Raw genomic sequence first — 104,307 nt, forward strand, 5'->3', positions numbered from 1 at the left:
AAGTTCTGGGTCCACTGTCGGTCTTCCCAGCACTCCAGGACGATCCGGTTCCACCAGTCGGTGCTGGTGTCCAGATGCCAGAAGTGGCGGGGCACGCCGGTGCCAGGGCACCGCCACGGCTCCTCCACGGCCCCCAGGGCGGCCAGGTGGAGAGGCAGGGGGCTGACGTGCACCAGGTGGTGCCAGGCAGCCTCGAGCCATTGGTGGCAGGCTTGCAGCAGCAAGTCCAGAAAGTGCACCAGAAGGTGCAGGGTGAGCTCTGGCTCCATGTTGCCTCCTGCGGCGGCGTCCCCGAAGGGAAGCACCGACACAGACGGGCACAGAGACCAACGCTTTGCTGTCCCTCGGCGAGGTTGGCAAGCAAGCAGGAAAAGCTGAGAACCGGCTGTCCGGGGGGGTCCCTTTAAGTACGAGCCTCAGATAGCCTCAGACAGCAGCCACACAAAGCAACTACTGTCCTGATGCCCTGCCAGAACTGGTTTCAGCCACCCTTAAATGCCCCCCTGCGTCCAATCAGTGTGGATGCACTAGTTCAAATTAGCAAAACGCTAATTCGAACTAGTTTTTAGTTCTAGATGCGTTACTTCTAATTAGCTTTGTTCTAATTAACTAATTCGAACTAAGTTAGTTCGAATTAGCGCTGTAGTGTAGACGTACCCTCAGTGTCCTGAAATCTACCTCACAGTCTGCTGACCATCGTACCTTGTTCGGCTGGGTACTTTTTGTGAAGTCAGATAAAGGGGCTGCGATGTCTTCAAAACCTGGAATAAACCGGCGATAGTACCCCGCGAGTCCCAAGAACTGGCGTACCTGCTTTTTGGTTGCCGGTGTCTTACACTCCTGTACTGCTTTCACTTTGTCCACCAGTGGTCGTACTGTCCCTTGCTCGACAGTGTACCCCAAGTAGGTTACTTCCCGGCGTCCCCGCTGGCATTTTCGCGGATTGGCTGTGAGGCCAGCCTCCTTCGGGGATTTCAATACGGCTTCTAAATGCTGTAGATGAGTCGTCCACGTTGGGCTATAGATCACTACGTCATCTATATATGCGGCTGTATAGGCGTGATGGGGCTGTAACAATCGGTCCATTAATTGCTGGAATGTGGCCGCCGCCCCATGCAGTCCAAATGGCATGGTCACGAATTGAAACAGGCCCCAGGGAAGGCCGTTTTCTCCTTAGAAGCTGGTGTCAGGGGGATCTGCCAATACCCTTTCGTCATGTCCAGGATGGAGAAGTATTCCGCTTGGCCGAGCCGTTCTAAGAGCTCCTCGGTCCGGGGTATTGGGTAAGCATCGAACCACGAGATGGCATTAACTTTTCGAGAATCAATGCAAAATCGCGTCGTGCCGTCTGGTTTTGGGACTAGAACTATGGGACTCCTCCACTCACTATGGGATTCCTCCACCACTCCAATCTCTAGCATTGTCTGGAGTTCCCGCTGGACTGTTTGCCACATTTTCCTAGGTAGGGGCCTGTGTTGGTCTCGCACTTTATGGCCTGGCCGGGTAGCGATGTGCGGTGCAGATGCGGCCGGGTTGAGTGGAGAAAAACTGTGCGAACCCCTGGGCCACCTGCTGTAATTCTCCCTGCTGTATCAGATTTAACTCCGGGCCCATCGTTACCTGAGCGTCCCCCTGGAGGTCTTCTACAGCTGGCCCGAGCTCTGGATCCGGGGGATATGGAGTGACCAGTAGTCCTTCGGCCGTCTTCCACTCCTTCAGGAGGTTGATGTGGTATACTCGTACCTCTCTCCTCCTCCCTGGCAGCCTCACTATTCGTTCCTATTCAGTCCACCGTTCCTATTCGCCGGACCACCTCGAAGGGGCCTTGCCATCGGGCCAGTAGCTTGGACTCCCGGGATGGCAGTAGGACGAGGACGAGGTCCCCTGGTTCAAAAGAGCGGAGTTTGGCCCCTTGGTTGTAATACCGGGCTTGGACTTCCTGCGCCTGTAGGAGGTTAGCCTTGGCAAATTCCCCTACCTTCCGCAGGCGTTCCCGCAGCTGTAAGATATAGGGTACTGTTCCTTGGATGCGTGATTCTTGTTCTTCCCAACTTTCTCGTAAAAGGTCGAGTATTCCCCTCGGCTGTCACCCATACAGGAGTTCAAATGGGGAGAAACCCGTCGACACCTGGGGGACCTCCCAAATGGCAAATAACAGGGCTGGTAGGAGCTTGTCCCAGTGTCGAAGGTCCTCAGTCACAAACTTACGCAACATCATCTTTAGCGTTTGGTTAAAACGCTCCACCAGGCCGTCTGTCTGGGGATGGTAAACCATCGTCCTCAGAGGGTGGATGTTCAGATAGTTCTGCCATCAGTCGGGATGACACATTGGTCTCCTGGTCGGTCAGGACCTCCTTCGGTATCCCTACTCGCGCAAATAGTTTAAAAAGTTCCTCTGCGAGAGTGCGGGCGGTGGTATTGCGTAGTGGAACCGCTTCTGGGTAATGCGTGGCGTAGTCCACCACCACCATAATGTACTGACAGCCCGAAATGACCTTTTCTAGGTGTCCCACCCAGTCCAGCCCGATCCTTTCAAAGGGGATCCCTATCACGGGCAGTGCCACCAGCGGGGCTTTCGACACCCCCTTTCTACTAGTGAGTTGGCACTCGGGACAGGATTCACAGAAGGTCCGCACGGCGTGGTGTATGCCCGGCCAAAAAAACCTCATCCCTATCCGTTGTAGGGTCTTTTCTCATCCGAGATGGCCAGCCCAAGGCAGCCGGTGCGCCAGCCGGAGCACAGCGTTCCTAAATTTGTGGGGGACCAGGAGCTGCCAGATGTCCTCCCCCGTCTGGGGTTCCCGGACCACCCTATATAGCCGATCCGCCTTCACGCAGAACCGTGGGCCTTGTGGCTTACGGGGGTCTTGGCTTGCCCCCTCCCCTGGGTCTTGTACCTGCTTCCAAACTCGACTCAAGGTCTGGTCTTCCCTCTGTTCTCTCATGAAGTCGCCCTCTACTACCAGGGTCTCGACTTCGTCCTCCCAGGCAGGGTGATCTCCCCTGGTCGGTGGCAGGTCCGTCGCTTGGCCCGGGGTCAGCCTCTCCTCCCTCCCTAGACTCTTGCCTTGGGCGGCCTCCTCCAGGTCGGGTGGAGGGGTGCCAGGCCCTGGCACTGACTGCTGACCCCACTCTCGCAACACCCAGCCTAGGTCTCTCCAGTCTCGGCCTAATATCACGGGGTAGGCTAACGTGGGGACCAACCCCACGCTGTAGACCCCCACATCCCAGCCATCATCTAGCCGTACCCATGCTGTCGGATACGCCTGTACGTCCCCATGTACACATAACAACTGGATGGGGGCCCCTGCTGGCTCTGGCTCGGATATTAGGTCAGCCCTAACTAGGGTCTGGCTGCACCCTGAGTCCACCAGCGTCACCGTGGGGTTCCCTTCCACCCTGAGTCTCACCATCATTTTAGCGGGATCCACTGGCCCCATTCCGGGCTCTTCAGTCAGTGCTTGCCCAAAGGGGCAGGACCCGCAGGGCCCCGGCCTTCCCTGGGCCCACAAATGGCCAGCGACCTCCCGCTCCCAGCGGTCCTGTCGCTCCCGTAACCCCGCTAACTGCCTCTGCAGTTCGGTCAGGTATCCTTCTTGCTGCTGTCGCCAGGTCAACAACCCCCCGCTCTGTCTCTGGGGCGCTATTTGCCCTGGATTAGCAACCCCCTTTTCCAGCCCCTCTGCTCAGGGGCAGGGATCAATACCCACATTCTCCACCATGTGTCGGGTCCCCCCCCCCCTTGCCGTGGGTTGCCACTCTCCTCTGGGGCATCACTCCCACAGCTTGGGCCTAGGCCCGAAGCGTGGTGCCCCTTTTTAGGGGGAATACGACCTCCCGGCCTAACCCCCAAAGTTCACTGCCCCTGGGATAGGGGAAATATGGCCTCCCGGCCTAGTCCAAAGTTCACTGCCCCTGCACTAGGAGAAATACGGCCTCCCGGCCTAGTCCACAGCTCGCAGGCCCAGCGGCCTAGTCCAAAGTGCTTTATCCCAGCCCCCACTCGCCGGGGGTCAGGGAAGCAGGGGTAGGGGGGCCCAGGCCCTCCCTCTCCACCGGGCCCCGACCCAGGGCCCTAGTAGTGGCGGGTGGTTCCCACCACTGGCTCGGCGGGGGCTCCTCCCCGCAACGCCCTGAGCCCTCAGGGGCTTCTACAGCTCCCTGCCCTGGGTCACTTCCTACCCCCTGCCCCGGCCCGTAGCGGTCCCACCTGTCGGCGTTGGTCGGGCGGCTGTACTGGTACTTCCCCTGTCAGCGTTGGAGTGGGCAGGGTCCAGTCCGGCACTCGGGTCACGGGGGGTCGGTTGGCGGCTGCGGTGTTGGGGCCGAGCCCGGCTCACGCTCGGCAGTGGCACGTTCAGCCCTCCTGGCGACTCCCTCTCTGGCAGTTGGACGCTAGCTCCAGCTCAGGCTGCAGTCTGCCCCTTCTGAGCAGGCCCGCAGCCTTTTGTACCTACGCTCCTGTTGGAGCATGCCCAGTAGGGCTGTGTGGGTGGGGCTCTCTCCGCCCCCGGCACCAGGTGGTTTCCCTGGGCTTGAGTGCGGGGCAGGGCCACCACGTCACGGGTACTCTCAGTTTGAATTTGGCCAAAAGTTAGCACAAGTAAATTTAAAAAAAAAAAAGTATATGATTTTCTCAACTAACAGAAACTGTTTTTCAATATTGACTCACAACATTATGCTTTGTGAGAGAATTTGAAAAAGAGAAATCGTGAGCACAGTATGCCTTCCTGTTGCTGCATGTAAACAAGATAATACTATTCTGCACCTCAAAAGGCTTTGTTGTAATTACCTAAATTAAAGGAGGCAGTAGCTGTTTTAATTCCAAATTCCCTTATTTGGGTGGATGGGTTTTAAAATATACTTTGGCTTTGTGTTAAATTTTCCTGCCATCTCGCTCCCTTTATCCTTCCTCCCATCCCCACACACCCAAACAGAAAAAAATATCAAAGGAAACACAGGTTGCATCATCATAAGAACAACATGATCTCTAAAAAAAACAATATCAGAGGAATTAATCTGAAGTGGGTTTTACCTGCTGAAGCTGATGCCCTAATACATCTGTTTGTCTAAGGACTCCTCATTGTTTTTGCAGATACAGACTAAACACAGCTATCCCTCTGAGACTATGACCTAGTTCTCTATAGAGTTGTGCTGAAGCAACATAATGGCCCCCTTGTAAAGTCCATACTACTGAAAGGAGCTAGACTCTTTTTTAGCCAAGATTGAAGCTAATTTCAATTTAAAACCAACTTTCAATCAACCTAAAACCAGATCTATCTACTTAAAACTTCAAATGACAGATCTTTTCTCAGGATTCAGTTTTTCTTCATATCTTTCAAACAAACTACACAACGTATTTTGAATATATTGGACTTCAAACACTTTAATCTGCTTTTCAAAAGTGCTCTCCTAGTGTGCGTCTAGACTACATTGCTTTTCTCGAAAAAGGGATGTAAAGTAGACACTTCGAAATTGCAAATGTTGCTGGGATTTAAATTTCCCATGCTTCATTTGCATAATGGCGGCCAGGGTTTTTTTTCAACACGGGCCTTTTTGATAGAAAAATGGCAGTTTAGATGGGATCCTGACCAAAGGAAGGAAAGAGAGTAGTAAAATACACACCTTGGACTTCAAAAAAGCAGATTTTGACTCCCTCAGAGATCTGATGGAAAGAATCCCCTGGGATGTTAACATGAAGGGGAAAGGAGTCCAGGACAGCTGGCAGTATTTTAAAGAAGCCTTATTGAAGGCACAGAAAGAAACCATCCCGACGTGTAGCAAGAGAGGCAAACCTGGTAGGAGACCGGATTGGCTTACAGGGGAAATCCTTGGTGTACTTAAGCACAAAAAGGAAGCTTACAGAAAGTGGAAACTTGGACAAATGACTAGGTAGGAGTTTAAATGTATAGTTCGAGAATGCCGGGGGGCTATCAGGAAGGCGAAAGCGCAAATGGAGTTGCGACTGGCTAAGGATGTGAAGGATAACAAGAAAGGTTTCTACAGGCATGTCAACAAGAAGAAGGTGATCAGAGAGGGTGTGCAGTCCCTAATGGATGAAGGAGGTAACCTAGTGACAGAGGATGTGGGGAAAGCTGAAGTACTCAATGCTTTCTTTGCCTCTGTATTCACGGACAAGGTCGGCTCCTGGACTTCTGTGCTAAGCGACGCAAGATGGGAAGAAGATGGACAGCCCTTGGTGGGTAAAGAACAGGTTAGGAACTATTTAGAAAAACTAAACATACACAAATCCATGGGTCCAGACTTAATGCACCCGAGGGTACTGAAGGAGTTGGCAAATGTCATTGAGGAGCCTTTGGCCATTATCTTTGAAAAGTCGTGGAGATCGGGAGAAATCCCGGATGATTGGAAAAAGGCAAATGTAGTGCCCATCTTCAAAAAAGGGAAGAAGGACGATCCAGGGAACTATAGGCCGGTCAGTCTTACCTCGGTTCCTGGAAAAATCATGGAAGGGATCCTAAAGGAATCCATTTTGAGACACTTGAATGAGAGGAAAGTGATCAGGAATAGTCAGCATGGATTCACATGGATGGACATGGGAAAGTCAGTGGATGTTATATACCTTGACTTTAGCAAGGCTTTTGATACGGTCTCCCACAATATTCTTTCCAGCAAGTTAAGGGAATGCAGATTGGATAAATGGACGGTAAGATGGATAGAAAGATGGCTAGAAGGCCGGGCCCAGCGGGTAGTGATCAACGGTTCGATGTCAGGATGGCGGTCGGTTTCTAGTGGAGTGCCCCAAGGTTCGGTTCTAGGACCGGTTTTGTTCAATATCTTTATTAATGACCTGGATGAGGGGATAGATTGCACCCTCAGCAAGTTTGCAGATGACACTAAGCTGGGGGGAGAGGTAGATACGCTTAAGGGCAGAGATAGGGTCCAGAGTGACTTAGACAAATTGGAGGATTGGGCCACTAGAAATCTCATGAGATTCAACAAAGACAAGTATAGAGTCCTGCACTTGGGACGGAAGAATCCCAAGCATAGTTACAGGCTGGGGACCAACCAGTTAAGTAGTAGTTCTGCAGAAAAGGACCTGGGGGTTACAGTGGATGAGAAGCTAGATATGAGTCAACAGTGTGCCCTTGTAGCCAAGAAGGCTAATGGCATATTAGGATGCATTCAGAGGAGCATTGCCAGCAGATCCAGAGATGTCATTATTCCCCTTTATTCAGCTTTGGTGAGGCCACATCTGGAGTACTGTGTCCAGTTCTGGGCCCCCCACTACAAAAAGGATGCGGACGTGAAACGAGGAGTAACGGTAGTTCGGAATAGGCACCCTAGTCCGAACTACCTAGTTCGAGCCCCGTGTAGCCGCGCTACACGGGGTTCGAAGCAGCGGGGATTTAAAAATGGCGGCTCCCCGCTTATGCTAATGAAGCCCGGGAAATTCAAATCCCGGGCTTCATTAGCAAGTGCGGTATGCATACATTACCCTCCTAGTTCGAACTAGGAGGGTAGTGTAGACATACCCTTGCCCACAGTTTTATTCCATCACCACAGGACAGTAAGATGCCAATGTGCCTATTATGTATGACTACACTTTCAAATGAAAGCATGCAGCCATGTAAGCTGTGGAAACATTTGGAGACAACGCACAAGGACAAGAAGGACAAATCAGTAGATCACTTTAAAAAACTGCTTGATGATTTCCTAGCAAGGACAACAGTGAATCAAATGTTTAGTAGACAAAGGTTTGCTTGCATCCTATGAGATTTCCAAGTTAATTGCAAAAGCTGGCAAGCCACATAATATTGGTGAATCTTTGATTTTGCATGCAGTGTCTGTTGTGATTTCAACTATCATGAATCAGATAGTTCAATTCAATTACTGAGGTCATCCCTTTGAGCAACTCATCAGTATCAAGGTGCATTGATGAAATGGCAGATGATGTGGAAAAACAACTAGTTGCACAATTGCAAGTGAAGAAGTTTTCTCTGCAAATCGATGAATCCACTCTACGTGATAATGAAGCCTTTCTGATGACATATGTTAGGTTTTTGGATGATAATCAACTCAGCGAGGAAATGTTTTTTGCCCAAAAGCTTATGACAGACACCAAAGGTGAAACAATTTTTGAACAAGTTGAGACTTATTTCAAGGAAAACAGTATTCCACTTGAAAATATAATGGCTTGTGCAACTGATGGTGCTACTTCTATGGTATGTAGATACAGAGGATTCATTGCTCATTTAAAAAATGCTGTGTCTGAAGTTTTTTGCGTAGACTGTGTGGTCCACCGTCAACATTTGGTTGCAAAAAATTTGGGAGGACGTCTGCATAATGCCCTTGCAATTGTAATAAAGACTGTCAACCTTATCAAATCAAATGCACTTCAAGATCGTCTTTTCCGACAACTTTGTGAGGAAAATGAAGAAGAGTTTAAGTGCCTACTGATGCATACACAGGTCCAATGGCTATCAAAAGGTAATTGTCTTTGTCGCTTTGTTGCACTTTGGAACAGTATTGTGTCATTTCTGAGTGGTAAGCAGCTTGGAGAACAGATCGTTGCTGCCAAGTGTGACAATTTTACCTATCCGATGTATTTGAAAAGCTGAATTTGTTGAACAAGAAATTACAAGGAAAAAACTGTAAACTTATATCTTGCAAAGAGGTCATTACTGCTTTTCTTGGAAAACGTAAGCTGTTCTGGGTTAATATTGGATGTCGCGAGTTGATGCAGTTTCCGTCACTGGCCACTGTGGACATCGAACTGCAAGATGATGATCTTTCTGTGCATATTGAGCATTTGAAGAATTTGTACAGTGATATGCAAGTTCGGTTCAGTGACCTGCTAGAGATGAACATTCCAGATTGAGTGGTGGATCCATTTGGGGTAAATGTGGTTAATGCTGACATTACATTACAAGAAAGCCTCATTGAGCTACAGAGTGATATAACAGTTCAAGCTAGATTCAAACATGGCAAACATAATTTACAGCTAAGCAGTGAAATGGCTAGGAAGTTTCCACTGCTCTGGGAGAAAGCAAAGTTGTATTTTATCATGTTTCCCACTTCTTATCTTGTTGAATCTGGCTTTAGTTGAGTGGTTTACCTACTATCAAAAGCTCATAACCTCCATGATATTGTGAATAGAGGTGATCTTCATTTGTCACTAACAACGCTGCAGCCAGATACTGAAAATCTTGCAAATTTGCATCAGCCACAAGGATCACACTGAATAAAGTGCCAATTATCCAATTTTTTTTGTTAGCAGGCCTTATGCGGCTACTATATATTTTATGTCTTTAAGAATTTTCTTTGCTACTTAGAAATAATGTATGGATTATTAGAATATGTATAATATAAATAAAAAGTGCATATGGTAAATGATGTACCTTTTTTTCCAATTAACAGCAGCTATGAGGGAGGCCACAGAGGTAAATGAGGCTCAGAAGGGGGCCATAAGCAAAAAAAACTTAAGAAACACTGCGCTAGATGACGCAATAGGGGAAGGAGGTGGTCAGCCCTTGGTGGGGAAAGAACAAGTTAGGAACTATTGAGAAAAGCTAAACATACACAAATCCATGGGTCTGGATTTAATGCATCCGAGGGAGTTGGCAAATGTCATTGCAGAGACTTTGGCCATTATCTTTGAAAACTCGGGGAGATCCGGAGAGATCCCGGATGATTGGAAACAGGCAAATGCACTGCCCATCTTTAAAAAAGGGAAGAAGGACAATCCAGGGAACTACAGACCAGTCAGCCTTACCTCAATCACCAGAAAAATCATGGAGGGGATCCTCAAGGACTCCATTTTGAGTCACTTGAAAGAGGGGAAAGTGATCAGGAATAGTCAACATGGATTCACGAAGGGCACATCATGTCTGACCAATCAGATTAGGTTCTATGATGGGGTAACTAGCTCTGTGGATATGGGAAAGTCAGTGGATGTGATAAACCTTGACTTCAGCAAAGCTTTTGATACGGTCTCCCACAATATTCTTGCCAGCAAATTAAGGGAGTATGAATTGGATAACTGGACTGTAAGATGGATAGAAAGCTGGCTAGAAGGTCAGGTCCAGCGGGTAGTGATCAACAGCTTGATGTCAAGTTGGGGTCAGTTTCTAGCAGAGTATCCCAACGATCGGTTCTAAGGCCGGTTTTGTTCAACATTTTTATTAATGACCTAGATGAGAGGATGGGTTGCACCCTCAGCAAGTTTGCAGATGACACTAAGCTAGGGGGAGAGGTAGCTAAACTGGAGGACAGGGATAGAGTCCAGAGTGACCTAGACAGATTAGAGGATTGGGCCAAAAGAAATCTGATGAGATTCAATAAGGACAAGTGTAGAGTCCTGCACTTGGGACGGAAGACTCCCAAGCATTGTTATAGGGTGGGGACTGACTGGCTAAGTAGCAGTTCTGCAGAAAGGACCTGGGGATTAGAGTGGATGAGAAGCTGGATATGAGTCAACAGTGTGCCCTTGTAGCCAAGAGGGCTAATGGCATATTAGGTTGCATTAGGAAGAGTGTTGCCAGCCGGTCTAGAGAAGTGATTTTTCCAGTTTATTTGGCTCTGGTGAGGCCATACCTGAAGTATTGTGTCCAGTTCTGGACCCTCCCACTATAGAAAGTATGTGGATGTATTGGAGAGGGTCCAGCAGAGGCCAACCAAAATGATTAGGGGATGGAGCACATGACCTATGAGGAGAGACTGAGGTATTTTGGTTTGTTTAGTCTGCAGAAGAGAAGAGTGAGGGGGATTTGATAGCAGCCTTCAATTCCCTGAATGGAGGTTCCAAAGAGGATGGAGAGAGGCTGTTCACAGTAGTGACGGATGGCAGAACAAGGAGCAATGGTCTCAAGTTACAGAAAGGGAGGTCTAGTTTGGACTTTAGGAAAAACTATTTCCCTAGGAGGGTGGTGAAGCACTGAAATGGGTTATCTAGGGAGGTGGTGGAATCTCTATCCCTGGAGGTTTTTAAGTCTCAGCTTGACAGGGCTCTGGGTGGGTTGATTTAGTTGGGATTGTTCCTGTCCTGGGCAGGGAGCTGGACTTGATGACCTCCTGAGGTCTCTTCCAGCTCTATGATTCTATGATTCTAATTTCAAAGTGTCTAATTTATATCCCTTTTTCGAGAAAAGGGATGTAGTCTAGACATACCCCTAATGCTTCACCCACAAAACTCTGAAACTGATTTATCTGGCTGTGTTTCACTAGTTGAGTAGAATTGCCTTTCTGGAGAGGGGAGAGGACAGCAAGCAGCTAAATAACAACAGAATTTTGTGAACAAATACCAAAACATGCACCAATTTAAAGAAAAACATTAAGAAGATGATATATTGTCTCTATCACTCCTTGGCATACCTATAACAAACACAAATTTTATGAAGTATGCCTGGAGTAGGCGAGGATGGCCATGGTGAAACATGACAGATAAGGAAGCACTTTGGAAACAAGGATCTTCTGTCTGGAAGAACTAGGAAAACTACCATGCATGTGATGAAGTGGGTCTTTGCCCACGAAAGCTTATGCTCCAATAAATCTGTTAATCTATAGGGTGCCACAGGACTTCTCATTGGCCAGCTTCACTGCCCTCGGGTTCCCCAACTGCGGAGGAGCCCTGGATGCAACCCACATCCCCTTCCTGTGTTGTATGTTTGCATACAGGAGTGCCCCTGGAGTAGGATCCTCCTCCATGTATTGGAACCACCGGTCTGTGTCCTGGCCCTGTGGAGGGTGGGAGGGCGCTTGTGTTGTGTTAACCTGTGGAACTCCCTGCCAGTGGAGGCTGTGAGGTTTTGGGCTAATCATTGATGTTTGACAGGGAGCGAGATGAATCCCCACACAGTGCTTGGGAGCACGTCTGGCAGACGTGATCTGGGCTCTCAGATCCCCATAGCGTGGGATGTCTCCTGGACGGAACCAGGAGAGTGATTGGGAAGTGTCCCATCCTTGCAGTAAAACTGAGGTGGCTCTAGGGCCGGCCCGAGCGCTTTCCCCCTCCCCCTCCCATTAGCCCTCACACACATAGCCCAGGGACATGTGTGGCCAAAGTGGGGACTTCCCTCAGGGGGCCAGCCAAGGCACCGGGAGCAGGCGAGGGGCTCAGTGGGGGCCACGCTCACAGGGCTGTGATGCTGCGGTTTTCCCAGGAGCAGCTGGCTGTGCCTCACAGGCAGGCATGGGACAGTGTGCCGTTCTGCGTGCTGCACCCTTGCGGAGGTGCGGGCTCTGGCCTGAGCCCCTGAGACCCTGGCTGGTTCTAGCCGGCATCCACTCTTCCCCCCGGTCCCGCGAGATGTGTGTGAGCAGCACGGTCCCAGGTGTGCCCTGGAGCTGCCTGCCGTGGCCACATCCCGCTCGGTCACCAGGCTGCACGTGGTTGCACATGCTGCTTACTGCCTAATGCTACACAGCGTGCAACTCACGCGGCCTGAGTGACGTGCTCTCCCACTCCTGCCTCTGGGCGTCTGGCTCCCCCGCCCTTGTGAGTGCAAAGTACAACACTCACCGGTGGATCCTTCCCCGGCCTCCGAGGATGCGCGGGAGACGACGGGGCTGCCAGAGGGGGCCTGCAGGGTGGCAGTGCTAGCCTCGTCCTCCGACCCACTGCTGGTGTCTCCTTCCCCCGCTTTGGTGGTCCTGGTGACGGGGGGGTGCATGCTGCTGTCCACGGGGACATCCGGTGCTTGCGTGCTGGCTGACCCAAGATGGCCTGGAGCCGTCGGTAATGGGGGCAGGTGTTGGCTCCTGCTCCTTGGCCCTCGCTGGCCCAGACGTAGCCCAGGTGCAGTTCCTTAACTTTAGCCCGGACTTACTCCGGGGTCCGGGCTGGATGGCCCTGCTGGGAGAGCACCTGGACCATGCGGGCAAAAATGTCTGCGTTCCGAATCCAGAAGCAAGTGTTGTGTAGGGCTTCCTCCTCCTGCCACAGGTCCATGAGGCCTTCCAGCTCCCCCAACGACCAGGATGAGGCCCATCTTTTTCTGGCCCTGGGGGCCTCTTGTGCTGTGGGTGCGGGTGCCTGATCCCTCCCTGGAGCTGCCATGGTGCTCTGGGGTGGCTGTTGAGGATGACAGGGGCCACATGGCAGATCTCTGGCCAGAGGTCCGAGAAGGGCTCCTGCCTCGTGACCTTAGCAGCCTGTTTTCGTACCTTGGTATCTTCGGTGGTCTGGACTGTCAGTGTCAGCGTCATCTGGTCAGGGTTGTCCTGGCGCGCTCCTGACAGGTCCTCTACTCCATTGGTGATTATAAACTTTCGGCTGCGTGCGTAACAATTGGTACTCCCTTTATCTAGAGTGTTAGACCCCGTGCACTTGGGTCAACACAGGAGATCTCTGTGAGACCCCCAGAAACAACAGATGCAGGCAAGGTTTGAAATCAATCGAGCAGGTTTATTGTCAAATGCAAAGCTCTACCAGTTGGTAACAGAGATCAGTACAATGTTACACCACTGGGCACTATGGCCCGCGTTGACAAGGTACCAACACTGAGCAGGCCTATTGCCATATATCAGATATTAACAGCAGTTAGTCAAAGTTAAGCTACTGTGCGTTCTGTAAGTTCAGGCAATGACACCTGCCGTTCAGGCGCCTAGTGCACTCCCCCCCCCCCCCCAGGTGGGCTGGAGAGCACCCTCTGCGGTGTCCTTTTATAGACAGGTACAAACAACTTACATCATTTCTTTACGTACCAGGTTACCACCCTCTGTTGCCTAGTTACCACCCCTCACCTTACGGAAGGGGGGCTTACTTACTAGCCTTCATGCTGTCAATTCCGACCTGGTCCTGAACCTAGGTGCATTACTTTTTAGGGAGTCTTTGTACCAAGACATTTCTTATTAAGATGTTCCATTACTCCCCTTTGGCTTACAGTCTGTACCCGGTGCCTCCCTGTGTCCTTCCATGCTCCACCTAACTTACACAATCACACAATTATCAATAAGGCTTCTTTCTTGGCTCCTGTTACTGAACCAAAGTCTTGGTCACTAGATTGCAAGGCCTGTTGCTGTCTTCATGTTACAGGCCTCTATTTAGGTCTGCTGACTCCATGTTACTGACCCTCAACTTATTACACCTGCATCTGCTTTAAGGGGGCTCAGGTTACCAGGAAGTCCGGGAGCTGACTGCAGCTACAGAGCCTCCAAGCGGCCACTAGGGCTTTTTTCCATTTAGCCTGCTTTTCTGCAAAATGTCTTAGTTGCCTGTCTATACTGGCTCTCTTGCACAAAATCATTTCTGCAAGAGGGCTTTTTCCTAAACGGGAGCATCAAAGCATTTGCGCAAGAAGCACTGATTTCGGACAGTAGAACATCAGTGCTCTTAAGCAAAATCAAGAGGCCAGTGTCGACAGCTGGCAAGTTTTTGCGCAAAAACAGCTGCTTTTGCACAAAATCTTTCCAGTCTAGACGCATCCAAGAAGTTTCTCCTGTCACGTGAAATTGTTTTGATTTAATGGATTTTTCTCAACATCACCTTACTTTACCTCCCACTGATTTTGTGTGTATTTATTTCCCCATTATATGCTTATGTCAAATATCAAATTGTGCACAGTCCAGAGAATCAGATATTTACTCTCAAGGGCACTGGGTGTGATGTTCAGCTAATTATGAGTGAGTAATGTTAAATAAAAGGACAAAATAGATATCTAAAGTAAGCAGTTTGCTTAAGAAAACAGAAGAGAAACAGGGTCTCAGTGAATCATTGTTCCTGGTAGGCAAACAAAACCAGTTTCAAATTTTGCAGGAATCATTACAGATTAAAAATGACTAGCTAATTTCACCAGTATCAGACAACATGGAATCTGCATCACTGGAGATATTTAAGAGCAGGTTAGATAGACATCTGTCAGGGATGGTCTAGATCAGTGTTTTCCAACCTTTTTTTTATAAAGTACCCCTTTTTCAAAAAAAAATAAGTACCCCCAGTACCTACACACATCTTTTTCTACCATTGCAACACATTTATTTAAACAACATAATCGTAGCTGGGTGGGCAATGAAATTTTTGGGTGTAAAAAGAATAAAAATAATAAAATGCTGTAAAACTTAAAACAAAAATTCACTTTTCTCCAAATTTCAGTTGTGTTGAAGTTCCCCCCAGACTTCTCTCAAGTACCCATGAGGGTACTTGTACCACTGGTTGAGAAACACTGGTCTAGATGGTACTGGGTCCTGCCGTGAGGCCAGGGGACTGGATTCAATGACCCCTAGAGGTCCCTTCCAGTTCTGGTGTTCTATGATTCTATGATTCCACTTTTAATGCAGTAGGGGAAAGGGTAAAAGACCTGATCTGTATATATATGCACCTTGAACACACCATTGCATGTCAGACAAGAGAAAATTAGAGCCATCTACTGATTAACTATTTTTTTCAGATACTTTGGAAGGGAAAAGAAAGACAGTCAGTCTTGCATGATATTGTGCAGGAAAAGGTGTGTCAGAAGTGCACTTTAAATATGTGCTTTCGATTAATTTTATCCGAATGTTTTTGATTAAGAACTTTACCACACTTGTTCCTTAAGAGGATAATTTGTTTCTCTAATTGCTTTATTACTCATATTTCCTTTTTACTTTGGTGTGTGTTTTCAGGCTTTTAAGCACTGCTCCAATGCCATAAGAATATTTCCATAGTGGCCAAGTGCAACATTGTGCAGTTAACTAAATATTATATAAATTATGTTTGGACCAAGCATTATTTATGTTTGGACTAAAGAAAAAATAGTTCATCCAGCTTTAGTCCTCCAGGTATGAAGATTGAGATTTTTCATTGTTGCATTCATATGAAGGTCTTAAATTGACCTTGAACAGCACTAACTGTTATAAAATGTATTGAATAGAAATGCCTAGCTAGCTACAGTAGTAGTGCTTGACTTGCCCCTGCCCTCCAATGATGGGACACCCACCTGCAGCCTGCCATACGCCTGGAAAATCATAGAGCTGGAAAAGACCTCAGAAGGTCATCAAGTCCAGCCCCCTCCCCAAGGCAGGACCAATCCCAACTAAATCAATCCACCCAGACCCCTATCAAGATGAGACTTAAAAACCTCTAGGGATGGAGATTCCACCACCTCCCTAGGTAACCCATTCCAGTGCTTCACTACCCTCCTAGGCTGTGTCCAGACTCAGGGGTTTTTTCGGGAAAAGTAGCCTTTTTCCGAAAAAACTTCACCTGCGTCTAGACTGCAGCCGCGTTCTTTCGAAATTAAATTGAAAGAACGCGGCTTTTCTTTCGACGGCGGTAAACCTCATTTCACGAGGAAGAACGCCTTCTTTCGAAATTGCTTCTTTCAAAAGAAGGCGTTCTTGAATGTAAATAGGGCTTGTTCGAAAGAGAGCATCCAGACTCACTGGGTGCTTTCTTTCGAAAAAGCGGCTTGCTCTTTCGAAAGTTCCGCGTGCAGTCTAGACGCTCTCTTTCGAAAGAGGCTCTTTCGAAAGAGGCTTGCAGTCTAGACATAGCCCTAGGGAAATAGTTTTTCCTAATATCCAAGCTGGATCTCTCCCACTGTAACTTGAGACCATTGCTCCTTGTTATGCCATCCCTCACTACTGTGAACAGAATTTCTCTGTCCTCTTTAGAACCTCCCTTCAGGAAGTTGAAGGCTGCTATCAAATCCCCCCTCACTCTTCTCTTCTGCAGACTAAGCAAACCCAAATCCCTCAGCCTCTCTTCATAAGTCATATGCTCCAGCCCCCTAATCATTTTGGTTGCCCTCCGCTGGACTCTCTCCAATGCGTCCACATCCTTCCTGTATTTGGGGGCCCAGAAATGGACAGACTATTCCAGGGGAACGTGTAGACTATGCCTCTCTGTCAACAGAGAGATGTAGATTAGGCACGCTGAAATTGCTAATGAAGCAGGGATTTAATATCCTGTGCTTCATTAGCATAAACATGACCGCTGCTTTTTTCAAAACAGAGCTTTTTTTAAAAAAAGCAGTCTAGATGTGGATCTGCCAAAAATAAACCCTTTTTCGAAAGATCCTGTATTCCTCAAAAAATTAGGTTTACAGGATCTTTCAAAAAAGGGTTTATTTTTTCAAAAGCCTAGACTGCCTTTTTTTCCGAAAAAGCTCCATTTAAAAAAATAGCAGTGGCCATGTTTATGCTAATGAAGAATGGGATATTTAAATCCCTGCTTCATTAGCAATTTCAACATGCCTAATCTATATTTCTCCGTCGACAGAGAAGTATAGTCTAGGCACAGCCCAGATGTGGCCTCACCAGAGCCGAATAAAGGGGAATAATCACTTCTCTGGATCTGCTGGCAATGCTCCTCCTAATGCACCCTAATATGCCATTAGCCTTCTTGGTCACAAGGGTACACTGTTGACTTATATCCAGCTTCTCATCCACTGTGATCCCCAGGTCCTTTTCTGCAGAACTGCTACTTAGCCATTCAGTCCCCAGCCTGTAGCAGTGCTTGGGATTCTTCTGTCCCAAGTGCAGGATTCTGCACTTGTCCTTGTTGAACCTCATCAGATTTCTTTTGGCCCAATCCTTCAATTTGTCTAAGTCACTCTGTACCCTATCCCTGCCCTCCTTCTATCTACCTCTTCCCCTAGCTTAGTGTCATCTGCAAACTTGCTGAGGGTGCAACCCAGCCCCTCATCCAGGTCATTAATAAAGATGTTGAACAAAACTGGTCCTAGAACCGATCCTTGGGGCTCTCCGCTAGAAACCGACCGCCGACCTGACATCGAGCCATTGATCACTAACTGCTGGGCCTGATCTTCCAGCCAGCTTTCTATCCATCTTACCGTCCATTTATCTAATCCACATTCCCTTAACTTGCTGGCAAGAAGCGGGTTGCTATCGCCATATGGAAGCTTGCCACCCCAGACAGCTACTGCTCCGTGGGCAACCAGTTCGGCGTGGGGAAGTCCTCCGTAGGGGCCCTCCTCGTGGAGGTAAGACACTCTCAGGCTGCAGTCCCTGGAAGGGGGAAGTCCTGGAAAGGAGAACCCTAGGGAAAGGTGGGTGAGGGCGCTGGGGTGGACTGAGGATGGGAATGAAGCCCCGTCCCCAGGGGCTTGTGCCGTCCCACCCTCACACAGCCCTGCTGAGGAGCGGCCTCATAGGATGTGGCTCCTGGGGTGTTTGGGGAGGGGGTGGGCACCTCCCAAGGGCTCAGGCACTCCCTCTCATTCTCTGTTTTGCATGTTTATTTTTCTCCTTCTGCAGGTTGTGAGGGCCATCAACTCCATCCTGCTGTGCAGGATCATTCTCCTGGGAGACCTGGACTCAATCATTGCAGGATTTGTCACCCTGGGATTCCCTAACAGCAGGGGAGTGATTGATGGAATCCACATCCCAATCTGTGCACCAACTCATCAAGCTGCCCAGTACATCGACAGGAAGGCCTATTTCTTGATGGTGCTGCAGGCTCTGGTTGACCACCGTGGACAGTTTACTGACAGTTTTGTCAGATGCTCAGACAGAGTACACGATGCCTGCATTTTCAGAAACTGAAGCCTCTACGGAAAGCTGGAGTCTGGCACATTTTTCCCCCAGAGTGAATTTCATGTTGGAGACGTGCACATGCCACCGTGCATCATGAGGGATGCAGCCTACTGCCTAATGCCGTGGCTTATGAAGCCATACACCAGCCACCTGCACCCCAGCAGGGACCAATTCGATGCCCACCTCAGCCAGGCCCGAATCCAGGTCGAGTGTGCCTTCGAGCGCCTCCAGGACTGGTTCAGGTGCCTCCTGACCCGCCTCGATGGAGGGGAGCACAACATCCCTGAGGTCACCTCGACATGTTGTGTCCTCCACAACACTGAGGAGAGGAATGAGAAGGTCTTCCTACCAGAGTGGGGGTCAGAGATTGGCCACGAAGGGAGGGGCTTTGATCAGCTGTGCACAGCTGCCATCTACCAGGCACATCAGGCAGGGGTGCACATCCAGGAGGCCTTGAGGGAGAGTTTCTTTCAAGAATCCCAGTAACTCTTCCCAGGGCCTCCCCACTAGGAGCCTGTGCCTTGCTCCACTATCCCTTTCCCCTTCCACTCTTCCCTTGACTCTCAATAAACACACCTCTTCCGATTTGAACAAAATGAACTTTGTTTTTTTTTAAATAAAATACACTGGGGAGCAGAGGGGTTGAGAACCTGGAGCAGGGAGGGAGGAGGGGGAATCAGGGATGGGAGAGGTATGTGGGGTGGCTGGAAGTGCCACCTTGGGTCTGGGGACCTCAGTGAACCTGGTATTTGTTGGGGCCTGGGACAACAGGGAAAGGCAGGAGGGTGGGCTGGAGTGGGATCAGGGATGGCACAGGGGGCAGAGAGAGGAGGCATAGGCATAGCAGAGGGAGGGGGCAGAGGCATTGCTTGGGGGTCGGGGGGGAATGGGCATAGCAGAGGAGAGGGGGAGGGGGAATGGGCATAGCAGGGGGGCAGGAAGGTGGGAGGCAGGAACAGGGACAGCAGCCAGGTGTGCCATCATTTCCCGCGTGGTAGCACACATGTTGCCCTGTTGCACAAGCCGGTCCCACATGCGGCTCTGCCACTCAGAGTCCTCCTGGATCTTCTGTGCCAGGGTTTGCTGCATGTCATGCAGGAGTCACAGGACACCCACATGCTGCCTCAGGAGGTCCTCGTGAATCCTCATGCACTTGCGGCTCCCCCCAGGGTCGGGCAGCTGCCTCACCTGGCGTGGATTGCCCCACAGTGACAGTGGTCCAGCTGTGGAGAATAAAGAGGGAGAGGGGTCAGCCATCCATACAGACACTGCTCTGAGGCCATGCCCTCCTCTGTGAGCAGCGACCAACAGTCCTCGGGCCAGAGGACGGGGATGTCCTGGGAGCAAGGCCATATGTGTCCTGCACAACAGGCCCTGCCTCACAGAGACCCCGCAGTGCCCAGAGGACCATGCTTCCTGCTCCCTTCCCTCCTCCCCACAGACAAGCAGGCAAGGGAATTATCCAGGCACTGTGGGACCCCATGGGTAAGAGAGGGGCCTGAGTCAGTCTGGCCCTCCATGGATCTCATACACACACCTGTGCCTGGAAGCGCAGTCCGCGGGAGTGGGGGGTGTGTCTTGCATGGGTAGGCATGCCCAGGTGCTATGTGCAGCACTCTGTCTGTATGGGGTCATGCATGCACGCGCCCTTGTGTCCAGCCTGCTTCCAGTACTCTTGCCAGCAAGTTAAGAAAGTGTGGATTGGATAAATGGTCTATACGGTAGATAGAAAGCTGGCTAGATTGTTGGGCCCAATGGGTAGTGATCAATGACTCGATGTTTGGTCGGTGGTCAGTGTCAAGTCGAATGCCTCAAGGGTTGGTCCAGAGGCCAGTTTGTATAACACTTTAAAATTAATGACCTGGATGAGGGGATGGATTGCACCCTCAGCAAGTTGCAGATGACACTAAGCTAGGTGGAGAGGTACATACATTGGAGGGTAGGCATAGGATCCAGAGGTCCAGGTTAGATATTAAGAGGGGAGATCCAGGTTGACTATTAGGAAAAACTATTTTAGTAGCACTGGAATAAGTTCCCTAGGGAGGTGATGGAATCTCAATCCCTGGAGGTTTTTAAGTCCCACCTTGACAAAGCCCTGGCTGGGATGGTTTAGTTGGGGTTGGTCCTGCTTTGGGCAGGGGGCTGGACTCGATGATATCCTGAGGGCTCCTCCAGCCCTAGGATTCTATGACTCATGGAGATGTGCAAGCAAGACTCCCGTGCTATCTGCAGACACATTTACAAGCTGTTCTGGGCCCTTCATGCTGCACATCACACAATTGCTTTCACCTGTTTGTATTAAGAAAAAAAACTGTGGATGCCAGGGTCCAGAAGTTCACTCCCCAGGGTCAGTGCTTGACTAGGAAACATCCAGGAAGGAGTGGACTGGTTCCAGAATCATGAACAGATTTTGGCTCTCATTGATCACCAGCTGGCCATTCTCCTCCTTGTCTTCCTCCCCCTCCTAAACCACCACGTTCTGCTCCATGCTGACACCAAGAGTGTCTTGGCTGGACTCCATGTTCACACTTAGGAAGCTGGTCCCCAGCCCCCGAATAGCATCCAGCTGCTCATAGGAGCAGCAGCTGTGAATTGCTACACCAGACAGTGCATTAGCCTCCTTCACCTTGACTGCCTCAGTTCCTTGATTTTGACTCGGCACTGCTGGGTGTCCCTGGAATAGCCCTTAGCCCCCAGGCAGTTTACAATCTTTGGGTAAATGTCCACTTTCTGCTTGCTGGTTTAGAGCTCAGAGAGAAGGGCTCATCTCTCCATGCCTCAGTGAGGTCCAAAATCTCCTGGATGGTCTTCTGCACCCCTGGGAACTGGAGCCCATGGGAGCAGAAATATTAGAGTTCTTTGCAGTCTTGGAACTGGTCAAAGTCATGTCCACGTGTGCTGCTCACTCTGAATATGCTTGTAAGTCTGGCCACGTGGGAAATGAAATTCAGATTTTCCCAGAGCTTTTTCTGTTAACCTGGAGAGCAGTAGAAGAGCAAGTTCTGGCCAGATCGGTCAGAGTAGGGAACTGTGGGATGCTGCCAGGAGGCCAATGGCCTCTACTTTCATCAGCTGTAAACTCGACCATGCAAGGCTGGGAATAGCATTACTCCTCATGAAATCAGGAGTAACTGACATCAACTTCAGCAGTCGCTTGATAGCGTAGAAAAATGGACCCTATGTGGCTAAATTCAGTGTAAACCCCTAGGCTGTGTCCAGACTGGCGAGTTTTTCCGCAAAAGCGCCTGCTTTTGCGGAAAAACTTACCAGCTGTCTACACTGGCCGCTTGAATTTCTGCAAGAACACTGACGATCTCATGTATGAAATCAGTGCTTCTTATGGAAATGCTATGCTGCTCCCATTCGGGCAAAAGTCCTTTTGCACAAAAGGGCCAGTGTAGACATCTCAGATTTGTTTTGCGCAAAAGCGCGTCTAGATTGGCATGGATGCTTTTCCACAAAAAGTGCTTTTGCAGAAAAGCATCCGTGCCAATCTAGACACTCTTTTCCACAAGTGCTTTTAACAGAAAACTTTTCTGTTAAAAGCATTTGCGGAAAATCATCCCAATCGAGACGTAACCCTAGTGTAGACCAGGCCTTAGTAGCAGGTCCTGAGTCAAAGCAACTGTAGAAACCATTTCATATTTAGCTAGAAGCCATTCTGTATAACAATAGCCATTTCAGTTTCTTGTGTCTGCACGTATACTAGAGGGAGTGAACTGACCTTCACCGAGGTGGGGAGAGGCCAGAAGGATGCGCTGTTGGAATGTGTTAATGAACTATTTTGAGCTGAAGCTCGAACTCCCTCTAAACCTGTTTCTTTCTCCACTTATAATAATTCCTCTTTGAAGTTCACTTTGATTTCTTGCCCTGACGTCAGACTTGCTTGGTTAAGGGTATAAAATACTAGGATTAATTGTATTAGCCAGCCTCACTGGGCCTGGCTCTGCTGGAACCACGTTTGGCTCACTTTGCTTTTATTGGCCAATAAAACTGTCTGTTTAGCTGCGTAAACTGAGTGAACACAACAGTGCCAGATGGAATCAATGTTAGTTTTGAATAAACATGAAAAAGGCAAGGTGCACTATTTACATTTATCCTCTATCAAGATGTTCAAGGTATAAAATGCATTGCAAGGTCTAAGCCTGAATTTCCTCCAGTTCCTTTTTTGGGAGCTGATCTGAAGCACATGAGTATCTTTTCATTGTCCTCATGAATGACATTACATTTTTTTTCTCCTATCTTTGTAACAACTAAATAGGTAGAAATATTAGGAACTAATTATATTCAAGTAGCCCAATAACAGTTCTGTATAGGACAAGGCATAGTTTGAATGTTCTTAGTCGTGCACACAACAGCCACAATTCTAATGAAAGTGACTTACAAATCTTGGGTAGATTCTGAACTTCCCTTGTACTAGTATAAATTCAGAATAAGTCCATGGAGCTGGTATAAATTGCCATGGTTCCAATGGCATGTGGATTTTCAACTGTATACTCAACATCATTGTATGACTCCATGTAGAATTATAAAACTGGACTGATTAATAAGAGCTACCAAGTAATTGCAAAATTATGAGCCGCCATTTTTGCAGAAGAGGCTCTTGCACCAGAAGGAGCTGTCTACACTGCCCCTTCTTGCACAATAAAAACCCTCTTGTGCAGTGCCACTACGCCAATTATTTTCAGGAATAACAGCATTGCGCAAGAGAGTTTTTCTTGCGCCAGAAGGGGCAGTGTAGACTGCTCCTTCTGGCGCAAGAGCTTCTTCTGCAAAAATGGTGGCTCATTAGATATGCAAATGGGGCTCGGCGATATTCCACACTTAACGTCATTTGCATATTTCTCGCGCAAGAAGCCACGAGTATAGACATAGCCTAGGAATCCACAAGCCTCAACACCCTGTTACATAACAATTGAAATATCCACATTATATCCAGAAGAGCACATTTAATCCTGCAGAACTCTTGCCTTAAGCACAAAAAATCTCTAAGGGTATGTCTACACTGCAAAGTTAATTCAAAATAACAGCTGTTATTTCGATTTAACTTTAATAGCGTCTATACATGCAAACCACTATTTTGAAATCAATTCAAAATAGCGGAGCACTTAATTCGAATTTGGTAAACCTCATTCTACAAGGAGTAACGCCAAATTCGAAATAGCTATTTCAAATTAAGTGCTGTGTAGACACTTAATTCAAAATAGGGGGCCTCCAGCCCTTCCCAGGGAGCCCTGGTGGCCACTCTGGGCACAACCAGAAAAACTCCTCTCCTCTCCCCCAGCCCCGGAGCCCTTAAAGGGGTAGACTCTGGCCAGACTGCACGTGCCAGATCCAAGCCTGCCAGCAGTCTCTGCCCCTGACCCAGTGGCCCCACAATGAGCTAGGCAGTCAGTGCCAGCCAGGGGTCGTAGATGCTGCGCTCCCTCCTGGACTAGTGAGGAGATCGTGGACCTCACCCCTGAGCACTGAGCTTCCCCTCCCCCTTCCTCCTCTTGCTTCCCCCTTCCAGGTCCCTCCTCCCAGTTTTCCCCTCCCCTCTCCCACCCTCTCTTCTCCCATCTCCCGCTTCCTTTCCCCAGTCTCCCCAAAGGTTCATTCCCCCACCCCACCCCGTCATTTTGTTAAATAAGCAGAGTTTCTATTTTTTGAAAAAAGTGTATTTTATTTGACATCAGGAAGGGGGGGCTAGGGAGGAGTAAGTGGAAAGACGTGACGGAGGAATGAGGCACAAGGCCCCAGTGGGGCAGACCACGGAGACTGTTAGTGCTCCTCAGGATGGAAGCTCTCCCACAGGGCCCCCTGGATACCGACTGCCCCCTAATGGACCTCCCGGATGGCAGCCTGCAGCAAGTGCAGCCAGACTGATGGCAACACGTCCACAAGACGCACCAGAGTGCCCAGGGGCAGCTCTGGCTCCTTGTGGCATAGTGTTGTCATGTCCTGAGTGAGGGCAAGCAGAGACACAGAGACACAAATGCTTTGCTGTCCCTCATCGAAGTAGACAAGCAAGCAGGGAAACCTGAGAACTGTCTTTCCAGGGTAGGAGTAGGGTCCCTTTAAGTACAGGCCTCAGGCAGAAACCCTACCCATTAAGTCCTGACCTGGTGCCCTGCTGGAACTGGTTCCAGCCAGCCTTAACTCCATTTCAGAGTCCACTCAGTGTGGATGCACTATTTCAAAATAGCAAAACTGCATTTTGTGTGTAGATGCGTTAATTCAAATTAGCTTAATTAGAATTAACTATTTCGAACTAAGATAACTCAGATTAACGCTGTAGTGTAAACATAGCCTAATATATTTTCTAAAAGTAAATGCATAGAGGCACTCATAAAACTATTGCTCCTTAATTAATCTATTTCTTTGAAATCCGTAACATGGTACACATTAAGTTTGATTCTATTCTCAATTTATAACAATACTCAGCTGTTTCTATAGCAACTTTTATTCAGGTTTAAGAGTGACAAATCCTAAGATTCTGATTCTTGCTGACTTTGAGCCAACACACTTTTTAAAGGAAATCTGATGTATCAATAGATTTCTTACTGAAAATTTGTAAGTAATGTAAAAGAAATACAAGAGCTTTTCTATAGTCCATTTAAGATTATAGTTCTTCTTTCCCCTAGTATTTTAACTGTAATAAAACAGAAATTAAGCATTCTTTGGAATGATCTTTGGGATTTCTCTGTATCCAGGCTTCATGTAAAATTTCAGTACCTCTTTTTCTTTAAGCTGCTGACAATGTTCTTGTTACTGTTGGCTTTTTCCAAGCATACCAGCTGTTGCCAAAAAACATTTGGATTTCTTTTTTGTGGAGTAATTCCCAAGCCCTCCCTATGTAGTTCTCACAGTGCCTCATTAGCTGAAGAACTGAAAATACATTTTGTTTGTCTAAGGACAAATATGAATAAAGTCCATGTTCATTTCCATATCCTTCATGAGTATGTGTATAATGCCTAGTTAATGCACGATTCAAAACTTTCAATTAATGGCCATTGGAAATAAGTATGAGAAAATATTTAAAATGAGACAATAAGAACCCAACCCACCCCTTTACCTTCAGAGGGTCCCTTATGCTGTGTTGGCTATCTGACTGCAGGTCTCAAGCCCCCAAATCTGCTGTTCTGAAGCAAACACCTTATCACCTAGTCCACTCCAGAACACAGGCCTATGGCCCCCAAAAACCATATTAATGTTGACTGTTCTGTAGATCATCTTTCCAACTCCCAAAAAAGAGAGTCCATGGTTGAACATAAATTTCTTTAAAGTAATATCAGAGTAGGTCCAACAAAGAGGAGTTATTGGATTTGCTCTGGGCAGACTGATAGAAAAAAATATCACTTTCTTTCTGCCCCTTTATGGTAGACGACATTGTCTACATACAGGTGATCCAGTTAGTTCTCCTTGCAATGGAGAACAAGGAACACCCAAAGAGAAGACCTGGTTGGTGAGCAGAGAGAAGGAAAACAATGCCAGATGAATTCTGCCACTAAAAAAATAGAGTTCTGTTGGGTAAAATGCCAAGTTCTGAAGCCTAGAGAGTTGCCTTGTACTCTCCTCTCTGCCTCTCATTTGTCTGAATGTATCTGTTGTCTCAGGTCTTCAATTTAAATTGTAATCCCTTTGGAGCAGATTTCATTGTTTTGTCCTATGTGTGTATAGTACCATGGGATCCCAGTCAATGACTAGGACTCTTATTGATTTAAGAACATCAGAACGGCCATACTGGGTCAGACCAAAGGTCCATCTAGCCCAGTATTCTGTCTGCTGACAGTGGCCAGTGACAGGTGAACCAGAGGAGGTGGACTGAAGACAATGATCAAGCAATTTGTCTCCTGCCATCCTTCTCCAGCTTTTGACAAACAGAGGCCAGGAGCACCATTCCTTACCCCCTGGCTAATAGCTGTTTATGGACCTAACCTCCATGAATTTATCTAGCTCTTTTTTAAACTCTGTTAGGGTATGTCTACACTAGCTCATTAATTCGAGCTAGGTAGGCAAATGAGGCGACTGGAGTTGCAAATGAAGCCCGGGATTTTAATATGCTGGGCTTTATTTGCATGTTCCCGTCCGATTGCCATTTTGAAATTTCACTAGCCTGAACTCACTGCCACGTGGCTACACGTGACAGTGAAACGTTAATTCGAACTAAGTCCTTAGTTCGAATTAACTGTTACTCCTCATTTCACAAACTAAGGACGAGGAGTAACAGTTAATTGGAACTAAGGACTTAGTTTGAATTAATGTTTCACTGCCGTGTGTAGCCGGACGGCAGTGAGTTTAGGCTAGTGAAATTTCAAAATGGCGACCGGACGGGACCATGCAAATAAAGCCTGGGATATTTAAATCCTGGGCTTCATTTGCAACTCCAGTCACCTCATTTTCCTACCTAGCTCAAATTAATGAGCTAGTGTAGACATACCCTTAAAGTCCTAGCCTTCACAGCCTCCTCTGGCAAGGAGTTCCACAGATTGACTGTGTGCTGTGTGAAGAAGAACTTTCTTTTATTAGTTTTAAACCTACTACCCATTACTTTCATTTGGTGTCTTCTAGTTCTTATTTTATGGGAACAAGTAAATAACTTCTTTATTCACCCTCTCCACACCACTCGTGATTTTATATACCCAGATCATATTCCCCCCTCAGTCTCCTCTTTTCTAAACTGAAAAGTACCATTCTCTTTATCCTTTCCTCATATGGGACCTGTTGCAAACTCCGAATCATTTTAGTTGCTCTTTTCTGAACATTTTCTAATGCCAAAATATCTTTTTTGAGGTGAGGAGACCACATCTGTACGCATATTCAAGATGTGGGCATAATATAGTTTTATGTAGGGGCAGTAAGATATTCTTCGTCTTATTTTCTATCCCTTTTTTAATAATTCCTAGCATCCTAATTGCTTGTTTGACTGCCATTGCACACTGCGTGGACGTTTTCAGAGAACTATCCATGATAACTCCAACATCTCTTTCCTGATTAGTTGTTCTTCAGTCCACTACTCTGGTCATTTGAAGAAGTTGTCTGTGCCCACGAAAGCTAATGATACCATCTACATGTTTTGTTAGTCTATAAAGTGCTACCAGACCATTTGTTGTTTTTTTCTAATAGATTAGTAAGACATGATTTCCCTTTACAGAAACCATGTTAACTTTTGCCCAACAAATTATGTTCTTCTACGTGTCTGACAATTTTATTCTTTACTATTGTTTCAACTAATTTGCCCGATACTGATATTAGACTTACCAGTCTGTAATTGCCAGGGTTGCCTCTAGAGGTGAATTCTTTGGAAGGGACCTCACAAGGAAGAAACCAGAAGCGAACACCATCTACTGGAAGGCATGGGATGCGTAGTCTTAGGGATGGGGGTTCCATGGCCACCACCCCCAAAAGAAAACAATGGGTGGTGGTGGTCAGGGACTCCCTCCTAAGAGGGACTGAACCATCCCTCTGCCGTCCTGACCTGGAATCTCGAGAGGTGTGCTGCTTACTGGGAGCTCGCATTCAGGATGTCACTGAGAGGCTTACAAAACTAATCAAACCTTCGGATCGCTACCCCTTCCTGCTTCTCCATGTAGGAACTAATGATATGGCCAAGAATGACCTTGAGTGGGTTACTGCAGATTATATAGCACTGGGAAGAAGGATCCAAGAATTCGGAGCGCAAGTGGTGTTCTCGTCCATCCTCCCTGTTGAAGGGAAAGGACTGGGCAGGGATCGTTGAATTGAGGACGTAAATGTGTGGTTGTGCAGATGGTGTCGCAGAGAGGGCTTTGGTTTTTTCGACCATGGGACTCTGTTCCGGGCACAAGGATTGTTAGGAAGAGATGGGATCCACCTAACGAAGAGGAAAGAGCATATTCACGGGAAGGCTTGCAAACCTAGTGAGGAGGGCTTTAAACTAGGTTCGTCAGGGGACAGTGACCAAAACCCTGAGGGGAGTGGGAAAGTCGGATACCGGGAAGAAATGCAGAGAGGAAGGAGCAAGAAAGGAGGACCCCTGTCTCACATGGAGAAGATAGGGCAATCAACTGGTTACCTGAAGTGTTTGTACACTAATGCGAGAAGCCTGGGCAACAAACAAGAAGAACTGGAGGCTCTGGCCCAGTCCAAGAAATATAACTTAATTGGGATAACAGAGACTTGGTGGGATGACTCACATGACTGGAGCGCTGTCATGGAAGGGTATAGATTATTCAGGAAGAACAGTCAGGGGAGAAAAGGAGGAGGAGTTGCGCTATATGTAAGAGAGCACTACGATTGCTCTGAACTCCAGTATAAAGAGGTAGAAAAACCTCTTGAGAGTCTAAGGGTTAAGTTTAAAGGAGCAAACAACAGCAGTGATATTGTGGTTGGTGTCTGCTACAGGCCACCGAATCAGGTGGATGAGGTAGATGAAGTTTTCTTTGGACAATTGAGCGAAGCTGCCAGACCGCAGGTCCTGGTTCTCTTGGGCGACTTCAATCACCCTGACATCTGTTGGGAAACCAATACGGCAGTACACAGGCAATCCAGGAAGTTTTTGGAGAATGTTGGGGATAACTTCTTGACACAAGTGCTGAAGGATCCGACCAGGGGTCATGTGCAGCTTGACCTGCTCACAAACAGGGAGGAACTAATAGGGGAAGTAGAGGTGGGTGACAACCTGGGAAGCAGTGATCATGAGATGGTAGATTTCAGGATCCTGACCAAAGGAAGGAAAGAGAGTAATAAAATAAACACCTTGGACTTCAGAAAAGCAGATTTTGACTCCCTCAGAGATCTGATGGGCAGAATCCCATGGGATGCTAACATGAAGGGGAAAGGAGTCCAGGACAGCTGGCAGTATTTTAAAGAAGCCTTATTGAAGGCACAGAAAGAAACCATCCCAACGCATAGCAAGGGAGACAAACATGGTAGGAGACTAGATTAGCTTTCAGGGGAAATCCTTGGTGAATTAAAGCACAAAAAAGAAGCTTACAAAAAGTGGAAACTTGGACAAATAACCAGGGAGGAGTTTAAATGTAAAGCTCGAGAATGCCGGGGGGTTATCAGGAAGGCGAAAGCGCAAATGGAATTGCGACTGGCTAAGGATGTGAAGGATAACAAGAGAGGTTTCTACAGGCATGTTAACAAGAAGAAGGTGATTAGAGAGGGTGTGCAGCCCCTAATAGATGAAGGAGGTAACCCTGTGACAGATGATGTGGGGAAAGCTGAAGTACTCAATGCATTCTTTGCCTCTGTATTCACGGACAAGTTTGCCTCTGTATTCCTGGACTTCTGCACTAAGTGATGCAAGATGGGATGAAGATGGACAGCCCTTGGTGGGTAAAGAACAGGTTAGGAACTACTTAGAAAAGCTAAACGTACACAAATCCATGGGTCCGGACTTAATGCATCCGAGGGTACTGAGGGAGTTGGCAACTGTCATTGAGGAGCCTTTGGCCATTATCATTGAAAAGTCGTGGAGTTCGGGAGAAATCCTGGATGATTGGAAAAAGGCAAATGTAGTGCCCATCTTCAAAAAAGGGAAGAAGGACGATCCAGGGAACTATAGGCCGGTCAGTCTTACCTCGGTTTCTGGAAAAATCATGGAAGGGATCCTTAAGGAATCCATTTTGAGACACTTGGATGAGAGGAAAGTGATTAGGAATAGTCAGCATGGATTCACAAAGGGCAAGTCATGACTGACCAATCTGATTAGCTTCTATGATGAGGTAACTGTCTCGGTGGACATGGGAAAGTCAGTGGATGTGATATACCTTGACTTTAGCAAGGCTTTTGATACAGTCTCCCACAATACTCTTGCCAGCAAGTTAAGGGAATGTGGATTGGATAAATGGATGGTAAGATGGATAGAAAGATGGCTAGAAGGCCGGGTCCAGTGGGTAGTGATCAACGGCTCGATGTCAGGATGGCGGTCGGTTTCTAGCAGAGTTCCCCAAGGTTCGGTTCTAGGACCGGTTTTGTTCAATATCTTTATTAATGACCTGGATGAGGGGATGAATTGCACCCTCAGCAATTTTGCAGATGACACTAAGCTAGGGGGAGAGGTAGATACGCTTGAGGGCAGAGATAGGGTCCAGAGTGACTTAGACCAATTGGAGGATTGGGCCACAAGAAATCTGATGAGGTTCAACAAGGACAAGTGTAGAGTCCTGCACTTGGAACGGAATAATCCCAAGCATAGTTACAAGCCGGGGACCAACCAGTTAAGTAGAAGTTCTGCAGAAAATGACCTGGGGGTTACAGTGGATGAGAAGCTGGATATGAGTCAAATTGTGCATTTGTAGCCAAGAAGGTTAATGGCATATTAGGTTGCATTAAGAGGAGCATTGCCAGCAGATCCAGAGATGTCATTATTCCCCTTTATTTGGCATTGGTGAGGCCACATCTGAAGTATTGTGTCCAGTTCTGGGCCCTCCACTACAAAAAGGATGTGGACGCATTGGAGAGGGTCCAGCGGAGGGCAACCAAAATGATTAGGGGTCTGGAGCATATGACCTATGAGGAGAGGCTGAGGGAGTTGGGTCTGTTTAGTCTGGAGAAGCAGAGAGTGAGTGGGGATATGATAGCAGCCTTCAACTTCCTGAAGGGAGGTTCCAAAGAGGATGGAGAGAGGCTGTTCTCAGTAGTGACAGATGGCAGAACAAGGAGCAGTGGTCTCAAGTTATGGTGGGAGAGGTCTAGTTTGGATATTAGGAAAAACTATTTCACTAGGAGGGTAGTGAAGCACTGGAATGGGTTACCTAGGGAAGTAGTGGAGTCTCCATCCCTAGAGGTGTTTAAGTCCCGGCTTGACAAAGCCCTGGCCGGGTTGATTTAGATTGTATTGGTCCTGCCTAGAGCAGGGGGCTGGACTTGATGACCTTCTGGGGTCTCTTCCAGTTCTATGATTCTATGATAAGGGAATGGTTTGAGAACATGATCTTGGTAACTAATTGACCATTAATTATCAGTGGGAACTCGGTCAATGGAGGGATGATAGGAGTTACTAAAGAGAACTTTCTGGGTGTCTGGCTGGTGAGTCTTGCCCACATGTTCAGGGTTTAGCTGATCGCCATATTTGGGGTCGGGAAGGAATTTTTCTCCAGGGTAGATTGGCAGAGACCCTGGAGGTTTTTCGCCTTCCTCTGTAGCATGGGGCACAGATCACTGCTGGAGGATTCTCTGCATCTTGGGGCCTTCAAAGTATTTGAAGGCTTCAATATCTGAGACATAGGTGAGAGGATTATTCTAAGAGGGGTGGGTGAGATTCAGTGGCCTGCACTGTGCAGGGGGTCAGACTAGATGATCATAATGGTCCGTTCTGACCTTAAAGTCTATGAGTCTATGAGTATGAGTCTAGAGCCCTTTCTAAATATTGGCATTATGTTATCTGTCTTCCAGTCCTTAGGTGCAGAAGCTGATTGAAAGGGTAGGTTACAAACCACAGTTAATAGTTCCGCAATTTCACATTTGAGTTCTTTCAGAACCCTTGTGTGAATGCCACCTGGTCCTGGTGATTTGTTACTGTTAATTTTTTCAATTTGTTCCAAACCTCCTCTAATGACACTTCAGTCCAGGACAGTTCCTCATATTCATCACGCACCAAAGGATGGTGCAGGTTTCAGAATCTCCCTAACATCGTCAGCTGTGAAGACTGAAGCAAAGAAATCATTTCGTTTCTCCACAATGGCTTAATCATCCTCGATTGCTCCTTTTATATCTCGATCATCCAAGGGCCCCACTGTTTTTTTGGCAGGCTTCCTACTTCTAATGTACTTAAAAAAAAATTTTTGCTATTACTTTTTGAGTTTTTGGCTAGCTGTTCCTCAAAATCTTCTTTGGCTTTTCTTATTACATTTTTACACTTAATTTGGCTTTGTTTATGTTCCTTTCCATAGACCCCACTAGGACTGGACTTCCACTTTTTAAAAGATGCCTTTTTATCCCTCCCTGCTTCTTTTACATGGTCATTAAGCCATGGTTGCTCTTTTTTAGGTCTCTTACTATGTTTTTTTTATTTGGGGTATACATTTATGTTGGGCTTCTATTATGGGGTCTTTGAAAAGTCTCCATGCAGCTTGCAGGGATTTTACTCTAGTCACTGTACCTTTAAATTTCTGTTTAACTAACCTCCTCATTTTTGCGTAATTCCCCTTTTTGAAATTAAATGCCAGAGTGTTGGACTGCCGAGGTGTTCTTCCCACCACAGGAATGTTAAATGTTATTATATTATGGTCACTATTCCCAAGCGGTCCTGTAACAGTTACGTCCTGGACCAGATCCCGCACTCCACTCAGTACTAAATCGAGAATTGCCTCTCCCCTTGTGGACTCCGGTACCAGCTGCTCCAAGAAGCAGTCATTTAAGGCATTGAGAAATTTTATCTCTGCATCTCGTCCTGAAGTGACATGTACCCAGTCAACATGGGGATAATTGAAATCCCCCATTATTATTGAGTTTTTTTATTTTGGTAGCCTCTCTAATTTCCCTTAGCATTTCAATATCACTATCACTGTTCTAGTCAGGTAGTCGATATTATATCCCTAGTGCTATATTCTTATTAGAACATGGAATTACTATCCATAGTGATTCTATGGAACATGTTGATTCATTTAAGATTTTTATTTCCTTTGAGTCTACATTATCTTTCACATATAGTGCCACTCCGCCACCCGCATAACCTATTCTGTCCTTCCGATATATTTTATATCCCCGTCTGATTGTGTCCCACTGATTGTCCCCATTCCACCAGGTTTCTGTTATGCCTATTATGTCAATCTCCTCCTTTAATACAAGGTACTCTAGTTCATCCATTTTATAATTTAGACTTCTAGCATTTTTGTAGAAGCACTTTAAAAACTTGTCACAGTTTATTTGTCTGCCCTTCCTTGATGTATTAGATTCTCATATGTGTGATTGTTTGTCTGATCTGGCTCATACTTTATCATCTCCCCTCCTCTCTTTCTGACTAAAACCTAGAGAATTTCCATCAATGGACTCTCTGCTAAGAGAAGTCTTCGTCCAATCCACGTGCTCCTCCGCACCAATAGGCTTTCCCCAATCTCTTAGTTTAAAAACTGCTCTATAACCTTTTTAATGTTTAGTGCCAGCAGTCTGGATCCACCTCGGTTTAGAGGGAGCCCATCCTTCCTATATAGGATCCCCCTCTCCCAAAAGTGTCCCCAGTTCCTAATAAATCTAAACCCGTCCTACCTACACCATCGTCTCATCCATGCATTGAGACTCTGAAGTTCTGCCTGTCTACCAGGACCTGCGTGTGACTCATCTAAGGGTATGTCTACACTGCCACCCTAGTTCGAACTAGGGTGGCTAATGTAGGTATTCTAACTTGCAAATGAAGCCCAGGATTTAAATATCCTGAGCTTCATTTGCATGTTCCCGGGCACTGCCATTTTTAAATGCCCCGGAGTTTGAACAACCTGCCTGCAGCTACACGCGGCACGGACTAGGTAGTTCGAATTAAAGCTCCTAATTCGAACTACTGTTATGCCTCCTGCAAGAAGTTCAAACTAGGGTGGCAGTGTAGACATACCCTAGGAACCACCCACACCCTCTACCAATCAGAGCATACCACTTCCCTGGAAGTCCCATCACTACACAAAAGAGACCATCTTGTTCCAAGAAAGTGTGTTTTAGAAATCGTGGAAATGCTGAGAGGAAACATGGATACCTCCAGCACCCCGTCAGAACTTTGGACTTTGTTTTAGTGCTGAGGGCCATGGACCTCACAAGGAGAAAACTTTACATCAGTGACAGTTCCAAGGAGGAGGGAGAAGCCATGGGGAGCCTTCTGGCCCAGCCACTGATGGATACAACAGAATCTGAACCCCAAACCCAACTGCTCACGAGGCAGCCTGATGAGATAGACCAGTGTTTCTCAACCTTTTTTTTATAAAGTACCCCTTTTAAAAAAAACCAAAACAGAAATACTGGACATGTGAAATGCCGGACATGTGGGGACAATTTTCCTTTGCTGCATCTGGCGGGGGCAGGGGAGTGAGGAGTGCGGTAGAGTCGTAATGAAGGGGACAGGAGGGGGCACTTGCCAGGCACCACACTTGGGCTATGTCTACACTGGTGGCCTCTTGCACAAGAACATCTTGCACAAGAGTTCTGGTGCAAGAAGTCTTGGGCAAGAAAACATCCACACTGCCATGTGCGAGCTGTGCTTTTGCACAAGAGCTTCCATGGCAGTGTGGACGCTCTCTTGCACAAGAAAGCTCTTATGGCCATTTTAGCCATAAGGCTTTCTTGCTCAAGTAATACCTGCCGAGTGTCCACACTGCCCTCTTGCACAAGAGCACCTGCTCAAGAAAGCTTACACCTGATAAAAAAGAGCGTAACTCTTGTGCAAGGAGCCCTCTCTTATCACGCCATACTGTAAATTTCCTTGCGCAAGAGTGGGCAGGCAGTCTCTATGCTCTGCAGATTCTTGCGCAAGAACGGCTGTACTTGCACAAGAAGCCGTGAGTGTAGACGTAGCCTAGGAGAGCACCCGGTCTGGGGTGGGAGCGGAGCACATGCTTCTCTGGCCCACGTTACCAGCAGAGAGCCAGGAGCTGGCCATGTGATGCCTCCCTTAACACCAGCTGTGGCCAACCCGTGGCTCTTGCCCCCCAAAAGTGCAGCTTGCAAAGCCGTTCCTGCCCCCCCAAAACCACCCTCGCCGGCTCCCCCCTTGACCCCTAGCTTCCCTGTGCTTACTGGGTGGAGATGTGGGGTTTTAAAAATGGTGCCCAAGATCTCGGCCATCTTAAAGGGGCAGCCTTCTTTAAAAAAAATATTTTTTCTGCTTAACAACTTTGGTCTCCTCCTTTTTTCCCCCACTCTACAGAATTTTTTCCTGGTGTGTTTTTTTTTGGGGGGGGGGGGGGGGTGTTCAGTATTTTTTTGATAAACCATCTGGCAACCCTATGCCTGAAGTTCTAGCAAAGCCATCTTGCTTTTTCTTCTACTTATGAAAGCTTCTAGTCAGGGAACAGGAACACTACCACCACACAGCATAAATAATGAAAGCAAAGATGTTATGCACCATTCACAGGCTGAATCATGTTAGCACAACAGGCCAGATTTTCAAAAGCATTTAAGTGGCCAAGGTTGCAGATAGGCACTCTTGAATGTCCCATGGGCCCCTAAATACCTTTGAAAATCTGGCCCAGAGATTTTGACAATTTGGAATGAAAAATTTGTGAAACTCAATCTTGTGTGTCAATTATCCATTGATAAGTTAGCTAATATCATTGCATCAGTTTTCCCTGCAGGAATGGGACCTTGTTTTCTCATTAAGCCTAGAACACTGGGGGGTTTTCAGGTTGCCAGCCCTCACAGTAGCGTTACATTATTTGGTGGTTTTCATAAAGCCCCAGCTCCTCAATTCATATGATTACGTTAGAATCTTGGCTTTCATATTTAAAAAGAAATAAAAGAAAATATCCAGCCCTTGTGGTTTTTGAGACTAGAAAATATGACTTGAGTGCACTCTAAAGGCTCAAACTAGAAGACAAACAAAAATGAGTCAAAAAATATTTTAACTCATTTTTTTAGGTCTAACCATAGTTTTGAATGCTTAGATTTGGCAATACTGCAAACTATAGACCTTGTCCTCCTTGAGGAACTACAGCCCATCTCCTACAGGCTGTGGGGGAGGGGGGAAGGAGGGAGAGGAGTACTATTAGATCTAAAATTATCTCTCTAGCAGGGCCTGATCCTGTGTCCTTTGAAGTCAGGGGCAAACTCGCATTGGACTTCGAATGATGCAGGAACAAACCCTTAGTTCATTAGTTTAAATTGGAGGACAATGAAATGAGAATCATCTTCACTTAAACATACTGGCTACGTCTAGACTGGCCCCTTCTCCGGAAGAGGCATGCAAAGCAGGCAAGTCAGAATAGGGAAATCCGCGGGGCATTTAAATATCCCCCGCGGGATTTAAATAAACATGGCTGCCGCTTTTTTCCCGGCTTGGGGAAAAGCTGGAAAAAAGTGTCTAGACTGGCGCGATCCTCCGGAATAAGAGTAGGAATAAGAGATACTCCAGAAAAGGGCTTTATTCTGGAGGATCGTGCCAGTCTAGACGCCAGTCTAGACGCTCTTTTCCGGCTTTTCCCCAAGCCAGAAAAAAAGCAGCGGCCTTGTTTATTTAAATCCCACGGGGGATATTTAAATGCCCCGCAGATTTCCCTATTCTGACTTGCCTGCTTTGCATGCCTCTTCCGGAGAAGGGGCCAGTCTAGACGTAGCCAGTATGTTTCTCTTCACCAAGGGTGTGTCTAGACTATCTAGTTTTGTCGACAAAAGTGGACTTTTGTCGACAAAACTATACCAGCATCTACACTACCGCTGAGTTCTGTCGACATAACATCGACAGAACTCAGCAGTTTTGTCGACGCTGGTATACCTCGTAAAAACCCTGATTTTACGAGGCATAACGCCTTCTGTCGACAGAACTCTGTCGACAGAAGGTGTTATTGCCTGTAACACTGCGTCCAGACTACGGAGTTCTGTGGACAAAGCAGCTTGCTTTGTCAACAGAACTCAATGTGTCTGGACGCTCTTTGTCGACGGAAGTTTTGTCGACAGTATCTGTCGACAAAACTTCCGTCAACAAAACGCGGTAGTCTAGACGTACCCTAAGAGAACCCGCATGACATAATGGACAGAGAAGGAGCTGATGCTCATTACAGCATAAGCTTACTGTAGTTACCAGGGTAGTCAGTAGTAATGCATGTCATTTAATGAAGCAATGTCAATTTACTCCACATGAGGAGCTGCTCTGATCAGCACCCCTTTAAGTAAACAAAAACAAACAAACACACAATCTAGTTATGCTATTCTGATTACATAAAAGATTTTTACATTTGACATTTTCCGAACAGAGCAATGCATCACCAGTGTTGCAATTTGTACAGATGATCTTAAATTGACCAAAAAGGGAGATTTAGCAGATATAAAATATAGTATGGGGTGAATGTATACATCCTGTCAGACTATTAATTTAGTCATATCTGCCAAGCTATGGTTAACAGACAATTTATGAAACTCAGAATGCAATTAAAGTCTCAGGGGCACAGCTGGAGGCTGTGGCAGTTTCCATAGCAACCCAAAGGCTCAGAACTAGTAACAGGAGAATAACTTAAAGGCAAGATAAGTACATAAATACAGCTTTCATCTACCATTTTCTCTACTTCCAAACATGCAACATACTGTAGAATTAAAAACAAAGGACTTAATATAGAAATGCAATCAGAATATCTTTCTGATGTTTTATTTGTCATTTTCTAGAGTGACAATAACCATTCGCAACATGCTATTTTTAAAATAAAATTGTGACTTAATTCTACAATGAGCACCCTTACCTAAAATTCATTCATTCGTTAATCTAAAATGGAGAAAGCAGAACTTCAAATTCTGCAGGAAAAGATTAGAAGAAAGCTCTAAAATATGACATGCATACTGAAAAGGGTTTGCTCATGTCAACATGTCATGTGCTTATGCAAAAACTCTCGACACATTGTTCTAGATTATAATTTCAGACACCTTAAATGTCTCAAGAAGGGCAAGGGCAGAAGAAAGGACAATTTCTTTAATAACTAGATATTTTTATGCTTTTTAAATGCCTTGTTTGAAACCTCATCCAATCTTGCTTGTGTCACTCAAAAAACTTTTTTTTAAAACAACTGGTGATATGACAGCCATTCTTAAACACTCTCTCTTTATACAGAAACATAATCTCTCTGTTTTTATCAGACAAGTTTGTTTTTAACCTTCTGGAGATAAACAATATCCAGGTGAAATGTTGTTAATGCACCAGGATCACAGGGCAGGACTCACTGCTGCGACACCTCCTGCTGCAAGCTCCAGGGAATTAGCTCTTTTGTCAGAACAGCGCCTCCTTCTGGCTGGTGTCTCCCCCATCCTCGCTCCTGCTCCAGATCCTCAACACTCTCCAATCACAGCGTCTTCTTCAGGACACTGCCCTCTGGCAGTGCCCACAACAGTGGTCTCTTGCCCCCTTCCGGGGGTTTAAGCAATTTTCATTCTCACCCAAAGACTAGCCCCTCTGCCTCAGGGGCAAGCACTATCTGTATTGGCTACTATTCTTGGTAGCAAGGTGAGGTAAAAAGGGAAAGGTGGGGACCTAGCCTGGCCCTCCCCCCACTATTCTGGGTCCCAGTCTAGGACACTTCTGACAGCAGCCTTATCCTGCCTCCCTCTACTCCTCTTTGCCATCTCTTGTTCCCTGGGCCATTTCCCCTGTGACTCCCGCACCTTCTTGGCCCTTGGTCAAGGCCTGCAGCAGGAATCATGCTGAAGCCCATGTCTCTAGCTCCCCTGAGCTTGCCCAGCTCTGCTTTCCCTCTCCAAAGTGCTTCTTGGGGAACCAGTCCTGCACCTTCCCTGGTCAGGACCCAACGGCTTCCCCTCTGCTGGGCAGCTCCTTATATACAGGGCTGCCACAGCAAGCTGCACCCTGGGTTGGCACCTTAAAAGCCCCTACCTCATTACCCAGGGCTCTGCACAGGCTCCCTCCTGCCAACTTTAACCCCTTCCAGCTGTGCAGGGCAGACGTCCTACCACAACATCCTCCACCTTGTCAATCTACGCTAGTTTGCATATCACTAGATCTGCATCCAAGGACAAAAATAAAAATACCACAGCCTTTCAGACAATCAATGTCTTTGATAAGTAACTGAGGAGGATATTATCATGCAGTCCTAATAAAATCTTTCTGGAGCTGTTCCAAAAACCACGTAAGACAATTGGAATCTTTCCACCAACTACAATATTCTCTGTATCATGCCATTTACAGGTAACTATCACTTTCTGACTTGATTCTGTCTGCAAATCTTTTAAACTTATACCTAGTAGAATTATTTTTGCTTGTAGTTTAAAATAATATATGGAAGAATAATAATTACTTTCATACTCTTTATTAGAGTGGTAACAGATGTCTGCATGTATCAGAAATCAGTTTGTAGTTTGGAGCTCTTGATTGTGATTCTATAGCTCTTCTCACAATTAGCTACAATGAAGTGCAACATTTCTGGCAGCTGTTTTTGAGAAAATATTCCTCATTTTCTTGGTCCAAACTAGATTAAACAATCTAAAATAAGCAATTAATTGATATAAGCCATTTACTGTTTTATCAAGAATGTTCTTTCACATACTTACTTTCTGAAAGGGCAACTGCCTCTAAATTTTAGACTATTTTTCTCCTACATGGTCATGGTTTTTGTAGCAGTAAAAGCCTTGATCCTTTATCAGGTGAATTTGTGCACTTGTCAGCCAAGGTCAGACATTCAAAGATGGAGGATCTGAAGTAGGGCTTTACAGTTTGATCTGATTTTCATTCATTTATTTAGGAATCTTCCTGCTTCACTCCAGACAGCATCACCAGACTCCAAGTTATTTACACATTTCCTGCAGTTTCTTTAGCAATTCATTAAGTCTTATGCTTTTCAGCCTCCTTCTGATGTATAGTTTTCTCTTCACATGTACAGCCAAAGAAACCATGTTTGAAGGTGCCACCAGCCAGCATCTACTACCTGCACTACAAACCAACTGCAACTTCAATACACTGCCTCCACAAACCACATGCACAAACATGGATCATCACCTTGTAGTGATGAAGAGGCTTGTGTGTCCCAATGACCCCGTGAGTGACGCTGCCTGGAATCATATACTCTCTTAGGGTAATGGATGGCAGAACAGTCGAGGGTGAGGTTCCAGACAAAGTATGATCTAAGAAGCAGAGCAGATGGAGGATAATTGCACAATGGAGGTGAATCTGTTGTATAATGTTACAGTGGCCATGAAGGTGGATAAAGCCTGCAGCAGATAGAGGACCTCCAGTTGTTGTGGGTGTCCATGCCATTGGTTTCAAGCCCTCTGTCTGTCAAGGACAGTGGTAACTGTTGTGCACCAGTCTTCCCACTTTAAAAGAAGTCCTGCACAGGCATCTTCCAGCTTTTGGGAAAACACCTGCACAAGTCAAAAGTCGGGGGCGATTGGCGAGTGGTGACAGGAACAGGACAGTGAGCACCAGAAGTTTCTAGTCACAAACTGACACACAGACAGTGGTTGTGTGATTCAGTCATCTTGCTTGAGGACTGAGGCACGTCGAGCTGTCCTGAGCAGTCCACTTTAGGATCTACTCTGCTCACCCTACATGGGAAGAGAGCTAAACATAATCTTGCCTCTCTTCCTCATGAGAGCAGGATCAACCACCAGCCGTTAAAAATGTACGAGAAAATTTTCAGCTTTGGAACCTGGAATGTACGTAGCCTGATGGACAACTTGGACAGTGACCAACAAAAGTGACATACAACTATCATTGCTCATGAATTGAATAGGCTTAACATTGATGTTGCTGCTTTATCCGAAACTAGAAGAGCTGATGAAGGACAGGTGAGGGAATATTTAAGTGAAATTAGACAGAGCAGAGACAAATCAACAAAATCAGAAAGAAAAAAATAAACCTATATGGAAATCAAATTAAGTTATAGTTTTCTGTCATTCTGTCAAACATATAAAGGATCTGTTTGCTGCCAAACAGGTCTCACTTTTTTTGGAAATACAAAACAGACTAACGCAGCTCCAAGCTTCAATCAATATAGAAGATGAGAGAGAAAATATTCACTGCTGCTTTGTTGGATTGAGATGGCATCAAGAGCTCCTATTTTGCAACAGAGGATTAAGGATTAATTTCAATTGTCATTGTGTCCTGCAGGGGAAAATGAGGTCCCAATTTTGAACTCTATACTTAGAGACAGAAGTTTCAGGTATGGCAGCCTAGAGTGAATGCAGGTATCTTTGCATCAGCAGGAGCACTTTACATGCTCCTACAAAGTTCTGATACTTGTGGCTTCTGGTAGCAACACAAATTTACTTGATCTAAAAGTGTGACATGATTTCTCAGTCTTTCCCCCATTCTGTTTTCTTCCCATGTTGTAAAACGGTTAGAGAAAGAGAAATTAGGTAATTAATTAGTAAAAATCAAAGATTTTGCACATAACAAACAAACTACTTGCTGTACAACCCATTCATTGATTTACAGACACAAAGTCATTCAAGAGCATTGCAAATACATAGGATATTTCTGGATGCTATCTCTTCCATTCAGATTTATAGAGTTACATGCAAATAGACTGAACCTAATTGACTGAGGAATACAATGAAGCAAATTAAGAGGTTTATTCCATCTGAAAATCTGAAATAAGTTACATTCAAAGACATTTCTTGGCATGCTTATTCCTACTATGGAAGAATCTTTCCACAACATACAGTTTAAGGTTTAAAAATAAAATAGGTCCCCTAAAGTATGGTCCTAGGATCCTTAGAAGGATGAAAGAAAAAGAATCAAGAGTCACTTTGTTTACTTTGTATGTGCATTTAACTCTAGTAGAGATAATTATTGAGTACACCTGGGAGGGCAGGAGATTGAATAAAATTAGGAGAAAACCTGCTTATTTTAACCATTCCATTAAATTGGTGTTTGATTGTAGTGAATTATGTCCATTTATCTGAGAAGTTTAATCCAAGACCATGGGAGTATATGAGAGAACTCAGTAACAAGCTATCAGAACCACTTGCCAAAATTTAAAAGTTATTTTTAAGTTCAGGCAAGGTACCAGAATATAACACCATTTCCTCCAAAGCAAGAGGGGCGACATAGGGTGTAAATCTGGTAATATTACCATGTAATCATGATACTTATGCTTAAGTCAATCATTTGGGGTCAAAAAACAAGATATACACATTTATTAGAGTAAGATGACAGACAAATCATAGAATCCTAAGGCTGGAAGAGACCTTAGGAGGTCATTGAGTCCAACCCCCTGCCCAAAGCAGGACCAACCCCAACTAAATCAACCCAGCCAGGGCTTTGTCAAGCCAAGACTTAAAAACCTCTGGGGATGGAGATTCCACCACCTCCCTACGTAACCCATTCTAGTGCTTCATAACCCTTCTAGTCAAATAGTTTTTCCTAATATCCAAACTAGACCTCTCCCACTGTAACTTGAGACCATTGTTCCTTGTTCTGACATCCGTCACCACTGTGAACACCCTTGCTCCATCCTCTTTGGAACCTACCTTCAGGAAGTTGAAGGCTGCTATCAAATCCCCCCTCACTCTTCTCTTCTGCAGACTAAACAAAACCAAATCCCTCAGCCTCTCCTCATAGGTTATGTGCTCCAGCCCCCTAATCATTTTGGTTGCCCTCCGCTGGACCCTCTCCAATGCATCCACATCCTTTCTATAGTGGGGGGCCCAGAACTGGACACAATACTCAAGATGTGGCCTCACCAGAGCCGAATAAAGGGGAAAAAACACTTCTCTGGATCTTCTGGAAATGCTCCTCCTAATGCACCCTAATATGCCATTCACCTTCTTGACTACAAGGACACACTGTTGACTCATATCCAGCTTCTCATCCACTCTAATCCCCAGGTCCTTTTCTGCAGAACTGCTACTTAGCCAATCGGTCCCCAGCCTGTAAAAATGCTTGGGATTTTTCCGTCCCAAGTGCAGGACTCTACACTTGTCCTTGTTGAACCACATCAGATTTCTTTTGGCTCAATCCTCTAATCTGTCCAGGTCACTCTGGACCCTATCTCTGCCTTCCAACATATTTACCTCTCACACACACACACAGTTTAGTGTCATCTGCAAACTTGCTGAGGGTGCAATCCAGCCCCTCATCTGGTCATTAATAAAGATGTTGAACAAAACTTGCCCTAGAACCAGTCCTTGGGGCACTCCAGTAGAAACTGATCACCAACCTGACATCAAGCCATTGATTGTCAGGGAAATCTCGCTCTCCTGGGGTACAGAGTCCCCAGAAGGGTCTGAGGCTGGAGGTCAAAACAGTAAGGCAGGAGAGAGGTCTAAAAGGAAAACTTTATTATGCATGCATGCAGGCTGCAAGCTATAAGAGTGGAGCAGCCCTGAGAGACAGTTTCAGGGGTCCTTTATACAATATGTTCAGACAGCTTAGTTGTTGATTGTTTTCTTTAACATATCAGTCTCAGCAGAAGTACTCTGAGTTGTTTTTGTTCACACCAGGGCTACGTCTACACTGGCCCCTTTTCCGGAAGGGGCATGTAAATTTCACCAGTCGTAGTAGGGAAATGCGCGGGGGATTTAAATATCCCCCGCGGCATTTAAATAAAAATGTCCGCCGCTTTTTTCCGGCTTTTAAAAAGCCGGAAAAGAGCATCTACACTGGCCCCGATCCTCCGGAAAAAGCGCCCTTTTCCGGAGGCTCTTATTCCTACTTTGAAGGAGTAAGAAAGGGCGCTTTTTCCGGAGGATCGGGGCCAGTGTAGACGCTCTTTTCCGGCTTTTTTAAAAGCCGGAAAAAAGCGGCGGACATTTTTATTTAAATGCCGCGGGGGATATTTAAATCCCCCGCGCATTTCCCTACTACGACTGGTGAAATTTACATGCCCCTTCCGGAAAAGGGGCCAGTGTAGACGTAGCCCTGGTGTGAACAAAAACAACTCAGAGTACTTCTGCTGAGACTGATATGTTAAAGAAAACAATCAACAACTAAGCTGTCTGAACATATTGTATAAAGGACCCCTGAAACTGTCTCTCAGGGCTGCTCCACTCTTATAGCTTGCAGCCTGCATGCATGCATAATAAAGTTTTCCTTTTAGACTTCAAAGTAGGAATAAGAGCCTCCGGAAAAGGGCGCTTTTTCCAGAGGATCGGGGCCAGTGTAGACGCTCTTTTCCGGCTTTTTTAAAAGCTGGAAAAAAGCGGCGGACATTTTTATTTAAATGCCGCAGGGGATATTTAAATCCCCCGCGCATTTCCCTACTACGACTGGTGAAATTTACATGCCCCTTCCGGAAAAGGGGCCAGTGTAGACGTAGCCCAGGTGTGCTAGAAGTCAGTTTTACAGTACAAAGGCACATGATAACCTGAGTGAGGAGTCTACAAGACAAACTGTGACAAGATAAGAGTTTCCATGAAAAATTGTGACAGACTAGGGGTCTCCATTAAGTTGAGATAGGAGGCATTGTAAGGGTCTTGATTAGAGTTAAGATGATTTCTCTCTGTTACAGGGAGAGAGGCCTGGAAAACTTTTAACCCTTATAGCAGTTTTCTTTTAGAGAGTTTTGATTTCCTGCACAGTCCCCTCTGAGACACAATTGGAGTTATTTGATTTTTCTCCCACAATTCACCTACCTGACATCGAGTCATTGATCACTACCCGTTGGGCCCAACAGACTATCCAGCTTTCTATCCACCTTGCAGTCCATTTATCCAATCCATACTCCCTTAACTTGCTGGCAAGAATATTGTGGGACACCGTATCAAAAGCTTTGCTAAAGTCAAGGTATATCACATCCACTGACTTCCCCATGTCCACAGAGCTAGTACCTCATCATAGAAGCTAATCAGATTGGTCAGGCATGACCCCTCTTCCAACTGCTTCAAACTCTGTAGTTCCTGTCTCCTGTCAGCTCTTAAAGCTGCAGGAACCTGGGACAAGCCTTGTGGCAGAAAGTCAAGCCTGGGAGCTGCACCTCACCATCTGGTTCTGATTGCCACACAACTTGGGAGCAATGGCCCAGCCTCAAGCAACACCATGGTTCCCAGGACCCAGCCAGGGGCACCAAATGGTGTGCACATTCCTGGTCCAGGGCAGAGATCCTGTCCCTCCTCAAGCTGTGGGGGAGGAGGAGCCTCTGTGGGATTTCCACTCCCAGCAAAGAAACACTGACATCTATGGCCAGGTGGCTGAGGCTCTGGTGGAGAGGAAACACCTCTCCCCCCAGAACTGTTGAGCAAGTCAGGAGGAAGGTAAAGGAGCTACCCGAGGGCCAAAGAGTGCAGCTCTCACTTTCCCCTATTTCCAGGAACTGCACCAGATCCTGGGCGGTGGGAAAGCCCTTTCCCTACCCGTGGTGGTGGACTTGGAGCTAGAGACACCCATCGTCACTTGCCCAGGGCTCCCTGCCAAGGAGGAGGCAGGGGAGGAGAAGAGAGAGGCTCTGCACCCCCTGCAGGGTTTTGAGGGAAATGCCAAGCAGGTTACTGCATTTCAACAGGGGAAGGTCTCAGGTTGCAGATCTTCCAGAGCTGCACTGCCAGGGGTTCTGGTGGCCAGGGAAGAATGGTTGTTCCAAGGAGTGGCTGGGAATTTTCCAGGCAGGGCTCTAAGTGCCCCTGCTTCCTCCCAGGCAGCTGGCTGGTCCCACGTCACGTGGGATGGGGTAGTGGCACATTCCAGTTACACTCTCACTGATGCGAATCAATGTCCCACCCTTGGCATCCATGGAGTGGGGCTGGGGCTGGATTCCACACCCCACTGGGGCTCAGCCAAGGAGGGGCTGCCAGGGCTCCAGGCAGGGTCTTGCAGGTGGTCTGCTTGGGGGTAGCAGGATAGTCTGGGATGCCCAACTGCAGGAAGAGAGGATTTTGCCCGTAGCTGAGGTGAGGAAGCCATGCAGGCAAGAGCAGAAGGGGGATACAAATGTATCTGTTGTAAGTTCCAGCCCAGATAAAATACCACAGCCGCGCCGTTCCCGTGCTCTGGAGACTTGCGAACCATGTGGCCTCCTCCATGCTCGGGAAGGGGTCCGCATGGCTTCCTCCTCCCCACTGATTGGGGGGGAGCTATGGGGCCTTCCCAATCCCCAGTGTTCAGAGTGTGTACCTCTCCCATCAGCCTGCTGCAGAATGGGTGGGCTTGGCGCTAGCGGTGCCTCCTGGGTGTCCCAGCGTGACCCCATGCTGCAGCTTTTGGGATGGGGGAGAGGAGAGCAAGGGTCCAGTCCCCAGCAGTGGCTGCAGCACTGTCTCTCCAGCTCGTCCTGTGGTGGTGCTGCTGCCTGGTTCCCTCCCACCCAAGATGGCGGAAAGCCTGCCTGTGCATGAGCAGGTCCTGCAGGAGACCTACGTGGGGCCCACCCTGTGGTGAAGGGCTGGGGCTGGGGCTCTGTGGATGACATGGGGCCTCTCCGAGTGACACCTAGAGGCTGGGCAGGGCCCCTGCACTGACATCTACTCTCCGAAGACACCCAGGCTCTGATGAATGCCGTGGAGGTGCAGCCCTTTGGGGGTTTGCCCTCACTGAGCTTTGCGGACCCTTAGACTCCCTCCGGAATGCCTTGTCCTCTGAGGGCTCCTTGTCTTCCCTTGTGTTCACAAAGCCCACTTCCTGCTGGGGAGCCAGCTCCCTGCTTCTCCTCTCTGGCTCTCAGAGGGGCCCTGTTTGCAGTGCTGCACCCCAGCCTTGTAGGGAAGGAGTTCATCAACTGAAGCATCAGGGCCAAGCCTGTGATTCAGGTGGGCTCTCCTGGGCATGTCTTGCCCACACCTCACACCTGGCCTTTTAGGGACAATGCAGTTACACTGCACCCTGGCCACTTCCCCAGCTTTCCAGAGCAGCTGCTCTGTGCTCTGGGCTCCCCCAGGCTCAGCATGGAGCAAAGCCATGGGGATGGGTGGTGCAGTAAGGGGGGATAGTGGGAGTGAGGGGATATAGGAATAGAGGCAGGGAGATGGACAGTGTGGGGGTGCAGATGAGGAGGCATTACAGAAGGATGGGGGTGTAGGAATGGAGGAAGGAAGTGGGAATATGGATGGGTAGTGGCAGGGGTTAGGAAGGACGGGTGGGTGTAGGAATGAAGATGGGGGCTAGGGATGTAGGAATGGAGGTGGGGGCAGGAATGGAATGAGGGAGGTAGGCTGTGGGCCATGGAGCTCGGGATAAGTACTAGCAACCCAGATTACACCATCGGGCTCTCTTCCCGCATGACCAAAATCTGGTTCTCAGTAGTGCATGTAAAACTCGGTAGTCCCCCCGTGGTTCCATTGTGCCCTCTCTGCTCAGAGCGTTTCCCAGCCCTGCAGCAGGAGCTTGCTTGCCAGCTGGAAGGGCACATCAGGAGTGCTGCTGCCCTACAAAGATGGGCAGTAGCCAGGAGCATAAAGTGGGGAATTCTCTCCCTTTCTCACTGCTCACATGTAACCCAGCTCCTGCCCCTTGCTAGTGAGCCAGGAGCACCAGGAATGAAGGGGATTCGTTTGGAGTCGGGCCCCATTTGACTAATAGTGTTTGTTTTTGGTTACACATGAGGCTCACAAACCCGCAGAGCACAGCCCTTCCCCGTGCTCGCTGCCAGGAACGGCTCCAAACTCTGTACAAGAGCGAACTATTTTATTGGTAGGTGGGGCAGGAGCAGAAAGAGTGCGGAAGGTGGGCTGGCTGGCAAATAAAGTGAGCGAGCGGGCGGGATTAGCCAAGTGGTTTTAGATACAGAGGCCCATCCAGAGGTGTGATGGGGAGGGAGGGGAGAAGAGTACGAGTGACTTGGGGCTGTGGAGAGCACGGGTGGGCTCAGTGCAAGATTAACAGACTCTCTGCCCGTGAAGGAGCCAGCGAGAGTGGGGTTGGCGAGTGGGGGCACAGCCCCCTTGTATACCTTTAAAAAGTTTCTAGTTATAGCTTTTGTGCTGTGATTATGCAGTCTTGTTAGGCCTGCACTTGTGATACTAGCTCCCTCTCCTTTCTGGGCTCCCAGAGATTATTGTTGTTCTCACATCAGGGTTCTGTACAACTTTGGTCTCTGCTCCTGTATCTTCTCTCATCCTTTGCTTCGTGCCAGAGGCCAACCTTGCCTCTCCAGTTAGTTTATTTTTCCCACTCTACTTTTCCTTCCTCCCCACATTAAAATCTCCTTAACAGTCTCTTTATTCAAACCCATGTCTTCCAGGAAGGCTACAAAGCTAACATCAATGTCTTTTTAAATTCAAATTCGATTTAATACTGTCTTGTGCATCTTCTAGAGTGTTCAATCTTCACCCACCTTTCAGATAGTTAACTCATCGTCTCACGAACCATGAGTCCAATTCTCTGTTCACTTTAATATAATTCCATGGTCTAGGAGAAATTACGCTGATATAAAGCTGTAGCAAGAGGGACTATGAAGCAGCCTATGAAGTGCTTACGACTCTAGCCATCAACTCAGACTTGGAAAGGAAAGAGGTCAGATGAGTCAATGGTGGGAGGAGGGGAAAGAAATGCTCCCAGAAAAAATATGCAGAAAGATACTTTGATGTTCCAAATCTATTTTCCCTCTCACAACAAGTGCAATTCATGCAAGTTAAATGCAAAGAACATTTGTTTTCTCTTGCTGTGGATATTAGAGAAGGGTAAATGAAAGATTTAGAGGGTCATTAATTTTTTAATTGTATGAGTAGTTAATGTGGAAAAGGAAGAAAAATATAAACATCCAAATAAAATTTCCATATCAAATGTAAAAGGATCAAGCAGCAGGGCTAGGAACAGATTGTGCAGGCCAAGCAAAAATAGGAACTTGAGTAGATGTAAGAAAAGTATTAAGTATTTCCTTACCTTTCTTATCCATTTAGGCCCAATCTCATTAACTCAATGGTCTATCATCTCAGTATTTTAAGTATCCTTCCGCCGGTACTGCACCAAGGATATTAATGGCATTGCCAGTTTCGAACAAGATTTACCTTTCATAAAACAATTCAAGTTTTGGGAAAGAGGTCACTACAGTGACAGTCTCGGACTGGATCCATTTGCTTTTTTGAATCTAAAAATTAATCTACGTATGTGTGTCCATCTGAGTCCTTTTGTTGAAGAACTCCTCCTGAACAATAAAAATGAGGGCCACCAAATTAGGTATGTAATCTCCTCTTATTATAACTTAAAGCAAAGTCAGGGTTTGGTTGTGCCAGGGCAATGGGATGTACAGGCAGTCCCCGACTTACGTGGATCCGACTTACGTCAGATCCCTAGATACGAACCGGGGTGAGGCAACTCCCGCACATGCGCAGCAGCATTCCCGGGGCTCGCTCACCTGGGTCCTAGGATCCTCCTCCTCCTCGGGCCGGCTCTGACTGGGGTCCCGCAGAGCTGCCGGGCAGAGGAAAAGTGCCTCCCCACGCCCGCTGCCCCCCCCTGCCAGCAACAGGCTGCCCCCTCCCCTGAGCAACAGGCTGCCGAACAGCAGACAAAAGCAGCCTCTCCGCCCCTCCTCCCCTCTATACATGCCGGGCTCCCGGAGCGCAGCAGCGTCCCCGGGGCTCGCTCACCTGGGTCCTAGAATCCACCTCCTCCTCCTCTTCAGCCGGCTCCAACTGGCCTCTGCCTGCAGCAGCTGGCCACAGGGACAGGGATCCCGCAGAGCTGCCGGGCAGAGGAAAAGTGCCTCCCCACGCCCGCTGCCCCCCCCCCGCGGCCTCGCATCCTGCACGCCTCCCCCCTCCCCCCCTGCCAGCAACAGGCTGCCCCCTCCCCTGAGCAACAGGCTGCCGAACAGCAGACAAAAGCAGCCTCTCCGCCCCTCCTCCCCCTATACATGCTGGGCTCCCTGGGCAAACAAAGACTCCACCAAAACAAACAAAGTGCTGGCCTCATTGTGTTAGCAAAAAAAGGACCCTCCTCCTAGAACCCTGGGTGGTGTGTGGAAATAAAGCTATTAGCTCAAAGCATGGTGCAGAGCTGTTTGGTATTTGATGAGTTACTCCTTTAGTCCTGAGTTTGTCACAGGGACAGAAATAGATGTGAAATCTTCTGAACAGGGGAACAGACAGCAAAACAAACATTAGAGGGGAGTTAACCTTTCCCTATGCTATCCAAAACTAAAAAAAATGTTTGGCTAGAGTTTCCCCTACAATATGTACCAGTTCCGACTTACATACAAATTCAACTTAAGAACAAACCTACAGTCCCTATCTTGTACGTAACCCGGGGACTGCCTGTACATAGAACAGGGGAGTTTGAGTGGGAGTTCTGTTGGAGGAGAAGTTGGTATTTGGTTTTGTATTTGTATTGTTTGTATGTGTAGAGGCTTGTAGGGGCAGTGTGCTGGGAGAGAAGCTGAGCCCTGATTGGGGGCGGGGCTTAATTGATTAGGGGTCCTATAAAGGTATCCTTCTAGTCAGGCAGCGGCACAGATAGCTGCAGCAGCACAGGAGCCATAAAAACAGAGCTGTAAACAGGGGAGTTTGAGTGGGAGTTTGTAAAGGGAGTTTGGATTGTGGAACTTGTTTGGGGTTTGTTTTTGCTGTGGAGAGGGTGTTTTGGTCTGTTTGTGTGTTCACCGGACTAATAGGATTTTGGTGAGAAAGTAGATAAAACACAGAGGCAGTAGTGGCCATGGCCCAAGTAGTAGAGAACACAAGGAGGATGATTGGATGTGGTAGCTGCGGTATGTACATGATTCTGGAGGGGGTACCTGAAAGGTGTTTTGTTTGCATGAAGTGTCGCCTGATAGCGCTGATGGAAGAAAAGATCCGAGGACTGGATATGCAGGTGGAAACTCTGGTCGAGTTTAGAAGGGGGTTTGAGCAGATGATGGAGCAAAGGCATGACGTGGCTGAAGGGGAAAGCTTAAATATGCAGATAGAAGCAGGACCAAGGGCCTCAGGGGGGGACTGCTGGGCGAAGAAAATGGACAGTGGAAGCATGTGACTCAGAGAACCAGGCAGAGGAAAAGATGGGTCAGTGAAGGAAAAATAGAGCTCAAGAACAGGTATGTGGAGCTGGAGAATGAAGAAGGGGTACAGCAGGTAGATAATGAAGATGGAAGGGTAAGGAAGAAGAGAAGAGTGTCTAGTCCAGGGGTGTCCAAACTTTTTTCAAAGAGGGCCAGATTTGATGAAGTGAACATGCATGAGGGCCGATCATTTTGCCTGACATTCTTTGAACCATTAAAATTAAATGCAAATTAACTATTTTATGCAAAGTTTATTGCAAATGGCATACTTTTCATTTCGTCACATGGATGACAAATCTAAACAGGTGTTAAATCACTCTGCCTTTCATATCTGAAGGCCAGATGAAAAAAAAATCCAGGAAGCTGAAATATATGTCAGGAACATTGTAAAGTACATTACATATTATTGGTAATAAAGGTTGTCTGTCAACTTTTAAGTTCAAAAAATATGAACAGGAACATAACACCAAGTATACATGTTGTGTCCAAATATATTTATAACTGATTTAGACCAACTGACATTAACTGAGATTTTACATTGTATTCATCTCAATACATATGGATTCGTTGGGGGCCATAAAAGATAGATATTGCCAAATTACCTGGGGGGCCGTATTAAACCGCAACACGGGCCGCAATTGGCCCCCGGGCTGGACTTTGGACATGCCTGGTCTAGTCCAATAGATAAAGGGGAAGAGTTAATGGAGACAACACCAATAATGAGCATTAGGAGGATACAGGATGGGTTAAAGAGGATTACAAGGGAAAATAGGAATAGCAAGGACTTGCAGCCAGAGTGACTGACCAAGATAATTTCCTTGCTACTTCAGGAACTATTGCAGATTTGTGAATCTGAGTCACTCTGCAGATGCTTTTTGTATATTTCCCCATGTTTCCATTATAAGTTTGTAAGGGTATGTCTACACTAGCCCCCTAGTTCGAACTAGGGAGGTTAATGTAGGCATTTTGAAGTTGCAAATGAAGCCCGGGATTTAACAGTTAACTCGAACTGAGGACTAGTTCAAGTTAACATTTGACTGCTGCGTGTAGCCGCGGGCAATTAGTTCAGACTAGGGGAATTTAAAAATGGCGCCCAGACGGGACGGTGCAAATAAAGCCTGGGATATTTAAATCCCAGGCTTCATCTACAACTTTGAATGCCTACATTAGCCTTCCTAGTTCGAACTAGGGGGCTAGTGTAGACATACCCTAAGGTAAAACTCAAAAGTGGCAAAACTTGTACCATATCTGATCAGTAGATAAGGGGCCTGAGTTTTCTGGAGCGCTAAATTGAAAAGGAGTGAGCCAGATCTTCACTTAGTGCAAATCCATGTGGATCCATTGATTTCAATGGTGCACCTATGACCCATTGTTTTCTATTAGTTTTTCTCTCCATTTAAATTTATTTTTAAAAAAGATGGAAAACCCAACTGGAGGCTTAAAAACATACCCGAATGATCCTTCAGTGCACTGATAGCATGCCAGCCTCAGAAAGCATTTTTTACCCAGAAGTCAGATTACACTTAAATTTAGCTTCAATTTTTTTCTCTCTAAATAGCTTGTAATTAGTTTTCAGAACAGATCCTGCTGCTTATATTAGAATTCACTAGTTGGAAGAAATAAACATGTGGTCTAGACTGGCATGATTTTGCGGAAATACTTTTAATGGAAAAGTTTTTCCATTAAAACTATTTCTGCAAAAGAGCATCTAGATTGGCACGGATGCCCAGTATAGACGCGCTTTTGCACAAGAAAGCTCCGATGGCCATTTTAGCCTTCGGGCTTTCTTACGCAAAAAATTAAGGTGCCTGTCTACACTGGCCCTCTTGCGTAAGTATTCTTGTGCAAGAAGGCTTATCCCTGAGTGGGAGCATCAAAGTATTTGCGCATGAAGCACTGAATTCTTACATTACAACGTCAGTACTCTTGCGCAAATTCAAGTGGCCAGTGTAGACAGCTGGCAAGTTTTTGTGCAGCAAAATCCTTCCAGTCTAGACGCACCCGTGGAGTTCTTTCCTCCCTTTCCACAGTCTGATCACCTGAGGTTCCTTATCCTACTTTGTCTGAAAAGTTGCCTTTTCTAGTAACATTGGCAGCAGCAAGCCTCTAAAGAGAAGTTTAATACAAAAATTCCCTTTCCTACTGATACACAAAAGAGGATGCAATACATATAGAAGAGATTTGTTTGATCCTTGACTGAGACCATGTCTAGACTGCAGGCTTCTTTCAGAAGAAGCTTTTCCGGAAGAGATCTTCTGGAAAACTTCTTCCAGAAGAGAGCGTCCACACTGCAAAAGTGCATTGAAAAAGCAATCTGCCTTTTTGAAAGATAGCATCCACACTGAATTGATTCTAACTCACATTTCAGCTGTGATTACTATGGATGGAGTGGCCACTCAGGCTGTGTCTAGACTACATGCCTCTGTCGGCAGAGGCATGTAGATTAGACACATAGGCAAAGGCAAATGAAGCCACGTTTTAAATGATCGTGGCTTCATTTACATTTACATGGCTGCCGCGCTGAGCCGACAAACAGCCGATCAGCTGTTTGTCCGCTCAGCGCGCTAGTCTGGACGCTCCCCTGCCGACATCAAAGCCCTTTGTCGGCAGCCCCGGTAAACCTCATCCCACGAGGAATAACGGGGCTGCTGACAAAGGGCTTTGATGTCGGCAGGGGAGCGTCCAGACTAGCGCGCTGAGCGGACAAACAGCTGATCGGTTGTTTGTCGGCTCAGCGCGGCAGCCATGTAAATGTAAATGAAGCCGCGATCATTTAAATCGCGGCTTCATTTGACTTTGCCAAACAAACAAATCTACATGGCTCCATCGATGGAGCCATGTAGTATAAACGTACCCTCAGGGACCTGTGCTTTTTCCTCTTTCCTCTTCTTTTGAAAGAACTCCCTCTTCCCCTTCCCTGTCTAACCCTCGTAGAATGAGCATTACCAATGTCAGAAAAATCCCTCTGTTCTTTCAATTTTCTTTCAGAAGAACACAATTGCAATGTGGATGTTCCTCAAGTTTTGTTGGAAAAACAGCCGTTTTCCGACAAAACTCTGTAGTGTAGACATACCCTCAGTGTGGATATAAATATTAGAGTAACTGCTGTAAGGCCAGAGTTTGCATTTGAAATCCTTCCTGCAAAAGAAGGTATTAAAGTTGCCTTCCATTCCAAAAATTGGCCTGGTTTGCTGCTTAGTGTTTTGATGAAATCTATGTATTGAATATTATCAGGTCTTGCATTCTGTCTAGAGAACTTCAAGCAGGTACTGTTAGTTAGACAGATACCTGAAGGAGTGACTAACCAAAATTCTAGATGCTCCTGACATAAGTTATGACAATAAAATTAGATCCCTGACAGAGCAAACTCTTTGTCTACATGCCCTGTCCCCATAGAACTGCTTTACCTTTGTATCTGGCAAGTTATTAACATGCCCGACATTATTCCCAGTGAGACCATTCCAGAGGAGTGCTGAGATGGACTGTGTGTTACAGTTAGATGTAGATTTTGGCTTTAGAGTAAAAGCCCTCTAAGATCCCCCCCTCCAGTGCTCCCTCTGCCCCCCATCTCTAAATACCAGAAGAGGCTGAAGCTGGAGCTCAGGAAAGTGAGGAATCACTAGCAGTGGCCTGGCTCAATGCAGACATCCTGGACAATACATCTTACACTGGTAGCTTCAGTGTAAAAATCCTGACCTGCAAAATCCTGGTAAACCCGTCCAGGGTCAGAGTTGTATCATACTGTATGTAATTTCATTATGTAACATTAGGAGGAAACCTACTTAAGACATGAATCTAGATCTGTGTTAACCTATTATGCAACCTTGCATTCCTAGAGTGGATTTTTAAAAAGATCTAAACTGAATAGCAACAATACATAATGGATGAAATCTGGGGTGAGTGGGAGGAAAGCCATGTAGTAATAGTACTATTCTAGAAGGAAAGTCATCCATACTAAGTGCAAAATCATAAGGGTTTTGAGAAACACAATGTAACAGACACATTGAAGAACTAACACTATTCTATAGCAGTGCATACCTGAGGACAGAAAGTGAGTCTTTAACTCAATAGACTTTGAAAAGGCATTTCTACCCTTCTGCCTTTGCTAGTCACCACTATATAGCAGTCTGGAAGATGACTGAAGAAGTGCCTTTGGAAATTGAAGGATTAGATCAGGGCTACTCAACTTTGGAAGCCCCAAGGCCCATAATGATACTCACAGAACATGCCAAGGGCCACAACTAAAGTGTTGTTGCATATACATGCAAATATATATGCAAATATTTGCAAATAGCTTCTTTCACACCGATGGGCATGAATACAAAGATTAAGCCTCAAGCTGCGGTGCCAGACCCAAACATAGCAAGTGTGAGCCAGTTTGCACCTCTCTGACTCTGCCCACAAGCTAAGCAGCCAGCACTTCCCACAATGCCCCGGCACTTCTGGCATCTCCTCTCTGGGGGCTAGAAATGCTGCCACCCTGGACCTGTCTGTTCCAGCCAGCTCGTCCACTTACGTTTTTCAATGCTCATCCCGCCTGAGAGACTCCTCACTATTGTGGAGCGTGTTCCCAGTGGCAGCCATGTTCAAAGGATCCCACTCGTGGGCCATGTGTCAAGCCCCATGTAAACCCAAACTGTACCACGGGCCACAAACAAATGGGCCGCGGGCCACATGTTGAGTAGCCCTGGCTTAGAGCAAGGAGATGGTGCTATTGGATATTTCAAGTAGAAAAATGGGGTGATTTTATTCTTGACCAGTTACTCTGGTTTACATTCTTTAGAAAATTTTTAAAAACATATAAAAGTCTCCCATGTGTATGAGACATGCAATGGATGATCACTTTTGTCAGCCTATATAGCTGAACTGATGTATTACAACTTGAATATGCAAACCTAAAGATAGAAATTCATTACAACCTAATGAAGCACCTTTGATGATCTGTTGGAATCAAATTTCTTACCTGTAAGTTGTCTGCTTGTGTCAGTGAGGAATGGCTGTCAGAGTCTGCAAATAGCATCTCATGGTTCTGGAGCAGATACAGCAGGAGTGCATTACAGCGCACTTGTTTTTCATGAGCCAATGAACTGAAAGGAATCCTAAACAGGAGAAAAAATAAATAGATTATGTTTAGTGGTTGTCCAGTCCCCTCAAAAATAGGAAGGAAAAAGCCTGTGATCATTCTACTTCCTTTCTGAAGAGGCCTTATCCTCTGGCTCACAGTCCCCACATGCCACAGGAATGACAATCCCTCGAATGCTCTATTCTGGCCAAAGTTGGGCTTTGAACTCCTGCTAAAGGCCTGCTTGGACTGTGATGAGGTTCACACCTGCAAGTTTAGGAGATTGGTGGATTTTGAAACCAGGATTCTAGTTTGGAAATGCTACAAAGATTCATTGTAAAACGTAGCTCTTGTTTCAAACACTGGTTTGGAATTCAAACCCTACAATTCATGGAACATATGGTTTCAGCTCTAAATCAGTAAATTGCAAAAGAACAAAATACTCTTTTCAGAAATTGCTGCTCAGTAGTATAGCCATTGCATGTCTGCATATTTGCATGTATTATAAAAGGAATCTAGTTAAATTAGATCTAGGAAAATATTCCTAGTTGCATATAGCGATTGTAATGTTGTTCTGTCAAGTGAACAGGATTCACATACATGCCCCCATACTACATAAAGAATCTCCCTTGGCCTTAGACATGTTTTTTAACTATTAATTTCTAGTCAAGACAAATTAGGTTAGTAGGAGATCAGCACTACAACTGGCACCCAATGTATAGTTTGGATCCAGTTTAAAAAAGGGGTCCTGGGTATCCTTAAAGGTTATTTAAATTAAAAATGTCGTATTGAACTGCAAACCATTAAATGTTACCAAGACCTGGGCCTTATCGGCCTAGCAACTAAAAGTCGTGCTGAGTTAGTGACCACTTGGAGACCTGTGCCTGGACATCAAGAAGTGCTAGAAAGGTTCATCTTAAAACTAGACATGGCAGGGGAAGGCATGGTGCTGCCTTAGCACCACTCACACCATCAATTCTATACATATGACAGGTCTCCAAAAGCTATAACACACAATAAAATAGGACTGGCAATAATGATGGCTAGAATGGGCACCTGGAATGTAAATGGAGCAAAAAATTAAGCAGGAAGAGAGTTTGTAAACAGTTGAGTTTATCTGATGGTGAAGCAGGCAGAAGCAAGAGCATAAAAATGAAGTCTAAAATGCAGACACACACATTGGGGCACTGCAAGGTTGTAAGAATTAAAAAAAGATAAAAATGGTCCATAAGACATTTTCAGCAATAATATCAGGTGTTCGTTTTTGCACATCTGATTCTGGGATTTTTAGAAGAAACTCAAACTTGCATTGGCAAGTGTAACAAGCATCTTCCCAGCCTGGCGTGGAACTCTCACTATCTCAGTTTATCTTCATTGATGGTTCTCTCAGCTTTCAGCACAGGCTGGCTGCTGAACTGGCTTAGCCAGAGATCTGCCCTTTATGCAGCATCAGTAGAAATCCAAACATCTTCTGCCCCAGTTTCATTAGGACCATCCCTTCATTTCTGAGGGTCTTCTCTTCTACAGCACACTTTTCTCAAAAACTCCTTCTCCCGCTTAGCTGCAAAATCTCCTGGAGGTCACTCTGTCCTTTCACTGCAACCAATAGCACAGATTGCTGTAACTCCTCAGAGGGTGGCTGCATTCAGGAAACCCAAATCCATCCTCTACAGTGAGTTATAGTCTTAGGGATCAGAAACGACTTGTTTCCTCCACCTCATAATTCAAGTTAAGATTGAATGAGTGACCACACTAGGTCAGACAAATGGTCCATCTAGCCCAGTATCCCTGCTCATCATAAATCAGTGTTAGGTGCTTTGGAGAAGATGAACAGAATGGCAATTCTTGAGTGATCCATCTCCTGTTGTCCACTCCCAGCTTCTTCCAATCCAAGGGACAGCCAGAGCATGAGATTGCATCCTTGACCATTTTAGCTAATAGCCATTGAGGGACCAATCCTACATGGACTTATCAAAATCCTTTTTGAACCTCTTTATAGTTGGCCTTCAAAACATTCCCTTGCAATTAGTCCCAGGTTGACTGTGTGTTATGTGCCTATTAATTTCATTAGGTGGCCCCCTTTTCTTGTTTTATGTGAAGGGACAAACATACTTCCTTATTCATTTTCTCCACACAGTTCATGATTTTCTAGACCTTTGTCAATGTCCTATCTTCCCCTTGGTAGACTCTTTTCCAAGCTGAAAAGTTCCAGTTTTTTTAATCTCTTCTCATACTGAAACTGTTCCATACACTTTTTGTTAGTCTTCTCTGCATTTTTCCTATTTTAATATGTCTTTTTTGAGATGGGGTGACCAAAACTGTACATAGTATTCAAGGTGTGGGCATACTATGGATTTATCTACTGGCATTATAACTTTCTGTCTCTCCAAAATGAATTAATGATCTCTTCCTTGACTAGCAAGATCTAATTTAGACCCCATCATTTTGTATGTGTAACCCCGATTAGGTTTTTGTAGCCAGACATGAACCTCATCTTGTTTCCCCACCCCCCAGAGAGCAAGAGAAAGGCAGTCAGACTTTGATGCCCTGGGAACGCAGGTGTGCTGCCTGTCCCTGACTCTACCATAAACAGAAACCAGACAGTAAATGGGCTAGCTGACGACCCGGGGCCTCCCGCCGTCCTGATGGCTAGTACCAGTAATTGACACGTCTGCACTGTCCCAGGAGAGGAATCTTCACCCATCACATACCAGAGGTGCCCATTGTCTGCATTTTCCCAGGTGTGAATTATGCTTTGCACCCTTCGTGGGAAACTTGGCATTCAAAGCCATTTTTCCTAATTGGCCACGTGAGACCAGGAAGAAGCCTACGTGACCCAAGGGGTATAAAGAGGGGTTTAGTAGCCCACCCCATTTGAGCTCCAATCATCTACACCTGCTGGCAGGTATTGATTGTCTCCCAAGGTCTGTGGGACGCCCAACCTCGCCCTACTTCTTCCAGAGGGATTGAGAGAAAGACGCTGACCACTCCAAGTCTGGAACGCAGGGGTGATAATATATACCTGCTAGGTGTCTATTTTGCATGCATTTAATAAGAGCTCTGAAAACCAAAAGGGTTCCATGGTACCTGTAAGTGACTTCTTAGTGTAATTTCTGTCCTGTCCTTTGTAGTGGCTGTGTTATCTGTAACACAGTAGTAGCATTTAACAGCTAAGTTTACCCTGTAACCATAAAATAGTAACTGTTTAAGCTTTAACCTGACTCCTTCAGTTGCTGTAACAGAACCAAGCTCAATTTAAAAGAACTTCAGCCGGTCATAAGGGATGGGTATAGGAAGAGCTTGGGCATTTTGGATCGTGTCACTCCCAGGTGACAGATCCATTGGGGCATCTCTCAGTCTTCCCTAGACTGCCCGCTGCGAAGGGATCCTGTATCTTAGCAGCTGAAATCTGAGATGTAATAAGCTCTCCCTGTAAACTTCTTGGGGTGCCCGTCAACCTTCTCCAGGTTGCCCACTGCGATGGGACCCTGGTCTCAGCAGTTGAAGTCTCTGGTGTATAGCACAGACACACACCACTCACTGCCCTGACCATCAGCTGACAGTTTTCCAGCATAAATTACTTTGCATATTAACATTGACTTTCCTCTACCATTTTGTTGCCTAGTCACTCCATTTTGTAAGAGTGCTTCACAACTCTTTGCAGTCTGCTTTGGACTTAATCATCTTGAGTAATTTTCTAGCATCTGCAAGATATGCCACCTCATAATTTGCCCTTTTTCAGATAATTTATGAATGTTGAACTGCACTGGCCCCATTACTGATCTCTGGGAAATAACTATTTACCTTGTACTGTTCTGAAAACCCTCCTCTCGTGTTTCCTGTCTTTTACCCAGTTATTGATCCATGAGATAACCTTATCCCGTGATTCCTTAAGAGCCTTTGGTGAGGAACTTTGTGAAGGGTTTTTTCAAATTTCCCTGCTTCTTCCCAAGGCTCCTTCTTGTACTCCCCACTATCCTGTTCTTCATAGAAGACTGATATCCTGCTCTCCTCTCCTGGACTCTGTTCATAATCACATCTTCCCTCACTCCATGTGACCTCCCTCCACTGGAGAAGCAATCAAATAATGGCTTAACTACAGCTGAGCCCCAATTCGCTTGAAGGGCCAGCTCATATAGTGACATTAAGGCCAGATTTTTAAAGGTATTTTTGGACCCAGAAGCACCTAGAAATCAATGAGAATTAAGCACATAGGCTACGTCTAGATTGCAATCCTTTTTCGAAAAAGAACATCTAGACTACAACCAGTACTTTCAAAAAAGTGAGCTGCTTTTTTGAAAGAGAGTCTAGATACTCTCTTTCGAAAAAGCACAGTTTGCATTCAATAGTGCTTTTTTTCGAACAAGTGCTTTCGAAAAAAGGCATTATTCCTCGTAAAATTAGGTTTACCATGATCAAAAAAACTGCTGCATTCTTTTGATTTACTTTTGAAAGAATACAGCTGCAGTCTAGACACAAGTGAAGTTTTTTCGAAAAAGGCTACTTTTTTGGAAAAACCCCTATATTCTAGATACACCAACTATTGCATAAATCCTCTTGTGGATCTGGCCCTACCCCCAACATTTAAAAACTGTAGAGTCCCTCAAGACCCCTGCTCAGCTGTCATCTAATGCTAGAGATGCCCGAGTTTCTGTCTGAGACCATATGCACTGCCATGTCAGTCTCAGTGCCAAGATACCAAAGATCCTGAAGGATCCTTGTATTAGATGTTCACAGTTCCTCACCCACCTCGTGTGAAAATACTGATCTCTTAGGCATTAAGTGCATGCCTAAACACCCACAAAATAGTTGTAAGGGAGTCTGTTGCCTCCACCTTCACCTCAAGTCCATGGTTAGCACTTTCACACAGGCTGTGGAAAAGTCAGCTTCAAACTCTCCCCTCTGTCTCACACAGAGCAGCAATTTTAAATTAGCTTGTGCACTGCTCAGGTGAGTGCTTTAGCCTCCAGCCTGTGGCACCTCTTTCACTGTGTATAAATACAGTGGGCCAGAAAACACACGAGAATGAGTCTGTAGCTCAGTGGTCAAAGCACTTAGAGGGGAGGCAGGAAATCCAGGTTCACATCCTTAAGCCACATCAGGAAATGAGTTGAACACGTCTTGGGCAAGTACCCTCACTCCAAGGCAGGGGATAGTAAGGTCTGCCACCATCTTCTGCATGGCTGTCCCTTGGGCAAGGCTTAAGACTAGGTCTCAGAGTGGTGGGACTTATACATTTTCAAGAGATGAAACTAGATGGCTCCTCAGAAGTCAGCATGCTGACAGGGGAACTAGCTGTTAGATGCCTTCGCTCCTGCCCCATACTTTTTATAAGGAATCTGGCCAACCAGCTTGAGGCTGTGTGTTCCAGTGGGTATCAAGGTCCCTAGCAGTGAGGGCCCAGGTGTTTCTGAACACTGCCTACCTGTTTTTGAAAATGATGCTAGGCGCCCATCTGCAGTTACAGGTGACTGAACTACTTTTAAAATTAATGAGGAAAGAGATAGCAAGAGAAGAGTCATCCCTGTGGCTGTCTTGTACTGAACGCTCTTTGTGCAGAGCAAATAATGCAGCAGCAAGCAGAGGAGTAAAACTTGAAGAGTAACACCACTTCATTTTATTTTCATTGTGAGAAGGTAGTTTCCACTCTCTTGAGGGAAGGATTAAGATTTATAGGAATCTGAAAGCATCCCTAAGTACCCCATGGAGATTATCACTCAGTTTGCCAACTAAGGGTTTCTTAACTACATGGGATGTCCACACCACCTGCTTTTAAAATTAGCACGAGTCTGTTTTTCCTCCACCTCTGCTGCCCTCAGAGGGGAAGAGGGGTCTGACTGCTTTCTGCTACCTCTGAAAAGACAGCTGGTATCACCTGGAGAAAGAAAGGAACTTCCAGCACCCAGGAAAGCACTGGAGAAATAGGGTAGGCCACTTACCCATTCCTAGCGTTAGGACAACCCAGAGACTGAGAGCCAGGAGGATAATGAAGAAAGTGATCATGTTGGGCAGGGTAAAGCCAGGTCAGCTGAGCCTCTCACCTCTACTGATGTTCAAGGCACATGCACTCAGATTTTGTGGGGTGAGGTGGTGCTTCCCTAGCACTATTGTTTATGGTTCTGCTTCTCTTTCATTGATTCCTCAGTATGCAGCAGGCTCTCTCAGCAATGTTCTGACTCATCTCTTCTTATGGCTTTTCTTGTTTTAAAGAGAGGGACGAGCAAAAACAACAGTAGAATAAATCTAAAATACTTACTGGAAAAGGGTAGGCCCAAAAACAATGGCAAGGTTTTCCAGGGTCATGTGGTTCATGTCACTGTGTGATGCCACTTTCAACAGAAAGGTAGAGAGGAAGTGGAATAGAATGTAATGGGCCTGAGGCAGGTTGCTTAATAACCTTTTCAGACATCGTGTACACTCAGCCATGTGGTTCTTATTATCTGTGAAGAATGAAGGTTTAATTCAGTTACTAATAGCTGGATATTCTAAGCATCCCGCATGACCACAGCTATACAAGCTTTACTACACAATTCACTCTACTATAAAGATCTCTCTCAAAGAAGACACTAAGGGGAAAAACGAGTATATGTGCCAAAGAGCCAGGGTTTTTAGTCTAATCTTCTAATTATTTCACATATTAGCTTTAACCTATGAATGCTTTCCTAGTTACTGGAATTTCCTGTAGGTCTTTGGACTCTATCTTGTGTCTATGGCATTCCTCCTCTTTTGGAAAGAAAAATAGAGAGTTTCCTGTTATTTCTTGTGGAGAGTTACCAACTGTCTACATAGTAGCCAAAGACAAGGACAATGGGGGTGGAGGGGCAAAGAGGAAAGTTGCACCAGGGTCTGGCAATTTAAAAAGACCCAGGGCTCCCAGTGGCTACCATTGCAGCAGCTAGATCCACAGGTGGTGCTGAGGATTGGGTCGGGGAGATTAGCTCTCATCCCCTTTTGGGAGGGGAAGGGGCAGAGGTCCTGGTAAAATCTATTACTAGCCCTGGCATTATGGGAAAAAACATGGGAGGATTGTCAGCTGTGACTCACTCACTGGAGATTTGCCACATTCTGTATGACTCATGATAGAGAAGGCTGTGGAAATTTTACCTTTTCACTGCCACATCTGTTTTCATTTCCCTGCTAATTGGTCACATTTATAGTTTCAGTGCATTTTTGCACTATAAATATTGTATTGTAGCTACAGAGGAGAGGTTTAAAACTCCAAGCCCAGTGATCCTAGCCTTTTCACTTTTCCCCACTCCAAAAAGGAATGTTTTAAATGGCAAACGTATTTTAACACAGTAGTATACAAGGTAAGGAAACTTTCCATGCTGATTTTGTTTAAATTAAGAAGGCTAAAAGCAGCATTTAACTTCTGCCTGGGAAAGGTTTCAAAGCTGTATTAAGTCAATGTTCAGTTGTAAACTGTTGAAAGAGCTACCATAATGTTTTGTTCAGAGTTATGAACAACTTCTGTTCCAGAGATTTTCATTCCCATGTAAGTCAGCTGGACACACTGACTTGGGAAGCCACACCTTTGTATTGGGAAGTTATGCAAACACTAACATATTTGTTGATGACACTGTTTAAATTCTGCTATGGGTACATAAGCCAGCCATTTGTGGACAAAAGACATCCAGCTAAAGTGCCACTGAAGTTCTGAATGAATGTAGCCTTTATTTTACCTTCAAAGGTTTTAAGAAGGTTAGCATGTGTGCTATCTGGGAACACAGCAACTGGGAGCTCCTTGAGGAAGAGTTTAAGGAGGCTTGCAACAGAATCAATGTCTCCATCAGTAATGAGGTCCACTTTTTCACCTTGATCATACTTATGCTTCAACGCTCTGATTTTGTTCACTGAGCCACTGATTCGAAATAGACCTGTATGATCCAGGCCTATTGAAAAAGAATAAATTATTTTGTAGACACTATCTATAAATGTTATATAAAGGAGTTGACCAAGACATTTGGGAACAGAGAAGTTACTAGTTGTTCAATCTCATACACATCAAAAGAGTTGTTTAATTTCTCTACAATTTCTCTTCACAAGGAGTTTAACAACAACTGGTTTGATGCCCAGGGAGTTCACTGTCGGCAGACAAGCTACTGGGCTAAATGGACCTTTGGTCTGACCCAGTATAGCCATTCTTATGTTCTTATATGTTCTTATGTCCTTCTTGCCATTAGTCACAGCTCTTCATTTTATTAAAAGTACAAAGGTTCTAGAAAGCAGAATAAGTTATCAACTTACCAATCATTTCTAGGAATTCCACCATGTGTGTCACTACAAAAGGAACTTGGTATTGTGTCGCCTCTTGTGTAAGCGTCTCAAGAGGAACACCAAAGTTGTTTCTCCTCTTGGGGAGCTGGAAATCTGGTCCCACTTTATTTGTGCCTTGCTTAATTTTAATCGAAGACCGTGATTGCTGCAAAACACAAGCAAACCCTCTGTGGTAGTTACAAGCTGCTTTTCACTGCACACCTCCTCATGGCTGGACATGACAATGTGGCAGGTCTACCTCAGTTTTCATGCAACTTCTGAACCTATTCCTTAAGCCTAGTCCTTCCAGAGAGGTGACTTGGTCTTCTAATCAAGCCATTCTAAAGCATTCAACCCCCTCTGAGTTAATAGTGTCTTAAGGTATGTCTACACTACAGCGCTATTTCAAATTAACTTATTTCAAATTAGTTAATTCAAAATAAGCTAATTCGAAATAACACATCTAGACACAAAAACTAATTCAAAATAGCATTTTGCTATTTCAAAATAGTGCATCCACATTGATTGGACGCTGGATCACATTTAAGGGCAGCTGAAACTGGTTCCAGCGGGGGGATGGGCGGCAGAGGGAGGGCTAGGGGGCTGGGCTGCAGCAGAAGGTGCCAGACAGCCTCCAGCAATTGGTGCCAGGCATGCAGCAAGATGTTCAACATGAGCACCAGAGTGCTCAGAGGCGGCTCTGGCTCCATGGTGCTGAGTGCTGTGATGTCCCAAACGAGAGCGACCAAAGCAGACAGAGAGAAAAATGCTTTGCTGTCCCTCGGCGTGGTAGGCAAGCAAGCGGGAAAGTTGAGAACAGGGGGGTCCCTTTAAGCACAAGCCTCAGATAGCCTCAGGCAGGAGCCACACAAAGCAACTACTGACCTGATGCCCTGCTGGAACCAGTTTCAGCTGCCCTTAAAGGCGATCCAGCGTCCAATCAGTGTGGACGCGCTATTTCAAAATAGCAGTAGGCTGGCTAGGTTGTGAAACAGATGATTAGCACAACTGTTATGGTAAGAATGTGCATGCAACAAGTTTCATACTGTATTAGAATTAATTAAAAGAGTCCTGTTGAGCGAGTTTAAGTTGCAACAAAGAGGGAGGTGTAATGAATAAAGCCCTAGAAATTTTGATATATTTATATATCAATATATATATATATCAAAATAATATAATGAAGTGGCTGCAATTTCATTATAATAGTTAAACTTTGATAAGGTAACATCCAATGCCAACATAAAAACAGCCATATTGGGTCAGACCAAAAGTCCATCTAGCTCACTATCCTGTCTTCCAACAGTGGCCAGTGCCAGGTGCCCCAGAGGAAGTGGACAGAAACAGGTAAATATCAAGTGATCCCTTTCCTGTCATCCATTCCAGCCCCTGACAAACAGAGGCTAGGGACACCATTCCTACCCATTTTGGCTAATAAGTATTGATGGACCTAACCTCCATGAATTTATTTAGTTCTTTCTTGAACCGTGTTAAAGTCCCAATCTTCACACTATCCTCTGGCAAGGAGTTCCACAGGTTGACTGTACACTGCATGAAGAAAAACTTCCTTTTGTTTGTTGTAAATCTGCTACCTATTAATTTAATTTGGTGATCCCTAGTTCTTATGTTATGGGAATAAGTAAATACCTTTTCCTTATTCACTTTGGCTATGTCTACACTGCCAGCTTTTGCCAGCTGAGAGTGTGCAAATGAAGCTCTGATTAGCATATTGTTACACTTCATTTGCATAATTATTCAAGCTGTTTTTCTGCACAGGTTTTTGTTCAAAAACAAGCAGTGTGGTTGTCAACTTTTTGCTCAAAATCCCCTTTTTGCGTAAGATCCTCGGAGGCATAAGGATCTTGCACAAAAAAGGGGAGGTTGTGAAAAAGGAAATGGCCACACTGCTTGTTTTTGCACAAATACTCCTTGCACAAAAACGGCTCAAATAAGCTCTTCATTTGCATACTCTCTGATGACAAAAGCTGGCAGTGTAGACAAAGCCTTTCTCCACACCTCTCATGATTTTATAGACCTCTATCATATCCCCCCTTAGACTATACTTACACTGCAGGCTTTTGTGCAAGATTGATATACCTACTTTTTTGAGGCATAAGGATCTTGTGAAAAATGGACCCTTCTACACTGCATGTTTTTGCTCAAAAATCTCTTGTGCAAAAAGCCTCAGACAAAGAATATGCAAATGACAGTGCAACAAATGCTAATGAGTGCTTCATTAGCATACTCTCTGCTGGCCAAAATCTGTAGTATAGACTTAGCCTGATTAGTATCCCTTTTCTAACCTGAAAAGTCCCAGTGTTTTTAACCTCTTTTCATATGGAACCCATTCCAAACCCCTAACCATTTTTGTTGCCCTTTTCTGAACTTTTCCCATTGCCAATATATCTTTTTTAGAGGCAACCACAGCTGTATGCAGTATTCAAGATGTGGGCGTACCATGGCTTTATATACAAGCAATAAGATGGTCTCTGTCTCATTCACTATCCTTTTTTTAATGATCCCTAACATTTGGTTTGTTTGTTTGTTTTTTTACTGCTGCTGCACACTGAGTGAATATTTTCAGAGAATTGTCTACAATGACTGCAAGAGCTCTCTCCTGAGAGGTTATAGCTAAATTAGTCCCCATCATTTTGTATGTAGTGTTGAGATTATTATTTCCAATGTGCATTACTTTGCATTTAGCAACATTAAAATTAATTTGCCATTTTGTTGTCCAATCACCTAGTTTTGTGAGATCCTTTTGAAGCTCTTCACAGTCTGCTTCGGTCTTAACGATCTTGAGCAAATAACTGCAAATTTTGCCACCTCGCTGTTTACCCCATTCACCAGATCATTTATAAATAGGATTGGCCCCAGTACAGACCTTTGGGGGACACCACTAGTTACTTCTCTCCTCTCTGAAAACTGACCATTTATTCCTATCTTTAGTTTCCTGTCTTTTAAGCAGTTATCAGTCCATGAAAGGACCTTCCCTCTTATCCCATAACACCTTTACTTAAAATCCTTTGGTGAGGGACCTTGTCAATAGCTTTCTGGAAATCTAGTACATTATATCCACTGGATCCCCCTTGTCCACATGGGGGACCCCATCTCAGAGAATTCTAGTAGATTAGGTAAATCATGATTTCCCTTTTCAGAGCCTATCATGGTACTGTATAGAGGGGAGAAGCAACAGCCAGCGTGAGCTGTCATAAGCCTCCCCACATTCAGGGCTCAGACCAAGTCATGCAAAATCCTGTGGTTGGACAACCCAAATGAATTCAAGGTTTCTGCCTCATTCTGAGGGCTAATGAAAAATCTGTAGCTCCATTCAAGTTATCACACATGAGGAAATTCCTAAGTATTGCCATAAGAGTTTAGGATGCCAACCTTTTCCTGAATTTGTTTAAGGTGAGAAAACCCAAATGCTGCCCCCACCTAATAATTGTATCCCTACTATGTCAAATGTAACTTCAGCTTTTGAGAACTTCCACACAAAAATGTTGTGAAAACAGCCATATGTTATGTGAACTAAGAAAAACATGTGTCTTTGGAAAGTATATTGTATCTTGTTCATCATTAACTTATTCCATGGCTGCAAATAAGAAATGTCTGCACTAACAGATGGCTGTGGCTGTAACTCCACATTAATAGGGTACATCTACACTACAGCGTTATTTCAAACTATCTAATTTCAAAACACTTATTTCAAAATAATGCATCTACATACAAAATGCATTTTGAAATAGCATTTGGCTATTTCGAAATAGCGCATCCACACTGAGTGGATGCTGAATCGCATTTAAGGCTGGCCGGAACCAGGTCATGCAGGGCATCAGGTCAGGAGTTACTTTGTGTGGCTGCTGCCTGAGGCTATCTGAGGCCTGTACTTAAAGGAACCCCCCGGACAGCCGGTTCTCAGGTTTCCCTGCTTGCTTGCCTATCTCGATGAGGAACAGCAAAGCATTTTGTCTCTGCATGCTCTGGTTGCCCTCACTCAGGACACCACAGCCCTCTGCTATATGGCGCCAGAGCTGCCCCTGGGCTTTCTGGTGCTTCTTGTGGACACGTTGCTGTGAGCCTGGCTGCACTTTCTGCAGGCTGCCATCCAGGAGGTCCATCGGGGGCTGTCAGTATCCAGGAGGCCCTGCAGGAGAGCGTCCACCCTGAGGAGCACTAAGAGCCTCCCTGGTCTGCCCCACTAGGGGCTTGTGACTCATTCCTCCCTCACGTCCTTCCACTTACCCCTCCCCCCAACCCTTCTTCCTGATGTCAAATAAAATATACATATTTTCATAAACACAAACTCTCTTTATTTAACAGAACTGGGGGGGATGAAACTCTGGTGAGACTGGGGAAAGGAGGCGGGAGAGGGGAGAAGAGAGGGTGGGAGAGGGGAGAGGAAAACCTGGGAGGAAGGAGCTGGAAGGGGGAAGCAAGGGGAAGAAGGGGGAGGGGAAGCTCAGGGCTCAGGGTTGGGGGTCTCACTGGACCAATTTAATTTTCCTGCGAACCTGCTCCTGGATTCACATATGGCCTTTGGTGGCCAGGCTGGCAGCTAGTGAGGAGATCATGGACACTGGGGGCATCCCCCCAAACCTGAATAAGGTCCATGATCTCCGCCTTGCACCAGGAAGGCGTCCACCTTCTCCGGGCCCTGGAAGGGTCCTGGGGAGCGGTGGAGGGCTGGCTGCCAGTGGCTTTCTACCTCATGTTTTAGGGCCACTGGGTCAGGAGCAGTGACTGCTGGCTCTGGGCTGGCTGCATGGAGCTGGCACAGGCACTGTGGCCAGAGTCTACGCCTTTAAGGGCTCCGGGGATGGGGGGTAAGTGAGGAGTGTTCTTGGCTGAGGCTGGAGTGGCCAACAGGGCACCCTGGGAAGGGCTGGAGGCCCATTATTTCGAAATAAGTGTCTACACAGCACTTATTTCGAAATAGCAATTTGGAAATTGGCATAGAATCATAGAATCATAGGACTGGAAGGGACCTCGAGAGGTCATCGAGTCCAGCCCCCCGCCCTCAAGGCAGGACCAAGCTCCATCTACACCATCCCTGACAGATGTCTATCTAACCTGTTCTTAAATATCTCCAGAGAGGGAGATTCCACCCCCTCCCTTGGCAATTTATTCCAATATTTGACCACCCAGACAGTTAGAAAATTTTTCCTAATGTCCAATCTAAACCTCCCCTGCTGCACTTTAAGCCCATTACTCCTTGTCCTTTCCTCAGTAACCAAGAGGAACAAATTTTCTCCTTCCTCCTTGTGACACCCTTTTAGATATTTGAAAACCGCTATCATGTCCCCCCTTAATCTTCTTTTTTCCAAACTAAACAAGCCCAGTTCATGAAGCCTGGCTTCATAGGTCATGTTCTCTAAACCTTTAATCATTCTTGTCGCTCTTCTCTGTACCCTTTCCAATTTCTCCACATCTTTCTTGAAATGTGGCGCCCAGAACTGGACACAGTACTCCAGCTGAGGCCTAACTAGTGCAGAGTAGAGCGGCAGAATGACTTCACGAGTTTTGCTTACAACACACCTGTTGATACAACCTAGAATCATATTTGCTTTTTTTGCAACAGCATCACACTGTTGACTCATATTCAACTTGTGGTCCACTATGACCCCTAGATCCCTTTCCGCCATGCTCCTTCCTAGACAGTCGCTTCCCATCTTGTATGTATGGAACTGATTGTTCCTTCCTAAGTAGAGCACTTTGCATTTCTCTTTATTAAACCTCATCCTGTTTACCTCTGACCATTTCTCTAACTTGCTAAGGTCATTTTGAATTATGTCCCTATCCTCCAAAGAAGTTGCAACCCCACCCAGTTTGGTATCATCTGCAAACTTAATAAGCGTACTCTCTATCCCAATATCTACATCATTGATGAAGATATTGAACAGTACGGGTCCCAGAACAGACCCTTGAGGAACTCCACTTGTTATCCCTTTCCAGCAGGATTTAGCACCGTTAACAACAACTCTCTGACTACGGTTATCCAGCCAATTATGCACCCACTTTATCGTGGCCCTATCTAAGTTGTATTTGCCTAGTTTATCAATAAGTATATCATGCGAGACCGTATCAAATGCCTTACTAAAGTCTAGGTATATGACATCCACCGCTTTTCCCTTATCCACAAGGCTCGTTATCCTATCAAAGAAAGCTATCAGATTAGTTTGGCATGACTTGTTCTTCACAAACCCATGCTGGCTATTCCCTATCACTTTATTACCTTCCAAGTGTTTGCATATGATTTCCTTAATTACCTGCTCCATTATCTTCCCTGGGACAGATGTTAAACTGACCGGTCTATAGTTTCCTGGGTTGTTCTTATTCCCCTTTTTATAGATGGGCACAATATTTGCCCTTTTCCAGTCTTCTGGAATCTCCCCTGTCTGCCATGATTTTTCAAAGATCATAGCTAAAGGCTCAGATACCTCCTCTATCAGCTCCTTGAGTATCCTGGGATGCATTTCATCAGGACCTGGTGACTTGCTGACATCTAACTTTCCTAAGTGATTTTTAACTTGTTCTTTGTGTATCCTATCTTCTAAACTTACCCTCTCTCTGCTTGTATTCACTACATTAGGCACACCTCCAGACTTCTCCGTGAAGACCGAAACAAAGAAGTCATTGAGCATCTCTGCCATTTCCAAGTTTCCTGTTACTGCTTCTCCCTCCTCACTAAGCAGTGGGCCTACACTGTCCTTGGTCTTCCTCTTGCTTTTAATGTATTTATAAAAGGTCTTCTTGTTTCCCTTTATGCCTGTAGCTAGTTTGATCTCATTTTGTGCCTTTGCCTTTCTAATCTTGCCCCTGCATTCCTGTGTTGCTTGCCTATATTCATCCTTTGTTATTTGTCCTAGTTTCCATTTTTTATATGACTCCTTTTTTATTTTGAGATCATGCAAGATCTCCTTGTTAAGCCAAGCTGGTCTTTTGCCATATTTTCTATCTTTCCTACACAGCGGAATTGTTTGCTTTTGGGCCCTTAACAACGTCCCTTTGAAATACTTCCAACTCTCCTCAGTTGTTTTTCCCTTCAGTCTTGCTTCCCATGGGACCTTACCTACAAGTTCTCTGAGCTTATCAAAATCTGCCTTCCTGAAATCCATTACCTCAATTGTGCTGGTCTCCCTTTTACCTTTCCTTAAGATCATGAACTCTATTATTTCATGATCACTGTCCCCTATACTGTCTTCCACTTTCAAGTTCTCAACTAGTTCCTCACTATTTGTTAAAACCAAATCCAGAACAACTTCTCTTCTGGTAGCTTTTTTAACCTTCTGAAACAGAAAGTTGTCTCCAATGCAGTCCAGAAACTTATTGGATAGCCTGTGCCCCGCTGTGTTAGTTTCCCAACATATGTCTGGATAGTTGAAGTCCCCCATCACCACCAAATCTTGGGCTTTGGATAGTTTTGTTAATTGTTTAAAAAAGGCCTCATCCACCTCTTCCACCTGGCTAAGTGGCCTGTAGTAGACTCCTAGCATGATATCACCCTCGTTTTTTACCCCTTTTAGCTTAACCCAGAGACTCTCTACACAGCTATCTCCTACGTTCATCTCCACTTCAGTCCAAGTGTGTACATTTTTAATATACAAGGCAACCCCTCCTCCCTTTTTTCCCTGTCTGTCCTTCCTGAGCAAGCCGTACCCTTCCATACCAACATTCCAATCATGCGTCCCATCCCACCAGGTTTCTGTAATACCAATGATATCGTAGTTGTATTTATTGGTTAGCAATTCCAGTTCTTCCTGCTTATTACCCATACTTCTTGCATTTGTATATAGGCATCTAAGATACTGATTTGATCTTGCCTCCCTGTTGTGCCCTGACCCATTATTCCTCATGGAATAGGGTTTATCAATTTCAAAATCAGCCCTCCGTTATTTTGATATAATTTTGAAATAGAGGTTTGACTGTGTAGACGCTAGGAAAGTTATTTTGAAATAACAGCTGTTATTTAGAAATAACCCTGGTGTATAGACATACCCTAACAGAGCAATAAGGATGAACAAAATGTAGGAAAAAGTATAGCATGTTTATCATAATGGGGTACAAAACCACTATTTGTTTCAACTGGCATGACCTTTTTTTTTTTTTTTTTTTTTTTTTTTTTGAGATGCATCATCTCTAATCAATCAACAACCTATTTAACAAGGGGGAACCTTAGATACTGATCCTGTATGAGGTGGTAAAAACTAGCCATTTTTCCATACCTCAGAATGATCACGAGTAGATGAAGAAGGAGACATTTCAAAATATAATTAGAATAAAAATAAAGGCTATAAATCCTAATGCTTCAACCTGCCTACAAGACATGAGTCCAAAGATGTAAATAGTATGTATATTTGAAAAGTAATTCTCAAGTTTTCATAGTATCATCCAAAAAGGCTTCAAAAACTATTGCCTTTTCAATTATTTATTGTCATGATTTTGAAAATATTTTGTAAAGATTTACAGTAGAAATGCCATTCATTCACAAATTCTCATTCTAATGCCAGAAATTAGCCCTGGCTTTGTTTGATTCTGTTGCCATGTCACATATGGACAAAGAGTATTTGTCCATATTTGCAAGTTGTTTGAGTCTCCCAGCTCAGTGCTGCAGCATGATTAATCTACTTGAAAGAGCATATATTAAAATGTAAAAAGAACCGTAATTTTATGTGTCATTTCACACTAAAGACATGTTTACAACTAAAGATGTCATTAACTGCAAAGCCACTCAGGAAATACTTGCCTAACAATCTCTTCCTCCCAGACTAAATATTACAGGGGAAAAAATGAATTGAATTTTTCTCAGTAGCTTTTGTGATTGCAGCTAGGACTCAGAACAGAATCAATAAACCAATGAAAATCTACTTACACAAACCAAAAGGGAGGCACTTGTTCCCATGTTAGACCTGCATTGGTCATGCAGTCCAATCAGCAAAGTTAACCACAGCCATTCAGAAGGTTTGCTGGGAGAGCGGTGAGTTAATTTACTCTGCTTCCAGAGTTAATTTACTATTTCTAACTTTAGTCTACAGTTTCACAGAGACTTTTACTCAAGGTGGAAACTGAATGCTGGTAGACGTGCATCCCTCATGAATCTGCAGCAACAAGTGTTTATCATATAGCAAAAACTTACTCAAGTGCACTATGAAGAGATGTTTCCATGGTACCTAATACACACACAGTGTCACAGCTTCCAGAAAATGCAGACTGATCATTTGATATTCAGTTTCCTCTTTACCATGCAGAGATGCAAACAAAGCAACCTTATTGACCAATCAGCCTTGCCATTTGCAAACACTTGCCAAGAGTATGTTCTGAATGTATGGAGTAAGCAAGAACAACACACATGCAGAGTTTATAAATGTGCTTCATTCCTTGTTTAATTTATAACATTTTTGTTGATTTTTAGGTATGACAGTTAACAAATACAAAACCCCTTTGATAGGGTTTGATAGAGAAGTGATTATTCCCCTTTATTCGGCACTGGAGAGGCCACATCTGGAGTACTATGTCCAGTTCTGGTCCCCCTGCTATAGAAAGGATGTAGATGCATTAGAGAGGGCAATCAAAATGATGAGGGGGTTGTAGCACATGACCTACAAGGAGAGACTGAGGGTATGTCTACACTAGAAAGTTAGTTCGAACTAACGGACGTTAGTTCGAACTAACTTTCCTAGGCGCTACACTAGCGCTCCGTTAGTTCGAACTTAATTCGAACTAACGGAGCGCTTAGTTCGAACTAGGTAAACCTCATTTTAGGAGGACTAACGCCTAGTTCGAACTAGCTAGTTCGAACTAAGGGCTGTGTAGCCCTTTAGTTCGAACTAGTGGGAGGCTAAGGCTTCCCAGGTTTCCCTGGTGGCCACTCTGGCCAACACCAGGGAAACTCTATTGCCCCCCTCCCGGCCCCGGAGCCCTTAAAGGGCCACGGGCTGGCTACTAACTTTGTGCCAGTTGCAAGGCTGCAAGCACCCGTGCCTGCACAGCCTGCACCTGCCACACCATGAGCCAGCCATCCGAGGGTTCCCAGCCCTCCACTGCTCCCCACGACCAGCCTGGCGGCTCCCGGGAGCCTGCCCGGGGACACAAGAGGCGGGCACCCGCCTGGTCAAGTGCGGAGATCGTGGACCTCATCGAGGTTTGGGGGGAAGCCTCCAATGTCCACGATCTCCGCACTAGCCACCGGAACGCGGCCGTCTATGGACGCATGGCTGCCAGTCTGGCCGCCAGGGGCCACCAGCGCAGCCGGGAGCAGGTGCGCTGCAAAATTAAGGACTTGCGGCAGTCCTACTCCCGGGCCTGCCTGCCAGGGGCTGACCCGGAGGCCTGCCCCCACTTCCATGCCCTGGACCGCATCCTGGGGCCTCATGCCGTCCCTGCCCCCCGGGACGTGATTGACCCCGGGGCAGAGGGACCGCTCCTGGAGACGGAGGAGGAGGAGGAGGGCTCTGAGAGCCAGGAGCCTGCCGCCAGCCTTCCCAGGACCCGGGACCCCCGAGGCACCCCACAGAGCCGCTCGCCTGCATCATCAGAGGCCGGGGAGGCGTCCACCTGTGAGTACCCTCGTGTTCCCCTTATGTGTACGGGGGGCTGGGGCGAGAGGGAGCCCCGGGACCGTGCGCCTAGGCCTTGCCCACCACGGAGCAGCAGCTGGGGATCCTGCAGGGGCCCTGGCCTTGCAGAGGGGAGCTGGGTTTCACACACCTGGGCCCCTGGGGTCATTGACCGCTGGTCTTCTTGCACCACAGCTGCAGCACCGGGGCCTGCAGGGCGCACCACACCGCCTGCAGCAGCCGCCCGCGCCCGGGCAAGCAGGACAGCCAGGAACCAGGAGGACTACCAGAGGCGGCATCTCCGGTTCCTGGACCGACAGCTCCGTCTCCAGGACCACTGGGTCCAGGAGGACCTCAGGCTGCGCCAGAGGAGTCTGGAGGCCCTGGAGGAGCAGGGCCGTGCCCTGCGAGGCCACCTCCAGAGTCTGCTGGACCGCTTTCCATTTCCTCCTCCCCCTGCTCCCCCTCTTTCTCCCCCTCTTGCTCCCCCTGCTCCCCCTCTTTCTCCCCCTCTTGCTCCCCCTGCTCCCCCTGCTCCTCCTGCTTCCGCTCCTGCTTCCGCTCCTGCTTCCTCCACACCCCCTGTCCTCTCTGCCCCCCCCTCCACAACCATTCCCCACTGACGCCCCCGGACCCGCAGTGTGGCGAGACGGGAGAGGCAGCCGGACTCCCACCCCTGAGCTTTCCTTTCCCTTCCTCCCTTCCCTCCCCTCCCCTTCCAGCTCCCTCGTCCCAGGTTTCCCCCTCCCTTCTCCCACCTTCATTCCTCCCTCCCCCCACCCCAGTTCTGTGAAATAAACAGACGTTTTTGTTTGAAAAACAGGTGTCTTTATTTGACAGTAGGTAGGGAGGGGAAAGGGGAAGGGGAGGGTAGGGTGGAAGAAGGCCCCGGTGGGGCATGCAGGGAGAGGTCAGTCCTCCTCCTCCTCCACCTGGAAGCTCTCCCGCAGGGCTTCCCGGATCCGGATGGCCCCCCGCTGGGCTTCCCGGACAGCGGCGGTGCGGGGCTGACTGTAGTGTCCAGCCATGCGGTCAGCCTCAGCCATCCAGGCTGGCAAGAAAGCCTCCCCCTTCCGCTCACACAAATTGTGGAGCACACAACATGCCGCCACCACGGGAGGGATGTTGTGCTCGGCCAGGTCCAGACGGGTGAGGAGGCATCGAAAGCTGGCTTTCAGTCGCCCGAAGGCCCCCTCCACCACGATGCGGGCCCTGCTCAGCCTGTTATTGAAGGCCTGGCGGGAGGGATTGAGGTGCCCCGTGTAGGGCTTCATGAGCCACGGCTGCAGTGGGTAGGCGGCATCCCCCACCAGGCACACGGGCATGTCCACGTCCCCGACCCTGATGTGGCGGTCGGGGAAGAAGGTCCCATCCTGCAGCCGCTGGCACACGGAGGAGTTGCGGTACACCCGTGCGTCGTGTGCTTTGCCGGACCAGCCCACATTTATGTCCGTGAACTGTCCCCGGTGGTCACACACGGCCTGCAGGATGACGGAGAAGTACCCCTTGCGGTTCACGTACCGGGACGCCTGGTGTTCCGGGGCACGGATGGGGATGTGCGTCCCGTCGATGGCCCCCCCGCAGTTGGGGAAGCCGAGGGCGCCGAATCCCCGGATGACGGCGTCCGGGTCGGCGAGGCGGACCACCCTGCGGAGCAGCACCCGGTTGATGGCCTTGACCACCTGCGGAGAGAGACACAGCAAAGCGTCAATCAGTGGGGCGCCCGGGTGGCTGGGAGCGTGCGTGCCCTGGCAGTGCCCCGCGCCCCACTCCCAGAAGCAACCCCCCTGGCGGCGTGTAGTACGGCCGGGACAGCCCGACCCCTCCGGTGCGGGGCGCCTTCGCCTCCTCCCGCCCCCCCCTTTGTCCCTGGGGCGGCCCATCCCCTCCTCGCAGCCTCCCTCCCCCCCGGCTCGGTGGCCGACGAGCGCCGTACCTGCATGAGCACTGCTCTGACAGTGGATCTCCCCACGCCGAACTGGTTCCCGACGGATCGGTAGCTGTCCGGCGTGGAGAGCTTCCAGAGGGCGATGGCCACCCGCTTCTGGAGGGGGATGGCGGGCCTCATGCGAGTGTCCCTTCTGCGCAGGGCAGGGGCGAGCCACTCGCAGAGCTCCAGGAAGGTGTCCCTCCTCATCCTAAAGTTCTGGGTCCACTGTCGGTCGTCCCAGTGCTCCAGGACGATGCGGTCCCACCAGTCGCTGCTGGTGTCCAGACGCCAGATGCGGCGGGGCACGCCGGTGCCGGGGCGCTGCCGTGGCTCCTCCACGGCCCCCAGGGCGGCCAGGCGGAGAGGCAGGGGGCTGACGTTCCCCAGGTGGTGCCAGGCAGCCTCGAGCCATTGGTGGCAGGCTTGCAGCAGCAAGTCCAGAACGTGCACCAGAAGGTGCAGGGCGAGCTGTGGCTCCATGTTGCCACCTGCGGCGGTCCCCCCGAAGGGAAGCACCGAAACAGACGGGCACAGAGACCGATGCTTTGCTGTCCCTCGGCGAGGTTGGCAAGCAAGCAGGAAAAGCTGAGAACCGGCTGTCCAGGGGGGTCCCTTTAAGCACGAGCCTCAGATAGCCTCAGACAGCAGCCACACAAAGCAACTGCTGACCTGATGCCCTGCCAGAACCGGTTTCAGCTGCCCTTAAATGCCCCCCTGCGTCCAATCAGTGTGGACGCGCTAGTTCGAACTAGCAAAACGCTAGTTCGAACTAGTTTTTAGTTCTAGATGCGCTAGTTCGAACTAGCTTAGTTCGAATTAACTAATTCGAACTAAGTTAGTTCGAACTAGCGCTGTAGTGTAGACGTACCCTGAGGGATTTGGGTTTCTTTAGTCTGTAAAAGAGAAGAGTGAGGGGGGATTTGATAGCAGCTTTCAACTTCCTGAAGGGAGGTTCCAAAGAGGATGGAGAAAGACTGTTCTCAGTAGTGACAGATGGTAGAACAAGGAGCAATGGTCTCAACTTACAGTGGGAGAGGTCTAGGTTGGATATTAGGAAAAACTATTTTACTAGGCGGGTGGTGAAGCACTGGAATGGATTCCCTAGGGAGGTGGTGGAATCTCCATCCCTAGAGGTTTTTAAGTCTCGGCTTGATGAAGCCCTGGCAGGGTTGATTTAGTGGGGTTGGTCCTGCTTTGGGCAGGGGGCTGGACTCAATGACCTCCTGAGGTCTCTTCCAGCCCTAGGATTCTATGATTCTATGATAGACAGGAAGAGAAAAGGTCAGTGAGATATAATACAGTGGCCACTACACAAGTTCTCCTAGCCAGAGGCTGCACTACAGTATTCTACCTCTGTTTTCCTCCTTTTCCACAGAGCACTAAAGAGCCACCTCAATCTTGCCTCATATCAGGTCCCACTCACATTCAAACACTCAATCAGATGGGACACAGCAGGGCTTCTCACCACCTTAACAAGCACTCACTGCTCTGTCTGGTCTCCTTTAAGTAGTCGTCTTTATCCAAACCTAAGCACATAGCAGACAAGTCCTTTGCTTACCTTTTACTATCAGATTTCATTGCCTCCCCCCCCCCCCCAGAGATCTCTGCTTCCACTAGCGTCTGTTACTCCAACAGATCTTTCCACTGCAGTAGGGTGAGGATGAGCCTCCTACAGAAATGGAAGGCTCTAGGTGGTAACATACCACCACACAATTTTCTGTCCAAAGTCTTGAGATAAGATGCCCTTGTACATTACCCTCTCTTGCCCATCTTGTCCTAACGCAGAGAATAAATGGCTTGCTTTTGGGGGGGGCAAGCAGGAAATTTTGGTAAGAAGCACCTGTTTTTTTGGGTTCAGATCAAAAATCCAAAAGCCCTTAACACACACAAAACACATCCCTTAGTTTGTAGGCAATCAAAATTTGAAACTTTTTTCAAAAACTGGAAGCCAAAAAAAAAAACATTTGCTTTTATGGGAGTTAGTTTGATATCAAAATAAATTTTTTGAGAAGTGGGAAAAGAAAACATTTCCCACCCAGCACACGAGGAAACTACCATTAGTTACACTCACCTAATGTTTGCATGGTTTTCGTCACTACCAAGACTCCAGAAATTTATTTTAAAATGAAAACGTAGATCCTGTGGAAAGTAATAGCACCTGCCCTACATGAGTCAATTTTTCAAGCTCTGATTATTACATTGGCTCACCTGTAACTATAGATGTGTGCAATAGCAATAACCATAACTGTATGAACAAAACCCATGTAAATAAAAAGCAACCCAAACAAAATTAAACCAAGAAGCCCTTCATGCTTTGAACATTGGTTGATCATTACTTGATCATCTCCTGCTTCTTATCACATTAGAATAATAAAATCATAGAATCCTAGGACTGGAAGAGACCTCTGGAGGGCATCAAGTCCAGTCACCTGCGCAAAGCAGGACCAACCACAACTAAATCATCCCAGCCAGGGCTTTGTCAAGCAGGGACTTAAACACCACTAGGGATGGAGATTCCACCACCTCCTTAAGGAACCCATTCCAGTACTTCACCACCCTCCTAGGGAAATAGATTTTCCTAATATCCAACCTGGACCTCTCCCACTGTAACTTGAGACCATTGCCCCTTGTTCTGTCATTTGTCACCACTGAGAACAGCCTCTCTCCATCCTATTTGAAACCTCCCTTCAGGAAGTTGAACACTGCTATACTCATATCCCCCCTCACTCTTCTCTTCTACAGACTAAATAAGCCCAAATCCCTCAGCCTCCCCTCGTAGGTAATGTGCTCCAGCCCCCTAATGATTTTGGTTGCCCTCCGCTGGACCCTCTGAAATGCATCCACATCCTTTCTATAGTGGGGAGCCCCAGAACTGGACACAATACTCCAGATGTGGCCTCACCACTGCCGAATAAAGGGGAATAATCACTTCTCTAGATCTGCTGGCAATGCTCCTCCTAATGCACCCTAATATGCCATTCACCTTTTTGACTACAAAGACACACTGTTGACTCATATCCAGCTTCACATCCACTGTAATCTGCAAGTTCTTTACGGCTGAACTGCTATTTAGCCAGTCAGTTCCCTGCCTGTAACACTACTTGGGATTCTACCGTCCCAAGTGCAGGAATCTGCATTTATCCTTGTTGAACCTCATAAAATTTCTTTTGGTCCAATCCTCCAATTTGTCTAGGTCAGTCTGGACTCTATCCCTACCCTCCAACATACCTCTTCCCCTAGCTTAGTGTCATCTGCAAACTTACTGAGGGTGCAATCCATCCCCTCATCCAGGTCATTAATAAAAAAGTTGAACAAAACTGGCTCTAGAGCCGATATTTGGGGCATTCCACTTGAAACCAACCACCAGCCAGACATCGAGACATTGATCACTACCTGTTGGACCCAACAATCTAGCCAGCTTTCTATCTACCTTACAGTCCATTTATCCAATCCATACTTACTTAACTTGCTGGCCAGACTATTATGGGAGACTGTATCAAAGCCTTTGCTAAAGTCAAGGTATATCATGTCCACTGCCTTCGCATGTCCACAGAGCCAATGACCTCATCATGGAAGGTAATCAGATTGGTCAGGCATGACTTGCTTTTGGCGAATCCGTGTTGACTATTCCTGATCACTTTCCCCTCTTCCAAGTGCTTCAAAATGGATTCCTTGAGGATCAAGATTTTTCTGGGGACTGAGGGTATGTCTACACTACAGCGCTAATTCGAACTAACTTAGTTAATTCGAACTAAGCTAATTCGAATTAGTGCATCTAGACTTAAAAACTAGTTCGAATTAGCATTTTGCTAATTCAAACTAGCATGTCCACACTGAGTGGACCCTGAACTGAGGTTAAGGATGGCCAGAAGCAGTGCCGGCAGGGCATCAGATTAGGACTTAGAGTGTGGAGCTGCTGCCTCAGGCTAGCCGAGGGCTGTGCTTAAAGGGACCCGACCCCCACCCCGCACAGACAGTTTTCAGGGGTTCCCCGCTTGCAAAGCAGTCCTGGCTTGGAGTGCCCTGAGTGCCCACACTCGGCACATCACAGCACTCGGCCATCAGCCCGGCTGCACTTGCCACAGGCTGCCATCCGGGGGGGGGGGTCAATTGGGGGGCTGCAGGAGAGCTTCCACCCCGAGGAGCCCGCAGAACCACCCCAGTCCTCCCCATCGGGGGCTTGTACCCCATTCCTCCATCACCTCCTTCCACTTACCCATCCCTAGCCCCCCTTCCTGATGTACAAAATAAAGTACACGTGTTCAAAAATAGAAACTCTCTTTATTCCACAAAACTCGGGGAGACTGGGAAAAGGAGCTGGGAGAGGGGAAGAGAGAGGGTGGGAGAGGGGAGGGGGAAAACTGGGAGGAGGGAGCTGGAAGGGGGAAGCAAGGGAAAGGAGGGGGTGGGGAAACTCAGGGATCAGGGGTGGGGGTCTCACCAGGCCAACCGCCTCCCAGCACGGCGAGGGAGGGGGCCTCGGTGTCCCCGGGGGCATGGGGTGGAGGGTGCGGAGGTTGAGGTGGGGGGTGTGGACATTGAGGAAGAGGATGTGGGGGTTGAGGAGGAAGAGGTGGGAGGGGGGCAGGAGTGGGAGGAGGGACAGCAGTTGGGGGGGCAGCAGGCGTAGGACCAGCATGGGGCACCATGCTCTGCAGCAGGACCTGCAGGTTTGTGCTCAGCCCTCGGACCTCAGCCACCTGCTCCTGGTGGACCTGCAGGTCTGCCCGCATCCAGGCCTCCAGTGTGCGGTGCACGGCTCGCAGGGCCCCCAGGTGCTGGTCCCGGTACTCCTGCTCCGTGCTGGCGGTCCGGAGCAGGCCGCGGGTGCGGGAGCATGTCCTGGGTGGGGTGGTGCGCCCTGCACGAGCAGCTGGTGCAGCTCTAGAGAAAGAAAAGAAGTGGTCAGTTCTCCCTGGGGACGCAGAGGATGATGCCCAGCCCTCTCCCCCACCCCCCGCAACATGAGGGTGACCATGTCCTGCACCGTCAGAGCCGCTGTGCTTGTACAAAGGCCATGGTCAGGATGTCTGGCTCTCCCTGGGACTGGGAGCTGCCCCAAGACCGCACCCATGTCCCTGTGCCATGTATAGTGTGCCTGGGGCAGCAGGGGGGAGGGGGAGATGTCCCCTGCCTCCGTGTAGAGGGGATATGTGAAGGGAAAGCATCCTGCTGGGTCCTGCCCCGGATTCGGGAGCATGTCAGGTCTCTTCGCAGAAGCATGTGCCTATTGGGCCATGGCCCCTGGGTGTCACGCAGCTGGAGCCACCTGCCCAAGGGTGGCATGGCACGTGCTCGCACATGCACAGGTGTCTGTGTGATCCGTGGAAGGCATGGCCCACACACGTGGTCTCTGGTATCTCTCCCACTTCCCCCCCCCGAACTACTTAATTCGAACTACTTACCCGATACGGTCTCTCTGGACGACCCTGCCAACTCCGGTGCTGGGACATCCTGAGGTGGCCCCTCCGGTGTGCCCGGTTCAGGGCCCTCCGGTCCCGGCTCGCTGTCCTCCGTGCTGGCACGGACCACCCTGCCCCCCAAGAGTCGGTCAAGGGCAGGGGAGTAGGGGCAGGTGGCAGCCCCTGCTGCGGTGCCACCCCTGGTGGCCCTGGTGTACACCTGACACAGCTGCTTGACTTTCGGGCCTGTGTCCCTTTCGGGCCATGGCGGCTGCTATGCGGCCGTAGACGGACGCGTTCCTCCTCCTAGTGCGGAGATCATGGACATTGGGGGCCTGCCCCCAAACCTCAATGAGGTCCATGACCTCCGCACTAGTCCAGGAGGCCCCGCGCCATCTACGGCCCCTGGCTGGCTCCTGGGTGCTGGGGGACTGGGCAGGGGACACGTCACTGCCAGTGGCTCATTCTGCGGCCACTGGGTCAGGGGCAGAGACTGCTGGCAGGGCTGTTTCTGCAAAGTGCCGTCTGGCCAGAGTCTACCCCTTTAAGGGCCCGGGGCTGGGGGAGGGGAAAGGAGTTTTCCTGGTTGTGCCCAGAGAGACCACCAGGGGGAACCTGGGAAGGGCTAGCCTCCCAGTAGTTCGAACTAAAGGGCTACACAGCCCTTAGTTCGAACTAGTAAGTTTGAACTAGGCGTTAGTCCTCGTGAAATGAGGTTTACCTAGTTCGAACTATGCGCTCCGCTAGTTCGAATTAAGTTCGAACTAGCAGAGCGCTAGTGTAGCACATATCAAAGTTAATTCGAACTAACGTCTGTTAGTTCGAATTAACTTTGTAGTGTAGACATACCCAGAGGGAAGGCTGACGGGTCTGAAGAGCCCTAGATTGTCCTTCTTCCCTTTTATACAGATGGGCACTACATTTGCCTTTTTCCTATCATCTAGGACCTGGGAATCTCTATGAATTTTCAAAGATAATGGCCAATGACATCTGCCAACTCCCTCAGTACCCTCGGATGCATTAAATCCAGCCCCATGGATTTGTTTATGTCCAGCTTTTCTAAATAATTCTTAACCTGTTCTTTCTCCACCAAGGGCTGCCTATAACCTTCCTATACTGTGTTGCCTAGTGCTGTGGTCTGGAAGCTGACCTTGTCTCTGAAGACAGAGGCAAAAAAACCCATTGAGTACTTCAGCTTTTCCCACATCATCTGTCACTAGGTTATCTCCCTCACTCAGTAAGGGTCCTACACTATCCCCGATCACCCTCTTATTGCTAACATGCCTGTAGAAACCTTTCTTGTTACCCTTCATATCCCTTGCTAGCTGCAATTCCAATTGTACTTTGGCCTTCCTGATTACACTCCTGCATTCTCAAGGATAGGGTTTTCAGATGGTTTTAAAAAAATACCGGACACACTTGATCTTAGATGAGGTGGGAAGAGAGACCAGCCGAAAGGGGACCAGGGCTGACTGGGAGGAGGTCAGGGGCAGCGGGCCTGGCTGGGGGATATCGGGGGGAAAAGGGGGGGAAACCAGCCCACGGAAAGAAGGGCTGCCTGGGAGGGGGTGGGGAGGAGTGGGGCTGGCCAGGAGGGGCCCAGGGGAAAAGGGGCTGGCTGGGGGAGATCGGGAGAGGGGGGAACCAGCCAGCAGGAAGCAGGGCTGGCTGGCGGGGAACCAGCCGGCGGTGAGCGGGGCTGGCCATGAGGGGGTCAAGGGGAGCGGGGCTGGCCAAGGGAGAATGGGAGGGGAGAACCAGTCAGTGGGGAGCGTGGCTGGCCCGGGTGCACACTGATCCTGGGGTGTTGCCCATCCCATGCACAGTCCCGGCGGGGTGCACGAGCAAGTCCAGCCCCAGGGATTCCATCCCGCCCCGGCTCCCTCCGCCCCCCCCAGTGTAGTTGCGTACTGCCTGGCTGTAGACACACTCATACAATGTGAGCGTGTCTACCAGCCAGGCAGTATGCAACTATGTACTGATACTCATGATAATAATAAAACTTACTTAATTAGAAAATACCAGACATTTCTATGTCCGGTATTTTCTCAATTTGTTTCCCGGACAGAAAGCTCAAATACCAGACTGTCCAGTTCAGAACCGGAGATCTGTCAACCCCCACTGAAGCAATATATTTATTCTCTTTCCTAGACATCTGTCTTGTAAATGATTTGAGCATAAGATGGAAACAGATCTTTACTGTATCTGTAGCTGAGACCCTTAGCCATTTATTGAGAAAGGGGTTATGTTAATTTTCTTTTCCATAGGATTCGCTATGAGTCTGAACCATACTCTCTAATGAAATTTCTGAAGATTAACACCTATTTGTCATTTAGTTTAAATATATCTGAAGTAATTTTTCAATCAGCTAATGAAATGAATAACTGTGTGTCATCTATTGTTACTATGTGCTCTCCTATCAGAAAATCAGGGGAAACAAACTTGTTCATGGGGGAGATTTATGAATTGAAAGGCATGTATCTACTTCATGTTTGTGCAGTCTAGAATTACCCACGAACTTCTCCCTAACTCTTACTGCTTTCAAAACAGAAAAAGCTTTCTTAAAATCATACCGTCAGTTAGAAATAGTTTCTCTCATGCTGTAGAGATATGCTTGTGTGATAAATAGCAGTAATACTGATTTCAACCTGATAAAAATATTTCCATAGATATCTAAATTTACAGATGGGCAAAGCTCGAAAAATGCTACTTGAAAATGTATTGAATGTTGGCATTAGAATATTTTGACATGTGATGTTGTCAATGTGCATTTAACTAGTGAAAAAGCTTCAGCTTTTTTCATCTCAATGTGCCAATCATTATTGAATGACCCACCTTGACTTCCTGTAACTGAAGATTTAAATAGATACGCTAGAAATTCTTAAAAATATGTATATCTATCAAAATTATAAAAAGTAAAAATTGAGTTCTGCCAAACGTTTCTATAGGTTTGGGATGCCAGGTGTTCAGCCAAAAAGCCCCCACAGCCCAATTTAAAAAGAACATTAAAACAATTTAAGAATTATAACTGATGTAATACTCCTCTATCTCAAGTAGACAACATTAACCCTATGCAAATACCTTTTACAGCAAATTAACAAGCACTGGCTGAACACAAAATCGATTTTCTGTTCATTTGTTCATTGGCTCTTCATCTGAGGTAGCACAAACAAGAAGAAAGGAGCTTTGAGTCATCATTTTAGCCTGGAAAACTAACTGTTCAGTCTCTTTGGCTTTTTAATTGCCATTATTTTTTAAGAACTCCTGTTCAAGAGCAACTTGCTGTGTGTGGATATAAAATACAAGTTTCATTTAAAAATGAAAGGGAAATACATTTCAGTTCCCTGAAAGGCTTGAAACAATTATGAGCTAGATTTTATGGCAGGTCATACCTAACAGGGGCCCTCACTCCTGCCTGTTCAAGCACTTAAAACCAGATCGATGTGACAGCACTAACTACTGAGAATAGCCTCGCAGTTATAAGAAATACCCCTTTGTCTGTGTCAGCAGATGTACTAACCTAGGTGCGGAGAGTTAAGCATGTCTATAGGTGCAAAACTGGGGAGTGTCCTCTTCTGCTTTCAATGATGAAATGGTTCTTTGGCTATTAAATGCTGAGTGCCACTATCTTAAAGGGCTTTCTCCTGTACTTGTTGAAGTCATGAAAAGAGGATCAAAAATAGGAAGGAAAAGAAATAACTTGTTTCTCCTGGTAAATGAAAAGTTTAGCTCAATATTTTAAAGAGATATCAGAGATGCCAAGAGCACAAGTGATGCTAAGGCAGCTGTGGTAAAATTAGAAGAGCATTTAGCATAAATAATAGAAAAGCAGCAGCAGTAAAAACCAATAAAAAAGGCTTTGTTTCAGTTTATAGATCACTACAAAATGGGATTAGGTATAATCCACTGGTGTGCATATTATTTTGGTACATTCATCCCTGCCAAGAAATAAAATTTGACCTTAGTATGAAATTTCCTTTTTTACAAAGTGGTAGTCTCTTGCTCATACCTAGTCAGAAACATCTCTTCTGTCCATGTACTTTTCAGAATGGCCACACGGTGGTGATGCCATACTAGGAATTACTTTAATAAAATGTTACTAGTAGAATTTAGAAAGTTCCAGTCTACAGATACAGGAGAGGGAAACACTATGATAAAAATCTATATTGCCCCATTTGAGACTTTAGGCCCTGATTTTGCAAGTTGATCTGCTTGGATGAACCGCGGGGCTCACATGAGAACCATTGATTTCAATAGGATCTGTGCAAAGATTCACTTGCATTGAACATCTTGCAGAATATGGGCCGTAGAAGCCCAAAAATTAAAGTGAAACTACAGAAAAAAGTCAATTTCCTCACACATAAAGCCAGGATATTAAAAACAAAGACTGCAGAAAAGGACTTGGGGATTACAGTGGATGGTAAGCTGGATATGAGTCAACAGTGTGTCCTTGTCATCAAGAAGGCTAATGGCATATTGGGGTGCATTAGGAGGAGCATTGCCAGCAGATCTAGAGATGTGATTATTCCCCTTTATTCGGCTCTGGTGAGGTCACATCTTAATTATTGTGTCCAGTTCTGGGTCCCCCACTATAGAAAGGATGTGGACACCTTGGAGAGGGTCCAGAGGAGGGCAACTAAAATGATGAGGGGGCTGAAACACATGACCTACGAAGGGAGGCTGAAGGATTTGGGCTTATTTAGTCTTCAGAAGAGAAGAGTGAGGGGGGATTTGATAGTAGCCTTCAACTTCCTGAAGGGAGGTTCCAAAGAGGATGGCGAGAGGCTGTTCTTAGTAGTGATGGATGGCAGAACAAGGAGCAATGGTCTCAAGTCGCAGTGGGGGGAGGTCTCGGCTGGACATTAGGAAAAACTATTTCCCTAGGAGGGTGGTGAAGCACTGGCATGGATTACCTAGGGAGGTGGTGGAATCTCCATCCCTAGAGGGTTTTAAATCTCGGCTTCACAAAGCTCTTGTTGGGTTGATTTAGTTGGAATTGGTCCTGCTTTGGGCAGGGGGCTGGACTTGATGACCTCCCAAGGTGTCTTGCAGCCCTAGGATTCTATGATTCTAAACCCAACCCTTAGTCAATTATAGTGTACCTAGTAATAGAAATGTAGCCGTGTTAGTCTGGTGTAGCTGAAGCAAAATGCAGGACTATGTAGCACTTTAAAGACTAACAAGATGGTTTATTAGATGATGAGCTTTCGTGGGCCAGACCCACTTCCTCAGATCAAATAGTGGAAGAAAATAGTCACAACCATATATACCAAAGGATACAATTTTAAAAAATGAACACATATGAAAAGGACAAATCACATTTCAGAACAGAAGGGGGATGTGGGGGGGGGGGGGGGGGAAGGAAGGTAAGTGTCTATGAGTTAATGATATTAGAGGTGGGGAAAGGTAGATGTCTGTGAGCTAATGGTATTAGAGGTGATAATTGGGGAAGCTATCTTTGTAATGGGTAAGGTAGTTGGGGTCCTTGTTCAATCCCCCCCCCCCCGGAGAGTGTTGAATTTTAGCATGAATGACAGTTCAGAGGATTCCCTTTCAAGTGCAGATATAAAAGGTCTTTGTAGCAGAATGCAGGTAGTTAAGTCGTTGAGACAGTGTCCTTTCTGGTTGAAATGGCAAGAAATTATTTTTTCTTTGTGATCCTGTCTGATATCTGTTTTGTGGGCATTGATCCTTTGGCGAAGTGTCTGAGATGTTTGTCCAATGTACATAGCAGATGGACACTTTCGGCACATGATAGCATAAATTATATTTCTGGATGCGCAGGAATATGTGTTCTTGATCTTATAACTCACTTGGTTAGGTCCAATAATGGTATCAGCAGAATGAATATGTGGACAAAGCTGGCAACGGGGTTTGTTGCAAGGGAAGGTACCAGGGTTGGTATTAGTGTGGTATGTCCTGTGGTTGTTGGTAAGAATCATCTTGAGTTTAGGTGGTTGTCTATAGGAGACTATGGGTCTGTCTCCCACAGCCTCTTGGAGTATGGTATCCTGTTCCAGTATAGGCTGTAGTTTATTGATAATGTGTTGGACAGGTTTAAGTTGGGGGTTGTAGGTGATGACAAGTGGTGTTCTATTGTTGGTTTTCTTGGGTCTGTCTTGAAGTAGTTGGTTTCTGGGTATTTGTCTGGCTCTTTCAATTTGCTTTTTTATTTCTCCGGGTGGGTAGTTGAGGTTTATAAATGCTTGGTAGAGATCCTGAAGCTTCTGGTCTCTGTCAGTGGGATTAGAGCAGATGCGGTTGTATCGAAGGGCTTGGCTATAGACGATGGATCGTATGGTGTGTTCTGGATGGGAGCTGGAAGCATGTAGGTAACTGTATGAGTCAGTGGGTTTTCTGTAGAGAGTGGTGTCTAATTTTCCATTGTTGATTTGTACTGTGGTGTCTGAACCTCTCGTGTAAAATGGTCCAGGCTGAGGTTGATGGTGGGGGGTAGGTTGTTGAAATCTCTGTGGAATATCTCCAGTGTTTCTTGGCCATGTGTCCAGATCATAAAGATGTCATCGATATAGCATAAATAGAGAAGGGGTAAAAGGGGACGGGAGTTGAGGAAACATTGTTCTAGGTCAGCCATAAAGATGTTAGCATACTGTGTTGCCATGCATGTACCCATGTCTGTGCCACTGATCTGGAGGTATAAGCTGTTCTCAAACTGGAAATAATTGTGGGTGAGAACAAAGTTACATAGGTCTGCTATCAGGTTGGCAGTGGTGTCCTCTGGGATAGTGTTTCTAATTGCTTGTAATCCGTCTTCATGTGGGATGTTGGTGTATAGAGCTTCTACATCCATGGTGGTAAGGATGGTGTTATTGGGGAGGTTATCGATGTTTTGTAGTTTCCTTAGGAAGTCAGTAGTGTCTCGGAGATAGCTGGGCGTGTTGGTTGTGAAGGGTTTGAGAAGACAGTCTACATAGCTGGATAGTGTACCTAGGAATTGATGTTGTCAGTAGAAATCTCTAAGATTAGGGAACTCCTTTAAATGTGGCATTTCTTCCATAAATCTGAACTTACATAAGACCGCCCCTACTGGGTCAGACCAAAGGTCCATCTATCCCAGTATCCTGTCTGCTGACAGTGGCCAATGCCAGAAGCCACAGAGCGAGGTAACACAACACGTAATCCTAACATGATTCCTCTCCTGTCATCCATTTCCAGACAAACTTTCCTACCCATCCTGGCTAATAGCCATTGATGAACCTAACTTCCATGAATTTATCTAGCTCTTTTTTGAACCCTGTTAAAATCTTAGTTTTCACAACACCCTCGGCAAGGAGTTCCACAGGTTGACTGTGTGCTGCATTGTTTGTTTTAAACCTGCTACTATTAATTTCATTTGGTGACCCCTAGTTCTTATATTATGAGAACAAGTAAATAATTTTCCTTACTTACTTTTTCCACAAGTAATGATTTCATAGACCTTAATCATATCTCCCCCTTAGTCTCTGCTTTTCTAAGCTGAAAAGTCCCATTCTTTTTAATCTTTCTTCTTATAGGACACATTCCAAATCCCTAATCATTTTTGTTGCCCTTTTCTGAACCTTTTCCAATGCCAGTATATCTTTTTTTAGATGCGGAGACCATATTTGTACACAATATCCAAGATGTGGTTGTACCGTGGTTTTATATAGAGACAATAAAATATTCTCTCTCTTATTCTCTATCCTTTTTTAATGATTCCTAACATTGTTTGCCTTTTTTGACTGCTGCTACATAGTGAGTGGATATTTTCAGAGAACCATCCACAATAACTCCAAGATCGCTCTCTTGAGTAGTTGTTGCTAAATTAGCCCCCATCATATTTTATGTATAGCTGGGATTATTTTTTCCAATGTGCATTACTTTGCATTTATCAACATTAAATTTTGTTTGCCATTTTGTTGCCCAGTCACTGAATTTGATGAGATCTTTTTGAAGTTCTTCATGGTCTGTTTTCATCTTAACTATCTGAGCAGTTTAGTATCATCTGGAAATTTTGCCACCTCACTGTTTTACCCTTTCTCCAGATCATTTATAAATAGGTTACATAGGATTGGTCCTAGGAAAGCCCACTGGGGAACCCCTCTAGTTACCTCTCTCCATTCGGAAAACTTACCATTTATTCCTACCCTTTGTTTCCTGTCTTTTAACCAGTTACCACTCCATGAGAGGACCTTCCCACTTATCCCACGACAACTTACTTTACTTTAGAACCTTTGGTGAGGGACCTTGTCAAAAGCTTTCTAGAAATCTAAGTATACTGTATCCACTGGATCCCCCATGTCCACATGTTTGTTGACCCTCTCAAAGAGCTCTAGTAAATTAGTAAGGCATGATTTCCCTTTACAGAAAACTTGTTGACTTTTCCCTGACAAATTATGTTCATCCATGTGTTTGACAATTTTATTCTTTACTATAGTTTCATCTAATTTGCCTGGTACTGACGTTAGATTTACCGGTATGTAATTGTCAGGATCACCTCTGGTGCCCTTTTTAAATATTGGTGTCACATTAGCTAACTTCCATCATTAGGTACAGAAGCTGATTTAAAGGATAGGTTACAAACCACGGTTAATATTTCCACAATTTCCCATTTGAGTTCTTTCAGAACTCTTGGGTGAATGCCTTCTGGTCCCGGAGATTTGTTACTGTTAAGTTTATCAATTTGTTCCAAAACCTCCTCCAATCAACCTCAATACGGGACAGTTCTTTAGATTTGTCACCTAAAAAGAATGGCTCAGGTTTGGGAATCTCTCTAACATCCTCAGCCATGAAGACCAAAGCAAAGAATTCTTTTTGTTTTTCCACCATGACTTTATTATCTTTGAGTGCTCCTTTAACATATCAATCGTCCAAAGGTTCCCCTAGTTGTTTAGCAGGCATCCTGCTTCTGATGTACTTACAAAACAGTTTGTTATTACTTTTTGAGATTTTGCCTAGCTGTTCCTCAAACTGCTTTTTGGCTTTTCTTATATTTTTACACTTAATTTGACAGTAAAATAATAATTTGTATGATTTTACATAAGTACTTATATGTTATCTAAAATCACTTTGTAACAGTTTATAATTCCATTTGCTGTCTGCATTCAGGGTATTTAAAAACAATTTTAGAAGTTGACGGGTGCAGAGAGAGAAAAATCTTTTTAACACCTCAGGAGATCTGAAAAGACTATAAACCAAATTAATTCTGCCTGTAAAATTTTGCTATTCTTGCCATATATATAATAAAAACTCTCAATTCACTGTAATTGCTCTTTTGCTAAAGATACTTTTTCTACTGATGTGCAAGGAGGTATTTTGAGCCAAACTCCATGGATCTGTAATAATAAACACATCATAAGTCTGTCTAAAAAGTCACCATCCTTTAGGCTACTTTATCTCAACTGCTTTTTTAAAAAGCTGTTGCTTTTTATGCAGTAAAGAAAATGATTCAGTTTATATAGCAGCTCCATGCCATTGTTTTTTCTGAAAAGCCCATTTATATTTTGGCTAGATGACCTTTTACACTTAAGTAAGGATTACTTCAAAGTGTAAAAATAGAAAAGCTGAAGGAAAGAGTTTTATTTGTAAAAAGGGAACCCAGAGGGAAAAAACTCTGCAGCCAAGGACTGTTTTTTTCCCTTCCTTCATTCAGAGATTTGTATGAACATTTGCTAACTATATTAACATGCATGACAAAATAATAATCTCAGCCTGAGACTTGAAGATCTTTGTGTGCCTTCTTCCCATAAATATATCACTGAAATATCCTGAAAATATTCAGGGCCACCCAAATTCATGCTGATAAGTTTCCCCTCAGACAAACAAGTTCTATATTTACCAGGACTGAAAGCAGGTTTCCAAAGTGAACCCGGCTGCCTAGCGCTTTATATTGTATTAATTGGATCATGAGCCACTTTTAATGAAATCTGATGTACTTGTACACATTGATGTCATTAAAAGGTAACACGAGAAACAGGAACTGTGTAGATGCTATTGAGTGCCTCTTATTGTCTAGCTGACTGGGAAAAGAAAATACTGCAAATAGGGACTCAAAAACTGAGCTAGATAGGAATAGACTGGGAAAAATTTCATCCAGCACTGAGTAATCATTGGCAAGGAATAATTCATCCTGAGCCTTTTAGTAGAGCAGAGGTGATAAACTATTGAGACAAACTGACAAACCTAGTTGCTTCCAAAGCATCCAGAACATAGCACAGAAATGAGAAAAAGCTGTCCTACTTTGGAGTGACTGGTATTGAGCATTGCTCTAATTACAGCAGCCTGTAATGAAAAGGCATACACTATTTATTTCTGCAAAAAAAAAGAGCTAAAGAGAAGTATTTAGCTGGGAACGTTAATTAAGTTCCCTCCTGCCACAGTATTGCTATACTGAATTGCAAGTTTGATAAATTACTATCTTGTTTCTTCAGCTGCTATAACAGAAAACATTGACACCAGCTCAGAAGAGCAAGATCACTGAAATGGTTGTTTGACATGAAAAGTTAAATTTCTGACAGGAAAGAAATTGCTCCTTTTTTCCATGTAAGTTTTGGTGCTATTCTGAATTGCTTGTATGTTTGTCTTTTGCCATTTTAAAAAAAAGGAGAAATCTGAAAAAAAAAAATATGTCTGAAGAGTATTGGAAGTTTCTCACATAAAATATCTTCCAGTACAGTATAACAAGAAGTGCCAATGGGAATTTTATGCAAATATTCATGTATCCTGTGGGATTTAGGAACACCAGCCTCACTGGGGATCTGAATCAAATGAATCTGCTTTTTAAATAAAATGGCTAAGTTTAAAAGTAGGTGTTAAATGCTCACAGTACTCAAGCAGCTGCCATGTCTTTTCAGAATGCATAAGTTATTTAGCCCATTAGCACTTCTTGTTATTCTATACTGGAAGATATTTTATGTGAGAAATTTCCACTATTCATCTTTAGTTATGATAAATGCTGCCTCCAGTCACTTATTAATGCTTAAATTGAAATTAGCTGTGACTACAATAGGATTATTTAGAAGTGTTATAGGCAAACAAATTCCATTACAATTTTTGATCTAGAGTGGGTGATTGGATGGCTCTTGAAGAAATAAGAGGAACCACAAATCCAGATCATTGACTTTTTTGGCACTGTAAGGGCTTTAAAAATGTTCCCAGTCTTTGTTCCATCTATTGTATTTCCTCCGAATATTGAAACCTGTATTTGTGTATGACAAGATTGAATTACTAAAGGGCCTTCATCTCCTTGACTTGAATTGGATTACCTAATAGAACTGCTACAGGCCTCTCTTTAGAGTTTCTCAGCGGGGGTTGTAACTGCAAAGCGTCTTTCCCCATTTTGAATTTTGCCTGGTATGAGTGTGCTCAGGAATACAATGAGAAGACACTAAATCTAGGGAAGTGGCAATCACTTGAAGATACCGAACAGAAGGCAACTAATTTAAAATGACATTGATTTAACCAAGACTGCAGATTCCAAATTTATAAGCCATTTAACAAGTTACAGATACAGATTTACTCTGACTTTTCCGCTCACACTACATACTCTCCACACCATGCAATATACTATGCAGGTACCACCCCCTATTTCTCTGGACCTTGCAGAGATACTGTCCTAGGGTATGTACCCTAATTCGAACTAGGAGGGTATTGTAGGCATACCGCACTTGCAAATGAAGCCCGGGATTTGAATTTCCCGGGCTTCATTTGCATGAAGCCAGCCGGCGCCATTTTTAAATGCCGGCAGTTCGAACCCTGTGCCGCGCGGCTACACGCAGCACGGAGTAGCTAGTTCGGATTAGGCTTCCTAATCCGAACTAGCTGTACTCCTCATTCCACGAGTACAGCTAGTTCGGATTAGGAAGCCTAATCCGAACTAGCTACTCCGTGCCGCATGTAGCCGCGCGGCACGGGGTTCGAACTGCCGGCATTTAAAAATGGCACCGGCCGGCTTCATGCAAATGAAGCCCGGGAAATTCAAATCCCAGGCTTCATTTGCAAGTGCGGTATGCCTACAATACCCTCCTAGTTCGAATTAGGAGGGTAGTGTAGACATACCCCAAGTCTAAGGTGCATGTGGGAGGAAGAGGAAAGGCAGGTGCTAAACATTCAGGCTGTGTCTACATTGGCAAGATTTTGCACAAAAGCGGCTGGTTTTGTGCAAAAACTTGCTGCCTGTCTACACTAGCTGCACGTTCTTGTGCAAGAACACTGACATTCTAATGTGTGAAATCAGTGCTTCTTGCGCAAATACTCTGACGCTCCCGCTCAGGAATAAGCACTCTTGCGCACGTGTTCTTAAGCAAGAGGCCAGTGTAGACAGGCAGCCAAGACATTTTGCGCAAAAGCAGGCTAAACGGAAAAAAGCCCTAGTGGCCACTTGGATGCTCCGTACCTGCAGGCAGCTCCCAGACTTCCTGGTAACCCGAGCCTCCTTAAAGGCAGATGCAGCCTGCAGAGGCCACGAGGCAGAAGCAGCTTTGCCACCTCTGCTACCCAGCTGTACCACGTGGCTCTGCTCCCTGAAACAGCCACCAGACTACCCAGGATGGCCGCTCCAGGGGGGAACAACCTGCATCCCCAGCACAGAAAGCCCCAAGGGGCACAAAGCGGCGCGCCCCTTCCTGGTCCGCAGAGGAGCTCGAGGCCCTCCTGGACTTGTGGGCTGACAAGGAGGCCCTCCACTACACCCGCTCCCTTCAATGCAATGCAGAGATCTTCCACCGCATGGCCCAGGCGCTGTCTGACCAGGGTCATCCAGCTAAGGTCAAAGAGCTGCGCCTGGACTATGTCCGGGCCAGTGAGGACCAGGGGGCAGGAGCTGACACTTGCCCCCACTACCAATGGCTCCACACTATCCTGGGCCAGGCACCACCACCCCACGGACCCTCGGTGCCGGTGGACACCTGCAGGCGGAGGCCCTCTGCAGCAGCCCGGACGTCTCCCATGCGTCCTTGGAGGCCGGGGAAGGATCTACCGGTGAGTGTTGCACAAGTGAACACAACACAAGTGTCCTCCCACCCCCCAAGGGGCCAGGACATAGACCGGTGGTTCCAATACATGGAGGAGGACCCTACTCCAGGGGCGCTCCTGTATGCAAACATACAACACGGGGGGGGGGGGGGCGGTGGAGGTAACCGAGTGGGCCCAAGCCACAATACTGTGGTGTCACCTGGGCTCAGGGGTGGAAGGCATGGGGTGTGGGGACAGTGATCCGGCTGCCTGACTGACCCATCCTTTCTTCTGTTCCCTGCAGCGGGACCAAGCACAAGTGGGGAACCCTCCAGCCCTGCGGCAGCGGCAACACACCCAGCCGCCCAAGCACCAAGCCAGCAGGTCCGGCAGTGGGACCAATTGCTTGGGCGGCACGTGCAGGCTGTCAAACAGGTGGAAGCAGCCATCACGCGGTGGGTGGAGGTGGACCTGCAGTGGCGGCAGAGGCCTGGGCCCCCTTCCAGGCCCAGTGCATGCGCATGGCAGATGCCATCTCTGCCCTCATCGCGCACATTGGCCATGCCCCATGCACCCGCCATCCCTCCCATAGCAATGCACGTGCCCCGTCCTGCTCCTGCCCCTCCTTCCCACCCCTATGTGCAGGTCCTCCCTAGCAGAAGCAGTCACAGGGGCCATCTCTCCCAGCAGTAGTTCCCCCCTCCCACCCTACATATCCCCCATCCAAAATTGTAAATAAAAAGTTCCAAATGTTATGTTGTGTTCCAAAAAAAAAACTGTGTTGGTTGTTTATTGGGAGGTAAGGGGAGGGGAGGAGGGAAGGGTTGGGGATGGGAGGGAGATGTCAAGGGAGACAGAGGTGACCCTACTGGTGGGCCTAGGAGAACATCTCCATCAGGGCCTCCTGGATGCTCACTCCATCGTGGTGCGCCTGGTGGATGGCAGCTGTGTAGGACTGTTGAAAGGCCTGGCCCTCACCTGCCATCCGTGCAGGGAGGAAGGCCTCCCCCCTCCGCTCCACGATGTTGTGGAGCACACAGCACGCGGCCAGTATCTTGGGGACATTCCACTCACCCATCTCCAGACGGGTGAGCAAGCAGTGAAACCAGGCTTTCAGACGGCCAAAGGCGCACTCGACCTGGTTGCAGGCCCGGTTGAGGAGGTCGTTGAACCAGGCCCGGTTGTGGTCTGTCCGCCCTGTGTAGGGCCGCATTAACCAGGGCAGCAAGGGGGTAGGCCGTGTCCCCCACAACACATGTGGGCATGGGCACGTCCCCGACAGTAAATTCCCGCTGGGGGAAGTAAGTGCCCACCTCCAGCCTGCCAAACAGACTGCAGTTGCATAGGATGCGAGCGTCATGTGCCCTGCTGGATCAGCCCGCATAAATGTCCAGGAAGCGGCCACGGTGGTCCACGAGGGCCTGGAGTTTGATTGAGAAATACCCCTTTCTGTTTATAAAATGGGCTGCTCGATGTTCCGAGGCATGGACGGGGATGTGGGTTGCATCCGGGGCTCCCCCACAGTTGGGAAACCGCAAGGCAGCGAAGCCGGCCACCGTAGCCTCCACGACCTGCAGGCGGATGACTCGCTGGAGCAGGACGTCATTGATGGCATGGACGACCTGCGGAAGGGTGCAGAGAAACACAGGGGAACACATCACATAAGGCAGGGTGAGTGCATGCTCCCTTGGGGGCTTCCCACCCCCCCTGTGATGCCCTCTGCCCTCCCACTCACACACACCAGGGCCCCCTCGCCCCACTGCCCCCCCCATCAGCTGGCCTGTGCAAGGGAGGGATGGCCCAAACCCCTGGGTAATGGGGCATTTCCCATCAGCCCAGCCTGGAGGCTTGCCTGCCCCTGGGCATGGAGTGCAGCACCCTCCCTCATCCCCCTTCTCCCCAGGACTTACCTGCATGACGACGGCACCGGCGGTCGATCTGCCCACCCCGAACTGGTGTGCCACCGATTGGTAGCTGTCCGGGGTGGCCAGCTTCCAGAGTGCGATGGCGACCCTCTTGTCCATGGGGATGGGTGCCCACACCTGGGTGGTGGTTCTCTGGAACACAGGGGCGAGCCAGGCACATAGCTCCAGGAACGTCCGCTTTCGCTTCTGAACATTCCGGAGCCATTGCTGGTCATTCCATTGCCCCAGGACCAGCCGGTCCCACCAGTCAGTACTGGTGTCCAGTCTCCACAAGGTCCTCACCACGGTGGGGTGGGGATGCCACAGGGATGCCATGGCCTCCGTGGTGAGGGAGTCTTTAGTGACCTGCGCCTTGAGGTCCTGGAGGAGGAGTGCAGCATCCTGGAGCAGCAGCTGCAGGCACTCCAAAATGGCCGGAAAGGGCCAGAGCAGGCACAAGGCCACCCCTGGCTCCAATGCACAGAAAGAGAGCTGAGGTCCAAAAATCAGTTAATGGCACTAAGGCAGTGGTGTCCAACAAGGCCGAGGGCAACCACAAGTAGAACTGCTATGGCTGTCAGTCCCTACAAGAGGTCCTAAAGCTCTCAGCAGGAGAGAAACAACTGTCGGGGGAGATCCCTTTAAGCACGTGTCTTAAAGGAACTCCAGCCCCCACCCCCAGAAAGGTCTGGTGCCCTTTTGTCCTCTTCAAAATGATTCTGGGTTTCTGCTTTTGTGCAAAAACGTCCCACCAATGTAGACGCTCTTTTGCGCAAAAGTGCATCGTTCTTACGATGAGTCCCAGACCATTATAGATGCTCTCTTGTGCAAATACTCTAACGCAAAAACTCTTGCGTTAAAGAGTATTTGCTCAAGATCATGCCAATGTAGACGCAGCCATACTGTTCTGTCTCCAAACATGCAGGCTGTCTCTACACTGGCAAGTTATTCCAGAAAATCAGCCGCTTTTCCGGAAAAACATGCCAGCTGTCTACACTGGCCACTTGAATTTCCGGAAAAGCACTGATGATCTAATGTAAAATCATCAGTGCTTTTCCAGAAAAACTATGCTGCTCCTGTTTGGGCAAAAGTCTTTTTCCGGAAAACTGTTCCAGAAAAGGGCCAGTGTAGACAGCACAGTAGTGTTTTCCGCAAAAAAGCCCCGATTGCGAAAATGACGATCGAGGCTTTTTTGCGGAAAAGCGTGTCTAGATTGGCCACGGACACTTTTCCGGGAAAAGTGCTTTTCCGGAAAAGCGTCCTGCCACTCTAGAGGCGCTTTTCCGAAAATGCTTTTAACAGAAAAGTTTTCCGTTAAAAGCATTTCTGGAAAATCATGCAAGTGTAGACGTAGCCGCAGAGATTCCCTGGAAAAGATAACAGAGATCATGGATGTATTAATTTGGAGCTCCAGCTAATGATGCAGGAGGCAGCCATGCTGACTAGGGATGTGAGGGAATCCAGAACCAATGTGGATTAATGGGAATCTGTCAGGTTTATAATGAGCCTGATGACCCAAGCTTATGCATGGAGTGACAAACCCCAATCAGAGAAGAACCGGATGAAAGGATCATTATGGATACTTCCTCCTTCAACACCTTGACACTAACTTTGTTCTTTGTTAGAACTGATTGAAAATGTTCAGGATTTATGACATTAAAGAAAAATGCATGCTATTTTTATGCCATAATACAATGAGAAAAATCCGGGCTTAATCAAACTGATGGAAAAGAGGCATATTTTGGCATATTTTTTCTCCAAGTGAACCATCTCGAGTTATTTGTACATTACTACAACCATTACTGTAGAAGCAACCTCAGAAGTAGTATTATGCTCTATGAAACAAAGTGTTCTTAATCATTTAAAAAAATCTCTGAATCAGTGTTTTGGAGGAGGGGCTGAATAAGAACATGATCTAATGCAACTTATAGGACTGTCAGGTTGTATAATTTTTTTAAGTAACTGAAAAAAAATAAAGTGCATAATTTAAAAATACTCTTTCACTATAGGTCAAGCTATAGCACTGGTCACCTATAAAGGAGTTAGCTAGCTATTAATATTGTTACTCAATAACCTCTGTCACCATAAACCATTTCAGCACAAACTGTACCTCCAGGAGAAGAGGAATTGCATAAGGTCAGTGGGAGACATATGCTGACTTCCTCTTTAGAGCAAGATCAAACATTACAATTTTGTTCCTAGCTGTTCAGTGGATAGAGTGTTCAATGCATTCCATTCTCATTTCCATGTTTATAAGTACAGTAAATAATCCGGCATCCAATAGTCCGGCACTCCTGATAGTCCGGCATCAAAATGGTAAGAGCCTGGTGAGTGAGCTTCAGCAAAAAATGAGTTACAAGGTAACAACGGCAGCAGCTGAACTGGGCAAAAAGGGTAAAAAAGGCTTTAAAAAACTAAAACATTAATGTATACTGTATACAGTATGTACAATAAAAAGGGTTAAGAACACTGTATATAATGTATACAGTATATATATATATATATAACCATCTTATAGTACCCCCTGATAGTCCAGCATATCTGATAATCCGGCACCGCCTAGGTCCCATAGGTTCCGGATTATTGGAAGGCTACTGTACATATAATTTTTGCTGATAAAGGCTCTGGCACAATTTCAAAAGTGACCTCTAATTTTAGGCATCTCTGCTTTTGAATGTTTAGCTTTAGCCAGCTGGGTCTAAAGTATTCACGATTAGCAACTAGCTAGCAAGTATTCACAATTCTAAACCAGCCACTGCTGACTGAGGGTGCCCAGTACAATTAAAAAAGTGGAAATTCAGGAGCAGCGGACTTTAATCAGGGTTATAATTGTTCCTATGAAACTAAACAATTTTAATGCCTTAGGCAGCAGTGAGAGAAGAACATGAAGGCTATGGCTACATAGCAGTGTTATTTTGGAATAACTGACATTATTCCAAAATAACATAGTCCACATCTATACTACAAGCAGTTATTTCAACATAATGTCAAAATAATGTTGAGGTGGAGGATTTTGGACTCCTGTAACCCTCATTGTATAAGGAATAAGTGAAGTCGGAGGTAGGGTGCTCTAATTTGGACTTCCTGCTGTGTAGACAGAGCCAAAAACTGAAATAATCTATTTCGACTTCAACTATGCAATTAACATAGCTGAAGTGGTGTAACTTAGTTCAGCTTTTGCCCTGCAGTGTAGATGTCCCCAAACTGTATTGTGAACTCAAGACTCAATTGGTTGTGCCTGCAGGAGGGTTATCTATTTGAGAGTTTGTTCATCTGACCATTTGTTCAAGAATACCTCCTAAATAATAAAAGCTAGGTCCACCAAATTCAGTACATGGCTTCCTCTTATCATAACTTAAAGTAAGATGAAGGTTTAGTTGTGCCAGGAAAATAGGATGCACCTGGAATGGGGTTGCTTCTCAGAAAAACCATACCAAAACAAGACAATCATCAGACAGGTGAAAGGGGGTGGCTGGGGGCATGCTCCCCCGCCCCCATCCAGGACCGCCCTAGCCCTAAGCCTCCCAATCCCCAAATACCCTTCAGGGAGGGTGGGGGGGTGGGACTGAAGCATTTCATATGAGAACACGCTGGCTGTTCCCCTTCATCAGGGAGCCAGGGAAAAGTGCACAGTTTACTGCATTCCTCACTTTGGCTAGAGAGTGCTGGCAGCAGATGAACCTGGACCTGCCCCACCCAGGAGACATGCACCCCTCCCCCAGGTGTGCCTGCTAGAACTGCAGCAGCCATGGAGAGTCATTTCTCACGTAGGCCCAATCTGCTGACATAAGAGAGGACTGGGGTGGTCCTCTTGCCCCAGAGCAGCCTGTATACTGCATCCCTCAACCGCAACCCAGAGCAATGATTTAAATTAAGCCAAACATTTTTCATTGTATATTCCCCCTTCCCCCGTGCCTCCCCCAAAAAAACGCTACATTAGGTAAATATTCTGGTATTGTATATCCCATGGTAACTGTAGCTAGAACGGTGTAAACATAGGCTATAGCTGGCTTATTCTTTTCAGTGGAACTGGGGATAAGTCAGTAAGGGTACATCTACACTGCATGCTTTTTTTGGAATAAGGTATTCTGGAAAATAGATTCTGAAATAGCTTATTTCAAAATAGCCCGTCTACATACAAAAAGCGCAGCGAAATAGAGCGTTCACACTAATTGAACACTATCTCACATTTAAGGCCACCCAAAACCCAAAAACCCAAAAACCTGTTCAGAAACCAGTTCAGGCAGGGCATTAGGTCAGCAGTCAGACAGCAGTGACTTTCTGGAGCTGCTGCCTGAGGCTATCTGACACACATGCTTAAAGGGACCCCTCAGACAGCCATTTCTCAAGTTCTCTCCTACTTGCTTACCTCTGAGATGGGGGGTAAAGCCCCTAACACCAGCTGGCTCTCCAGTCTTGCCCTCACCCAGCCTAGCTGGGGTGTGTGTTGGCTTCATAGGTGGTGGCTCCTGGGGTGCTTTGGAGGGGGGAGGGAGGCAGGAAGGGAGGGCTCAGGGGCCTCCCAAGGGCTCTGGCACCCCTTTGATTCTGCCTTTGATTCTCTATTTTGTTTGTTTGTCTCCTTCGGCAGGTGGTGAGTGCCATCAACACCATCCTACCATCAACACCATCCTACTGGGCAGGGTCCAGGGTCCAGTCCAGTGACGTGGACCCCCATCATTGCCAACTTTGCCACCATGGGCTTGGGCTTTCCCAACTGTGGAGGGGAGCACTTGGTGGAGGGGAGCACTTGATGACACCCACATCCCCATCCAGGCCCATGCCCCTGGCCACACAGGAACCTCAATCAGAAGGGATGTTTTTTGATGGTCCTGCAGGCCCTGGTTGACTACCATGGCCACTTTATGAACAGCTTTGTCAGGTGGTTGGGGAAGGTGCACAACTCCTGCATGTTCAGAAACTCCAGTCTCTTCCAGAATCTGGAGGCTGGCACTTTCTTCCCCAAGTGCAGCATCAGGGTCAGGGATGTGGACATGCAGCCTACCCTCCCATACTGTGGCTACTGTAGCCCTACACCGGCCACCTTGACCCCAGCAGGGACTGCTTCAATGGCCTCCTGGACAGGGCCTGCATGCAGGCAGAGTGTGCCTTTGGGCATCTCAAGGTGCATTTCTGATGCCTCCTGACCTGCCTGGATGTGGGGGAGAAGAACATCCCCCAGGTGGTGTCCATGTGTTGTACGCTCCACAACATAGTGGAGGGGAAGGGGGAGGCCTTCCTTCTAGGGTGGGAAGGGCCTTTGAGCAGTCATACAGAGTTGCCATCTGCCAGGCCCATCAGGTGGGGGTGTGTAACCACCACCAAGGTGAATTTGAACCTGGGACCTCGGGAGCTGACTCTAGGAGCCTCTACCCTCTGAGCTAAAACCCAGCTGGCTCCCAGCCCATGCTGCAGAGGTCTCTTAATCTTAACTGTTGCAGTGGTCTAGGTGCCACTTTCAGTACTCAGTAACCACACTAGGTGTGTGGGTTACAGGTGCACATCCAGCAGGCCCTGAGGAAGAGTTTCTCACAAGGACCCCAGTGACACTCTCCCCAGGGCCTCCCCACTAGGGGCCTGTGTCTTGCCCGTCTGCCTGTCTCCAACAACCCCTCATTTGCCCCCTCTCCCCCTCTCCCCTGCAGAGACAATAAAAACACTGGTTGATAAAAACAGAACTGTGTGGTGATTTATTTGGGGTAGAAGTAACTGGGAGAGAACTGTGGAGGGGAATCAAGACGGGATGAGAACCTTGGTGGGGGAAGGAGAGGCTCAGGGCTGGGAGTAGCATGTGGCTCGGGTGCTTCCTTGCCTCGTGAGTGGGGACCTGAGCGATCTCGGAGGTGAGAGGGAGGTGTCTGGGAAGGCTAGGGGGACAAGTAGGATGGGGGGCTGGAGCAGGGTGATGCATGGAGGGGCATGGGAGGTGGGACCGGATTAGGAACTGGGGCAGGAGCAGGAACAGGAGCTGGCTCCAGGTGGATCAGGAGAGCCTGGATGGTCACACACACAAAAAAAGCACTTTTTGCAGAAAAGCGTCCATGGCCAATCTAGACACGGTTTTCCGAAAAAAAGCCCCAATCGCCATTTTCGCGATCGGGGCTTTTTTGCGGAAAACAGTACTGTGCTGTCTACACTGGCCCTTTTTCACAAAAGTCTTTTGGAAAAAGACTTTTGCCTGAACGGGAGCAGCATAGTATTTCCAGAAAAGCACTGACAATCTTACATGAGATCGTCAGTGCTTTTGCGGAAATTCAAGCGGCCAGTGTAGACAGCTGGCAAGTTTTTCTGGAAAAGCAGCTGATTTTCTGGAAAAACTTGCCAGTCTAGACACAGCCTGGAGGTTTTCCTCCTTGCCCCACACTTCAATGAGGGGCCAGGATAGCCCACACCTCTTGTGGCACCTGGCAAGCTCCTGGGAGCTATCAGAGTGCTCCCTGGCTCGGGTGGAGGATCTTGCAGGGCTTGAGGGTCTGCCATGCTGGCCAGATGACATGCTGTGGCCAGCTCCTTGCCACAAGCCCTTTCCCCTGTGTCTGCAGCTTTAAGAGGGAGTCATGAGGAGTGTGGCCAGGGCAGGACTGGCCCGAGCCATTCATGTGCCCTGGACTCTGGGAGCGCGGCGCCACCCTCAGGAGTGCGACGCATGTGCGGCCCCACCCCCAGGCACGCAGTGTCCCCCACCCCAGGTCATCCAGCGCATGTGTGGCACTGCCCCGGGCGCACAGAGCGTGCACGGTTCCGCCCCCACCCGGCCCAGCAGCCTTGCGTGGCGCCCCCTACAATGGGGCGCCCTGGGTGGTAGCCTGGTTGGCCCGTACCTTGGACTGGCTCTGGGCCAGAGTGGTCAGCAGGGCACCTGTGAGATTTTCTGGAGGCATTTATTTTGAAAGAAGAAAAAAAAACCCCTCTCCCTGTGCCATGTCCACACACATCCTATTCCGAAATAACTACTTTGGAAGAAGCATTATTCCACGCGGAATGAGGTTTACAAACATCAGAAAAAGCCATTCATTATTTCAATTTTCTTTCAAAATAACATAATTGCTGTGTAAATGCTAGCAACTGTTATTCTGGAATAACAGTGCAGTGTAGATGCACCCTAACAGAAGAGATGCAAAAACTAGTAAGAAACTTTACAATCACTGTTGTAACAGGGCATGAATCTAATAAAAGAGGTTCATAGCAAGAGCACTGCATAAAAATGAAAAAAAGATTGCTGTGCTTCTCAGCAACTACTTATCTAAGCTGTTTCAGTTGCATCAGCCAACATTTAAAACTCATTGGCTACGTCTAGATTGCACCCCTTTTTCGTAAAAGGGATGCAAATTATATGTATCGCAATTGCTAATGAAGCAGGGATT

General features: G+C 46.7%; 2 protein-coding genes across 2 annotated transcripts; one reads left to right on the forward strand and one right to left on the reverse strand.

The window, feature by feature from the left end:
* Nucleotides 1-17,152: 17,152 nt before the first annotated feature.
* On the reverse strand, nt 17,153-73,305 carry LOC112544213 (protein FAM13A-like). Its single transcript, XM_025179994.2, has 6 exons — nt 73,094-73,305; nt 64,216-64,390; nt 63,651-63,860; nt 62,225-62,408; nt 55,870-56,005; nt 17,153-19,658 (listed from the first exon to the last, which is right to left on the reverse strand). Exons 1-6 carry the CDS (start codon nt 73,121-73,123, stop codon nt 19,620-19,622), a joined length of 774 nt encoding a protein of 257 aa, XP_025035779.1. The 5' UTR covers nt 73,124-73,305; the 3' UTR covers nt 17,153-19,619.
* A 1,026-nt stretch (nt 73,306-74,331) lies between these two features.
* Nucleotides 74,332-75,594, forward strand: LOC142830492 (uncharacterized). The gene is made up of 2 exons (XM_075935773.1): nt 74,332-74,777; nt 74,973-75,594. Exons 1-2 carry the CDS (start codon nt 74,432-74,434, stop codon nt 75,398-75,400), a joined length of 774 nt encoding a protein of 257 aa, XP_075791888.1. The 5' UTR covers nt 74,332-74,431; the 3' UTR covers nt 75,401-75,594.
* The last annotated feature ends 28,713 nt before the right edge of the window (nt 75,595-104,307 follow it).

This window comes from Pelodiscus sinensis, chromosome 8 (genome assembly GCF_049634645.1).
Source record: "Pelodiscus sinensis isolate JC-2024 chromosome 8, ASM4963464v1, whole genome shotgun sequence".
Lineage (NCBI taxonomy): Eukaryota > Metazoa > Chordata > Testudines > Trionychidae > Pelodiscus > Pelodiscus sinensis.

Bases quoted from the DNA above. Each gene is read 5' to 3' on its own strand.
- LOC112544213 (XM_025179994.2), bottom strand. From the start codon at position 73,123: ATGGGAACAAGTGCCTCCCTTTTGGTTTGT. The intron at 63,861-64,215 runs GTAAGTTGATAA...CTTTTTCAATAG, and splicing joins GGAATTCCTAGAAATGATTG to GCCTGGATCATACAGGTCTA. The intron at 19,659-55,869 runs GTAAGAAATTTG...TATTCTCCACAG, and splicing joins CACAAGCAGACAACTTACAG to CTGGACCACTGTCACTGTGG.
- LOC142830492 (XM_075935773.1), top strand. From the start codon at position 74,432: ATGGCTGCCAGTCTGGCCGCCAGGGGCCACCAGCGCAGCCGGGAGCAG. The intron at 74,778-74,972 runs GTGAGTACCCTC...CTTGCACCACAG, and splicing joins GGCCGGGGAGGCGTCCACCT to CTGCAGCACCGGGGCCTGCA.